Consider the following 142,572-nt stretch of genomic DNA (forward strand, 5'->3'; position numbering starts at 1 on the left):
GAGAAAAATCCATCCAGGAAGTGGAATTTTGTTATGTTTGTAGTTTTCCATTGACTACATACTGGAATACAGATTCCATTGACTTAGGACTCAAATTGCACTTCCTATGGCTTCCACTAGATGTTTCAGGCTTGTATTCTGAAAAATGAGGGAGTAAGACCACTCTGAATGAGTGGACACTGCAGTGTCCCAGAGGTTTTTCCATGCGCGCGACCGAGAGCGTGCCTTTCTTGTTTTCCTTTTATATTGACAAATCTTTTGACCGGTTGAAATATTATTGATTGTTATGACTAAAAACAACCTGAGGCTTGATTATAAACATCGTTTGACATGTTTCTACGAAATTGACTGATACTTTTCGGATTTTTCGTCTGCCTGCTGTGACTGCCTTTGAGCCTGTGGATTACTGAACAAAACGCATCTTGCTTCCAGAAATCTGAACAAAACGCATCTTGCTTCCAGATCAACTAAACACCTTCTTTGCCCGCTTTGAGGTTAATGCGTCCCCACTTCGCCATCAAGCATAATTAATTGTATCAGGTAGTAAGGCACAATGGGGAGACAAAATACTTTGTACTCATACCCACCCAGTATGTTAGGACTGTCTTGCAGCTCGCCCACACCCAATTGCTTGGGGCACACCTGGGGATGGAGAAAACCAAGGAGCAGATCGGAAATCAGTTCCACTGACCTGGAATCAAGCGCGCCGTAGAGGACTACTGCCATACCTGCCCGGAGTGCCAGATCACATCTCCGAGAGCACATTATAGAAACTCTTTGGTCCCTTGCCCATTTTAGGGGCGCTGTTTGAGTGGGTGGCGATTGATCTGGTTGGTCCATTGGTGAAGACCGTGAGGGGACACCAATACATCCTGGTAATCGTGGATTACGCCACCTGGTATCCGGAGGCAATCCTGTTATGCACGGTGGCAGCGAAAGGTATCGCACGGGAGCTCTTCCATTTATTCAGCCGGGTGAGTATTCCGCGGGAAATCCTGACGGACCAGGGCACTGCATTCATGTCTCGTGTAATGATGTATGTCTACAATCTATTACGAATCAAACAGGTGAGGACTAGTATGTACCATCCACAAATGGACCAGCTAGTCGAACGCTTCAATAAGACCCTAAAGCAGATGCTGAAGGTCATCGGGAGAGACGGGGGACCCGCTGCTGCCCCACTTGATGTTCTCGGTGCGAGTAGGCGGCGTCAATTATAAGGTCCGCCAACCGGGATGGAGAAAACCCCTCCAGCTTTACCATGTGAACCTACTGAAGAAGTGGCATGCATGAGAGGTGCTGTGCACAACGTGGACCCGGACACAGCAGTATCCGCCCTCTGTTGAAGTTGCCATCGGGGAAGACCACAGCCCGACCCAACAACAAGCGTGGAGAGTTGGTCCATCGGATTACGGCCGTGTTCTCCGAGGTGCCGGTGCGCACGGATCTCGTGGAACATCATATCCACACACGTCCGGGAGAAAAAGTGTGCAAACGGCCATACCGAATACCAGAAGCCCGGAGGGCGGCGGTCCAGTGGGAAGTGACGACAATGCTAGAGATGAAGGTACTAGAGGAGTCCCAGAGTTAGTGGTCTAGCCCTGTAGTGCTGGTACCAAAACCGGATGGAACCGTCCGCTTCTGCAACTATTTCCGGGGCCTGAACAAGGTCAGAAAATTCTACGCCCACCCCATGCCCCGGGTGGACGCACTGTGAGTACGCTGCTGCTTATTTGGATGACATAATTGTGCACAGTGACAGTTGGGAGTCCCATCTCTGTAGGTTACAGGCGGTGGTGGATGCGCTAAGGGATGCGGGGCTGACCACGAACCCCCACAAGTGCAAGGTGATATCCCGGGAGGTCTACACCAGGGGTTGGTGATAGAGGGAAGGTACGTGCCGCAACGTTGGCTCCTTCTGCTGGGAGTACACTGGCTGGGCACCCCGACACTGATGGCCCCATATAGAGGTAATTAGGGGAGAGTGCCAACCAGCCATGCAGGCCACTTTAAAAAATATATATATTTTTCTATTGAACCTTTATTTTACATGGCCAGTCAGTTAAGAACAAATTCTTATTTAAAATGGCTGCTTACACCGGCCAAACCCTAACCCAGACGACGCTGGGCCAATTGTGCGCCACCCTATGGGACTCCCAATCACGGCTGGATGTGATACAGCCTAGAATCTAACCAGGGTCTGTAGTGACGCCTCTAGCACTGAGATGCAGTGCCTTAGAATGCTGTGCCACTCAGGAGCCTATAAAGGGAGCACCGTGGCACACCGCAAGGAGAGATGTAGAGACAGACACGGAGCAGAATCTGAGAAGGACTGAGCCAAACCTAAGTTAATTTGTTGTTGTGTTTATTTTGTTGCCCAGTAAAGTTGTGTTTTTTGACTAGAACCTCCCTGTCTCTGTGTTAATCTCTGCACGCTCAACCCAACACCCCATGGTTTACCACAAATATTTATATGTACAAACATGAATCAGCAGAATCTGAGAGAGATATACTGGAATTAATGTGTCTGTCGCTCTTCCTAACTCCTTGGGATTGAGGGTGAACAATCAGTTTGTCATACCTCAGGTATGCTATGTCACCTCATTCTCTTGCAGCCATCATAGATGGTATTAGTTCCTCATTGATGAAGATGTCGGACCCTTTAAGGCTGTTGTCAGAATGGTGCTGAAGGGGATGGCTGCCGTCTTATCGGCGCTATTTTGTTTGTTTTTTCTCATTTTTCGTAAATTGTTTTGTACATAATGTTGCTGCTATCGTCTCTTATGACCGAAAAGAGCTTCTGGATATCAGAACTGTCATTACTCACCTCAGATTAGACAAATTTTACTTACCTATTGTTCACCTAACACCTTTTTTGCACTATTGGTTAGAGCCTGTAAGTAAGCATTTCACTGTAAGGTCTACTCCACCTGTTGTATTTGGCGCACATGACAAAAAACATTGATTTGATTTGATTCTTGGTCACCTCTCTGACCAGGGCCCTTCTCTGTGTTCTAGGGAACCTTCAATGCTGCAGAATGTTTTTGGTACCCTTCCCCAGATCTGTGCATCAACACAATCCTGTCTCGGAGCTTAACGGACAATACCTTCAACCTCATGGCTTGGTTTTTGCTCTGACATGCTCTGTCAACTGTGGGACCTTTATAGAGACAGGTGTGTGTCTTTCCAAATCATGTCCAATCAATTGAATTTACGACAGGTGGACTCCAATCAAGTTGTAGAAAGATCTCAAGGATGATCAATGGAAACAGGATGTGCCTGTGCTCAATTTCTCATAGCAAAGGGTCTGAATACTTATGTAAATAAGGTATTTCTGTTCTACATTTTTAAAATACATTTTATACATACAAGAAATTCTAAAAACCTCTTTTCGCTTTGTATTAAGGAGGAGCGGTAGGGTATTGTGTGTAGATTGCTGAGGATTTTATTTTATTTTATAAATTTAGAATAAGGCTGTAACGTAACAAAATGTGAGAAAAGTCAAGGGGTCTGAATACTTTCAGAAGGCATTGTATACACACTTTATACACACTCACTCACTCAAACACACTACATTGACTCTCCCACACAAAACCCACACCCATTCACAGACACTACATACACACGCATACCGACAAAACATAAACACACATATATACACATCACACACACACACACACTCACACGCTTTTACACTCACCATTTGCTGCTGCTGCTTTATTCTTAATTTTAATCTTAATATTATCCATCCTGATGCCTAGTCACTTTACCCTGCCTTCATGTACTTATCTACGTCAAATACCTTGTATCTCTGCACATGTATCTGGTACTGGTACTCACTGTATATAGCTCCATTCTTGTGTATTTTATTGTATTCCTCTTTTGTTACTATTTTACATTGAACAAACATAATCACAACATGTAAAGTGTTGGTCCCATGTTTCATGAGCTAAAATAAAAGATCCCAGATATGTTCCATTATAACGGTCTGTCACGCCCTGACCTTAGAGATCCTTTTTATGTCTCTATTTTGGTTTGGTCAGGGCGTGAGTTGGGGTGGGCATTCTATGTTTTGTGTTTCTATGATTTTCTCTTTCTATGTTTTGGCCGGGTATGGTTCTCAATCAGGGACAGCTGTCTATCGTTGTCTCTGATTGGGAATCATACTTAGATACCCTTTTTCCCACCTGTGTTTGTGGGAAGTTAACGTTGTTTGATGGCACATAGCCTGAAGCGTCACGGTTTGTTTTGGTATTGTTTAGTCGGCATCATTTTGATTAATTAAAGAAAGTGTACGCTCACCACGATGCACCTTGGTCCAGTTCTTCAAACAGCCGTGACAGATCTTCCCACCCCCAACGGACCAAGCAGCGTGGTAAGGAGGAGCAGCGTGAAAGGGACTCCTGGACATGGGAGCAGCCTTATCTGGAGTATGAGACAACCTGGGAGGAGATAGAGAGGTGGTTGGTCGACCCAGGGAGAGTGCCGGAGCCCGCCTGGGATTCTCTAGAACAGTGCAAGGAGGGATACCGGAGAATTGAGTTGGCGACACGAATACGGCTGGCAAGGAAGCCCGAGAGGCAGCCCCAAAAAGTTTTTTGGGGGGGGCACACGGGAAGTGTGGCAGAGTCAGGTAGGAGACCTGAGCCAACTCCCCGTGCTTACCGTGGCGGGCGTCGTACTAATCAGGCACCGTGTTAATGCGGTGGAGCGCACGGTGTCTCCAGTACTCTTTCTCAGCCCGGTGCGTCCTGTGCCTGCGCCTAGAACTAACCCTCCTATATGTCTCCCTAGCCTGGTGAGTCCTGTGCCTGCTCCCAGAGCCAGGACTCCTGTGTGTCTCTCCACTCCAGTGATGATCTGTGGCACGAAGCATCCAGTGATGATCCGTGGCACGAAGCATCCAGTGATGATCCGTGGCACGAAGCCTCCAGTGATGATTCAGGGCAAGAAGCCTCCAGTGATGATCCATGGTAAGAAGCCTCCAGTGGCGAGATATGGCACGAAGCTTCACGGTTTGTTTTGGTATTGTTTATTGTTTTGTCGGCGTCATTTTGATTCATTAAAGAAAATGTACGCTCACCACGCTGCACCTTGGTCCAGTTCTTCAAACAGCCGTGACACGGTCGTCTGATGAAGAAGGATCGGACTAAAGCGCAGCGTGTTAGTGTTCATGATTTTCATGACCCAAATCACACCCTGACCAAATCAAAATAGAGACATAAAAAGCTCTCTATAAGGTCAGGGCGTGACATCCATACGCTATTTTTATTTATTTCTCTCATATTTTGTGAGCATTTCCACTTTGCCATGTTAATCCATCCACCTGACAGGTGTGGCATATCAAGAAGCTGATTAAACAGCATTATCATTACACAGGTGCACCTTGTGCTGGGGACAATAAAATGTGCCACAGATGTCTCAAGTTGTGAGGGCATGCAATTGGCATGCTGACTGCAGGAATGTCCATGAGAGCTGTTGCAAGGGAATTGAATGTTCATTTCTCTACCTCCACCTCCAACGTCATTCTAGAGAATTTGGCAGTATGTCCATGCGGCCTCACAACCAGACCAGACCACACAACCAGACCACGTGTATGGCATCATGTGGGCTAGCGGTTTGCTGATGTCAACGTTGTGAACGGACTGCCTCATGGTGGCAGTGGATTTATGGTATGGGCAGGCATAAGCTACGTACAACGAACACAATTGCATTTTATCGATGGCAATTTGAATGCACAGAAATACCGTGACGAGATCCTGAGGTTCATTGTCATACCATTAGTTCACCAGTATCACCCTATGTTTCAGCATGATAAAGCACGGCCCCTGGAAGTTGTAAATGTCCCAATTTTCTATGGCCTGCGTACTCACCAGACATGTCACCAATTGAGCATGTTCGCGATGTTCTGGGTCGACGTGTACGACAGTGTCTTCCAGTTCCCGCCAATATCCAGCAACTTCACACAGCCATTGAAGAGGAGTGGGTATCTGTGACCAACAGATGCATATCTCTCTTCCCAGTTGTGAAATACTCAGATTAGGGCCTAATTAATTGATTTCAATTTCCTCATATGAACTGTAACTCAGTCAAATCTTTAAAAATGTTGCATGTTACATTTATATTTTTGTTCAATATATTTGTATTTATTTGTATTTTTAAAGTATGCTTTGTTGTGAAGGACTCGTGAGCAAGCATTTCACTGTAAAGTCTACCCCAGTTGTATTCGGCGTATGTGACATATACAATTCAATTTTATATTATTGAACAGAAAAGGTGTATTCAGCAGTAGTTTATAGGATCAACCTTGACTAGAATTAAGCAATAAGGCCCGATAAGGTGTAGTATATGGCCAACATACCAGGGCTAAGGGCTGTTCTTACGCTTGACGTAATGAGGAGTGTCTGGATACATCCCTTAGCTGTGGTATATTGGCCATATACCACAAACCCCTGAGGTTCCTTATTGCTATTATAAAATGGTTACCAACGGAATTAGACGTTTCAAATTTTAATGTCACATGCACAAGTGCAGTGCAGGCTATACCACGGCTTTTATCCCATTATTCAGCGCTCGAACCACCCGGATTATAACACAGTATATACACTGAGTGTACAAAACATTAGGCACACCTGCTCTTTCCATGATTCAAACCATGTTTCCATCCAACCTTTTTATGCAATAAAGTACATGTTGGATAAGAAATGTCCACTTTCCAAATGTCCACAAAACAAAATACCTAGACAAGGTGAGATCTTTTTGTGTTGGTAAAATGAATTATGTGCGAAATTTCAGTGGAAACCCTTTTATGTGCAAATATTACCATCATATCAAGTAAATTTGTAGTCATGTGATGTGTGGTCCTCCCACTACTAATCGTTGGGAAAGCATGCAGTTTATGGGGGCTATTACAAAATAGCCTCCAACACTCTACTCAGCAAATTGGATGCAGTCTATCACAGTGCCATCCGTTTTGTCACCAAAGCCCCATATACTACCCACCACTGCGACCTGTATGCTCTTGTTGGCTGGCCCTCGCTTCATATTCGTCACCTAATCCACTGGCTCCAGGTCATCTATAAGTCTTTGCTAGGTAAAGCCCCACCTTATCTCAGCTCACTGGTCACCATAGCAGCACCCACCCGTAGCACGCGCTCCAGCAGGTATATTTCACTGGTTACCCCCAAAGCCAATTCCTCGTTTGGCCGCCTTTCCTTCCAGTTCTCTGCTGCCAATGACTGGAACGAACTGCAAAAATCCCTGAAGCTGGAGACTCATATCTCCCTCACTGGCTTTAAGCACCAGCTGTCAGAGCAGCTCACAGATCACTGCACCTGTACATAGCCCATCCAACTACCTCATCACCATATTGTTATTTATTTGATTTATTTTGCTCCTTTGCACCCCAGTACCGCTACTTGCACTCATCTTCTGCACATCAATCGCCCCAAACTTTTAATTTGCCATACTGTAATAATTTCACCCCTATGGTCTATTTATTGCCACACACCCCTTATCTCACCTCATTTGCCCACGCTGTATATAGACTTTCTCTATTGTCTTATTGACTGTATGTTTGTTTATTCCATGTGTAACTCTGTGTTATTGTTTGTGATGCACTGCTTTGCTTTATCTTGGCCAGGTCGCAGTTGTAAATGAGAACTTGTTCTCAACTAGCCTACCTGGTTAAATAAAGGTGAAATAAAATAAATAAAACATGGGTTTTGTTATAGCATCCAAGATACTGAAACTAAAGTTACAGCTTATATTGAATTGGGACCCTCATTACTTTTGTACAACTCAGTTCCGCAATACCAAAGAGAATACAAATAGCTTATCACACTTCAACCTGTGGTTTTCTGTCAAGCTCTGATTGGCGAGGGCTTTCTGCGGCAGCTGGCCCCTGTCTATACCCCAATCCTACATTGAGTGGTTATTCATTTTCCAAGTAGTCTTTGAAAGAGACTGACTTATGATGGCCTCTTTCAAGCTTGCACTCGTTATCTTAATTTCTTACCAGACCACAGGTATGCTATACAATTGCACACAGTTTCAGTTAATACTATAATATATGAATATGATGTTATGGTATATTTAATTCAATGTACATTATTGACATATACATTGGGTTAGGGTTGTACATTGACATATACATTCATGTTTTAACCCTAAACATGTAATTACAATATATAATCTTGTTCATGAGACATTTAGAACCATACATTTCTTCATATTTTTATCTTTCCCACAGCTTTGGCAAGGGTTGTCGGTGTGGAGGGAACACAAAACGCCTGGGACAAGCTGAAAGTAAGAACTATTTTTATTTTGAAAACAATGATTCCCCCCTTTAACCCACAAAATATAGGAATACCAGTGTATGCAACATTGTGCTGCATACTAACAACCACCTGGCAGGATTCAAAAAGCAAAGAAATATAGAGAAATATTATTGTGTTTTACTAAGAGAAAATTACCAGGTAATGAGCTCCATAATTAATATCATTACTACAGTATATAAATCAAATAAAGTATAAATATCAATAGCATTATCAATCAGATTAGTTCCCAGGGGTTCCCAAACTTTTTTGGCCCATGATCCAATTTTGATGAATTAATACATTTTTTGTGTTCTCACCAAAGGTGATGTAATCAACGGCCATTTTTTCTTTAATATTTTAATTGGGGGTATGGCAGTCTATTACAAATCAGTCTGACAATACCTTTGACAGTATTTCAAGTTGAATGAAGTATGTTTTTTCGCTCAAGTTTTCATGTATCAAATACAAATCTAGAGTTCAGTGGGTTTCAATCGCATGTTCAATGATTGCGTAAAATAGCAAATGTGCCTACTCTGTGCTTGGCACGTGCGCTCTAGCCAAAAACACGCAAATACAGAGCGGGTAGACTGTGCGGGTAGGCTAGTCACATTATGAGATTATTATGGATAACAGCCAGAATATTTCTATTTGTCAAACGGCAGTCAAGCATCGATCATCATGTCACCAGATTAAGACCCTAAATAGTTATTGGAAAGGAGCATCAAACTCATCGCCGTGCACTTTCACCACCCTCTGAAGTTCATCATAAACTATTTAATATGTAGTTTAAAAACTGCATGGTTTTCCGAGTAGGCCTAGTAGTGGGAGTACCACACAACATGTCATCGCGTGATTCCAAGTTTACTTCGATATGATGGTTATTATTTCAACATTTGCACATAAACTCGTTTCCAACGCCTTTTCTCGAATAATTTATTTTACCGACAGAAAAAAATAACTAACAAATGATCTGTTGGCATTTATACAATTGTACCGAAGCGTTCTATTTCAATCACAGCTGCCTTGATTTTTTTCTCATGCAGTATGACTTTACTTGCATAAAAACTGTAGATGGAAACTTTTCTCCCAGTCTGATTTAGTGCCTGGTCTTGTCTTCTCTGTTCAGTGGGGGTAGGTGCCGTTTAAAATGAGGGAGGATAATTGTATATTTTATGAGTATGGCCTTATTTTTATTAGAGCATATTGGATGACTGTCATTCATATTCCATTCACCCAGTTCAATGTAACAGTGATAGGTTTATGCTACTACATGAAACTCAAAATGTCCCTGTTCCCATCATGAGGTTGCTACAACCTAGCCTATGAATGAATGTTTATAATGTAGGTGCTGTACAGGTTGAGAACTGAGTAATCAAGGTGACACACAGTAACACATTCAATACCGCCTTGCACACTCTTGCTTGCATCTAGCTGATCTAGGATGTAATCATTAGTCCAACAGTTGCAAATGAGAGTTTCTATTGGAATAATTCAGGCATGTTTATCCCTGTTTCGTTCCATTTGCTTCCGTTTAAGAAACGTTTTTTTCAACAGAATTGGTGGAATGAATACTCCCCAGATAACACGCATTCACAGTTGACTTTCATAGCAACCATATAAAAACAGCATGATCACTTTGCTCCTTGAATATATAATTCCTTCTCGCAACCTTCCCAAGTCAAACCTTCATATCATGACTGACCATCATTGTCACCTCATAGTCAACATACACAACTCGACCAACAGTATGTGGACACCTGCTCGTCGAGCATCTCATTCCAAAATCATGGGCTTTAATATAAAGTTGGTCCCCCTTTGCTGCTATAACAGCCTCCACACTTCCGCGAAGGCTTTCCACGAGATGTTGGAACATTGCTGCAGGGACTTGCTTCCATTCAGCCACAAAACATTAGTGAGGTCCGGCAATGAGGTTGGAATCTGTGCGTCCAACCCGGAAGCCAGCCGCATTGCACGCTAACCTTGGTTAGCGTGCACTGCGCCCGGCCCGCTACAGGAGTCGCTGGTGCGCAATTCTTCCACACCGATCTCTACAAACCATTTTTGTATGGACCCCACTTTGTGCATGTGGACAATGTCATGCTGAAACAGGAAAGGGCCTTCACCAAACTGTTGCCACAAAGTTGGAAGCACAGAATCATCTAGAATGTCATTGTATGCTGTAGCGCCTCCCGGGTGGCGCAGTGGTTAAGGGCGCTGTACTGCAGCGCCAGCTGTACCACCAGAGACTCTGTGTTTGCTCCCAGGCTCTGTCGTAACCGGCTGTGACCGGGAGGTCCGTGGGGCGACGCACAATTGGCCTAGTGTCGTGAGGGTTTGGCCGGCAGGGATATCCTTGTCTCATCGCGCACCAGTGACTCCTCTGGCGGGTTGGGTGCAGTGTGCGCTAACCAAGGTTGCCAGGTGCACGGTGTTTCCTCTGACACATTGGTGCGGCTGGCTTCCGGGTTGGATGAACGCTTTGTTAAGAAGAAGTGCGGCTTGGTTGGATTGTGTATCGGAGGATGCATGACTTTCAACCTTTGTCTCTCCCGAGCCCGTACAGGAGTTGTAGCGATGAGACAAGATGGTAACTACTAACAATTGAAATTAGGGAGAAAAAGGGGTAACATTCAAAAACTTTTTTTTTAAATAATAAAGATTTCCCTTCCCTGGAACTGAGGGACCTAGCCCGAACCATGAAAAACAGCCCCAGACCATTATTTCTCCTCCACTAAACTTTACAGTTGGCACTATGCATTGGGGCAGGTAGCGTTCTCTTGGCATTCACCAAACCCAGAGTTGTCTGTTGGACTGCCAGATGGTGAATTGTGATTCATCACTCAAGAGAACGAGTTTCCACTGCTCCAGAGTCCAATGGCGGTGAGCTTTACACCACTCCAGGACGTCCTCCGGAAGTTGTCATAATTACGTACGTCTGTGGAAGGGGGTGAGAACCAAGAGCCTCCTAGGTTTTTTTATTAAAGTCAATGTACTCAGAGGAAGACAGAAGCCAGAAGCCAGCTGTCCTCCGGCTACACCATGGTGCTACCCTATAGAGGGCTGCTGTGGCTACTGTAGACCTTCATTACAAAACACTGTTTTAATCAATTATTTATTGACGTGAATATATTTAGAATCGTTTTATCTAGAAATGATAACTTTTTCTTCCCAATTTCATGGTATCCAATTGTTAGTAGCTAATATCTTGTCTCATCGCTACAACTCCCGTGCGTCCTCTGAAACACAACCCAACCGCACTGTTTCTTAACACAGCGAGCATCCAACCCGGAAGCCAGCCGCACCAATGTGTCGGAGGAAACACCGTGCCCCTGGCGACCTTGGTTAGCGTGCACTGCGCCCGGCCCGCTACAGGAGTCGCTGGTGCGCAATGAGACAAGGATATCCCTACTGGCCAAACCCGGACAACGCTAGGCCAATTGTGCATTGCCCCACAGACCTCCCGGTCGCAGCTGGTTGCGACAGAGCCTGGGCGCGAACCCAGAGTCTCTGGGGGCACAGCTAGCGCAGCACAGCTAGCGCTGCACCACCCGGGAGTCAGGATAACTTTTTAAATGTTTCATTATTTTTATGAAATTCACTGAGGAGGATGGTCCTCCCCTTCCTCCTATGAGGAACCTCCACTGACCCTGTTCTAATGAAGCTTGTGGGCATTGTATAGGGAAACAGAAGACACATACATGTTCTTGAGAATGTTATCTTTCAGTGATGGGGTCATAATATTTTGTGTCTTAATAAGAACCGAGCCAATTTCACTTCTGTTTTCTTTAAAACAAATGTTCAGTCTATAGACTATAGAAGCAGGTATAAATGAGAGGAGACATGTTTTGCAACACAAAAGACTATTTCATAGAAATCCAGCACTGCTTTTCAGGGAGTACCTTCAGGAATAATGTCAACTTCCACTTATATACTAAGTAGAATAAATGGATGTCTTTGCCTCAGTATCCCGCCACAGCTTTGAGTTGGCATTCTTCTCTTTCCCTCTCTTCCTCTCAGAAAGGGGACAGCTGCCAGGACTGTACTCAAATAATTGAACTCCTTAAAGACCTTATCTCCAACCCGGACATACAGGTGAATGCATCGACAGAACATGCACCCCTGAACCATACATACCATACATTTGAATCATTCATAATAACACCCAGAAACATACAGTGGGGCAAAAAAGTATTTAGTCAGCCACCAATTGTGCAAGTTCTCCCACTTAAAAAGATGAGAGAGGCCTGTAATTTTCATCATAGGTACTATGATGAACTATGACAGACAAAATTAGAATAAAAAAAATCCAGAAAATCACATTGTAGAATTTTTGAGGAATTTGTTTGCAAATTATGGTGGAAAATAAGTATATAACCATCACATCAGTACTACTTGTATGTGCATATGATGCTCATTCACCTGGGTCAGTTTTTCTTCCTATTTGTGGCTGCAGATAGAGCATTCAGGTTTCTTTTCCGCAAACAATGAAAAACAACAGACACTTTCAGTTCCTGAAATGGTTTTCACCTGTTTTTTTCCCACAAACCCTCACTCAACACAAGTGGTACAGTTTGTGTTTCTGTTCTACGTTGCTGTTTTGGAGAGTTAGAAAGCCACTTCCTCTTTTCTATATAAAAGTAACTATAAAAGCAGTTCACAGTGTATTTCTGACTTCTAAGTTCCCCTTTCCTCTGAGGCTGGTCAGGCACTTCGGTCTGTGTAATCTCACCCCTGTACTTCACTGTAGCTTTTAATACATATTCTAATATGTCTTAATGATTGTAAAACACATCATTTACTTAATGTGCCTCAAAATGATTTCAACTGATGCCTCCCACTCCTCCATCCCCAGACCGAGATTAGGGGTGAATTGGAGAAACTATGTGACCTCATGCCAGGCCCTGCGTCCCCCAAACTGTGCCGGGAGCAAGTGGATAAGAACCTCCCCCTGGTCATCACCTTCTTGACCAGCTTCTTCGTACGTGCTGATGGGAGGTTGAGAAAGATCCTGGTTTGTAATTTGTTATATAATTCTGACTGAATGAGCCTGAATTGAGCCTCTCTCCTCTCCCACAGAAACCCACTGAGGTGTGTACCGTGTTGGGACTGTGTGGCTCCCAGTCAGACAGCCAGCAGCAGAGCCTGCTGACCGATCACGTTCAAGCGGGTCTGAAGTCAGCCATGACAATGACAAAGGTGAGACAGAAAGAACAGGACTAATGCACTCTCTCTGACCTCTACTCTGTGTCCCGCTGACTTTTTTTGTTTGTCTGTCTTTATCTTGTTCTCTTTCTCCCTCTGTTTTCTTTCTGTTTTGTCTACTAGGTGCAGTTCTCGCCAGAATGTACCTTCTGCATTTATCTTATCAAGTCACTGGAGAGTATGCTGCCGAAAATAAGGACTGAGGTAAGGCATGCCATAGAAATATAATTAGTGCAGGGATCATCAACTAGATTCAGCCACGGCATGCACACAGGAACACACACACCCCAGCTGTTGTTCATATCTTAAAAATACTGTTATTCAATCGAGGGGTTGCCTGTGTTAGTGTTATCTTTTTTTCAATCACTTTGGCACATTTTTCAGATGTAAGTTGTATATTTTCAAAACTCTTAGAAGAAAACTATAAACTAATAACACTTGTTATGTTCAGAACCTTTGATTGTGTATTCACAGAGGTTAGGGTTAGGGTTCACCCCTGAGTCATTCATGCAAAATTAATGAAATACCATGAGAACATTCAATTTAGTCACCAATATATCAGGTAATGACAGGCTCACCATTTAGTCATTTTAACTACCATTTAGTCATTTTAACTACCATTTAGTCATTTTAACTACCATTTAGTCATTTTAACTACCATTTAGTCCAATACCAAAAAATACAAAACTGTTATTTTTGAAATGCTGAATAGAAAGAATAGTAGACGGTAAATATCATTTTCCATACAGTATTTGACTATAACTTGCAAAAAAATATATAATTTGTATCCAATGGCAGATTGTGAGCATGTTGAGAAATATGTCTGTCAGATTTACATGTTATTATTCTTATATTGTAAATAGGTAGGACAAATCATCAGAAATTGGGGGTATTATAAAGGAGTTGGCTACTTGTAACGGTTTTCTTGACTTGAAGGAGAGGCGGACCAAAGCGCAGCGTGGTTATTTTGATTCATGTTTAATAAATCACTTCACATGAACAAACTAACAAAAACAAGAAACGTGAAAACGCAAAACAGTCCTATCTGGTGCAAACACAGAGACAGGAACAATCACCCACAAACACACAGTGAAACCCAGGCTACCTAAGTATGATTCTCAATCAGAGACAACTAATGACACCTGCCTCTGATTGAGAACCATACTAGGCCGACACATAGAAATACCCAAATCATAGAAAAACAAACATAGACTGCCCACCCCAACTCACGCCCTGACCATACTAAATAATGACAAAACAAAGGAAATAAAGGTCAGAACATGACACTACTGTAGAAACGTAGCGCGGTGTTGTATGTTATTTATGCCGCATGCTACATTTTACAAGATCACCTTATCTACGGGATTTGTCAAATTATACAGTATCGCCTGTCTATCTGCTTGAAATTCATCAGCTTACAGTGTATCAATGAAATTCAGATAATGAGTGGACTATATTGTTGTATATAACGCAGGTCTTTCATAAGATCACTGTCGTTCCAAATGGTAGCACATAGAGTGACTCTTTCCACTTCCTATTGAAGCACACTGGCACATACATATATGATTTGGTTTACCTTCCATCATAAATTGATGTCAGATTGAGACATTTATGAGGCAAACATATATACATTTACAGTGTTCAGCAGTTATCAAACTATACTGTATGTGCTAACTACAAGCAATACATCATTTTGGTTCAGTAGTTACCCGTTTTGAACAGTTTGATTAAGTGATTGTCTAATTATTTGTATCGTTAACAACAAATAATACAATCAAATCAAAAGTCAAGTGAATGTTGCATTTTGAAAAGCAGATACTTTGGTTGATTATGCATCAAAATTGAAAGAGTGATGAACAAGTGACTTTATTTGTAGTTCTCAGTCAATTACAAATGTGCTTAGAGTTTTAAAAACTTTAGTCATTTTGATGATTTTTGTGTTTAGTATTGTGAAAATGTAACACAGACTTGTGAAAATTGTACCAAAGTGATCAGAAAAATGTAACCGTTTTTTACCGTATTATGGTGAAAATGTGGTGAATTTTCAAAACTCTTAGAACTCCACACTGGTAACACTTGTACATTACAGTACATTACACTGTTTTCATATTAGGTACACTATCCCATGTGTGATCAAAGGAGTAAACCAAATGAAGGAAACATCGTTTAGCAGGCACTAAATTGCATCAAGCCTGTCTTGAGCATTTGGACATAGGTTCTCATCGAAATCAAAATAAATATCCTTATTGTTCATGCACCTTTTAGCATTGCAAATCAAAGTCTGACTTAGGTCTGGTTTGAAATCATTGCCTGCCTCATCCATGGCCTGAAGGAGGGTGGTACGCTTACGGGATGGCAATCATACATCTTCCACCTGTATTGTAATCATGTATTGTATTTTACAGTATTGTATTGTACTTCTGTATTGTATTGGTCCTGTACGTGGCTTAGTTCATTAGAACACAGCACTAGCAACACCAGAGTTGTGGGTTTGATTCCCACTAGGGTCACATACCAAAATGTGTAGACTGTTGTCACTTTGGATTAAAGTGTCTGCTATGTAAATGGCATGTATTACAGTACTGGGGGATGCATTTCTTTCTTGTTTTGGACTTTCTGGATGATTTGCATATTGGTATTGTATTGATATTCTATCACTGCACTGTTGGAGTTACAAATACAAGCATTTCACTGCACCTGCTGTAACATCTGCTAATCTGTGGATGCGACCAATAAACTTTGATTTATTGCGTACAGTATATATCTGATCTTGCCAATGTCAGATTTTTTTTTAATGTACTGTGAAGTAAAATCATCATAATCATCATCATAGTAGTACATTTGAGTATACAGTAAATCACACTTTTTATGTTTCTACTTTACAGACATATTTGAATGATGTAGTTCTCAAAGTTTGTAGTAGACAAAACAGTTGACATGTCAAATCTATAGCTTTACCAAATGTTTAAGTGATCGTCAATTCAGAGCAGTCGGATGAAGTTATAGTGAATGCATTTTAACAAAAGAGGAGAGAATCATATCAAAAGTAATGTGAGCATTGCATTGTGAAAGGCAATTACTTTTACATGAACATGTATTGCAATGTGAAATGTATTTCTAGATGATTAAGTTTGATGAAAAGGGGACTGTATGATTTTGTAATTAGTCATTTGAAATTTGTGTTTGGAGTTTTGAAACAAATGCCTTTTTGATGTTTTTTTTACTAATAGTTGTAAAAATTGCAGGTAGATTCTTTGATTTGTTTTGCATGGACATTGATTTTATGCTACACAAATGTAAATAACATGACATTTTTCTAAACTAATCCAATCTGTTAGTAGTTAGATTTATTGCACCCGTTGCTGAGATGGTCGTTCCAGTTTAGATAGTTTAGCTAGTCTACATTTTTTCGAGCCCTACCTTGGCAGTCATTCTAAATGCAGGTTGCAGGTGAAAAGTTACAATTGTTGGATATCCTCAATCTGGCTAGAATTCAATAGGATTTACACATCATTTTGCAAGCCAGCATAATGTGATGTAGCCAGTTTATAAACTAGTCAACTGTTAGAGTAAAATTCTAAATTCCAAAATACACTGTATCAGTGAACACCATAGAAGTGTACCTTACACACTGAGTTTGTTTCTAACACCAGTGGCATTAAAATGTTACACTATCAGTTGGAACACACTAAAAAAGTGTTGTCTTCACCCAATATAGTGTTCAATACCTACATCGCTGTTGTTAGGAAATATACACTGTAACACTGTTAAAAGGGCAACACTTTGAAAAGTCTTTATAAAAATATGTTCTGGTGGTTCTCATGTAAACACTTAAAAAGCATTCAATTGTACACCCACAGTGTTAAGCTTACCAATCAGAGTTTGCTGTGCACTAACACACACATTTGTATCCAAAGCAACTAGGGTTAAGTGCCTTGCTCAAGGTCACATTGACAGATTTTTCATCTAGACAGCTTGGGGATTTGAACCAAGCAACCTTTTGGTTACTGACCTAGCACACTTAACCGCTAGGCCACCCTAGATGTGCGTACACACAAACAATATTTTTCCCAATGCCCTGTATCTGTTTCCCCTCCCAGATGGCTGTGATTGATCTGCTGGGGAAGGTGTGTGGTATTCTACCCATGTCCTACAGGAAGCAGTGTGAGAACCTGATAGAGAAGTATGGTAAGATGCTGATGGACATGCTCCTGACCTACGCCACCCCTGAGGTCATATGCACCCTCGTCGAAGCCTGTCATGGCATGGATACGCCTGTCCTGGGTGAGTTCATGACCACTTCATCGTTCATTCCTCCTGCCCTGCTTTGCATCACCACCATATAATCACTTTTCTCTCTATCATTTCCTCTTCTATATTATCCTCTGTTTTGAAATGTCTCTCTCTTCTTTCCCTTTCTCCTCTCCCTCTTTCTCTCCTTCTCAGAGAGTGCTCCCCTGTCTGACTGTGACTCCTGTCTGACCCTGGCGGTTCTGACTCATCTACAGCTGGGCTCCAATGCTTCAGAGCCCCAGACCTCCTCCTTCCTGGCCTCTGTTTGCCAGCTCCACCCCAAGGCCCTTCCCAAGGTCAGCCCTGCCCCCTGATCTACATCTCCCTCATCTCACATAGAAGCCTTATAGGAGCCTCTGGGCTCATGTCTTATTTCTCTCTTTTCAGTGTGATGGCTTTACCCAGCGTCATGGGCACCAGCTGAAGGGGGTTCTGGGTAAACCAGAGTCAGCCCTTGATGTGTGTGAGGTATGTCATGTTTAGATTCACTCGACTACACACTGTAACGTAACATGAAAGTCACTAAGGATCTGACCCTTTTTTCAATTATCGCCTAAAAAGACATACCCAAATCTAACTGTCTGTAGCTCAAGACCTGAAGCAAGGATATGCATATTTTTGATAACATTTTGAAGGGAAACACTTTGAAGTGTGTGGAAATGTGAAATTAATGTAAGAGAATATAACACATAAAGCACATCTGGTAAAGGATCATACAAAGAACAAAACATGCGTTTTTTTGTATTTTTTTATACCATCATCTTTGAAATGAAGAGAAAGGCAATAATGTGTTATTCCAGCCCAGGCGCTATTAATATTTTGGCCACTAGTTGCCAGCTGTGTATGTGCAAAGTTTTAGAATGATCAAATCAAATCAAATCAAATCACCAAATCAAAATCAAACCATCAAATCAAAGAGGAACCAGGCTATGTGGGGTGGGCAGTCCTCTTCTGGCTGTGCCGGGTGGAGATTATAACAGAACATGGCCAAGATATTCAAATATTCATAAATGACCAGCATGGTCAAATAATAATAATCACAGGCAGAACAGTTGACACTGGAGCAGCAGCACGGCCAGGTGGACTGGGGACAGCAAGGAGTCATCATGTCAGGTAGTCCTGAGGCATGGTCCTAGGGCTCAGGTCCGCCGAGAGAGAGAAAGAAAGAGAGAAAGAGAGAATTAGAGAGAGCATACATAAATTCACACAGGACACCGGATAGGATAAACTGACACTAGCCCCCCGAAACATAAACTACTGCAGCATAAATACTAGAGGCTGAGACAGGAGGGGTCAGGAGACACTGTGGCCCCATCCGAGGACACCCCCGGACAGGGCCAAACAGGAAGGATATAACCCCACCCACTTTGTCAAAGCACAGCCCCCACACCACTAGAGGGATATCTTCAACCACCAACTTACCATCCTGAGACAAGAGTATAGCCCACAAAGATCTCCGCCACGGCACAACCCAAGGGGGACGCCAACCCAGACAGGAAGATCATATCAGTGACTCAACCCACTCAAGTGACGCACCCCTCCTAGGGACGGTATGAAAGAGCCCTAGTAAGCCAGTGACACTGCCCCTGTAATAGGGTTAGAGGCAGAGAATCCTAGTGGAAAGAGGGGAACCGGCCAGGCAGAGACAGCAAGGGCGGTTCGTTGCTCCAGAGCCTTTTCGTTCACCTTCACACTCCTGGGCCAAACTACACTCAATCATATGACCCACTGAAGAGATGAGTCTTCAGTAAAGACTTAAAGGTTGAGACCGAGTTTCTAGGGACAATTAGGAGGCCTGCATCTTGTGACGTGTAGGAATGTACGGCAGGACCAAATCAGAGAGATAGGTAGGAGCAAGCCAATGTAATGCTTTGTAGGTTAACAGTAAAACCTTGAAATCAGCCCTTGCCTTGACAGGAAGCCAGTGTAGGGAGGCTAGCACTGGAGTAATATGATCACATTTTTTGGTTCTAGTCAGTGCTAAATACGGCTGCTAGAATCCTAACTGGAGTTTATTTAGTGCTTTATCCGGGTAGCCGGAAAGTAGAGCATTGCAGTAGTCTAACCTAGAAGTGACAAAAGCATGGATTCATTTTTCTGCAACATTTTTGGACAGAAAGTTTCTGATTTTTGCAATGTTACGTAGATGGAAAAAAGCTGTCCTTGAAACAGTCTTGATATGTTCTTCAAAAGAGAGATCAGGGTCCAGAGTAACGCCGAGGTCCTTCACAGTTTTATTTGAGACGACTGTACAACCATTAAGATTAATTGTCAGATTCAACAGAAGATCTCTTTGTTTCTTGGGACCTAGAAAAAGCATCTCTGTTTTGTCCGTGTTTAAAAGTAGAAAGTTTGCAGCCATCCACTTCCTTATGTCTGAAACACATGCTTCTAGCGAGGGCAATTTTGGGGCTTCACCATGTTTCATTGAAATGTACAGCTGTGTGTCATCCGCATAGCAGTGAAAGTTAACATTATGTTTTCGAATTACATCCCCAAGAGGTAAAATATATAGTGAAAACAATAGTGGTCCTAAAACGGAACCTTGAGGAACACTGAGATTTACAGTTGATTTGTCAGAGGACAAACCATTCACAGAGACAAACTGATATCTTTCCGACAGATAAGATCTTAACCAGGCCAGAACTTGTCCGTGTAGACCAATTTGGGTTTCCAATCTCTCCATAAGAATGTGGTGATCGATGGTATCAAAAGTAGCACTAAGCTCTAGGAGCACGAGGACCGATGCAGAGCCTCGGTCTGATGCCATTAAAAGGTAATTTACCACACAAGTGCAGTCTCAGTGCTATGATGGGGTCTAAAACCAGACTGAAGCATTTCGTATACATTGTTTGTCTTCAGGAAGGCAGTGAGTTGCTGCGCTACAGCCTTTTCTAAATTTTTTGAGAGGAATGGAAGATTCGATATAGGCCAATAGTTGTTTATATTTTCTGGGTCAAGGTTTGGCTTTTTCAAGAGAGGCTTTATTACTGCCACTTTTAGTGAGTTTGGTACACATCCGGTGGATAGAGAGCCGTTTATTATGTTCAACATAGGAGGGCTAAGCACAGGAAACAGCTCTTTCAGTAGTTTAGTTGGAATAGGGTCCAGTATGCAGCTTGAAGGTTTAGAAACCATGATTATTTTCATCATTGTGTCAAGAGATATAATACTAAAACACTTGAGCATCTCTCTTGATCCTAGGTCCTGGCAGAGTTGTGCAGACTCAGGACAACTGAGCTTTGAAGGAATACGCAGATTTAAAGACGAGTCCGTAATTTGCTTTCTAATAATCATGATCTTTTCCTCAAAGAAGTTCATTAATTTATCACTGCTGAAGTGAAAGCCATCCTCTCTTGGGGAATGCTGCTTTTTAGTTAGCTTTGCGACAGTATCAAAAAGGAATTGAAGCTTTGCATATCTGTTCAAAATGTTGCATCAAGACTGCTCAAATGTGACTAATTGGTTTATTAATACGTTTTCAAGTTCAGAATTGTGCACTCGACCTCAAACAATAGCATAGTATTATTTCACTGTAATAGCTACTGTGAATTGGACAGTGCAGTTAGATTAACAGGAATTTAAGCTTTCTGTCCATATCAGACATGTCTATATCCTGGGAAATTATTTTGTTACTTGCATTAGCCTACATTAGCTCAACCGTCCCGCGGGGGGACACCGATCCCGTAGAGGTTAAATCCAAATTTCAATGGGGCGGGGATGTACTTTAAGTTTGTTTGTTTCTCAGAGAGTGGGCCTGTGTGGGGGAGTGATAGAGGCAGGAGAACAGGGAGGGGACCCATGCACTCTGGGCACCAGTTACAGTTGCAGAGACCTCAAGACTGCCCTGGAATGCGGGGTAAGGCCCCTGAACGCACCAACAAAGTTGTATTTTATTTTACCTTTATTTTATCAGGGAGTCCCATTGAGACTAATGTCTCTTAAGACTAAGGGAGCATCACACAATCACACAAGAAATTACACAATAGGAAATACATCAAGAAAACACAAAAAAGTATAGTAGACATTTCATAACAGAACAAAGGTGTTTAAATCTTTGCATGCAATTTGTCTTATATAGATGGTGTCAATCTGCCAGAAGTTTGCGTGGAAGTAAGAACCTCTGCCCAGTACCTACTCTCAAAGTGGACGGTAAGTTGACTCTTGATGTACATACAGCGCCTATTAAAAGTATTCACCAGTCTTGAATTTTTTTCACATTTGTTGCTTTACAAAGTGTGATTGAAATGGAGTTAACTATGACATTTTGCCATTGATCTACACAAAATACTCCATACAAATGTATGCAAATTAAATAACTAAAATATAATTGTTGCATAAATATTCATCCCCTTTGTTTTGGCAAGCCTACATTAGTTCAGGAGTACAAATGGGCCACTGGACACACACACTGGTTTAATCATTGTTGTTTCAACGTCATTTGTCAACGTATTGTGACGTAGAATCAACATGGAAATACATTGGATTTGAAAAGGGTCATCAACCAGTAAGGGAGATGGGTAAATTGAGGGAAAGAGTTAGTTAAGCCACCCCTTGTTTCTAAGAAACCATACACAAAATGTATAATTTGACTAAATATTTAGGAAGAGATCATCTTTTCATACAGTATTATCATTCAGTCATGGTTGAATGGATCTTTGGAAGTTTAGAAGTAGCTTAGTGATATTAATAATATACTTTTACCTTTGGATATTTTATTTTTCATGAAGGACGGTGGGTTGATCTACAAGTTAGTAATATGTTGGATTTATGTCTCCATCTCAACCAAAATTCTAAGTTGAAGAATAAGACTAAATCAAATAAAACTATATTTGAAGTGCATTTAAGTTGGATTTGATTTAGTGCTATTCATTAACTGAGAGACGTAAATCCAACATATCAATCATTATTTTGTAGACAAACTGGATTTTGAATTGTGAACATTGAATTATGAACACAACCACATATCAACATTTGAAGGAGATGTATCTTCTGCTTGGATAGTGTATACATACAGTACCAGTCAAAAGTTTGGACACATTTACTCATTCAAGGGTTTTTCTTTATTTTTACTATTTTCAACTTTGTACTTCGAAATAACACATATGGAATCATGTAGTAATCCAAAAAGTGTTAAACAAATCAAAATATATTTTATATTCTTCAAAATAGCCACCCTTTGAGTTGAAGACAGCTTTGCACACTCTTGGCATTCAAACATTCCATTTTACTATTCACATTGAAACAAGGTCAAATAATATATTTCTAATCAAAAATGAAATTCAACATAGACTGAACAAAAATATCAACGCAACATGCAACCATTTCTAAGATTTTACTGAGTTACAGTTCATATAAGAAAATCAGTCATTTTAAATTAATTTATTAGGCCCTAATCTATGAATTTCACATGACTGGGAATACAGATATGCATCTGTTGGTCACAGATACCTTAAAGGTTATGGGCGTGGATCAGACAACCAGTCAGTATCTGGTGTGACCACCATTTACCTCATACAGCATGACACATCTTCACATAGAGTTGATCATGCTGTTGATTGTGGCCTGTGGAATGTTGTCCCACTCCTCTTCAATGGCTGTGCGAAGAACCTGGATATTGGCCGGAACTGGAACACGCTGTAGTAGATGTCGATCCAGAGCATCCAAAACATGCTCAATGGGTAACGTGGAGGAACTAGGATATTTTCAGCTTCCAGGACATGTGTACAGATTCTTGCAAAATGGGGCTGTGCATTATCATGCTGAAACATGAGGTGATGGAGGTGGATGAATGGCACGACAATGGGCCTCAGGATCTCATCACAGTATCTCTGTGCATTAAATCGCAATCGATAAAATGCAATTATGTTTGTTGTCCATAGTTTATGCCTGCCCATACCATAACCACACCGCCACCATGGGGCATTCTGTTCACAACAGTGACATCAGCAAACCGCTCGCCCACAACGCATACACGTGGTCTGCGTTTGTGCACATTTTAGAGTGGCCTTTTATTGTCCCCTGCACAAGGTGCACCTGTGTAATGACCATGCTGTTTAATCAGATTATTGATATGCCACACCTGTCAGGTGGGTGGATTATCTTGGCAAAGAAGAAAGGTTCACTAATAGGGATAGAAACAAATGTGTGCAAAATAAATGCTTTTAACACATATGGAAAGTTTCTGGGATCTTTAATTTCAGCTTGTTTATATTTTTGTTATGTATTTTGTGTAAATCGCTGACAAAATATATATTTTTTATTTTATTTCACCTTTCTTTAACCAGGTAGGCTAGTTGAGAACAAGTTCTCATTATTACAATTAAATCCATTTTAATTCCACATTTTAACACACAGGGCCGGTTTAATGCAGGGGCTTACAGGAGCCCGCTCTCAATGTTCAAAATACACCAGAGAGCATAATGTAGCCACAGAGAATAACTGTGGATTAAATGTTATCGCAAGCACATACAGGTAACTACCAAAATAAAGGAAACACCAACAAAGTGTTTTAATAGGGTGTTGGGCCACCACGAGCTGCCAGAACAGTTTCAATGCACCTTTGCATAGATCCTACTAGTGGATCTAAACCATGCCAGGATAATGCACCCCACACACCATGCCATATACTTTGTACCCCTAATTTCCTCGTGTTTTTTTTATTTTGGCAGTTACAGGTATGCCTTACAATTTGGGCAGCATGCTCGCCAAATATAGAACAGTTTGTTGCATTGTGGCCATAGACACATTTCCACGGAAGGGTTTTGAAGCCTCTTACCCTAGACATTTGACTGTTAAACTCATGGCTACACTAGAAATGGCTGCCAGTCCTGATTTGAATGGAACAGCCATCTATGGATTATATTTCTGTTGTTGGCTGTTAATTTGCTTTTTGCAAATTTAAAAATACAATCACAGGAAAAACAGTTTGGAAAGCAAATGCCTACTGCTGAAAAGAGAAGAATAATCTGTTTGTAGATTATTTATTTTTGTTGAGCGAACAGTGTCACTCTTTTTCTAAGTAGTTTATCTTGAGATATGCTATTGCCACGAACAGCGCATCGGCAATCACCGGTGAGTACTAGCCTAGGCTTCTTCATCATTGGGTGAGTCAGTGTGCCACTTATTTAGTAGCCAACTGTAGCCTATAATATACTGTAACTTTAACCTGGTCAGTCTGTCATGGAAAGAGCAGATGTTGGTAATGTTTTGTATACTCAGTGTATTTCCTCCTAATATTGTAGGCTTCATTGGCCACAAGGCCAGATTGTTTTTATTGATAAATTTGACACTGTCAGAGTAGCCACTCTCAGTCATTTGCTTGGCATTAAGAGATTCTGGTAATGTTATGTAGAATTGCATGAAAAGGCACATTTTCCAGAAGCAGCAAAAAGTGGAAATCTACTCAATTGTAGCCTATGCTTTATTACAATGGGGCTTTTTCTTCAAGGGTACATTCATCACAACTAATTGCATTTTTGTGCACGGATTGGGTTTACAAAACATTAGGATGTGTCAGGAAGGGGGGGGGGGTTATATAAAACAAAGACACGGGGCCTATGATTTATTAAACCGACCCTAGTAACACATGAATAAATCTTATGATAGGCATGCTATTTAGGTTTCAGATGAACTGGTTGTCACACACAAACGACTCGGGTTGTAAATAAATGTTCCGCCCACTCTCTTTTCAGATTGATAATCCAAGACTTTGAGAGAGCCTGAGGCCTTTGCAACAATGGAAGATCCCAAAGCTTTCAACATCAAATGACAAATATTCTATGTGTCAATATTTTTTTCTAGATGATACCACTTCTTTAACACATGAACATTGCACTGAATATTTTGCCAATGGATATGATTTTATAAAACTCTTCTATACTTTCTTGCGGGCAGCACAGTCAGTATTAAATGAATGCATTCCTGCGAGCTAGGGATTAAGAGAACATGATACAAGACATTAAACTATTTAGAGACATTATATTAGCAGTAAAGGTGGTCTACAAAGCTAAATGTACTAGGAACATTTTCAGATGACCTTGCTTGTGATTTTAGCTTTACATGTGACCTCAATCCTCATATGAATATTAATTGTGTTCTTCATGCTCATTCTTTTATGGTTACTGACATTATCAAAATCAAATCACGTCATAAATAAAATAACTTTCCCCATTGACTGACCCTTTCATGGAAATCATTTCTACAAACAGCAGCAATTGTGTAGTGAAATTCCAAACATTGTACATTACATTGTGTCCTCATTAGGGACATGAGTCTACCTCTCCCAAATAATGTATTTCTGTTTAAGTACCCATGGAGGTTAGTGCTGCGAGTTGAATATTGAGAATTTAAAAATAAAAAAAAATAAGGAATTATGTACAGAACATCAGGGTAGACATTTATTCAAAGGTTTCACATGGAGCATTTCAAGTCTTTAGGAAATGGAACATTTGAGCCAAGGGGAGGGGTCTGTAAGCATCAAGAGAGCATCACAGGTGAGGGGTTGGAGATAGTAGCAGGAGCAGGCAGGGTGTGTGTGGGGAGGTAAAAACATTAAAAAGGCACTTTTACACCTTCAGTAACCAGACTGAGCCTCACCACCAAAAATGTAAAAAAAAAGGAAGATTTAAAACAAATGTAGAGAATGCAAATGATGCAGTCCGCACATACCCAACAGAGAGAGCATTGTAAACAAGGCCGGTTTCTCTGTACAACACCCGCCAGACTTTTGCTTCTATCAGTGGGCATGTGGGAAGAAAAAAAAAGGTTAAAGTACTTCTGCAGTCAGTCATCTCCCAAACCCTTGTCGCTAAAATATAAATAACACTGGCAACTGCTTAGAGCACCACCTAGTGGCGGCAACCCAAAGTGTTTCTGTGGACCACTTTAGGAACCAGAGGGTAAAACAATGCTAATGATTTTTAATTGTTTATTTTTTTAAGTTAACCTTCCTCACTTGTCAGCATCCATGTTTAAAAAGGTCCCCAAAGCCAGTCAAAAATGAAGCACTTACGTTTGTTTTCAAGTACTGAGTTATCAAATGGTAGAGAGCCCCTCAGCAGACTGAAGCAGTTTCTCTAGCGACACCCAGTGGTCACTGTCTAGAGGGGAAGTGCCGTGCCTTTACCTTAGTCTATCAGAACATTCTAGAACTTTCACATGTAATCTTAATTTGACAAAGGATGTGACAGAGGGAATAGAGATACAACGTACATCCCAACAGAACCAGAGTTCATTAGAAGTTTCTGACTTCTCTGTAACACGTCAGAAAACATGGTCTGAAGGGATGACTGTTCCAAACAAGGTACTATAGTTCAAGAAAACTCAAGTTCTGCAGTTCCACTTTGACAAATGGGTTTTTGGTTACATCTGACAAATACTTAACTTTTAATCGAAAAGAGTTTAGGGGACAAGATTTACATCCTAATTACCTATTGCAACTCCTAGCGTTCTTCAGCCCTAAAATGTGCCATCAATTATTTCTCCAACCAGAGAAACATTGGGTGGGGGATAGGTACGGAAACAGGAGGGAGAAGAGAGAAAATACATTTCTGTGAAGATAAAACAACTGTCAGAGGGAAAGACAGGAAATGGATTTCAGGGGGTGTGCAAGCAATTGCAGATGGGTAGAGAGGGTACAGGAGTGTAAAATGTTTCCTTTAGGGATGAGAGTTTGGGGGTGATTGTGGACATTCATCTCTCCCAAGAGCTTGTAGGTTTTTCTGTAGTACACCCATAGCTCAGGGTGAGGGATTCAGTATTTTAGCTTTTTGGGGACCTCCCAGGGGAAGGCCTCCCGCCCAAAGTGGCCATAGGCAGCAGTCCGCTGGTAGATAGGCTTCTTCAAGTCGAGCTCCCTGGAACACAGAAAGCACAATAGTGTTGAACTGGGTAAATAAATGCACAGATTACTAGAGGGCAAACCAAGCCGTCCCCATTCAAATGTAGAACCCCTAGACCCATGAAGACCAGCTCCGACCCTATGGGACCCCTGATAACAAAATGTGTTCCTGCCAGCCACCATTGTTCCACACTACCTAACAATGACACCAGGGCGGAGGTCAAAGTTCTTCTTGACGATGTCCAGCAGCTCCCTCTCGCTCTTCTGAGAAGTCCCATAGTGGAAGATGGAGATGGATAGGGGATGGGCCACTCCAATGGCATAGGCTACCTGACAACACAGCCACCTCTTATTAACACGCATGATCAAGATTCACATGACAGGTTGTAAAATATGCTATTTCTTATACTTTTCATCTCATTGTTATACATAACAGTTCTAAGTGAATGACTCTTACAGCAAATCAAAAGCTGAAAACGACCACAAAAGACAAATAAAATTGTTAGGTTGCAGCCATTAGCTCAATCCTGACCTGGACCAGCACGCGCTTGCAGAGCTCAGCCTTCACCAGTGACTTGGCCACCCAGCGGGCAGCGTAAGCAGCAGAGCGGTCCACCTTAGTGTAGTCTTTCCCTGAAAAGGCCCCTCCACCGTGGGCCCCCCAGCCTCCGTAGGTGTCCACAATGATCTTACGTCCGGTCAGGCCAGCATCACCCTGCGAGGGGGAGAGTCAGCCAAGGAGCCCAGGACAGTCTTAGAAATATCTCTCGTGTTGACAAGAGCCTACTTTAAAAAACAAATCTGACTGACTATGTAGCTACTTGATCACATCTCTCTGGATGGTCATTTTCTAGAGTCTATTGAGGACAGTGGTGTACAATACATCTCTCAGTCTCACCTGAGGACCTCCTATGACGAAGCGACCGCTGGGCTGCAGGTGGTAGATGGTGTCGTCGTCCAGGTACACGGTGGGCACCACAGCCTTCACAACCTGCTCCTTCAGCGCGTCACGCATCTCATCCAGGCAAATTACTTCATCATGCTGCACGGACACCACAACAGTGTGCACACGCACTGGGAGCATGGCCCCACGGTCCTGCCTGTACTGAACAGTCACCTAGAGAGGGAGACGAGGTATTAAGTGTCATTCAATGAGTACACACATCTGACAAGGTAAGGCAAGGTACTAGGATACCTGCATGTGATTGGAGTGCATCTGACAAGCCGGCTTCATTACGAAGATCTGGACAAGGGATTTACATGACTTCATTGCCATATTTGGTGCATGGGTGTTAATGGGCTACAGTGCTGAATCTAACCTGAGTTTTGGAGTCTGGCCTCAGCCAGGGGAGGGTTCCGTTGCGGCGCAATTCAGCCATCTTGGCATTGAGCTTGTGGGCGAGGACGATGGTGAGGGGCATACACTCCTCCGTCTCATCAGTGGCATAACCAAACATCAGACCCTGTAACACAAAACACAGTCAAACACTTGGAGCGGGGACAAAAACAAACACTATCATACTGTCAAGGCCCAGTCACTTCCTCACACAAACACTCAAAGACAGGAACCTTCTAACCTGGTCTCCAGCTCCCACATCCTCCTCTTTGCGGTCCAGGTGAACACCCTGAGCAATGTCAGGGGATTGCTGCTCCAGAGCCACCAGGACATTGCAGGTCTTATAGTCAAAGCCTGTGGGAAGGGAATAGTCAAACCTCAGTGTTACTTTCTGTACCTACTAAAGTAAACCCTGTGAACTCTTAAAACCATGTTTTCAATGGAAGTGAGTGATTTAATCTAATCAGAGCAAATTCGCCATAATACCCTTGGAGGAGTCGTCATAGCCAATGTACTTGATCGTGTCCCTGACGACCTTCTGGTAATCGACGTTGGCCCTGGAGGTGACCTCCCCTGCCAGCAGGATCATCCCAGTCTTAGCTACAGTCTCTGAAGAAAATGCAGACAGAAAGCGAAAGCATGTGAGAGAAAGAAGGGGACAAACGGAAGAAAATCAAGTGAAGGAAAGTGAGTGGGAGTGAGGTAAACATGAGCATTAGCTATTCAGGGTGATAAAGGGGGGACAGAAGCACGGTCATGTTAGTGCAACATGGATAAATATATATAAATTGTTTTAATGGGTGCTTGATCATTACCACATGCCACTTTGGCATCAGGGTCCTGCTTGAGATGGGCATCAAGCACAGCGTCGCTGATCTGGTCACAAATCTTATCTGTCAAACAAGAAATGGGAGTAATGGGGTGTATCCTGCTTAATTTTATTTTTTTAAAGACCCCGCTGAACACTTCCCCCAGGCAGTTTATCCCTGCAAATGCAAAACCAATAACCTTTAATGGACCAAACTTGCAACAAGCCACTCAGCAGCCATTGCCATGTACATGAGCGACAGCTGCAAAGCACCACAGTGGCCACATTCCTAACCACAGCCCATTCACACCATGGCTGGCACCCCCCCAGCCCTGCAAGGAGGGGGGGGGGGGAAGTCTTCGGAACCAGTCTCTACAAGACTCTCACCAATAGCACCATATTGGCTTTTAATTCAAAATATTATCATATGCACTGAATTGTTACAACAGCGACTACTTGCTTAAAGCAGCTTCTTATGTCAAAAGGTACATAATGCGACAGGCTGCCCACAGCACTGCAGTCTCTGGAGAAGAGGCCTAGGCCTATATTTAGGGTGGAGGTAAGCCTAGATAATCAGCTGCAATGTAGCTGTCTCCCTCCCCCAAATGTCGAGTGAGCATTGCACTTAAACCTGTACATGAGGACTGTAGCCAGAAAACCTGGCTAGCTACTGTAATGTAACTGAACAAAAATATAAAAACATGATTCAAAGATTTTACCTCATAAGGAAATAAATTCATTAGGCTCTAATCTATGAATTTCACATGACTGATAATACAGACATGCATCTGTTGGTCACAGATACAGTAAGTATCTGGTGTGACCACCATTTGCCTCATGCAGCTCGACATCACCTTCGCAGAGTTGATCAGGCCGTTGATTGTGGCCAGTGGAATATTGTCCCACTCATCAATGGCTGTACAAAGAAGCTGGGTATTGGGGGGAACTGGAAACAGCTGTCATAAACATTGAGCCAGAGCATCCCAAACATGCTCAATGCATGACATGTCTGGTGGGTATGCGGGTCATGGAACAACTGGGACATTTTCAGCTTCCAGGAATCGTGTACACATCCTTGGGACTGTGCATTATGGGGCTGTGCATTAACATGCTGAAACATGAGGTGATGGCGGTGGATGAATGGCACGACAATAGAACTCAGGATCTCGTCACGCTCTCTGTGCATTCAAATTGCCATCGATAAAATGCAATTGTTTGTTGTCGGTAGAGGTGGGGCATTCTGTTCACAATGTTGACATCAACAAACCGCTCGCCCACACGACGGCATACAGTCTGCGGTCGAGGCCAGTTGGACTTACTGACAAACTCTCTAAAAAGACATTGGAGGTGGCTTATGGTAGAGAAATTAACAACAATTCTCTGGCAACAGCTCTGGTGGACATTCCTCGAGTCACAATGCCAATTGCACACTCAAACTTGAGACATCTGTGGCATTGTATTGTGTGACAAAACAGCAGATTTTCGAGTGGCTTTTTAAATTGTCCCCTGTAATGAACATGCTGTTTAATCATCATCTTGATATGCCACAAATGTCAGATGGATGGATTATCTTGGTAAAGGAGAAATGCTCACTAACGGTGATGTAAACAAATGTGTGAACAACATTTAAGAGAAATAAGCTCGTCGTGCATATGGAACATTTCTGGGATCTTTTATTTCAGCTCATGAAACAATTGTGATTTGAGGTGAAATTAGTACACTGTGGTCTCATGCTTCAGTCAAATCAAAATAAATCACCGACAATTGTTACTATACACGCATTGAAATGAACTAAAATACACCACTGCTAGAGAACTCCGCTAACCCAGTGACCAGATAACAACAAAACCTACTTGGTCCGCGCTCGCAGTTGCATTACGTGCACGAGCTCGCAGTCTACTGATGTAATACCGTTGTTCGACTCGCCCAAAATGTGCTGATAAATTCAATGAAAGGAAAAACGCCGAATATTTAAAATATGGCATATGTGTTACGTTTTTAAATAAACGCACCACGTAACACAGGTGGCGACTTGACCATCCAGACAAGTATTTTAGTGTCACACTTTTCTGGATTAGCATGAGCTTCTAGCTAACGTTAGCTAGCACCCGATCCCATGGCGAAGGCAACCCGCGTGGCCTGACTCTGGCTCGTGTCCCCCATTCATAATATCGGCTGACTCAAAGATCAGCAAATGTGGAAAAATAGTCAAATAGCTAGCTGACTGGGGCATACGAACAATATGTTAGCTAACGTTTATGCGTGTTCGTAAAAAAAGACTGGCAGGCATTTGGCAGCACTTTGCTGCTAGTTCGCTGAATCTACCACATAACCTTTCCTTATGTTGGAAAGTAGCTAGCTAAAATAAGACAGACGCAAACTCACCTGGGTGTCCTTCTCCAACAGATTCAGAGGTGAACAAAAAGCAGTCTTCATCAATGAGTGAGTTATGGAAACCGTTCAATTGCCCGTTCATTTTAAAGGAATTGTTATTTGCAGAGTATATCTAGCTAAACTCAGTCAACTGTAGTTTACAAAATATTATGTATCTGATACTAAGTATATTGCCAAATTTAAAAATGAGGGTTTCTGTAGACTTAGCTATTTCACCGGTGTTCTTGAAACAATTTGGTGGCGTTGATATTTATCCTTCAATCGCGTCAGTGAGGGGCGTCCCCGTGTCCTGTCTGTTTAGCCAATTGCCACGTATAGGAGGGGCTGTTGACTAAGGACACGTTCCAGGTAGTCTTTTTTTTCGGGGGGGTGGTAGTGATGATCGAGTACACACTGCGCCCACCAGGTAGTTCTTTTAAAATGTATTTTTTACTTCACCTTTATTTAACCAGGTAGGCTAGTTGCGAACAAGTTCTCATTTGCAACTGCGACCTGGCCTAGATAAAGCAAAGCAGTTCGACACATACAACAACACAGTACAACAGTAGTACCAGGGTGAAGCATGTGTTGATTTATGTTGTAAGTACCGGTATATGGAAGAGAGGGAAAGATTGGTGTATAGGGTTATTGAGGTTGTAAGGCGATGGAGGGGCTGGGGTAGGGTTTGATAGAAGTTAGTAGGTCTCTTTTAATTTTCTTAGTAGTACAGGATAAGTGTGCACAAACTAAATTCGGTCTTGCACTCCTAAATAACATTTTTTTTAAAATCTTTGGCAAAGTCTACAAAACGCAGTCCACTCTGTTTGTTACAGATTCTGGTTTTGGAGATCATACGTTTGCTTGCAGATTGGAGTATCTGTCCATAGGACCACTTTAAGCCATACACTCCACAGAGCTGGGCTTTACAGAAGAGTGGCCAGAAAAAAAAGCCATTGCTTAAAGAAAAAAATAAGCAAACATGTTTGGTATTTGGCAAAAGGCATGTCGGGGACTCCCCAAACATATGGAAGAAGGTCCTCTGGTCAGATGAGACAAAAATGTAGCTTTTTGGCATCAAGGAAAACAATATGTCTGGCGCAAACCCAACACCTCTTATCACCCCGAGAACACCATCCCCACAGTGAAGCATGGTGGTGGCAGCATCATGCTGTGGGGATGTGTTTCATCGACAGGGACTGGGAAACTGGTCAGAATTGAAGGAATGATGGATGGCTCTAAATACAGGGAAATTCTTGAGGGAAACCTGTTTCACTCTTCCAGAGATTTGAGACTGGGACAGAGCTTCACCTTTCAGCAGGACAATTACCCTAATAATACTGCTAAAGCAACACTTGAGTGGTTTAGGGGGAAACATTTAAATGTCTTGGAATGGCCTAGTCAAAGCCCAGACCTCAATCCAATTGAGAATCTGTGGTATGACTTAAAGATTGCTGTACACCAGCAGAACCCATCCAACTTGAAGGAGCTGAAGCGGTTTTGCCTTGAAGAATGGGCAAAAATCCCAGTGGCTAGATGTGCCAAGCTTATAGAGACATACCCCAAGAGATTTGCAGCTGTCATTGCTGCAAAAGGTGGCTCTACAAAGTATTGACTTTGGGGGGGTGAATAGTTATGCACAAAGTTTTTAGTTTTTTTGTCTTATTTCTTGTTTGTTTCACAATAAAACATATTTTGCATCTTCAAAGTGGTAGGCGTGTTGTGTAAATACAATGATACAACCCCCCCCAGGCTGTAAGGCAACAAAATAGGAAAAATGCCAAGGGGGGTGAATACTTTCGAAAGCTACTGTATATGTGTACTAGCTAACTAGTTAGTGTTGTAGCTAATGTTGTATTATCTAGCTTGCTTGTGTGTACTAGCTAGCTAGTGTTGTATCTTATGTTGTACTAACTAGCTAGCGTGCATGTAGTGACTTAATGCTTGTTGTGACGTAATGCTAATGGACATATGTAACCGATGTGTAATAGCTAGCTAGTTAACGGGGTACGCACTAATAGCGTTTCAATCGCTCCGAGACCTTGAAGTAGTTGTTCCCCTTGCTCTGCAAGGGCCGCTGCTTTTGTGGCGCGATGGGTAACGGTGCTTCGTGGGTGACTGTTGTCTGTGTGCAGAGGGTCTTTTGTTTGAGCGCAGGTAGGGGCGAGGAGAGGGACGGAAGCTATACTTTTACATTGATGCTGTTGACCCGGATCACTGGTTGCTGCGGAAAAGGATTGACCTTCATGTCTTAAAGTAATGATGGTCTGTCGTTTCTCTTTTCCCATTTGAGCTGTTCTTGCCATAATATAGACTTGGTCTTTTACCAAATAGGGCTATCTTCTGTATACCACCCTACCTTGTCACAACACAACTGATTGGCTCAAACACATTAAGAAGGAAAGAAATCCCACAAATTAACTTTTAACAAGGCACACCTGTTAATTGAATTGCATTCCAGGTGACTACCTCATGAAGCTGGTTGAGATAATGCCAAGAGTGTGCAAAGCTGTCATCAAGGCAAAGGGTGGCTTCTTTGAAGAATCTCAAATATAAAATATTTTTTGATTTGTTTAACACTTGTTTGGTTATTACATGATTCCATATGTGTTATTTCATAGTTTTGATGTCTTCCCTATTATTCTGCAATGTAGAAAATAGTGAAAATAAAGAAAAACCCTTAAATGGGTAGGTGTGTCCAAACTTTTCTCTGGTACTGTATGTAATGGGCTTATGTAATGCTGGATGTGTGATAATGTATAATTGTCCCTTGAGATGATTAAGTCTAAAGACGTCTTATTGAATTGACTTGAACTTAGTGGAAATAATGCCCTAATATTTTTTTTTTAATTGAACCTTTATTTTATCAGGGAGTAAAGATGTTAGGTAGAGTGCATTTGGAATGTATTCAGACCCCTTGATTTTCCCACATTTTGTTACGTTTCAGCCTTATTCTAAAATGGATTAAATCGTTTTTTTCCCCTCATCAATCTACACACAATACCCCATAATGCCAATGCAAAAACAGGTTAGTAGAAATTTTAGCAAATGTATGGTATATGTAAAGCTGAAATATTACATTTGCGTAAGTATTCAGACCCTTTACTCAGTACTTTGTTGAAGCACCTTTGGCAGCGATTACAGCCTCTAGTCTTATTGGGTGTGACACTCCAAGCTTGGCACATCTGTATTTGGAGAGTTTCTCCCATTCTTCTCTGCACATCCTCTCAAGCTCTGTCAGATTGGATGGGGAGCATTGCTGCACAGCTATTTTCAGGTCTCCAGAGATGTTTGATCAGGTTCAAGTCCAGGCTCTGGCTGGGGCCACTCAAGGACATTCAGAGACTTGTCCCCAAGCCACTCCTGTGTTGTCTTGGCTGTCTGCTTGGGGTCATTGTCCTTTTGGAAGATGAACCTTCGCCCTAGTCCGAGGTCCTGAGCTCTCTGGAGCAGGTTTCCATCAAGGATCTCTGTACTTTGCTCCGTTCATCTTTTCCTCGATCCTGACTAGTCTCCCAGTCCCTGATGCTGAAAAACATCCCCACAGCATGATGCTGCCACCACCATGCTTCACTGTAGGGATGGTGCCAGGTTTCCTCCAGACGTGATGCTTGGCATTCAGGCCACAGAGTTTAATCTCGGTTTCATCAGAACAGAGAATCTTGTTTCTCATGGTCTGAGAGTCTTTAGGTGCCTTTTGGAAAACTCCAAGCGGGCTGTCATGTCTTTTACTGAGGAATGGCTTCTGTCTGGCCACTCTATCATAAAGGACTGATTGGTGGAGTGCTGCAGAGATGATTGTCCTTATGGAAGGTTCTCCCATCTCCACAGAGGAACTCTAGAGCTCTGTTAGAGTGACCATCCGGTTCTTGTCACCTCCCCGATTGTTCAGTTTGGCTGGTGGGCCAGCTCTAGGAAGAGTCTTGGTGGTTCCAAACTTCTTCCATTTAAGAATGATGAAGGCCACTGTGTTTTTGTGGACCTTCAATGCTGCAGCGTTTTTTTTGGTACGCTTCCCTAGATCTGTGCCTTGACACAATCCTGTCTTGGAGCTCTACGGACAATTTTTTGATTTAATACATTTTAGAATAAGGCTGTAACGTAACAAAATGTGGAAAAAGTCAAGGGGTCTGAATACCTTTCAAAGGCACTGTACATTGGGACTTTTTGTAAATGTACGTTATAAATGAAAATAGCAATGTATCAACCGACAGGACATCAACGATGGCCAACCAACTTTCTGGTCGAGAACGTAGTGATGTGTACTAAAATTGAAGCCCGTAATAAAGCTATGATAAACTGACTGCATCTAACGGCTTTAATGAGGTGGCAGCTGCTTTCAATAGATGATGTCGTCATAGTCTAGGACCGATAGGAACTTCGACAGAATAATCTGCTTTCTACTACTTAGCCAGAGGGAGGACCTATTTCTATAGAATAAGCCCACTTTTTAAGACAGTTTTTCATATATCCAGATGCCCAGATATTTATAAGCTAGACTCAATCAATATGGACATAAGCTTAAATCACCAGAGTTAGTTTAATGCAGTCTAGAGAACAACATATATTTAGTTTTACCTGCATTCAACAATAATTTCAGATCAATAATCTGTTTCTGTAATGCAATGAAGGCAGACTAGTTCAGCTAGAGCCTGGTCAACCGTTGGGGCAATAGCATACACAACAGTATCATTGGCATACAAGTGCAGGTTTTTTTTTTTTTTTTACAGGCAAGTAGATATTAATGTAAACAGTAAAAAGTACAGGACCCAGAATCGACCCTTGCAGGACAACATCAGTTGATACACATTGAATTCTATCTGTCAAGTCATTTTTAAACCAGTTACATGCAGCCTTGTCTAGGCCAATTGAGGAAAGCCTCTAATGCACTGAATGAGAGGGAGCACTACCTCCTGTCCTGTGCTATAAAGGTCCAGAGTCCAGACACCAATTGGCTGGGGTAGAAGGCCTACACAAAACTGTGGTGTTGTTTTGCCTAGTCCTCCATAACCTTTGTTATTGTGCGTCATAATCAGTCATCCTGTTTTCATCAATATCTTCTGATGTCCTTCCTTTAAGATGTTTACTGTGCTAGCCATAAAATTGTATTGGTCGCATACACAGATGTTATTGTGGGTGTAGCGAAATGCTTATGCTCCTAGCTCCAACAGTGCAGTAATACCTAACAATACAAAACAATACATGCAAATAAAAAAAATAATGAAAGAGGTCATTGAGTGCCAGGGAGGGCATTTCATAAGATGACAACAAACTAATGCCGCAGTGTGTTGCCGTTAATTCCACTGTCTGGCGCGCACTCAGAAGATTGTTGTGGCATGGAGAAACAGAGGCTTTCATGTCTTTAGTCAAACATACAATACAATACATGACCAAAAGTATGCTCGTCGAAAATCTCATTCCAAAATCAGGGGCATTAATATGAAGTTGGTCCCCCCTGTGCTGCTATAACGGCCTCCAGTCTTCTAGGAAGGCTTTCCACTAGATGTTAGAACATTGCTACAGGGACTTGATTCCATTCAGCCACAAGAGAATTAATGAGGTCGGGCACTGATGTTGGGCGATTAGTCCTGGCTTGCAGTCGGAGTTCCAATTCAACCCAAAGATGGGGTTGAGGTCAGGGCTCTGTGCAGACAAGTCAAGTTTTTCCACACCGATCTCTACAAACCATTTCTGTATGGACCTCGCTTTATGCACAGGGGCATTATCATGCTGAAACAGGAAAGGGCCTTCCCCAAACTGTTGCCACAAAGTTGGAAGCACGGAATCATCTAGAATGTCATTGTTCTTAATGCTGCAGTGTTAAGATTTCCCTTCACTGGAGCTAAGGGTCCTAGCCCGAACCATGAAAAACAGCCCCAAACCATGATTCCTCCTCCACCAAACTTTACAGTTGGCACTATCAATTCTTCTGGCATCTGCCAAACCCAGATTCTTCTGTCAGACTGCCAGATTGTGAAGCGTGATTCATCACTCCAGAGAACGTATTTCTACTGCTCCAGAGTCTAATGGCGGCGAGGTTTACACCACTCCAGCCAATGCTTGGCATTGCGCATGGTGATCTTAGGCTTGTGTGGGGCCATGGAAACCCAATTAATGAAGCTCCCGAAGAAAAGTTATTGTGCTGACATTGCTTCCAGAAGCAGTTTAGAACTCGGTAGTGAGTGTTGCTCTTCAGCACTCGGCGGTCCCGTTCTGTGAGCTTGTGTGGCCTACCACTTTTTGCTCCTACACCATTCCACTTCACAATAATAGCACTTACAGTTGATTAGGGCAGCTCTAGCAGGGCAGAAATATGACTAACTGACTTGTTGGAAAGGTGGCATCCTATGACGGTGCCACTTTGAAAGTCACTGAGTTCTTCACTAAGGCAATTCTACTGCCACTGTTTGTCTATGGAGATTGCATGGCTGTGTGCTCAATTTATTTTTTTGTTACTCGAAATAGAGGAATCCACTCATTTGAAGTGGTGTCAACATACTTTTGTACATATAGTGTAGTTCTGGCCTGCATTCAAGAACAGGATTGTCCTCAAATCAAATCTAGTGGCACTATAAATATTTAGTTTGAGGACATACTGTTCATGCTCTATTTATACTGAAGAATGTGCTTATTTTTGTAGCAGACCATTTTAAAGACTATATACAGTTGAAGTCGGAAGTTTACATACACCTTAGCCAAATACATTTCAACTCAGTTTTTCACAATTCCTGACATTTAATCCTACTAAAAATTCCCTGTCTTAGGTCAGTTAGGATCACCACTTTATTTTAAGAATGTGAAATGTCAGAATAATAGTAGAGAAGGATTTATTTCAGCTTTTATTTCTCTCATCACATTCCCAGTGGGTCAGAAGTTTACATACACTCAAGTATTTGGTATTTAGTATTTGGTAGCATTGCCTTTAAATTGTTTAACTTGGGTCAAACGTTTCAGGTAGCCTTCCACAACCTTCCCACGATAAGTAGGGTGACTTTTGGCCCATTCCTCCTGACAGAGCTGGTGTAACTGAGCAAGGTTTGTAGGCCTCCTTGCTCGCACACGCTTTTTCAGTTCTGCCCACAAATGTTCTATTAGATTGAGGTCAGGGCTTTGTGATGGCCACTCCAATACCTTGACTTTGTTGTCTTTAAGCCATTTTGCCACAACTTTGGAAGTATACTTCGAGTCATTGTCCATTTGGAAGACCCATTTGCGACCAAGCTCTAACTTCCTGACTGATGTCTTGAGATGTTGCTTCAATATATCCACATACTTTTCCTGCCTCATAATGCCATCAATTTTGTGAAGTGCACCAGTCCCTCCTGCAGCAAAGCACCTCCACAAAATGATGCTGCCACCCCCATGCTTCATGGTTGGGATGGTGTTCTTCGGCTTGCGCAAGCGTCCCTCTTTTTCCTCCAATCATAACGATCGTCATTATGGCCAAACAATTCTATTTTTGTTTCATCAGACATTTCTACGAAAAGTATGATCTTTGTCCCCACGTGCAGTTGCAAACCATAGTCAGGCTTTTTTTATGGTGGTTTTGGAGCAGTGGCTTCTTCCTTGCTGAGCGGCCTTTCAGGTTATGTCGATATAGGACTCGTTTTACTGTGGATATAGATACCTTTGTACCTGTTTCCTCCAGCATCTTCACAAGGTCCTCTGTTGTTGTTCTGGGATTGATTTGCACGTTTCTCACCAAAGTACGTTCATCTCTTGGAGACAGAACGCGTTTCCTTCCTGAGCGGTATGACGGCTGCATGGTCCCATGGTGTTTATACTTGCGTATTATTGTTTGTACAGATGAACGTGGTACCTTCAGGCATTTGGAAATTGCTCCCAAGGATGAACCAGACTTGTGGAGGTCTGCAATTTTTTTCTGAAGTCTGGCTGAGTTCTTTTGATATTCCCATGATGTCAAGCAAAGAGGCAGTGGGTTTGAAGGTAGGCCTTGAAATACATCCACAGGTACACCTCCAGTTGAATTAGCCTATCGGAAGCTTCGAAAGCCATTACATAATTTTCTGGAATTTTCCAAGCTGTTAATAAGCACAGTCAACTTAGTGTATGTAAACTTCTGACCCACTGGAATTGTGATACAGTGAATTATAAGTGAAATAATCTGTCTGTAAACAATTGTTGGAAAAATGACTTGTGTCATATACAAAGTAGATGTCCTAACCGAATTGCCAAAACTAGAGTTTGTTAACAAGACATTTGTGGAGTGGTTGAAAAACGAGTTTTAATGACTCCAACCTAAGTGTATGTAAACTTCCGACAACGACTGTAGATATGAATATATTTAGATATGTTTTATATTGTTTACTTATAAAATTAAAACCAATGTAATTTTTACAGAAACATTGTTTTACAATGTTATACTGTAGTTGCCCAAGACATGATTTATAATCCAGTACTAATCTATAGTGAGGTTTGTAACATCAGAGTATGAAAATGTGTTTTATCACATCTTTATATACCAATAATGCTTTACTTTGTAAATGTAACAAAACGTAGGCTAAATAGCTCTCTTCTTCTCCCCCTCTCTGTCTCCTCTCTCTCTCTCTCTCTCACACACACACACACACACACACACACACACACACACACACACCACACACACACACACACACACCACACACACACACACACACACACACACACACACACACACACACACACAAACCAAGATGAGCTAATGGGCAAACACTTGAAAAGTCACACAAACACACAAATTCCTCAAGTTATGGTACCCCATGTGACTCTGTACTGTACACCCTGTGATGTCTCATGCTGCTACAGAGCTTTAGTCTCAGATTATCCTCTTTCTAATCCTTAGAGTAATTATTCTGATTGCTAAAGAACAGGGAAGACTACAGCTACCACACAACATGTGTGCATGTTTCTCTCAGTCATGAAGTCATGGCAGTGACTCCTATCTCTGCTACACCACAATAGCTGGGGCTGCTTAAATCAACTGTCAGATTCCTTTTGAGTGTCTGCCATGCCAAGGTGTGACTGTGCTGCCTACAGTAGCTTTTGTATTGGGAGAAAGTGTGTGTGTTTGTGTGAGGAGACTTCTCAGCATATTCAGGGATTTACGACAGGATAAGCTGCTTTCCATTAGCCTCTGTCTCAAAGCCCCCTCTCACTGACAGATCTAAATACCCCTTTCCTTGCCTCACAACACTCTCAATGCACGCACACACACACACACACACACACACACACACACACACACACACACACACACACACACACACACACACACACACACACGTATACATGTATATGTGTCTAACAGCATTAGACAGATACAAAAGGCAATCCTCTTATAATTGAAACAAATCATTAAATTGGATACAGTGACTTGAACCGAGTGACACGTAAAGGCTACTGATCTAAATTAAATGTTTGGTGCTTTTTCCCAGTTCTATTGTTCTCTATCACAGTTCTTGATTCCATTCTTTAGTTTTATTCATTTGAGTTGACAGACACCAGTTTCTTTCATTGTTTTATAAGATGATTCAAGACCATGAGATGCACACAATGCACAAAACTCCCAGGATGGAGACAGAGTCAAACTTGATACTTATAAGTCCAAATATTACTCATGACGCAGGTAAGGAGATAAGGCGCCCGATAAATCCAAATCACTTTTTAAGAATTTTTAACATACAGTGCCTTCAGAAAGTATTTTCACCCCTTGACTTTTCCCACATTTTGTTGTGTTACAGCTTGAATTTAAAATTGATTAAATGTAGATTTTTTTGGTCGCTGGCCTACATACAATACCCCATAATGTCAATTCTTTACTAATGAACTAGAAATGAAAAGCTGAAATGTCTTGAGTCAATGAGTCAACACTTTTGTTATAGCAAGCCTAAATACGTTCAGGAGTAAAAATGTGCTTAACAACTCACATAATAAGTTGCATGGACTCAGTCTGTGTGCAATAGTAATGTTTAACATTTTTTCATTCACTACCTCATCTCTGTACCCCACACATACAAGCATCTTTAAGGTCCCTTAGTCGATCATTGAATTTCAAACACAGATTGAACCACAAAGACCAGGGAGGTTTTCCAATGCCTCGCAAAAAAGGGCACCTATTGGTAGATGGGCAAAACATTTTAATAAAGCAGACATTAAATATCCTTTTGAGCATGGTGAAGTTATTAATTACACTTTGGATGGTGTATCAATACACCCAGTCACTACAAAGATACAGGTGTCCTTCCTAACTCAGTTGCCAGAAAGGAAGGAAACCTCTCAGGGATTTCACCATGAGGCCGATGGTGAATTTAAAACAGTTACCGAGTTTAATGGCTGTGATAGAAAAAAACTGATGGATCAACATTGTAGTTACTCCACAATACTAACCTATTTGACAGAGTGAAATAAATGACGACTGTACATAATACAAATATTCCAAAACATGCATCCTGTTTGCAACAAGGCCCTGAAGTAATACTGCAAAACATGTTGTCCTGAATACAAAGTGTTATATTTGGGGCAAATCCAGTACAACACATTACTAAGTATCACTCTGTGGTGGCTACATCATGTTATGGGGATGCTTGTATCGTTAAGGACTAGGGACTTTTTCATGATAAAAAATAAACAGAATGGAGCTAAGCACCAAGAAAATCCCAAATCTACACTGGAGTTGCTTACCAAGAAGACATTGACTGTTCCTGAGTGGCCAAGTTACAGTTTTGACTTAAATCTACTTTGAAATTGATGGCAAGACCTGCAAATGGTTGTCTATCAATGACCAACATCCAATTTGACAGAGCTTGAAGAATTTTTGAAGAATAGGCAAATGTTGCACAGTCCAGCTGTGGAAAGCTCTAAGAGACTTACCCAGAAAGACTCACAGCTGTAATCGCTGTCAAAGCTGCTTCTACAAAGTATTGACTCAGGAGTGTGAATACTTATTTCTCTATTTCAATTTCAAAACATTAGAAAACTTTTCTAAAAACATGTTTTCACTTAGTCATGATGGAGTTATTGTGTGTTGATGAGAAAACAAATATTTTTTTTCCATTTTGAATTCAGGCTGTGTAACAGCTGTTTAAAGAAGAGGACCAAGGTGCAGCGTAGTACCGTGTTCATGATTTTTAATAAAACTGAACACCAGAACAAAAAATAACAAAGCGGAACACACAAAACAGAAAATAACTACCCACAAAACACAGGTGGGAAAGGGCTACCTAAGTATGGTTCTCAATCAGAGACAATGATAGACAGCTGCCTCTGATTGAGAACCACTCAATCACTCAACTCAACCACTCTGTGTGTCTGGTTTTATCCCTTTTGCTGTGACTACAAGTTCAATGATTTCAATCTGCTTTAGTCCAAGGGTGTTGTTAAGTGTCAGCCCTCGGTCTTGGAATCTTTGGTTCACTTTCTCTTTCAGCGAAGACAACAACATCATCCATGTCGCAAACTACATCTTGTAATCCACATAGTATAAATTCCATGGCTTTCTGGTAGGCCTCAGGTGCGCTTGATTCTCTTGTTCTAGTCCTGTCTTCATCACTATAACAAGTAGGTAATCTCAAAACAGTCCAATCACCATACTACAAGTACCAATATACACAATATGTAAATATTTAATGGCCTCCTTGAGGGGAAATGTCAGGTATGTGCACATCTTTGTTACAAAACCTGTTAAGCTAGTGGCAAGGCCCCCACATTTTTTTAGCTAACTCTACCCGAGGTAGAACAAACACAACCATGTTGTTTCACATTCATAATGTCTCCCATTCATGAAAGAAATGGTTGTGTAAAAATATTTTACTTCAATAGTACTTTGATGAAGCACCTCTGGCAGCGATTACAGCCTCGAGTCTTCTTGGGTATGACGCTACAAGCTTGGCACACCTGTATTTGGGGAGTTATTCTCTGCAGATACTCTCAGCTCTATCAGGTTGGAAGGGGAGCGTAGCTGCACAGCTATTTCAGGTCTCTCCAGAGATGTTCGATCAGGTTCAAGTCCAGGCTCTGGCTGGGCCACTCAAAGACATTCAGAGATTTGTCCTGAAGCCACTCCCGTGTTGTCTTGGCTGTGTGCTTAGGGTCATTGTCCTGTTGGAAGGTGAACCTTCACCCCAGTCTGAGGTCATGAGCACTGGAGCAGGTTTTCTTGTCTGTACTTTGCTCCATTCAGCTTTCTCTTGATCCTGACTAGTCTCCCAGTCTAGTTCCCACAGTGCAGCAATATCTAACAAGAAATCTAACAATTTCACAACAACTACCTAATACACGCACATGTAAAGTGATGGAATAAGAATATGTACATATGAATATATGGGTGAGCGATGGCCGAGCGGCATGGGCAAGATGAAATAGATGGTATAAAATACAGTATACATATGAGATGAATAATGTAAGATATGTAAACATTATTAAAGTGTCATTTTTTTGAGTGACTAGTGATCCATTTATTAAAGGGATTACTGCACAGTTCCCCAGACCAATGCATGAGTCACGCCAACATGAGAAGTCATTACCTGAACTGGCCAACCCAGTTCAGGTTTCACATGGGTTGGCCAGCCATGGTTGGTAGCAAAATAGGTACATAAGAGGGCAACGCACACCAGCACTTTCTAGATGGTATTTTGGCTGTTGAATGGCCCTCTGACCTGTGGCAGTCTAGTTTTAAGGTGTCTCTGGTTGTAGTAACTGCCAGAGTGGAGGACTGATGGTCGAATTGTTCCTATTGAGGACAGTTCTGGGAGATTCGGGATGGCATTGACATTGGAGAGGTTCAATTCTTATCATATGCGAAGGCCCAGTAAGTTGATGGCATTTCTTGTCAATGATTGTCAGGTTGTGTCATACCTGCCTTATGCGCTTGTAATTATGTGTGGTTGCATCCTACCCATACACCATCATGTCACCAAGTCAACATCTATGGGATCTCCAGGACAGACAGCCAGGATGGTAGACATGGTTTTCTGGAAAAAGTAGTGTTAGCTCAACCTGAACAGCATAGGAGTGCACCGGAATATCACAATGCGCATCACAATTTAGTGAGCCAGAGGAAGGTCATGTTGGTAGTCGTATTGGACTAGCCATGAAACAAAGTTAATTTCTAAATGATAGCAAGGTGACTTAAGAGCCCAATCCCGGAGGCACACGTTATACCACAGTGAGTGCAAGATGTAGAGTTAGGGAGAGGGTGTCAAGAGTCCAGAGTTTATTCTCTTTCCTTTCGTTGGACCCTCTGAGTTGTCTCATTGATTCTCAATGACTACTCAGTGTTGCCATGTCAAGCAGTCTGCTGCCTTTTCTATATCCAGACAAATGTAATTATGGCAGGTATATTGGAACAAAGTTGAATTGCACAAAAATAGTATTGAATGCAGGTCATAAGAACAGTACCGTAGAAAAGGCCAGGGTTGCTTTTTCAAGTACACAAATCTGAAAGATTTACATGTGATTTAACCACAATTTAATGGTATTGTGGCAGCAGTGTCGGATTTTGCATGCCATATTGGATTTAGAGTCTAATTTAGGTGGGCCTCCTAATGTAATTGCAAGAGTAGGGGTTGAACAAACAAAATCCACAGAGGAAACTGTTTTTTTGTCTGACCCAACTTGTTTGTCTTAGAGCCGATTAGATTACAATAGCCACAACATCAAAAAACATATGTAACTGAATGTATTCTTGTCAGACAGGACCATACATCACTGAATGAGAGCACATTTGACTTGGAAAGTTGTCTATTAATCAGCTACCAAAAAGTAAAGCTTACATTCATCATAAATATTCATAGTTGACATTTCTACCTGTTGTCTCTCTGTGTCTACAGGACTGTAATTCCAAGATGCATGAAGATATCCTGACGATGTTTGTTTGTGTATATAGCGCAGACAACTGACTACTTGTATATCAAGGTCTAGCAACATCAGAGCTTCAATATTGAGTTACATGAGCTTATGTAGCCCATCCCCCCTCCAGCCAGGAATCATTCAGCACTTTTTGAGTTCAAGGGGTGTTTTCTTCAGAGCAGATTACAATAGCCACAACATTTTAAAAAAGAAACATGTAAACTGTACAGTGGCTTCAGAAAGTATTCACACCCGTTGACTTCTTCCACATTTTGTTGTGTTACAGCCTGAATTTAAAATGGATGAAATTGAGATTTTGTGTCACTGGCCTACACACAATACCCCATAGTGTCAAAGTGTAATTAAGTTTTTAGAAATTCTTACAAGTTAATAAAAAATGAAAAGCTGAAATGTCTTGAATCAATAAGTATTCAACCCCTTTGTTATGGCAAGCCTAAATAAGTGTAGGAGTACGCATTTGCTTAACAAGTCACATAATAAATTGCATGGACTCATTCTGTGTATAATAAAACATCATTTTTAAATCACTACCTCGTCTCTGTACCTCACACATGCAATTATCTGTAAGATTCCTCAGTTAAGCAGTGAATTTCAAACACAGACTCAACCACAAGACCAGGGAGGTTTTCCAATGCCTCGCAAAGAAGGGCACCTATTGTTAGATAGGTAAAAAATAAAAAAGTAGGCATTGAATATCCCTTTGAGCATGGTGTTATTAATTACACTTTGGGTGGTTTATCAGTACACCCAGTCACTACAAAGATGCAGGCGTCCTTCCTAACTCAGTTGCAGGAGAGGAAGGAAACCGCTCAGGGATTTCACCATGAAGCCAATGGTGACTTTAAAACAGTTACAGAGTTTATTGGCTGTGATAGGAGAAAACTGAGGATGGATCCACAACATTCTAGTTACTCCAACATTCTAATACTAACCTAAATGACAGAGTGAAAAGAAACATGCATTATGTTTGCAATAAGGCACTAAAGTTAAAATTTGACAAAGAAGGGAACTTTATGTCCTGAATAGAAAGCGTTATGTTTGGGGCAAATACAACACAACACATCACTGAGTACCACTCTTCATATTTTCAAGCATGGTGGTGACTGCGTCATTGTCACGATCATTTGTAGAAACTGACCAAGGCGCAGCGAATGTTGAGTTCCACATCATTTATTAATAGTGAAACTTAGCAAAAACAATAAACAATAAACTAACAACGAACCGTGACTACAGAGGTGCTACATACACTTACTCAAAATACAATATCCCACAAACACAGGTGGGAACAAACACTACTTAAATATGATCCCCAATTAGAGACAACGATTACCAGCTCTAATTGGGAATCATACAAATCACCAACATAGAAACATGAAAACTAGAACACCCACATAGAAATAATAAACTAGACTAACGCCCCAGTCACGCCCTGGCCTACTCCACCATAGAAAATAAGGACTCTCTATGGTCAGGACGTGACAGTCATGTTATGGGTGTGCTTGTCATCGGCAAGGACTAGGGCGTTTTTTAGGATAATGCAGAAACTGAATAAAGCTAAGCACAAGCAAAATCCTAGACAAAAACCTGGTTTAGTCTGCTTCACAACACACAAATTTAGCTTTCAGCAGGGCAATTACCTGAAACACAAGGCCAAATTCACACTGGAGTTGCCAACCAAGATGACATTGGATGTTCCTGAGTGGCCTAGTTAGAGTTTTGACTTAAATCGGCTGTAAAATCTACAGCAAGACTTGAAGAATTGTAAAAAATAATCACGTGCAAATATTGTACAATCCAGATGTGCAAAGCTCTTAGAGTCTTACCCAGAAAGACTCAAAGCTGTAATCGCTGCCAATGGTGTGATATTTCTGTATATATTTTTGGGGGGGAATTGAGAGAAATTCTAAAAATATGTTTTTACTTTCAATTAATCCGTTTTGAATTTAGGCTGTAACACAACAAAATGTGGAATAAGCCAAGAGGTATGAATACTTTATGAAGGCACTTCATATATTTATTTCAGGCAGGACCATATAGAACTGAATAAGATCTTATTTTACTTGGAAAGTTGTCTATTAATCAGCTACCCAAAAACAAAAGCTTCCATTCATCATAAATATTTTTAGTTGGTAATGTTTAAAGGTCTATACTTCCAAAATGCTTCAAGATATCCTTATGATGTTTGTGTATGTAGGGCAGGCAACAGACTATGTGTATTCCACATTTTATCAGTATTAAAACTTGCAATATTGGGTTCTGTGAACTTATGCAGCCGATCCCCTCTCCAGCCCGGCATTATTCTGCACTTTTGGAGTTTAGGATGTGTGTCATATTTTCTATCAATTTAACTGCTTTTGCAGTAAAATATTTTGACACACCCATCCATTTCATAAATGGGAGACAACAGATGTGAAAAAACATGGCTATGTTTTGTTCTACCTTGGGTAGGGATATCTCAAAAAGCTAAAGCCCTGTTTGAGGATTGGCCATTAGCCTGTGTGGACTCTGCACGTTATAATTATGAGCTGTCCCATTGAATGTTATGTGCATGATATCAAAAAATCAAAAGTATTTTTCTCAGGATTATCATTTTATTTTCCTCACACAACCAATATGTCCACAACCAAAACAAACCACTAAATCATTAGAATCCTTATCACTCTGAAAATAAGACAGAAATGTTTTTTTCTCTCAAACATGTACAATTCTACACACATATACACAAGATGGGGAGATTCAGAAACAAACCGGTTGGAGTGGTTTAATATCAGTTGGCGCTTAGGGGCATGGAAAGATGGATATCATACCACACCAAGTGATCCGGCCCATATGGGTAGGGCATATAGACATCCTTTAAACTTACCATAACAACAGCAGTACTGTACATTGCAGATTTACTCTTGCTTTGGCTTTACATTTATTGTGTACATAGAGTATTGATATGAGTCTGCAAAAGCACTTCTTGGGGTAAGACTTAGACTGTTATTGATTTGGACTAGCTCCTGACTCCAAAGTACACACAGTGTATGTATGGGATGAAGTCACTGATAAGTAGATTAAGAAACAGAGACAACTGGTTCACTACCATGTGGAATGTTGCAAACTACAAGTCATACAATGCACTGCTTTTATGAGCGCAGTGACAGTGTGGGGTCAGATCAGCATCAGAATAATGGACCATATCAGCCCTAGATTCTATCATCATATAGTCTTTACTGGCCTCATTTCAACAGTCTTATCTTAATGTCTGTGCACATTCATGACCCCACAGAGATTGTTGCTTGGGCTTCTCATAAACTTGTCTCTCCAGTCTTGCCTGGTGACCTGCCCCCTGTCGGGGTGACCTGAGTTGGCCTGTGTTCCCCCAGGATGGCAGCAATCAGAGCCTCTGGGGCTGAGACCCCGCCCCCGGGTGACACAGGGCTGCGGGGCGTGAGTGGGCTGATGGGCGATGGCAGTGTGTCCTGGGGGGAGACCAGGCGCTCCTTCTTAGCTGCAGAGCAGGGCGAGCGGCTGCTTGGTAGGCCCTCTAGGGGACGAGGGTGCAAGCTGAGGCCCTGCAGGGAGGGCATGGGGGTGTTGGAGTGAGCAGGACTGCGGCTGCGGCGGTGACGATGGTGGTGTTTGCTTTTTCCAGGGCTTGGGCTGCGGGAGCTAGCAGGGGCCAGCAGGACCAGTGTGCTGTCATCCTCCGAGCTGACGTCAGAACTGTCTGAGCGGAATACTGGTGGGGCTGTCGGGCTGCGCACAGGAACATGGATCTATGGGAGATGGAGGGTTGTTGAAGAGAGTAGAGGAAAGGGTGGGAAGCAATTGCTTTATTCTCTGTTCATTGAACAACACAGGAAGGAAAACTGCAGGAAGGGTCCTGACCTGAAAGGGCAATGTCACTCCGATAATAGTATTCATGTTGTTGCTATAGAAACCCAAAATGTATTCCCCTGCATCCCTGGGTAAATCCTCCTCTGTAAATGTCACCTGAGAAGAGAAAAGGAAAAAGAGAGCGAAGAACAAAATAGAGAAAATGGAAAGATAGCAAGTGAGTGTGTGTGTGTAATGTTATTATCTCAATGGATCTCTGAGGTTGGTTGTGAGAGTATGTTTGTCAGGCTTTGTATCATACCTGTGACCCATGATCTGCCTTGGCCCACACATATGCTACATAGTCCTTGTGATGTTTGAACCCAACCTGTGAAGAAAAACCACAGATATCAATTAAGCCCATATTGACAAAGTGGAAACATGTTTTTAGAAATGTTAGAAATGTATTGAAACTGAAATACACAAATATCTAATTTCCATAAGTATTCACACCCCTGAGTCAATAATTTGTAGAAGCACCTTTGACAGCGATTACAGCTGGGAGTCTTTCTGTATAAGTCTTTAAGAGCTTTCCACATCTGGATTGTGCAACATTTGGCCATTATTATTTTCAAAATGTTTCAAGCTCTGTCAAATTGGTTGTTGTTCATTGCTTGACAACTGTTTTCAGGTCTTAGATTTTCAAGTAGATTTAAGTCAAAACTGTAACTCAGCCACTCAGGAACATTCACAGTCTTCTTGGTAAGCAACTCCAGTGTAGATTTGGCCTGTTTTAGGTTACTGTCCTGCTGAAAGGTGAATTCATCTCCCAGTGTCTGGTGGAGGGCAGACTGAACAAGGTTTTTGCCTGTGATTAGCAACTTTACGTTTCTTTTTTATCCTGAAAAACTCCCCAGTCCTTAACTATTACAAGCATACCCATACCATGATACAGTTACCACTATGCTTGAAAATATGGAGAGTGGTACTCAGTAATGTGTTGTATTGGATTTGCCCCAAACATAACACCTTGCATTCAGGACAAAAAGTTAATTGCTTTGCCAAATGGATGCATGTTTTCTAATATTTTTTATTTTGAACAGGTTTCCTTCTTTTAACCCTGTCATTTAGGTTAATATTGTGGAGTAACTACAATGTTGTTGACCCATCCTCAGTTTTCTCCTCTCCCAGCCATTAAACTCTGGAACTGTTTTAAAGTCACCATTGGCCTTATGGTGAAATCCATGAGCGGTTTCCTTCCTCTCCGACAACTGAGTTAGGAAGGACGCCTGCATCTTCGTAGTGACTGGGTGTATTGACACACCATCCAAAGTATAATTAATAACTTCACCATGCTCAAAGGAATATTCAATGTCTGCTTTTAATTTTTTTTTACTCAACTACCAATAGTTGCCCTTCTTTACGAGGCATTGGAAAATCTCCATGGTCTTTGTGGTTGAATCTGTGTTCGAAATTCACTGTTTGACTTAGGGACCTTACATATAATTGTATGTGTGGGGTACAGAGATTGTATGTGTGGGGTACAGAGATGAGGTAGATAAAAAAAAAAGTAAAAATATTATTGCACACAGAGTACTCATGTGAGTCCATGCAACTTATTATGTGACTTGTTCAGCACCTTTTTACTCCTGAATTTATTTAGGCTCACTATAACAAAGGCGTTGAATACTTATTTGGCACAAAAAAAATCTGTCATTCTGCCCCTGAGCAAAGCAGTTAACCCACTGTTCCTCGGGTGCCGAAGACGTGGATATCGGTTAAGGCAGCCCACCCGCACCTCTCTGATTCAGAGGGGTTGGGTTAAACTCGGAAGACACATTTCAGTTGAAGGCATTCAGTTGTACAACTGACTAGGTATCCCCTTTCTCTTTCCCTTACTGACTCAAGACATTTCAGCTTTTCATTTTTTAAATTAATTTATAAAAATGTCTAAAAACACAATTCCATTTTGGCATTTTGGGGTATATTGTGGAAGCCAGTGATAAAAAAAATCTACATTTTATCAACCAAAGAATTCAGGCTATAACAACATTTTTTGAAAAAGTAAAGGGGTGTGAATACTTTCTGAAGGCACTGTACTGTAGGTATGTGTGAGAGCAAATATGAACTCTCACTGGTTTAAAGTTGAAGTCACAGTTACCTTGTATATTGCCACCCAGTCCCATGAGCTGCGCTGGAAGTTGGACCTCACAGTGAATCTGACTGTAGCATCAGAAACCTTAGTCCACTCCTTCTCATACTCTAACGTTACAAGAGGAAGGTCCACTTTGAATGGGAACTGGGGGAGAAAGTATGATAGTGAAAACAGACACAGAGACAGATGGAAAGGAAGATCATTTCTGAGGCTGATTCTAACGATATGAGGTCATACTAGTGTTATAATGTGTCAGTAACTGTGAAGGTTTTCACGATATCTGGATAAACATCAAACAGTGTGACTGCTGGGGTGAGAGTTTAGGGGTCACAGGGAGGTTGGACTTACATGTAATGAGAATACAGCAGAGACCGGTTTGTGGTCACTGCAGGTGTAGCCCATGTGACTGCGGTAGGAGTGTTGCACCACCTTGGTTGCCCCACCCAGCCACGAGGTTAGGCCACGCTGCAGAGCGGCATTGTGGGTAGGAACAGGGGAGCCCGTACAACGCAGACGCCACAAGATACGGTCTGTCCATGCTGGCTTTCGCTTCTTACTGCTGTGAGAGGTACAGAGAGAGAGATAATAGTGTGAACTAGAGGTCAGTGAATCAGTTAATGGAGGGAGCATCACATCAATTACAAACCGTGTATTTCTCTACACAGAATCACATACCTGGTGTCGTATGTGTGTGTCCCCACATCAAACTTATATGTGGGGGGGAATTTGAGAGGGCCTTCCAAGAAGCCATCTAAGATGGACTCACTGTTTTTAGCTATGTTGAGCTGCAAAACAAATGAGGGAGATAAAGAGAAATGAGAGAGAGATGGAAATAGAGAGAGAAAGGTAGAGAGAGAGAGAAAAATATATATATACCAATGAATCATCAAAGTAGCTTGTTTGACTTGATGTAGTCACTGAGTGAATAAATATTATTGGGCGTAGGTTAATTTTTGTGGTGCTATAGCTCCCTCTGTTGGTAATGAATCAACGAAGATCAATGAAGATAATCATGACTTCCAGAAAATTCCACTTTTTTTAATGTCAAATAAGTAGATTCTACAGCTTTCTCACCTGGTCTCGCTCCCACAGCAAAGGGAGCTTATTGCTGTCAATGGCACTCTTCACCACATGAATGTCATAGTTCTCGATGCGGAAGTTAAGATCCCCAAACCAGAACACCACGCTGGGAGAAGAACAAATAACCATTTCATCGACCACTCCATGAGCCAACGACTGATCATCAGACCACATAATTAGGAGTATTTCGTGACCATATGACCAAGGAAAAACTCCCAAAGGTCAAATAAGGGGTCTTATATTTGTTATGTTTCACACATGTACATGTGTGGTGAAATGGAATTGTGTTTTTTACATATCCCAACTACCTCAGAGAGTGGAGTCACGGCATGGTATCAGCCATTATTGACAGCAACCCGGGAGAAATGAGGGTTGAGTGCCTTTATCAAGGACAGAGCGACAGTTTTGTTTTACTTATTCGGTTCAGGGATTCGAACTAGCAAACTTTCGGTTACTGGCCCAAGGATCTAATCACTAGGCTACCTGCCGCCCGGTGGACAGGTGGGAAAAACTCGTGGCCCTACACATACTGTTTACATCAACCCTCCCCCATCCAAATGACCCACTCGTGGTCCAGCACACCCGAGGCGGTCGCGCCATCAAACTGCTGTTGCTGCAGGATGCTCTCAAAGTCCTCCATGCGCTGCTCCAGGTTCCGCATGTGAGCCGGCAGGTGACAGTTCAGGAAACACACCGGGTGGCCGAACATCGTCATCCTCGCACTTACACCCCCTTTATTACCCTGGGGGCGGGGAAGAGAGTGATAGAGAGAGAGTGTGAAAATGTCACACACATTGATGGATTAAACATGGATGCTCTCCAGGTCTCTGTAATCAAACATCCACTGTGATAAGCATGAAAGGACAGATGGCATGGTATCAGAGAACCAGACAGCCTGACAGTCCTACTGCACTGACCTCAGAGAAAAGGAGACTGCACCAGCAGCCAGTAGTCATGCTGACATCAACATGCACAGGAAGGTCACACACACACACACACACACACACACACACACACACACACACACACACACACACACACACACACACACACACACACACACACACACACACACACACACACACTCTCTCTCTCTCTCTCTCTCTCTCTCTCTCCTTGGCATATTGACATATTTTTATGCAATCTAAAAACTATTTGTGCACAAGGGTTTCTGGACTGTGCATTTACTGACAAGCTCCTGTTTTAGAGCAGGGGTTGCCATGGGTGACACTCACCCAGTAGCCCCCGAGGCCTGTGCGTGTTTTCTCTGTCTGCACCCCCCTCAGGAATGGAAGATGGCAGAATTTAGAGAACACCAGCAACAGAACCCCCTGCATACGCTGGGACGCCACCTATAGTGATTAAGGAGGATGAGAAGAGAAGGGTAGAGAGAGACAGAGAGAGAGAGAGAGAGAGAGAGAGAGATAAAGAGACAGAGCAAGAGAGAGATAAAGAGTGAGATAGAGAGATAAAGAGAGAGGAGAAAGAAGAAATAATCTTACATTAAGAAGACAAACCATTAGATAAGATGTTTGACATTATACTCTGTCTGTCACGACTGTCGTGAGTAACTGTCCCTATAGAGATTGAGACAGTGACATCATAGCGCGCTAACTCCTTACTGACCAGCACATATCCAAAGCGACTGAGTGTGTCCATGCAGAGCTCACTCCACTGGTCGTGGAAGAGAGCGTCCTTCAGCCGCTTGTTGATCATAGAATTCATTTCCTGAAGCCTGAGTGGGGAGGAAGAGAGGAAGAACAACTCATAACTCAGTGGGAACAGAAGAGCAATGAGAAAATGTTTGGATGGATAGATGAGGTAGTAGAGGAGAGATCAGAACAGTGATAGAGATATGATGGAGGAGAGACATTCAAGGCTGTCTCCCTGGCACCGTTGTGATTGGAGCAGAAGCTCACCCAATGATAAACATGTCTGTACTCCCATCGCCAGCATGCGGCCCAAACAGAGATGTGACGTCATCAGGGGGAACAGCAGAGCCCACATTCCATGTGACAATGTGCACCCTATTAGAGGACAACACAGGTGGGCATGCACATCCTACATTATCACTAGTTATGCAAACACATACATTACTTTCCCGTTACAGTGATTTGCAATCATAACTGTGTAGTCACAATGTAATTATTATGTAATAATGTATAGCTCAATGTTAAGTGTTGAACCCATACTGTACAGTGACCAGTGGGGGTTCTGGGACCTCTGTCAAGGAAATGTACAGCCTGCATCCATTCTGTCCACTTCAGACAGCTCTTACTGAGATGTATGACATTTGATTCATGTGACACACTGGCTCAAATCAACCCATCATGCTGCAAATGGCTTCAATCACTGAGGCTGAGTTCTGCCTAGCTGGTCTGCCAAGAAAGAGAAAACTATCTCCATGGAGACAACATGTTACTATATTTAGTTAGGGAGTAGAAACTTTAGAACAAATGTCATACAGTGGGCATGCTACTAAAATAGTACTTGGCATCATCAGTCGTGATCTGTCTCACCTGAAACCGTGATCCATTTCTCCTTCAATCTGTGGCTGATTCTCCATAGCGCCCAGAGGGGAGCTGGTCCTCTGGGACTGTGGACTGGAGCCTGGTTTGGGGCTGAGGCTGGATGGTGGGGTGAGGCAGGGCTGAGGCAGGTGAGGCTGGGGGATGAGGTAAGGCTGGCCGGTGTAAGGCTGAGTGCTGTGAGGACTCTGAGGGCTGTGGGACAACAGGGAAGACTCTGTAGGGGACTGGGACAGGGAGATGGAGCTGTGTGGTCCAGGAATGCGGTTTGGAATAGAGGCCTTATCCTTCATATCAGCCTCTGAATCTCTGGAGGAATTTAGTGCAGTAGGTCTGGGACGGCTGAAATAGACTGGAACTGCAGGACTGGACCCAGGTTGTACATGCTCCAGCCTCACCTGGTCTGGCATCTGACGTACACCTGAGGCCAGTCCTGGGAGTTTCCCAGACCCCCCTGTGGGACTGGGGATAGAGGTGTCCTGAGCTGTTGGTCGCCGGGGTAGAGCAGGTGCTGGAAAAGTATTCCTCCCAGGTTGTCCAGAAGGTCTGGCTGGATCTGTGCTGCTTTGTTTATGCTGCATTTGATCCATCAACCTGGTTAGTAACCACAAATCATGGTGAAGGGATGGGAGAGCGATTGTGAGATAAAGAGAGGAATATGCAGTCTGCTGGGCTGGGTGTGTAATAGAGGAGGCTGGTGAGACAAGCTATAGAAGGACAGGTTCATTGTAATGGCTGAAAATGAATCAATGGAATGGTACCAAACACATCCAACACATGGAAACAGCGTGTTTAACTCTGTTCCATTGAATCCATTCCAGCCATTACAATGAGCCTGTCCTCCTATAGCTCCTCCCACCAGTCTCCTCTGTTGTGTAACTGATACCAATGTAGAATGAGAAGATGAGTGACCTGTGTTTGTTTGTCCTTCACAACCCCCTCCCTCGTCCTCCCTCTGGTCACAGACCATCTCTCCATCTATCACAGAGCCCTGTGGCCCGACAAGAGGGGGGATTGGCATGGAGCCAGAAGCGGGTGGGGGGAGCTGGCTCACATTGAGTACCTGTCCACCTCCTGCCCCCTAGTCCTCAGACACCACTGCTAACATCATCACCATACTAAACCACAGGCAAGCTGGTGGGTACCATCTTTCTCCCCCATCCTGGTCTACTTCCCTGTTGCTTAGCAACATATTTCAGTCCCCCAACCCCCTTTCTACCCCATTCCCTCCTTGTGTCTTCCCTTTCAACTACTGTATGTTTTGGAGATGGAGGGGGGAAGATTGGCTTTCTGTGCATGAAACCAATATATCATGCTCCTCTACCTCAGGTAGAACTAGCTAGGTCTCTCTCTAATACACTCTAACACACACTCTTTCTGTGGCAGCGAGAGTGTGTGCTTAGAGATGCAACACTAACCCACTGCAGCAGCAGATATAGAGGGACACAGCGCACAACACAAATGTCAACAGATGAGCCATATAGTGGTCTACATAGTCCCCCTCTCTATGAGAAGTAGCCTATAGGCCAGTGGCAGGTGTGACAGCTCACTTACCAACCACATTGTTTGTCCTCTAACCTACAGAAGAAGAAAAAATACCCTCCTCAGGGCCGGCTCCAGGCAAAAATTGTTTTGTTTTGTCAGTCACTGACAGTCACAACCAAATCTCACTTAGGGCCCCCAAAATACTAGAGCTGGCCCTGACCCCCTTAATTTATTGATGACATTCAGAGTGGCTCTGAAAATTGAAGGGCACATGTGACCACTTGCTTGTGCAAGGGTAGCCTAAACAGAATAGATTGTGGTTGTGGTCATTGAAGGTGTGTCAATACATCAATATATTGGAAAGTGAAAAGCCACCACAAATGTTGTTGATAATGGCTATTTCAGCAGAGGTGGAGTCAAATAGGTGGATTAAGAGTGTAATGGCCTGGGGATTCTATTCTACCCATCTGTCACACATCAAAGTTTATAACAGATCTATAACATCACTTAATACAGCTCTCCTCAGCCATGCACCTCTCTGCTGGGGCACACTGACATCATAGAATATAAAAAACAAGAATGTATGATCATCAATCAACATACAATAATAATCACATAGCCAGTAGACAGATGCCTGCTGTATGGTTGCGCACACAGACAAATACATTACCTTTTATCTAAAAGGTGTACAAGGAATCGGTCTCAACCTGGCGCAAGGCAGGGCATGGTAAAATAGACTTATCCAATTGAATCGGTCCCGGATACGGACAGAAACATCTACGCTTTCTTTCAATCCTCAAAAAGACAGGACTTCACGGTATACGGTTTTCTTCGACGCGTCTGAAATATATACTACGCCTCGGGGAATGACAAATAGATACCGTGGAGAGACAAGTACATACCGTGGAGAATGACAGCAGTCAGTGACGGTTGCGCGAGCTGTCAAAGGTAATAAACCTGGCGCCGGTCCCGGTACGCGAGTTTAGTGGCATAAAACGTGAAAAGACCTAGTAACCTAGTGCCTTATTTCCAGTAAACGTATCCTTGAGATGTGTGTTTAGCTCATTTAAATAAATTGGCTACTAGAAGAGCATCTGTACGCGTGATGCAGACTGCCCAGTTAACGGGACAGCTGCCTGCGTCTCGATCCTGCTTACCTGCTGCCTGACCGGTGCAACTGTTTTCCTAGAGAGGAACCCACATCACTCACACAGCGCCCTGATAATATCTGATTGAGAATAGAGTCAGAGTGAGACCGTAATAAATGCACCCAAGAAATCACAACCTCCAAATTCAGCAGGCGTTGTGACTAGATTTCTATAAATGAACTGCGCAGAATGAAAATGTCAGGCTGGTAGGCTATCTTAACGTGCACAGCCGTGTAGCCTATAGCCTAGCTGTTATTCTACAGGACACTGCGCAAGAGCGTCCGGAGTTGGGGCCCCGCGTGACCACTATGCTTGAGCGCATTTAAATGATGTTATCTCTGCTGTCAGAGTTATCTTACGTGTGAAATTATTGCTTTAACCGTTATGCGAACTATGATTGTCCGTTGAAAGCGTAAAATGTAGTGAAAGATGCCCGCACCTGCTGTCTCTAAGTCTAAGTCTAAGTCTAAGGTGCTGACCTGTTGCACCCTGGACAACCACTGTGATTATTATTATTATTGTCTATGAACGTTTGAACAGCTTGGCCATGTACTGTTATAATCTCCACCAGCACAGCCAGAAGAGGACTGGCCACCCCTCAGAGCCTGGTTCCTCTCTAGGTTTCTTCCTAGGTTCCTGCCTTTCCATGGAGTTTTCCTTGCCACAATGCTTCTACATCTGCATTTCTTGCTATTAGTGGTTTTAGGCTGGGTTTCTGTATAGCACTTTGTGACAACAGCTGATGTAAAAAGGGCTTTATACATGCATTTGATTGATTGATTGATGATGTGACCATCTGTCAATCATGCACATGGGCAAGAAGAAGACTCCCCACCGCGTCAGAGGTGTGAGCTATGTTACGTTATTTTATTGTCTATTTATTGTGTATATATCAGTCCAAATTGACACACATACAGTGCACTCTATTGGATGAGTAGGCTTGGTTTGTTTATTTAGCTGTTATTCACTGATATACATTAGCCTTCACAGTCTGGTGAGCTGGAGTAGAGTGCCAAGATTTTGAAGAATCACTTCCAAACTGTATGCATTTAGGCTACATAATGTAGGCTATATGACTAACATAGTGCACTGTCAATAGTGGAGGGAAAAACATCCAAACCATTCAAGATGAAAATACAAATGCAGGACAAGGTATGGCAACTCTGTGTTTATATAGTTTGATTATAGTCTGTCTCTGAGCACATGGTGGTCCTGAGTAGCTTAGCCAATAATGAGTCAGTGTTACTGCGAGCCAGTCACTGCATTTTATTTGCCCTGGACCAAGATGCCTTTGGGTCTAAACTTTGATAGACTAGACTTCAGGGACATTTTCCATTTTTAAATAGTGACCAAATACAGTAATGACTTGGCAACAATCCTCATTCAGGCTGAAAATGGTGTGGGTTCCCCGTAATATAAATGTAGTAGTACTATAGTCAAATGTGATCAGAACAAAATACATGTTCACAAATCAAACCACATCATTCACATTACATTTGACCTCATGTATCTTTAACCCATACATAGCCTACCCACAAAACGGCATTGTAGTCAGGGCACAGCAGCACCATAAAAAGCCATTCCCAGATTCTCCATGGCTCTGACTGAGATTATATCAGATGTGTAATCTCAGTGGAATGTACTGATCCTACGTGCCAGCTGTCCTCTCAACACATAAACAGAAAGTGTCAGCTAATACACACAAACCAATACAAAGATACACACAGTTAATACAAAATCCCAGCTATGTGCTTAAAAGGCACTGCAGCAAACTACAAACTCTTATATGCCCTCCCCATCCCCATATTGTGAAACATCCATCTCTAGAGTTTGTTTTTGGTTTTAACTAGGCCTTTCTCCACCAGGCATCGATAGAACTCCTGGATGTATGTGTACACACACTTCCAGTCAGGCTCACGCATCCGCAGCAAGTCTTCAACGTCCAGCAGAGGGGGGCAATCTGCCAGCCTTCTACAGCCAGAAGAGAGGAGAGGAGAGAGACACATGCCTGAGCAATCACAATCATTGTCCCCAGGCAGGATCCACTGGCAGCTGAGCTAGTGGACAATACAGATTATTTTTTTTTTCCTGAGAGAAGGTATTTTTGTCAAGTTCAATTGATCACTGCACAGCCCTTGGGGCCTTCTTGTGCATCTATGAGTAGAAAGTGCATTTTGTCAGCGTAGGTTTTCTGTGGCTGAGGGTGTGTGTGTGTGTGTTTGTGTTTCAATGTTTGTTTAGAATAGATACATAGGAAACTCACTCTGCAGTGCTGAAGGCCAGCTCAAAGTTGTCTTTGCGTGCGTTGGGGTTGAGTATGGAGTACTCAAATGCATCTGGGAAGAACCTGTGCACCAGTGCACAGAAGGCTATGCCATCACTCCAACTGGAGGAGAAGTTGCGGATTTCCACCCCCTGTACATGTTAATGGAGGAGGGGACATAAAAGGGAACACCAAAGACATTGATCAAGTGAAGTAAGGTTATTGGTATGCTGGGGACACTGTGGGTATAAAACAAGAATATATTCATGTAGATATAAGATAGTGAGTCCTCAAATGCTTACCTCATATGGTTCAGTTTTGGCCCTGCACCAATCCAGTAACATCTGCTTGACATTTTTCATGTTGGGTTCTGCAACGACAGGGGAACACTGATGGGCTGGTGCCATAGCTGGGTTGGCCATGCTGGGGAGAGAGGATAAACACGTCATTTAACACACTCCTAGTATCACAACTTAGACATGCAGAATTTGATCAATCACACGTGAAGCATGGCTGGCTGTCAGCTCAGTGACTCACCTGCCAGTTGTTTTAGTGAAGGAGTTGGTGGTTGATGCAGAGAGTTGGCTGTGCACTGTAGAGAAACAGAAGGGGGCATGTAGTGATTTTGAGTAGGGAAGCAGGTCGTCTCTCACAATCCCACTTTGATTTGAAAGCTTGGAGAGAGATAGAGAGTGTGAGTGCGAGAGAGAGCGAGAGAGAGATAGAGAGTGTGAGAGCGAGAGAGAGCGAGAGAGAGAGAGAGAAGCAGCACTTGGTCTGCCTCTACTGATAGATACTTTATTGAGAAAAAAACTTTACTTTCTATGCCTGATATGTGATAGGTGGTTATCCCACCTATCTATCTTCAGATGAATGCACTAACTGTAATTCACTCTAGTTAAGAGCATCTACCAAATGACTGAAATGTAAAAATATGTGTGTGTTGTGTCCTTTGCAGGGATATGATACTAACTGTGGGATCTTTGCTGGTGGTTGCTGGTCTGGCCTCTGTTCATTCCCATCCGTCCTGTGCCTGCTTTACTCAAAGCCTGCTGCCTCAGGTCATCTTGCCTGGACCCCCGCTCTTTCTCTCGCTTCTCTTTAGAGAGAAGTAGAGGGAGAAAAAGAGAATTGTAGTATTAAAATTGGAAGTAGGTCAGCGAGTGGACATTCAAAGGGGTTGTCAGGAGTGATAGCAGAGATGCAATCCTGTCACATTTCACGTTGAAGCTCTCTGATCTTACCTCTCTTCTTCTTGAGCAGGTCCCTCAATGCAGCGCGGATCATTCGCCTTTCATCAAAATCCACAGCTTTATCCAACTGTCAGAGATAAACCCATGTAGAAACCAAAAGATGAGGAGACCAAGGCCAAACTCAATAGTAATGGCGTCTTTTGTAGGCAATAACTCCACCATGGTTTGTTGTGTTATAGCCTGAATTCTAAATGATTAAATATATTTTCTTACCCATCTACACACAGTACCCCAATATTGTTGTTATTAAAAATGTTAGCAAATTTATTGAAAATAAATACAGAAATATCTCATTTACATAAGTATTCACACCCCTGAGTCAATACTTTGTAGAAGCACCTTTGGCAGCGATTACAGCTGGGAGTCTTTCTGTATAAGTCTTTAAGAGCTTTCCACATCTGGATTGTGCAACATTTGGCCATTATTATTAAAAAAATTCTTCAAGCTCTGTCAAATTGGCTGTTGGTCATTGCTAGACCACCATTTTCAGGTCTTGCAATATATTTCCAAGTAGATTTAAGTCAAAACTGTAACTCAGCCACTCAGGAACATTCACTGTCTGCTTGGTAAGCAACTCCAATGTAGATTTAGCCTTGAATAACTCTGAATGCTCGGCTATGAAAAGCCAACTGACATTTACTCCTGAGGTACTGACCTGTTGCACCCTCTACAACCACTTATTATTATTATTATTATTATTATTATTTGACCCTGTTGGTCATCTATGAACGCTTGAACATCTTGGCCATGTACTGTTATAATCTCCACCCGGCACAGCCAGAAGAGGACTGTAACGGTTTTCTTCGTGAGAAGGAGAGTCGGACCAAAATGCGGCGTGTCTATTGCAATCCATGTTTAATGAAGTAACACACAAAACACAAACACTACCAAAACAATAAACTTAACGAAAACCGAAACAGCCTATACTTGTGTAACCTAACACAGCCCAATGACATCAGGACACTAAGGACAATCACCCACGACAAACTCAAAGAATATGGCTGCCTAAATATGGTTCCCAATCAGAGACAACGATAAACACCTGCCTCTGATTGAGAACCACTTCAGACAGCCATAGACTTAGCTAGAACACCCCACTAGCTACAATCCCCATACACACCACATACAAAAACCCCATGCCACACCCTGGCCTGACCAAATAAATAAAGATAAACACAAAATACTTTGACCAGGGTGTGACAGAACCCCCCCCTAAGGTGCGGACTCCCGAACGCACCTCAAAACAATAGGGAGGGTCCGGGTGGGCGTCTGTCCATGGTGGCGGCTCCGGCGCGGGACGTGGACCCCACTCAATCAATGTCTTAGTCCCTTCTCCTCGCGTCCCTGGATAGTCCACCCTCGCCGCCGACCATGGCCTAGTAGTCCTCACCCAGAACCCCACTGGACTGAGGAGCAGATCGGGACTGAGGGGCAGCTCGGGACTGAGGCAGCTCGGAACTGAGGGGAAGCTCAGGAGTGAGAGGAAGCTCAGGAGTGAGAGGAAGCTCAGGAGTGAGAGGAAGCTCAGGCAGGTTGATGAATCTACCAGATCCTGGCTGGCTGGCGGTTTCGGCAGATCCTGGCCGACTGGCAGATCCTGGCCGACTGGCAGATCTGGAAGAGTCTGGTCGACTGGCAGATCTGGAAGAGTCTGGTCGACTGGCAGATCTGGAAGAGTCTGGTCGACTGGCAGATCTGGAAGAGTCTGGTCGACTGGCAGATCTGGAAGAGTCTGGTCGACTGGCAGATCTGGAAGAGTCTGGTCGACTGGCAGATCTGGAAGAGTCTGGTCGACTGGCAGATCTGGAAGAGTCTGGTCGACTGGCAGATCTGGAAGAGTCTGGTCGACTGGCAGATCTGGAAGAGTCTGGTCGACTGGCAGATCTGGAAGAGTCTGGTCGACTGGCAGATCTGGAAGAGTCTGGTCGACTGGCAGATCTGGAAGAGTCTGGTCGACTGGCAGATCTGGAAGAGTCTGGTCGACTGGCAGATCTGGAAGAGTCTGGTCGACTGGCAGATCTGGAAGAGTCTGGTCGACTGGCAGATCTGGAAGAGTCTGGTCGACTGGCAGATCTGGAAGAGTCTGGTCGACTGGCAGATCTGGAAGAGTCTGGTCGACTGGCAGATCTGGTCGACTGGCAGATCTGGGAGAGTCTGGTCGACTGGCAGATCTGGGAGAGTCTGGTCGACTGGCAGATCTGGGAGAGTCTGGTCGACTGGCAGATCTGGGAGAGTCTGGTCGACTGGCAGATCTGGGAGAGTCTGGTCGACTGGCAGATCTGGGAGAGTCTGGTCGACCGGCAGATCTGGGAGAGTCTGGTCGACCGGCAGATCTGGGAGAGTCTGGTCGACCGGCAGATCTGGGAGAGTCTGGTCGACCGGCAGATCTGGGAGAGTCTGGTCGACCGGCAGATCTGGGAGAGTCTGGTCGACTGGCAGATCTGGCTGCTCCATGCTGACTGGCTGCTCCATGATGACTAGCAGCTCTGGCTGCTCCATGCTGACTGGCTGCTCCATGCTGACTGGCAGCTCTGGCTGCTCCATGCTGACTGGCTGCTCTGGCTGCTCCATGCTGACTGGCTGCTCCATGCTGACTGGCGGCCCTGGCTGCTCCATGCTGACTGGCGGCCCTGGCTGCTCCATGCTGACTGGCGGCCCTGGCTGCTCCATGCTGACTGGCTGCTCCATGCTGACTGGCTGCTCCATGCTGACTGGCAGCTCTGGCTGCTCCATGCTGACTGACTGCTCTGGCTGCTCCATGCTGACTGACTGCTCTGGCTGCTCCATGCTGACTGGCTGCTCCATGCTGACTGGCGGCCCTGGCTGCTCCATACTGACTGGCGGCCCTGGCTGCTCCATGCTAACTGGCAGCTCTGGCGGCTCCTTGCAGACTGGCAGCTCTGGCGGCTCCTTGCAGACTGGCAGCTTCCTGCAGACAGGCAGCTCTGGCGGCTCCTTGCAGACTGGCAGCTCCATGCAGACTGGCAGCTCCTTGCAGACTGGCAGCTCCTTGCAGACTGGCAGCTCCTTGCAGACTGGCAGCTCCTTGCAGACTGGCAGCTCTATGCTAACTGGCAGCTCTATGCTAACTGGCAGCTCTATGCTAACTGGCAGCTCTATGCTAACTGGCAGCTCTATGCTAACTGGCAGTTCTGAACAGGCGGGAGACTCCGGCAGCGCTGTAGAGAAGGAAGGCTCTAACAGCGCTAAACAGGCGGGAGACTCCGACAACGCTGGAGAGGAGGAGGGCTCCGACAGCGCTGGACAGGCGAGGTGCACTGTAGGCCTGATGCGTGGTGCTGGCACTGGTGGTACTGGGCCGAGGACACGCACAGGAAGCCTGGTGCGGGGAGCTGCTACCGGAGGGCTGGGGTGTGGAGGTGGCACAGGATGGGTTAGACCGTGAAGGCGTACTGGAGATCTTGAGAGCGGTGCTGGCACAGGACGTGCAAGGCTAGGGAGGTGCACAGGAGGCCTGGTACGTGAGACTGGCACCATCTTCACCAGCCGACTAACACGCACCTCAGGACGAGTATGGAGCGCTGACCCAGGTGCCATCAAATCCCCGACAAGCTCCGTCGGGCGAATTCCATGTTTAAAACACCAACACAGCAACTCCCTCATTTCTCTCTCCTCCAATTTCCCCATTAACTCCTTCACAGTCTCTGTTTCGCTCACCTCCAACACCGGCTCTGGTTCTGGTCTCCTCCTTGGCTCCTCACGATAAACAGGGAGAGTTGGCTCAGGTCTGGCTCCTGACTCTGCCACACTCTCCCTGAGCCCCCCCCCCAAGAAATTTTTGGGGCTGACTATGGGGCCTCCGTCCGCGCCGCCTTGCTTGCTTCGCAAACTCCATTCTCCTATATCCCTCCGCGCACTGCTCCATCGAATCCCAGGCGGGCTCCGGCACTCTCCCTGGGTCGACCGCCCACCTGTCTATCTCCTCCCAAGAAGTATAGTCCATACTGTACTCCACTTTGGGCTGTTCCTGCCTGTTGACACGCTGCTTGGTCCCTTTGTGGTGGGTGATTCTGTAACGGTTTTCTTCGTGAGAAGGAGAGTCGGACCAAAATGCGGCGTGTCTATTGCAATCCATGTTTAATGAAGTAACACACTAAACACAAACACTACCAAAACAATAAACTTAACGAAAACCGAAACAGCCTATACTTGTGTAACCTAACACAGCCCAATGACATCAGGACACTAAGGACAATCACCCACGACAAACTCAAAGAATATGGCTGCCTAAATATGGTTCCCAATCAGAGACAACGATAAACACCTGCCTCTGATTGAGAACCACTTCAGACAGCCATAGACTTAGCTAGAACACCCCACTAGCTACAATCCCCATACACACCACATACAAAAACCCCATGCCACACCCTGGCCTGACCAAATAAATAAAGATAAACACAAAATACTTTGACCAGGGTGTGACAAGGACTGGCCACCCCTCATAGCCTGGTTCCTCTCTAGGTTTCTTCCTAGGTTCTGGCCTTTCCAGAGAGTTGTTCCTAGCCACCGTGCCTCTACATCTGCATTGCTTGCTGTTTGGGATTGTAGGCTGGGTTTCTGTATAGCACCTTGTGACATAGGCTGATGTAAATAAGGGCTTTATCAATACATTTGATTGAAATATGATTGATTGTGTTTTAGTTTATTGTCCTGCTGAAAGGTGAATTCATCTCCCAGTGTCTATTGGAAAGCAGACTGAACAAGGTCTTCCTCTAGGATTTTGTCTGTGATTAGCTTTGTTTCTTTTTTATCCTGAAAAACTCCCCAGTCCTTAATAATTACAAACATACCCATAGCATGTTGCAGCCACCATTATGCTTGAAATATGGAGAGTGGTACTCAGTAATGTGTTGTATTGGATTTGCCCCAAACATACCAGTTTGTATTCAGGACAAAAAGTGAATTGCTTTGCCAAATATTTCACTGTGTTACTTTAGTAAACAGGATGCATGTTTTGGAATATTTATATTCTGTACAGACTTCCTTCTTTTAACCCTGTCAATTATGTTAGTATTGTGGAGTAACTACAATGTTGTTGACCCATCCTCAGTTTTCTCCTCTCCCAGCCATTAAACTCTGTTTTAAAGTCCCCATTGGCCTCATGGTGGAATCCCTAAGCGGTTTCCTTCCTCTTCAGCATGGTTTTTGTAGGATTTTTGGATAAATGCAGAAAATAAGGTCTGTGGTAAACCAAGGCATAGGAGATCTTATACATTTTTTTTTTACATCAGCTAATGTCACTTTTTGTGAATTTTGAAGCATTCATGTCATTAAAAAACCATCAAACCAACCAAATCATTTCCGTTTTTAGCTGGCGAGATTTATAGCAAAGTTTATGGAAATACTGACAAGATACATGTCTCCCCGCCCTAACAATGGGAGTCGTTGTGTACAAAGCGGCATGGCAGGCTGTCTATCTCTCACCTTTCTTTGGATTGGCGGATACATCTCGTTATTGTAATCCTTATTTGAATATTCGATAAGGGGTTGTTGACCAAATTCGACACTCATTAACCTCCATACTAAAAACTCCTTACTTGGTGTGCGAAACAACAACAAAAAAGGTCACCTGCTGTCTATTGGCAGGTGTCCATTGACCCAGCTTTACTCTACAAAATATGTCATGGAAATGGCAGATATAGGATAAATTATCTAAAGATAGCCTACACTGGATTTTCTTTATTACGACAAATGTTGATGGAAACAGTGTTTTTCCGAATAACAAATCATTGGCGAATACTCTTGCAGGTAGGCAGAGCACGTGATGTCATCATGTGGCCTTACTATATCCTCCACTCCACATTTCATTCTGAATTGTTTCACCTTGCTTTTCTGGTTGGCTGGATGCAAGTTTCACCATCCAATTATTACAGATCTACAGGAGTGCAAGTCTCACCATGGCACAGACCGTGGCGATACATTGGCACATGATAATTATTAGAATATGGCAAATATTAGTCAATTATTGTATTCTATCCATGTTGGCTTGCGCAGGCCACCAGAGACATGAAACAGATAGGTGGAAGGGCACACAGGCTTTCGCCAATTTATTCATTTGCAATTTTCCTAAAAGGGTAATGGAAACACTTAAACCACTACATTTTTATAAGACACTGTAGATTTTTGCAAATACGCAAAAAGGTCAGCATCTTCACTGTTGCCTCTTCACGGTCAGCATCTTCACGGTCGCCTCTTCACTGTTGACATTGAGACTGGTGTTTTGCAGGTACTATTTAATGAAGCTGCCAGTTGAGGACTTGTTGAGCCAATTTGCGCTGTTCTGTGAAGGGAGTGGTACACAGCATTGTACGAGATCTTCAGTTTCTTGGCAATTTCTTGAAAGGAATAGCCTTAATTTCTCAGAACAAGAATAGACTGACGAGTTTCAGAAGAAAGTCCTTTGTTTCTGGCCATTTTGAGCCTGTAATCGAACCCACAAATGCTGATGCTCCAGAAACTCAACTAGTCTAAAGAAGGCCAGTTGTATTGCTTCTTTAATCAGGACAACAGTTTTCAGCTGTGCTAACATACTTGTAAAAGGGTTTTCTAATGATCAATTAGCCTTTTCAAATTCTAAACTTGGATGAGCTAACACAATGTGCCATCAGAACACAGGAGTGATGGTTGCTGATAATGGGCCACTGTACGCCTATGTAGATATTCCATTAAAAAATCTGCCGTTTCCAGGTACAAAGTCATTTACAACATTAACAATGTCTACACTGTATTTCTGATCAATTTGATGTTATTTTAATGGACAAAAAATGTGGGGACATTTCTAAGTGACCCCAAACTTTTGAACGGTAGTGTACAGTTGTGGCCAGAAGTTTTCAGAATGACACAAATATTAATTTCCACAAAGTTTGCTGCTTCAGTGTCTTTAGATATTTTTGTCAGATGTTACTATGGAATACTGAAGTATAATTACAAACATTTCATAAGTGTAAAATTTATTGACATTTGACAATTACATTTATTGACAATTACATGAAGTTGATGCAAAAAGTCAATATTTGCAGTGTTGACCCATCTTTTTCAAGACTTCTGCAATCCACCCTGGCATGCTGTCAATTAACTTCTGGGCCACATCCTGACTGATGGCAGCCCATTCTTGCATAATCAATGCTCGGAGTTTGTCAGAATTTGTGGGTTTTTGTTTGTCCACCCGCCTCTTGAGGATTGACCACAAGTTCACAATGGGATTAAGGTCTGGGGAGTTTCCTGGCCATGGACCCAAAATATCGATGTTTTGTTCCCCGAGCCACTTAGTTATCACTTTTGCCTTATGGCAAGGTACTCCATCATGCTGGGAAAGGCATTGTTTGTCACCAAACTGTTCCTGGATGGTTGGGAGAAGTTCTCGGAGGATGTGCAAAATTGTGAGTGAGCCCACTCCCTTGGCTGAGAAGCAACCCCACACATGAATGGTCTCAGGATGCTTTACTGTTGGCATGACACAGGACTGATGGTAGCGCTCACCTTGTCTTCTCTGGACAAGCTTTTTTCCGGATGCCCCAAACAATTGGAAAGGGGATTCATCAGAAAGAATGACTTTACCCCAGTCCTCAGCAGTCCAATCCCTGTACCCTTTGCAGAATATTAGTCTGTCCCTGATGTTTTTCCTGGAGAGAAGTGGCTTGTTTGCTGCCCTTCTTGACACCAGGCCATCCTCCAAAAGTCTTCGCCTCACTGTGCGTGCAGATGCACTCACACCTGCCTGCTGCCATTCCTGAGCAAGCTCTGTTCTGGTGGTGCCCCGATCCCGCAGCAGAATCAACTTTAGGAGACGGTCCTGGCGCATGCTGAACTATCTTGGTCGCCCTGAAGTCTTCTTCACAACAATTGAACCGCTCTCCTTGAAGTTCTTGATGATCCGATAAATGGTTGATTTAGGTGCAATCTTACTGGCAGCAATATCCTTGCCTATGAAGCACTTTTTGTGCAAAGCAATGACGGCACGTGTTTCCTTGCAGGTAACCATGGTTGACAGAGGAAGAACAATGATTCCAAGCACCACCCTCCTTTTGAAGCTTCAGTCTGTTATTCAAACTCAATCAGCATGACAGAGTGATCTCCAGCCTTGTCCTCGTCATCACTCACACCTGTGTTAACGAGAGAATCACTGACATGATGTCAGCTGGTCCTTTTGTGGCAGGGCTGAAATGTAGTGGAAATGTTTTTGGGGGATTCAGTTCATTTGGTATGGCAAAGAGGGACTTTGCAATTAATTGTAATTCATCTGATCACTCTTCATTACATTCTGGAGTATATGCAAATTGCCATCATACAAACTGAGGCAGCAGACTTGAAAATGACAGTATATACAGTGGGGAGAACAAGTATTTGATACACTGCCGATTTTGCAGGTTTTCCTACTTACAAACCTTGTAGAGATCTGTAATTTTTTATCATAGGTACACTTCAACTGTGAGAGACTGAATCTAAAACAAAAATCCAGAAAATCACATTGTATGATTTTTAAGTAATTCATTTTATTGCATGACATAAGTATTTGATCACCTACCAACCAGCAAGAATTCTGGCTCTCAAAGACCTGTTAGTTTTTCTTTAAGAAGCCCTCCTGCTCTCCACTCATTACCTGTATAAAATACACCTGTCCACACACTCAATCAAACAGACTCCAACCTCTCCACAATGGCCAAGACCAGAGAGCTGTGTAAGGACATCAGGGATAAAATTGTAGACCTGCACAAGGCTGGGATGGGCTACACGACAATAGGCAAGCAGCTTGATGAGAAGGCAACAACTGTTGGCGCAAATATTAGAAAATGAAAGAAGTTCAAGATGACGGTCAATCACCCTCGGTCTGGGGCTCCATGCAAGATCTCACCTCGTGGGGCATCAATGATCATGAGGAAGGTGAGGGATCAGCCCAGAACTACACGGCAGGTCCTGGTCAATGACCTGAAGAGAGCTGGGACCACAGTCTCAAAGAAAACCATTAGTAACACACTACGCCGTCATGGATTAAAATCCTGCAGCGCACGCAAGGTCCCCCTGCTCAAGCCAGCGCATGTCCAGGCCTGTCTGAAGTTTGCCAATGACCATCTGGATGATCCAGAGGAGGAATGGGAGAAGGTCATGTGGTCTGATGAGACAAAAATAGAGCTTTTTGGTCTAAACTCCACTCGCCGTGTTTGGAGGAAGAAGAAGGATGAGTACAACCCCAAGAACACCATCCCAACTGTGAAGCATGGAGGTAGAAACATCATTCTTTGGGAAAGCTTTTCTGCAAAGGGGACAGGACGACTGCACCGTATTGAGGGGAGGATGGATGGGGCCATGTATCGCGAGATCTTCCCCCCTTCCCTCAGTAAGAGCATTGCAGATGGGTCGTGGCTGGGTCTTCCAGCATGACAACGACCCGAAACACACAGCCAGGGCAACTAAGGAGTGGCTCCGTAAGAAGCATCTCAAGGTCCTGGAGTGGCCTAGCCAGTCTCCAGACCTGAACCCAATAGAAAATCTTTGGAGGGAGCTGAAAGTCCGTATTGCCCAGCGACAGCCCCGAAACCTGAAGGATCTAGAGAAGGTCTGTATGGAGGAGTGGGCCAAAATCCCTGCTGCAGTGTGTGCAAACCTGGTCAAGAACGACAGGAAAAATATGATCTCTGTAATTGCAAACAAAGGTTTCTGTACCAAAATATTAAGTTCTGCTTTTCTGATGTATCAAATACTTATGTCATGCAATAAAATGCTATTAATTACTTAAAAATCATACAATGTGATTTTCTGGATTTTTGTTTTAGATTCCGTCTCTCACAGTTGAAGTGTACCTATGATTCAAAAAAATTACAGACCTAGTAGGAAAAGCTGCAAAATCGGCAGTGTATCAAATACTTGTTCTCCCCACTGTATAAAAATGTCTCTCTCTCTCTGTGTGTGTGTGTGTGTGTGTGTGTGTGTGTGTGTGTGTGTGTGTGTGTGTGTGTGTGCGTGCGTGTGCGTATGCGTGTGTGTGTGTGTGCGTGTGTGTGTGTGTGCGTGTGCGTGTGCGTGTGATGTCATTACGTCCAGCTGTTTTTATCAACCCAAGATAAATGGAAACATACCCTAGCAGGCAATTGTCACATCTATTTTCTAAACGTCGACAAAAAAGTAATTGGACAAGATAATGGAAACAGTTTATGTGAAGTATGCACTACTACTGCCTCACCAGTTTATTCAGGACTTCTTCATCCTCAATAGCAGATAACTGCTGACTGTTCAGTATGCCTGACGGTGTGTCACTGGGGTTCGTCTCGGAGGTCTCGTTTGCAAACACAGCCCCCGCCACTCCCTCATCAGGTCCCGCCTCCATGTCCAACGTACTGTATGGGACTTCTAAATAAGGTAAAGAACAGAGATAAGGGGGCTCCAATGGCAAGAACTCCTACACAAATATCCAAAGAGCCAGAACAAATAACATCATTAGTTTGAATTTGTATGTATTATGGATCCCCATTAGTTGCTGCCAAGGACCTCTTCCTGGGGTCCAGCAAAATGAAGGCAGTTATATACATTATTCAAAACTATTACATTACAAAACAGATTTCACAACACATTAAGTGTGTGCCCTCAGGCCACTACTCTACTACCACATATCTACAACACAACATCCATGTGTACATGTGGGTGTGTATGCATGTGTCTGTGCCTGTGACCCTTCACAGTCCCTGCTGTTCCCTAAGGTGTATTTTTATCAGATTTTACCACTTTCACAAGTTACTTGATGTGGAATAGAGTTCCTTGTAGTCATGGCTCTATGTAGTACTGTGCACCTCCCATAGTGTGTTTTTGACCTGGGGACTGTGAAGAGACTGGTGGCATGTCTTGTGGGGTGTGCATGGTGTCTGATCTGCGTGCTAGTAGTTTGAACAGACAGCTCGGTGCATTCAACATATCAATAGTTCTCACAAACTCGCCTCTACTTTGAGCAAGGAGAGATTGACATGCATTTTAATATTATATGTCGTTGATGGATCCATGGCAAGCAGTTGCATAGCTAGCAGACATACAGGTAACTGCCAAAATAAAGGAAACACTTGACTAAATGAGGGATACGAAATATATTGTAAGCTGGTGCTTCCACGCAGATGCGGTTCCTGAGTTAATTAAGGGACAGATAAACATTTACATAATGGGTATCTGAAGGAAAATGAGGGAGGGTCATGCTTTTGCAATTTCAGTCAAGGGGAGGTTTTAGTAATTTTTTGTATCTAGTCCAGGGGAGGGTCATGTAATTTGTAATGGATGAAATTTCAATATTTCTCAGTGTTTTATAATTAGTTGCTTATTAGCCTATATATCAATGTGTGCCCGATGCCACCCCTCATCTCTGATTCTCAGCTGGGGCTATATCAAGTGTGCCTATAGGCTATTTAGCGTGGTCTCAATCAAATGATCCATAGCCTATAGGCTATGAAGTGCATGCTCAGAGAAGCACAGAGCAAAGTTATATTTCTAAGATAGCTGCAGGGATGGTGTAAATATATCTAGGCTGCATTACACATGGCAAGGGACATTCCAACCCTGAGCCCCAGCCTGCTCTGCTCTTGCTGATCAAAAACATGTTAGTGTACTGCCTAAAGAATAGCTTTGCTGTGTAGTCCTACAGTGGGAGTTCAGGAGGAGAGTCAAAGGTCCCTTCTGTAAATAGTTTTTGATTAGGCCTAGTCCAAAAAATGCTTTATCTTGCGCACGGACTAGCCTATAGCCTGTGTTCTGTTCAGTTTGAGAAGGAGAGCGTGAAGATAAAGAGGACCAGAGGTCAACTTTGATAGCTTACTACTACTGTAATTGAATTTATTAAAAACAATATGTTTCTTGCCCATGATGTATTTATCAGAGTTATTGACCTCACAATAAACCAGATTTGAGTAACATTGTTGTGCTGAAACTTGAAGCAGCAGCCACGGCACAATCAATCAGAAATGGAAGCTCATTGTGCTGAAAGTAGGCAAAATCGAGTTGCCTTGTAATGCTGACAGGACAAAAAACAGTTTCTATAACTGCATATCTAAGGCTCTGGTCTGTCCAAGAAGTGAGGGTAAATGGTAGACATGTTCTCTGCTATCCACTTTGTTGTAATTATATTTTTGGGTATAGTGAAGGGTTCAGGGAGGGTTTAGGTAAAGTATACTTTTCTGAAGGGAGGGCCATCCACTTTCATTTCAAAGAGGTCCAATTTTCTCCATGTAAACCTTATTATAAATAACATTAATTCCCTAAGCAACAACATGTATAAAAATGCCCAGTTGCCCATTATTTTAGCTACCATGGCTTGAAGAGATCTCAGTGGATTTGAAGAGGGGTCTCAAGTGTGCATAGGGGGTTTAAAGTGGGTGTGTCTCGGTCACCAGATCTTAACCCAATGGTGAAGGTGCATAAAGGTGGAGGAATTCAAATATGACGTCATTGTTATTAGCACTACCCACGGAGTTCTTAAACTACGGCGCGCAACATGGTCCAACGTGCCAGTTAATCAGCACAAACAACTTTTTTGTTTTTTCTAATTTCCGACGTCATTGAACTAGAATTGGGATCATGTATACTGTGTTAATGCCGATACAAAAGAAGAGTAACGGAGAACAATGTACAATACGTAGAATTTAGCAAACGAGGCATTTGTGGTAAGTACCTGGGGGACGCCGTCTTTATGAACCTTCACTATTGAACATTTATGGGAGATTCTGGAGCGGCGCCTGAGACAGCATTTTCCTCCACCACCAACAAAACACCAAATGATGGAGAATTGGTGTGGCATCACTCCAGACACTTGTAGAATCTATGCCAAGACCCCCAACGCCCTGTTGATGCCCCATTAAGACACTATGTTGGGGTTTCATTTATTTTGGCAGTTACCTGCACATAGGCCTACATTAAACGTATGATCATCTTCAACCATCTCTCTCTTTTCCCTGAACCAGAGGGACATCTGAAGAAAGGCAGACTGACAGAGCAAGACAAGTGGTCAGAGGTTGAGGATAAAGTGTGTGTGTGTGTACAGTATTTGCGTGCTAGAGATAAAATAATGTTTTTGGTGTGTGGAGATGAGAGGACTAGCCCTGTCTACATGAATCATTATAAGTACATACCATCATTAATGTAAGCTAGTAATATAATTACATTCATAAAGCTAACAGGGTTAGGCAGCATTGACATTTAGAGCGCTTGGGACTATAAGGTTCTATCTGCACTTTTGTCTAAATTAAGTTATTGATGTAGCCTTGTTCTGTTCAAGGCTCTCTACCTCTATAGTACTAGAAATACCACCATTTATATTAAGGTCAAAAGAAAACTAGATACAAAACAAATTGCTGACACCATTCATACCAATTAGGGTTCGGAAATTTAAAGACAATTATCTCAGAATCATCTTTTTGCAAATGGAACCTTATAGTCCTAAACTCTAGATTTAAGTTTCAACACCCAGTGATGTGCAGATAGCAGTGTTCTCATAATGTAAACGCATAACACCATCTGTTCGACTTGTAGTCTGTCCAGTAATCTGAATGTAAACAGTGAGTGGGTCTAAACTGACATAGACCATGCTGCTCTAGAGAACTGTTTGTGTTAACACTGAAGTGCCCTTATTCTCTCTGCAACCAGCCTAGACCAGCACACAAACAGTATAAAACATGTACAAATATAGTAATCTAGCTTCGCACATTGTAACACCAATCATCCATGACATTTGCACAGAGGAAAATAGATGGATAGAAAGACAGATGTCAGACAGACTGATATTACTACACACACAGTAACTAAACATACAGTACATGAAGGGTAACATCAATTCATATAGAGGAAGCTAAAAGCTGTTATAGGAATTGAGACAACAGGAGAGTCAGAGTGATAGTCACACACCTACCTGTTTTGTGGGTTCTGTCTGTGTCTTGGGGGACAACGCAGCAGCTGTTTGCGACAGGGGATGGAGACTTCAGTTTTACCGTGATGTTCAGTTCAGTACCCCTGTCCCACTTTCTCCTCTTCCTCAGACTTGCACAGGAGAGTGCTCAGCCCTTTAACACCACACTCCCTGCCTCAGAGTTGGACCAGGATGGAGGAGGAGGAAGAACAGAATGAATCATGGGACTGTCGGTCCTCTCCTCCCTCACTTCTTCCTTCAAAACTCTTCTCCTCAATTGACTCTTATGTCATGCAAAACTTTAAGAGGCATAACTAGAGAGAGTACCGTGTCTTTGTAATGACACCATTTTGACAAAAAGCTCTTAATCAACTCAGCGGGTGAGTGAAGAGTTGTTTAGAGAGCCCTATATACAAATCATTGGAAAGGAAGTGAAAGGGTTAAATACAAGGGAAGAAGGGGAGCAACAACACTGCCTTATTCAGGCAAAAAAGCGACTGTTCACTGTTTACAGAGAGCCAAGACATCCCTGTATGGAAAGACAGAACACACACACATTTGGCAGAAGATGGATAGCAAATCCAATCTACTCTCATTATGTTATTTTCTTAAGGTTGAGAATAGTGATGGGAGGGGGGGTCGATACAATTACGTAGAGATATTTGACGATATACAGTGCATTTGGAAATGATTCAGACCCCTTCCCTTTTTCCACATTTTGTTACTTTACAGCCTTATTCTAAAATGGATTAAATAAAAAAACATCCTCATCAATCTACATACAATGAAAAGCAAAAACATTTTTGTAGACATTTTAGCAAATGTATTTTAAAAAACAAACAGAAATACCTTATTTACATAAGTATTCAGACCCTTTGTCATGAGACTCAAAATTGAGCTCAGGTGCATCCTGTTTCCATTGATTATCCTTGGAGTCCACCTGTGGTAAATTACATTGATTGGACATGAATTGGATTGGCACACAGCTGTCTATATAAGGCCCCACTGTGACAGTGCATGTCAGAAAAAAAAACAAGCCACGGGGACAAAGAATTGTCCGTAGAGCTCCGAGAAAGGGTTATGTCAAGGCACAGATCTGAAGAAGGGTTGCAAAAGATTTCTGCAGCGTTGAAGGTCTCCATGAACACAGTGGCCATCATTCTTAAATGGAAAACGTTTGGAACCACCAAGACTCTTCCTAGAGCTGGCGGCCTGGCCAAGCTGAAAATCAGGTGAAGGGCCTTGATCAAGGAGGTGACCAAGAACCCGATGGTCCCTCTAACAGAGCTCAAGAGTTCCTCTGTGGAGATGGCAGAAACTTCCAGAAGGACAACCATCTCTGCAGCACTCCACCAATCAGGCCTTTATGGTAGAGTGTTCTAAATCCTCTTAAATAGGGAGCACTTTTATTTCCATGTCCCTCTACAGTAGACATTTGGTGAGCAATATATTCGGAACATCGAATCGCTATATCGCATGTTGGTACCGAAGTATCATGGTAATATCGTATCGTGAGCTCACTGGCAACTCCCAGTCCGAGTTGAGACTGGGGGATTTTGAGGTCAAACATATCAGTAACTGGGAAATGCCTCCACCACGTGGTGAGCTCAACTAAATACATACAGAATAGTACATAGGTTAGTGCTATCCGGGAACCTTGGGACATCCCTACCCTTACCTTCACCATACCAGTAGTGTGGCCATCTACTTTACCAGTGTTTTCAGTTTGTTTTTTTAAACTGTACTCTGTGTGTTTGCTTAGTGTGTCTAGACATGCCATTTAGCTTTTTGTTAATCTAAAATAAGACAGGAGACATATTCTTGAACCAGTATATATTTGAGCCAGCCATGATTGTAAAATACATAAATATAATAAAATGATTTAACTTTTGCAGACATCAAAAACAGTACATACACATGAGCCCTATGCTGTAAAGGCAGCATCTCCAAAACTCGTCAGTGCAATATGAGCTTTGCCCCCCCCCCCCTCAAAGATAACTGTATGAACAAATCAAACCACGATCTGTGAAGCTGGTACAGTCATTATTTATATATATATATTCTAAGGGCTGTGTGATTGAAAAGCCCCCATCGTCATTCCAAAAGGTACTAAACCAAATTGGCTTTTAAAAACAGTAGGCAACTTAACAGATTATAAACAGTTGACAAACCGTGGTTGTGGGCAGACATGCTTTCAGCTGCTTGATCTCTCTTCAACTGCTAACTTACATAAGTCATTAAACAAATGGTCTTTAACAAGCCATGTTGAAGACTGAGGTATTTAAACTAACATCAATAACAAGACCCTCTTGATACAACTCTGAATGTTAAAACAAATGGGTGACTGGCATGAATCTGATCTTCATTCCAACGTCTCATTTATCAGGTCGAGGCTGGCAACAAATCATTCTGTGTCTGCTGCTGTGCATATGGCAACATATTAGGGGAAAAAAATAACAGGTGGGTAACAAAATATATATAACCATTTCCCATTAGAGAGCAACTTTGTTGTCTAGTGTCTATCCGAGGCTGAACTGAACAGAAGCTAAACCAAGAAGTCAATGTTCGGCACACCGGAAGGTTATTTTGACTGGGGAAGGAAGATTAGAAACAGCTTCATATGCTCATTTCTGTACATTGACCATACATGCAATTTTACACCTGGATCTGAGTTATGCAAGACCTCTAGTCACATGACTGTTTGCCAAGTGACAGACCAGTTGATTAGACCTCCAGCTACTGAGTGACCACTGACATATGTCAGTGCTATAGACCAGGGTTTCCCAAACTCTGTCGTCCCCCGTCACCCCCCCCCCCCCCCCCCCCCCACACACATTTTGTTTTTTTGCACTTGCACTACACAGCTGATTCAAATAACCAACTCATCATCAAGCTTTGATTATATGAATTAGCTGTGTACAGGCAAAAAAAAGATCAACCGTAAACCCCGGGGGGGGGGGGGGGGGGGGGGACCAACCTTGGGAAACCCTGCTATAGACAAGATACCGTAAGTGCTATTAAACTTCAATTACATTTTTTAAAACGTAGATGGCAAAACAAAAACATCCTTTGTCCTTTCTAAGACCCATAAACAGCAATGTCCCTTACCCAATTCAAAAAGCAGAAGAAAAATAAACAATACAACTACAATGTCTTAATAAATATTAAAATGTATTGTAATGGGAGTTACAATAACACTGTCCAGCAAAGGTTAAGGGAGACTAAACGTAAAAGGTTAAAAATAGAGGCACCCTCTGAGTGGAGACATGAAACCTGGCAGAGTAGACATTTCTGTTCAGCCCAGGAGTGGCAGGAAGGAGGATCATGAAATCCTTTTTATGATCTCTCCCAGAAGAAAAGAACTGTACTAAAGATGAGTGAGACTCCTTAGAGTGAATGGGCCTAATAATAGAGGTTTTCTGCAGTGAGAACTGCTGTTCAGGTTGGAGGTTATTAAACTGATTATAATAGGTTCCTTTTATTAAGAGGAAATGCAATAAGAGGTCGCTGAGCAGGACAAAGTGCTTGCCTCAGATCTGCGCTTCACCATGCAGTAGATTAACAGTGTGGCTCACTGACCTCCATGCCTACAAACAGCCAACAGAAATGATATGCCGACCCTGTTAGCTTGCATGTCTCCGCCATTGTAAACGTCATCTAGACAAAAGCTATAGCACTAGAACAAATGCTACATCCCCCATATTAAGATCCACCACATAAAAAGCTGCCAGGAAACCTCATTCACACTGATACAAGACCAGGGGAAGGATATGTAACAGTACCATGCTTATTTTTATTTTATTTGTGCCCATCTATAGGAGGTGTTCCTAGTCCTTCCCAACATCCCATTGAGCACTCACTCATGTTGAACATTTTCACAGTGGAGTAGTGAGAGCGACACCTCATGAGATATATCACATTGTGTGCTCATGCATGCATATACCAGGATGTGTGCACGTATGGGTATTAGAACAGTGAAAACTCAACTGTCACTTTCATAAAGGCATCAGATTTTTTTGTCAGCTGGCCTAGACTGACTTCTCATTCTATGAGACCATGGCAGAAATAAATACATTGGCACAGTGAAGAGGTAAAAACGACCCAACAAACAAGTTCTGTCACTCATGTCATCATCAACTATGACCTCATGAGGTTGAAGCCCATCTCCTGATCCTCGCCACAGAACCACCTGACTTAACTAACCCCGAAGGACAGGGTTGCTGTAAACAGTCCAACTCCTATCCTCCTTCTCTCTCAGTCTATCTTGTCCTCTCGCTTGCCATCGGCATCCCTGCTCCCCTGCTGGTCTTGGGGGGGTTGTGATGGGCCAGCGATGTCCTCCTCCCTCCCACGAATGAGCGCCCTGGCTTTGTCTCGCCGTGCGTCCATGTAGTCTGAGATAAATTCAGAGTTCTGGTAGATGAGCATGCCGGAGAGTGTGAGTGCCACGCCGACGCAGCTGAGCGCTGACATCTCGTTGCCGAACAGCAGCTGGGAGAGCAGCAGGTTGCCCACCACGCTCAGGTTGCCGAGGATGTGCAGGGTGACGGCGGAGGTGAGGGTTATGACGCAGCAGCTGGCCAGGTTGTACATGACAGAGCCCAGGCAGCTGAGCAGGATGAAGAGCCACAAGTTGTGGTCATAATGCATTGGAGACTCTAGCACGGCCCAGTTCTCCAGGGCCAGAGCAGCTACGGCCAGGATGCAGAAACTGGGGATGGACATCAGGTAGAGCAGGAACACAGAGTTGATCTTCTCCTCCTGGAGCAAGATACCTGAGAGAGACACACAAAGAAAACATTTTAAATATAACCTACATAGAGACAGAACACACACACAAAAGTAGGCTTAACACGCAGTGGTCAAATGCAAAGTCTGCCACATCTGCCATGTTCAGAACATCAAAATGTCAAAGGTTTGTTAACTCGGGAGTGGATTTGACATCATGAGACTAGCAAGCTCATTATCATTACAGCTCTGTACAGTACACGCTGTACATACTGGTCAAATACAGAACCAGGATTCAAATGACATATTGGTCAGATGATTTTAACTAGGACACCACTTAAGCCAACATAAACCTCCAGCTGACATCAATTCCTAGGGGAAACAGAACACATCCATGATTCCTTACCTACGTTCGGTATTCATAAGTGGATGGACATTCTGAGCTTGACAGTGTGTAATGTAGTGATAGGACTTAATTACGGTAAACAGGTTGGAGCTCTCTGCCTGGTTTTTTTGAGTGCTCCAACCAATGTTTCCTCTAAGTTGCGGGCCTGCGAGGGTGTGTGCAGCTACCCCCAGGACTGCGCACAGAAGAAATAAGAGCGCGGAGAGAAGCTAGAGTTTCCCCCGTTAACACTATCAACGTTTCACTTTACTGTGGGAATTGTGATCGAATCAATGCAATACTAGCCACTTTCAATGCAACAGGCCAATACAAAATGAACTATGCAGTACTTAGCATGCAAAAATAACTATGCAAGAGATTTTGTTGTAGGCAGAATGCATCGGAGTAGGACTCTATTGCATTGACAGGCACTACTCATTCTACACAGACCGGTGCACCATAAGCAATCAGAGCTGTAGTAGGCCTATATCCAAAACAGACCATTACCATATATAGATCTGTGCCATTCACTTTTAACTTTATTCATTTCACCTTTATTTAACCAGGTAGGCTAGTTGAGAACAAGTTCTCATTTACAACTGCGACCTGGCCAAGATAAAGCAAAGTGACACAGACAGCAACACAGAGTTAGTTACACATGGAATAAACAAACTTACAGTCAATAATACAATAGAAAAAAAAGATAGATATATATATATACACACAGTGTGTGCAAATGAGGTAGGATAAGAGAGTTGAGGCAATAAATAGGCCATAGTGGCGAAATAATTACAATATAGCAATTGAACACTGGAGTGATATGTGCAGAAGATGAATGTGCAAGTAGAGATACATTATGGGGATGAGTTCGTTGGATGGGCTATTTACAGATGGGCTGTGTACAGGTGCAGTGATCTGTGAGCTGCTCTGACAGTTGGTGCTTAAAGCTAGTGAGGGAGATATGAGTCTCCAGCTTCAGCGATTTTGCAGTTCGTTCCAGTCATTGGCAGCAGAAAACTGGAAGGAAGGGCAGCCAAAGGGGAAATTGACTTTGGGGGTGACAAGATAAATATACCTGCTGGAGTGTGTGCTACCGGTGGGTGCTGCTATGGTGACCAGTGAGCTGAGATAAGGCAGGGCTTTACCTAGCAAAGACTTCTAGATGACCTGGAGCCAGTGGGTTTGGCGATTAATATGAAGCGAGGCCCAGCCAACAAGAGCATACAGGTCACAGTGGTGGGTAGTATATGGGGCTTTGGTGACAAAACGGATGGCACTGTGATAGACTACATCTACTTTGCTGAGAAGAGTGTTGGAGGCTATTTTGTAAATTACATTGCCGAAGTCAAGGATTGGTAGAATAATCAGTTTTACGAGGGTATGTTTGGCAGCATGAGTGAAGGATGCTTTGTTGCGAAATAGGAAGCCAATTCTAGATTTGATTTTGGATTGGAGATGCTTAATGTGAGTCTGAAAGGAGAGTTTAGTCTAACCAGACACCTAGGTATTTGTAGTGGTCCACATATTCTAAGTCACAACCTTCCAGAGTAGTGATACTGGACGGGCGGGAAGGCGTGGGCAGTGATAGGTTGAAGAGCATGCATTTAGTTTTTACTTGCATTTAAGAGCAGTTGGAGGCCACGGAAGGAGAGTTGTATGGTATTGAAGCTCGTCTGGAGGTTTGTTAACAGTGTCCAAAGAAGGGCCAGATGTATACAGAATGGTATCGTCTGCATAGAGGTGGATCAGAGAATCACCAGCAGCAAGAGCGACATCATTGATGTATACAGAGAAGTGAGTCGGCCCGAGAATTGAACCCTGTGGCACCCCCATAGAGACTACTACAGGCCCTCTGATTTGACACACTGAACTCTGTCTGAGAAGTAGATGAACCAGGCGAGGCAGTCATTTGAGAAACCAAGGCAGTTGAGTCTGGCGATAAGAATGTAGTGATTGACAAGCCGAAAGAGAGTCGAAAGCCTTGGCCAGGTTGATGAATAAAGCTGCACAGTATCATCTCTTATCGATGGCGGTTATGATATCGTTTAGGTCCTTGACCGTGGCTGAGGTGCACCCATGTTGTTGTGGGGGGTGCAGGGCTGTTGACCGGGGTAGGGGTAGCCAGGTGGAAAGCATGGCCAGAGAATTGCTTAATGAAATTCTCAATTATCGTGGATTTATCGGTGGTGACAGTGTTTCCTAGCCTCAGTGCAGTGGGCAGCTGGGAGGAGGTGCCCTTACTGAACTGTTACATATATCCTTAACTGTTGTTCTATCCTTTGCTAGTTAGTAAGTTATTAGCCCAGTTATAGATAATTTGTAGGCAGCAATGGGAGAGTGATTGGTTCCTACAAGAGCACCAAACTTGTACATTTCTAGACATCCTTGAAAAGCCAGTCAGGTAAATAGATTTTTTTTTGTCCTAAAGGGGCAGTTATATGGAAATAATTATACATTTTATTTTGTAAAGTGGTTTCTTGCATCAAACACCACAACAACATTTTCAGTCACCTCCTTGTCTGAAGGACAAGTGGATAAACAGGTTCATGTCAAGCCGTGCATGTTTTTTTCTTCAAAAGTCTCATGGAATGTAGGCCTACATTGAACACCACACATTGGTTGCTACTGTAGGATGAACGATAGAACAGCTATTTCCATGTTAGAATGTTAATGTCTCCATAGTTTTTGATGGTAGGCCTACATTATGATCAAATAGCCACAGTAGACTACTTGACCACCGTTAAAACTAACTTAAAGCGAGTACAGCCTCAGTGTTCACAGTAAACGTGAGCCAGAAGTTGCACAGAAAGTTCGCACTCAGCAGACCTGAAATTTGCTCAGTGGTGAAAAGAATTAGAGGAAACATAGGCTCGAACCGGTTTACCAGGCAGGGACTAGTCCTTTTTGATACGTTTTCCATGGGTAAACTCTTGTCAGTAGTTTTGAAAGTTTCCTTAGCAACAGGCAACACAACATCTCTAGCTAGACTGGGTGTGTCACTTGAGGAGTGACTCAGAGCATCAGTGAAATGTTCCAACCCTAACTGCAGTGTGGGAAGTTTAATATGAACATAGGATTGAAGGGAACACCAAAACTACACTGATAGAGTATTTCAGTTAGGGGCATTATTTTCCACTCTCTTGAAGTACACAGGGACATTCTGATTTATTCCAACATAACACCCATATGTTAATTGCTTAGGCCTACCCCAGTTATACAGACAATGTGTCAACACCCATCAGAAATGCAACATAATAACTATTATAAAAGCATAATAAAAAGGTAGCAGCTGGGACTTTACTCACTTTGCTGGATGGTTTTGACACCTCTCAACATTGTCGCAGCGAACACGAAGAAGCAACCGGTCTGGTCATACTGGACCTCGCCCATGATGCTGAACGAGGCTCCCAGACAGATGGGCATCATGGCCGTGTATTTGAGGATGTGATGCTGCTTGCCCAAGATAAGGGTGGAAATCGCCAGGGTGAAGATTGGCGTGGTGGTGTAGATAATTTGGGCAAATGACAGCTGGACATAGTTCAGACCCACGTTGCCAAACGCAATGCTGGCACAAAATGTCAAGCTCAATAGAAATACCTTCCATTTGGCGCTGTTGGTAAGGTCCTTATGCTTGTCAACACCGCCTTTGTGCTGGAGCATTCGAAGTTTAATAAGCCAAAAGTCCACCACTATTGCTGTCAACATGTGCAGGGCCGATAGCAGTAAGGGGTACCTGAAGTTGTACACTGCAAATATCCATTTGTTAAGACTGGAGATGGTTGTCCCCGTCACAAGCCAGACAATGACAGCGGACAGAAGGTGCAGCATTTCCCCCAGTGGCCTTTTCCCCGTCTTGCGCCGTGTCGCCTCGCATTTAGAGAGGCCATCGGTGCTAATCATGTTCTTTTCATCCTCTTTTCTGTAAGACAAACACATCTTGACTTCGTAATGCAAGAACATCACATTCGTGTCTGCACAAACTGTCCCGATTGCGTAACCCTTTTCGATATGGTCGGCGTTAGCTAGCCGTTTTCAGCTGTATAAAATGTATCTCATCCTGATAATCGTGTCACAAAATAGATCTAACCTTAGCTAACTAACTTACTTGAGACTATTCTGTCGATTACATATCCATAGTTTTCTGTGTTGTTTTGCTGAGGTAAACACGGATGTTTTACACCACGCTGAGACACGTGTTACTGTTTTGCATAGGAGATGGTTGTGTAACCAAATAGTAGTGACAGATGCTAGCTAGCGAGCAAGACAAGTGCGAAGTGGTGGGTAGCAGGAGATTGTTCTTCCTTGGAGAACTGCGGACTCTCCTACATCCTCTACTGGTGCGTCCGTGATTGGTTACAATTTAAAATCCCCAAATGATGACACAGAAAAATGTTCAAATAGTATTATATTGGCTACATTCAGCTGGCTATATTTATCCTACTGTTGTTTGCCATGAATTACGTCGCCGGCCCGGAAATCAAACGGCCACTCGCTCTTGCAGCGGCTACAGTTGCAAGTAATGCCCATAGATAGAAACTTACTTCATGCGAGGGGTCTCGTCCTATCAGCAGAACTACGGCAATTCCTATACATACATTGTTCACACATTGAAAAGATGAGGCCCCGCAAGGTCCTACACAGCGAAATGAGTGCACGGACCTAGCGTCATTATTACGCCCTATTTCACATGCTTTGCGTCATCCGTGAAGTACGGAGGTAAAACTAGTTTATATTGGATATAAGGTTCTCTCGTCAAAGCATGCGATGACTATGAAGATGGTATCCACACAGCCACACTTTTTAAAATGTATTTTATATATATATATATATAGCTTTCAATTTAACATCTCTTACACCAAGCGTGCCATGACAATTCAAATGATATATTCTGAGTGAGAGAGTGGACAAAAAATCCACCGTCTTTTGTTGTTGTTGAAATGTATTTATTTTTTATTTGCTTTCAAGCTTCAATAGCACTTACACAAAGCGTGCCCTGACTATTAAAATGATATATTCGGAGTCATTGGACGAGTAACAAAAATCCACCACTTTTTTGTTGTTGTTAAAATTTATTTTTATTTTCATTGGCTTTCAATCTTCAATAGCTCCTACACAAAGCGTGCCCTGACTATTAAAATTATATATTCTGAATCCGGGAAGGATGGACACATTTTTTTCCTAATACATTTTTACAATAATGGTCATGGCACACTAGGTGTAAGAGGTATTGAAGATTGAAATCCAAAATCGTATTATTTAAAAATAACAATAAAAGTAAATAAAAAGGTGATGATTTCTCTCCATCCACCCTGATTCAGAATATACCATCTTCATAGCAATGGCATGCTTGGTTCAATAGGTATTGATGAGAAAATCAATATCCACCAAATATCGAATATGTCGTGGCAATGTTGGCTAGCTAAACACATGCGCAGAAATAAGTCATCGGGTCAAACGGTCGTCTAGCGCTGAACTGCGCATGTGCACGCCATCAACACAAAGGTTGGAGTAATAACATGTTCAACTACTTAAGACATTGGCTCCAATCGAGGTTGTGCCTTTAGATTGCGAAAATTAACAGCTAATGATATATATTTTTTAACTTCTCAAACCCCGGTCTGGTTGACAAGCGTTCCAGGAAGTCTCGCGATGTTGCGTCTCTGGGTTTAGAAACTCTGTGCCTATTCTATCAGCTTAATTTATTATATAAACTACCCGTATATCTAAACAAGTCCGATTCAAACGTACTGTCGGACCAGAAAGGCCTGATAAACGATCACAGAATCGCCAGCTAATGTTGCCCACTGCAACAATTGACCAGCTAAAATAGCGAACGTGAACCTTGTTCCCCAAACGTAACATCACGCGGCAGCATAACGGCATTAATTACTATTAGTTGTGCCTTTTGGTTACATTTACCTCTGTAGTTGTGTATCTTTGTCTTGGTAACATCACAAAAAACATCCCAGGCGAACGAGCTGAGCTGACTGCTCGTCTGCCTCAGTGCCCCGTTTTCGCCCGATCAGCTGTACCGCTCACGTCACTGCTCTCTAACTGCAACCAATAGATATTGTTACAACTCTGCAATCAGAGATTACAACACTGTATATAGACATAATATGACATATGACATTTCTTTATTCTTTTGGAACTTGTGTGAGTGTAATATTTACTGTTCACTTTGTTTATTTCACTTTTGTTTATCAATTTCACTTGCTTTGGCAATGTTAACATATAACCCATGCCAATAAAGCCTCTTGAATTGCATATATATTTCTTAATTAAAGGAAGAGATAAGAATCCCTGCGGGAAATGAATGGAGAAACATAACGCTCCGCCCAGCAGACTGTTGACCAATCGCGTTCACGTTTTCATGCAGTGTCACGCGGTTGCTAAACTAATCGTCAAGCAATCACCTCTAAAAGCCAGGGTATGAGTCGAGAAACGTGCTTATTTTCTTCGAAAGAACGCAATGTCACGATTTCAAAGCTATACGATATTGCAGAGAACAAGTTCATTATCACATATATCGGAAAAGATTTGTAACGTTGTACCTCTTGTTCACGTAAGTCATGCTAATGTTGTTTTTTTGAGCTAACGCCCAAATAACTCCCATTTACTCCTTGATGGAGCGATCTCCCTGTCCGGGAATCACCCAGAATGCACCGCGCGGCCAATTGACAACGTATGGGCAAATTTACACACGACGGGCGTAAATACGATTCCAATGGAGTTTCTCATCTCCTCAAAAGTATTTCTGCTGCAATCACCCTCTTATTATTGTTATTATATTTTATTTATTTATTTTGCCCTAATTATCAAAAGTGTTGGAAAAACTTCTCAATAATCAACTGACTGGCTTTCTTGATGTCTAGTATTCTCTGGTATGCAATCTGGTGCTGCTATTTTTATTGACTTGGCCAAAGCTTTTGATACGGTAGACCATTCCATTCTTGTGGGCCGGCTAAGGAGTATTGGATTCTCTGAGGTGTCTGGGCTGGTTTGCTAATTACCTCTCTGAAAGAGTGCAGTGTATAGTCAGAACATCTGCTGTCTCAGCCTCTGCCTGTCACCAAGGAAGTACCTCAAGGCTCGATCCTAGTCCCCACGCTCTTCTCAATTTACATAAACAACAGCTCAGGCAGTAGGACGCTCTCTTATCCATTTATATTCATATGATACAGTCTTATACTCAGCTGGCCCTTCTCTGGGTTTTGTGTTAAACGCTACAACAAAGCTTTCTTAGTGTCCAACAAGCTTTTTATGCCCTTAACCTTGTTCTGAACACCTCCAAGACAAAGGTCATGTGGTTTGGTAAGAAGAATGTCCCTCTCCCCACCGGTGTGATTACTACCTCTGAAGGTTCAGAGCTTGAGGTCGTCACCTCATGCAAGTATTTGGGAGTATGGCTAGAGGGTACACTTTCCTTCCCTAAGCACATATCAAAGCTGCAGGCTAAGGTTAAATCTAGACTTGGTTTCCTCTAACGTAATCGCTCCTCTTTCACCCCAGCTGCCAAACTAACCCTGATTCAGATGACCATCCTACCTATGCTAGATTACAGCGACGTAATTTATAGATCGGCAGGTAAAAGTGCTCTCGAGCGGCTGGATGTTCTTTACCATTCGGCCTTCAGATTTGCCACCAATGATCCTTATAGGACACATCACTGCACTCTATACTCCTCTGTAAACTGGTCATCTCTGTAAACCTGTCGCAAGACCCACTGGTTGATGCTTATTTATTAAAAAAAACGTATGCCTCACTCCCCCCTATCTGAGATATCTACTGCAGCCCTCATCCTCCACATACAACACCTGTTCTGCCAGTCACATTCTGTTAAAGGTCCCCAAAGTACACACATCCCTGGGTCGATTCTCTTTTCAGTTCGCTGCAGCTAGCGACTGGAACGAGCTGCAAAAAACACTTAAACTGGACAGTTTTATCTCCATCTCTTCATTCAAAGACTTAATCATGGACACTTACTGACAGTTGTGGCTGCTTCGCGTGATGTATTGTTATTTCTACCTTCTTGCTTTGTGCTGTTGTCTGTGCTCAATAATATTTGTACCATGTTTTGTGCTGCCACTATCTTGTGCTGCTGTCATGTTGTGTTGCTACCATGCTGTGTTGTCATGTGTTGCTGCCATGCTATGTTGTTGTCTTAGGTTTCTCTTTATGTAGTTTTGTGGAGTAACTCTTGTCGTGATGTGTGTTTTGTCCAATATTACATTTTTTAATCCCAGCCCCCATTCCCACAGGAGTTTTTTTGCCTTTTGGTAGGCCGTCATTGTAAATACGAATTTGTTCTTAACTGACTTGCCTTGTTACCATGGGTACCCCTAGTTTACAAACACAACATTTTCCACCAATACTACACACTCCTTTGTCTCTTGTCCTCCTGCACTCACATCTAAGAATCTCCCTCCTACACACTGCTGCCACATGACCATAAGCTTGACACCTAAAACACCGTAACGGATTCGGGACAAAAGCTCTCATGGGTTAACTGACACATTCTAACTTGACTTCATCTGGTAAAGACTCTGCATCATAACTCAGTAGTACAGACAGTGTCTTATCTGTTTCACCACGCTCTCCACCGGGTCTGCATTGCACCTAGCGGTGGCTGTCAGACACTGGGCATCTTCAGCTTGAGTTGATCCTCCACAACACGTAACGGCACTCCAGTTATCACTTCTGCCCTGCTCCGGAGAGGAAAGCAAGTCACAGTTCTTGTCCCCAGTCACGTGATGTGGAGCACACACTCCCTCTGGATGGCAGAAACACAAAAAATGTACACAATTCCACTTCGAGTCACTTTCACCGACCGAACATCCCCCAACTTCTTCTCCACCCAACCTTACACCACATATGGATCTCCCTGAAGGCATGGATCCATGCTCTCCAAAAATCTTACTCCCACTGGGACAGAATCATCTTTGCCATCATCAGGACAAGGCTCAAATTTGACGGTCCTCACCGCACCTTCCACCGCAGTTAATTCATCCTCACTCTCCTCACATTCAATTTTCTTCTGTAGCTCTTCCAAAAGTTCTGTGTGATCCTCCACTCCATATTCACTCAAAACATGTTCCACTTTTATCCTTTTTTTTCCTACCCCCCACCTCATGTCCACACCAGGAGCCACAGTCTGATGAAACAATCCCCCCCTCTTTGTTTACTGGGACAGTAACAAAGAAAAGTTTGCCTCAGCCTGGACAAGAGCTCATGCCTATAACTTTTACAGTGGGCTAAGCTTAGGTAAAAACTACAGAAGACATCACACACTCACAGCTTACTTGCTTTGCTTGCCTCTTAGGGCTATCCAACTTATATCTTTGACACTTATGCGTTGCCCACGTTGGTCCCTGAACAGTATAAAATATCAGTCTATGGCCATATGGCTACACGTCTAGATAGAAATAGGCCTCACCTAGAAACCTGCCGATAGAGAAGTACGGAGGAGCTGCAGAGTGAAACACATACTGAAATGCAACTGAGAGGAATAAGAAGCGTTACTTTATTATGCAGTGTCAGCATATACAGCACACTTCCTCTAAAGGCGTTTTTATATAACACTTAATAAAACATGTCTGCACAAATATGAATGAACCTAAACAGAGCACTCAATGTGCACAGTGAACAAATGTTGATCTACTGACTGTATTAAAAAACAAACAATCCACCAATGCAAATATAGCACATGGGACAGAAATCGCAGTGAGATTGTTCCCCCCTTTACCACACCACCTTGCATTCCCACCCCTAGTGAGGAGTTGTATGTGAAAAACAGAATGCATGATACTCTGCCTCAGTTTGGAACATTCTGTTCTCAGTGTAGAATACAGGTCAGATGTTATCTAGCCAGTGAGCACTACACCACCGCCTTAAAACAGCCAAAAGGACTGTATGTTGACTGATCAGCAACAAACTGTGCAGACTTTCACATTTGTTCAGATATAATTACTGTAATGCTTAATTACAAAATCATATTTTATAAGAAGACACAGGAACACTAGGATATTCCATTCTCTAAGGTTATCCTAGGTTATGTAATCCTAAATTCTGTGCCATATTAAGCATATAACATCTTATGGTTGTGTATGTACATCCAGGATATTTCAAATCATGGTATCATGTGAACAAGGCAATTACCTATTCACTGTTTACAATGCAATTGCATTTCATTTTTCTAATCATATCTATAGCCTTACACATGAACAATTGTATTTGAATTATTAGACCACCTGAATACCACTTGTAGCCACACCAATCTGCTTTCAAGCCATACTATGCTTGAATACTTACATGGCATTTGACAATTCAAGCCCGATGTCAGAATGAAGCTTTTTTAAAACTTTAAGTGAACATGGCATTACATCAGCAATATAAAAATGTAGGCTATAGTGGCACCTGCTGGATGTAAGTGCAACTGCAGCAACATTAAAAACAGAAAAAGTATTTTTCATCCTCAGGTCGAGGTCAGTTGAAGATGAACATTTATCATGATTACAAATCTGGCAAGCCAATAAAGTGCACATAATTAGATTGAATTGCTTTTATTGAGTGGTACCTTGAATACATGTGTGCTAGAGCCAAGATGACATCAAACGAGTAATGTGGAGTGTGCAGCCCCATCAGACCGGCTAGCCCAGATCAGACAGACTGTCCCAGGGGAAATCTCCTCTTGGCTTGAGTCTTCAACTTGTCTAATTTATTTTTCATCTATGTCTTGAGTTGAGAACTGCATGACACCAAAGCTGGTTACTACATTATAGACCATCTCTGATAATACTGTGGATGTTTACAAAGACCACATTGAGACAGTTTGTTTGTTCAAGCAAAAAAAAGTAAATTTTCGAAGACCTAGGGCACAAGAGGTGAATTCTCACGATGTTCTTCTGTGAGTGAAGTCTAGAAACGACTATTGAGGCTAACGCCTAATTAATACTAGGCAGCAGTGCATGAGCACATTAAACCATGCATTAGCTACAAGTGGTGCCACAACACTGGTCTGAGTTCATTGATGGTGCATGTTTAAATGCCTGCAGTCAAACACAAAGATGTGTAATAATTGGAGTACACACCTCCTTTGCACTGTGCAACTCGACATTACACATCCTATAGTATAATTCAGACGATTTCTTAATATTTAAAAAAATATATAAGACATTGAAACATTTCATTGCAAAGGGTGGAATCATTTGTTAAGATTTAACATTTTGTCTGTTCATAATGCACCCTCATCAACATTTGAGAAATCAAGACATTAGAACACAATTGATATCGTTTACGAATGATCATAATCGTGAGTAGCTTCTTACATACTCAAAATTCCCATTCAGTTTTTGGTCTGTACTAATCGTTCATGGAAAGACGCATGTAACATAACTGGTAAAGACTTTAGTTCTTGGTTTCTGAGATGAGGTCTGTACAGATCAAAAGTATTCAGTGATATCAGCGTCCACTACATGGGTGTTTTCATGCACTGCAGAAATGCACTGTTAAGTTACAAATCTGGGGAGTGCCTAACTGTCGCAACGGAAGGAAACACTGGCACTGCACAATGTTACATATAGATATGCATAGTTACATATAGATATGTAAAGTATTCAAAACATTAGGAACACCTGCTCTTTCCATGACACGGCATCCAGGTGAAAGCTTTGATCCCTTATTGCTGTCACCTAAAAATAATCTGCTTCAAATCAGTGTAGCTGGAAGAGAGGAGACAGGTTAAAGGAGGATTTTCAAGCCTTGAGACACAGTTTGTGTATGTGTGCCATTCAGAGGGTGATTGTGCAAGACAAAATATGTAAGCGTCTTTGAACAGGGTATGGTAGTAGGTGCCAGTCACACCGGTTTGCGTGTGTCAAGAACTGCAATGCTGCTGGGTTTTTCATGCTTAACAGTTTCCTGTGTGTATCAAGAATGGTCCACCACCCAAAGGACATCCAGCCAACTTGACTCAACTGTGGGAAGCATTGGAGTCAACATGAGCCAGCATCCCTGTGGAACGCTTGACACATTGTAGTCCATGCCCCAACGAATTGACGCTGTTCTGAGGGCAGCAGGTGGTGCAACTCAATATTAAGAAGGTGTTCCTAATGTTTTGTACCCTTGGTATATATTGGAGATAGTTGCTCAGACTGGAACAGGACATCCTAGAACCAAAACACAACCTCTTTCACTTTCCCCCCTACTTATCCATACAATTGTCCCAATATTATTCTATAATATTATACACTTACGGTAGTTATTACCTTATTACCAGATCAATGGGGCACCAGGCACCACTAGACATACCACCTCAAATAAATATGGGTTTCCATGCAATAGCTCTGTTTTGTAACTCTTAATCAAAATCTCAAATAGATTGTCTCTCTAACTTACTCTGTTGCGCCACGCACGCACGCGCGCGCACACACACACACACACACACACACACACACACACACACACACACACACACACACACACACGAGGCCATGCTTGCGAAACACACTGGTCAGTGATGGGGACAGAGAATGTTCTTGAAGTTTGGCATGGAGGGCTCCGTCTTTCTGGAACACACACAAATACACACACATGGACAAAGAGTTGGCCACATGTCAATGTGTTTGCAGCATGTGGACCCCTCCCTCTGCTTGTCCATCAGTCCCTCAGCTCTGCCCTCCAGTGATGTCACAGTCCCAGGGGTGGAGCCTTAGAAGATCTCAGGGCATTGGCTCCAGTCCTGTTTGTCTTTGGCCTCCCAGTATCCACCTCTGTACACGTAAGTGCTCTCCCCCGTTGAATCATCTGTCCTCCTCTCAAACCACAGTGGCTGGAAGCCCTCGATGTCTTGGCCTAAGGAGTCAGAGACACAAACATACACATTTGTAACTCAATATGGGTAACATCTTGCTGACATACACTGTATTGCAATTGTCACACTTTTGCTTCCTAGTTTTTATACTGTAATCTCTCTTGAGATGTCCTTTATCAAGTCCTTCCACTACCCTCCTCACCTTCTTCCAGGACCTGTGTTGCTTGTGCCTCCCTCTTCTTCCTCTCCAGCCTCTGTCGTTCCTCCAGACGCTGTTTGTGGGCGTTGGCCTCGTCCCACAGCCCCGCCTCCATCAGCCGTTGGTCGGGCCTCAGGCGGCTGTCAGTCGGAGCCACGCCCTCCTCAGGCTCGTTCAGTGTCAGGGCCAGGGAGGAGAAGAAGTGCATGTTCTCAGAATTCTCCCTGGGGAGTGGAGAGAAAACACTGAGGTGAAACAGATAGATAGGATGGACAGAGAGGGAGAGGGCGAGGAGCGGCGGGTAGTGATGTGGGAGTAAGAAGTGTCACAAGGAAGCAAGAGGAGAGGAATCAAAATGGTTGTATAAATAGGTTTACGTGCTTAAGGCTGACTTGATAATATGCAGGCAGGCTGATCTTACGGGAGAGTGTATTTCTTCCACAGCACTTTGGGCTGGAGGGTCTGATAGAGGGTCTTCTGTTTGCCCTCTGACCCTCCACATCCCCGGCTACTCTCCACTATCTTGGCGCTCTCCATCTTGTCGTCCCAGGTCCCAGACATAATGTGATGGGCCGTGCCCTCGCTATCTGCTACAACACCTGTCACCTGGAGTCACAACATCAGAGGGAGGGAGGAGACATTGAGGATGTGGGAAGGACTGCCTCTGTTTCTAAAACCATAGATTTACCTTGCGTGAGAGGTCTCTGGAGAAATAACTGTAAGGGACAAACTTGAGGTGGCAGGTGTCCTTGGTCCTGTGGTTGACTATTTCAATGTCCCCAGACTACAAAGAGAAAAACACAGGCAATTTATCCCATGCCACAGGCTGATGATTCTCCTGGTGGAAATTAGCTTCAGAATTATCGACATACGGTCAACAATATTATTACATAATACTTCTGGTTTATCAATGTTAGCAACATATCATCATTACTATTGGTGTCATTAATCATGAGGGACAATGTTGAGAGTGAGGACAGCAAAGCAGGACAGGGAGGGATGGGATAGATAGACGGGAAAAAACAGATTGGATTGTGTTTTTGGCAAACATGGAGACCTGATGATTCATGCAGACATAATGAGAGAGAGCAGAGTGAGGCAGATTCTCTACAACACCACCCACCACAGGAGGCTGCTGAGGGGAGGACAGCTCATAATAATGTCCAGAATGAAGCAAATGGAATCAAACACATGGAAACCATGTTGTTGTCTCTGCCTGGCCGGTTCCCCTCTCTCCACTGGGATGATCTTCCTCTAACCCTATTACAGGGGCTGAGTCACTGGCTTACTGGTGCTCTTCCATGCCATCCCTAGGAGGGGTGCGTCACTTGAGTGGGTTGAGTCACTGATGTGATCTTCCTGTCTGGGTTGGTGCCCTCCCTTGGGTTGTGCCGTGGCGGAGATCTTTGTGGGCTACACTCGGCCTTGTCTCAGGATGGTAAGTTGGTGGTTGAAGATATCCCTCTAGTGGTGTGGGGGCTGTGCTTTGGCAAAGTGGGTGGGGTTATATCCTGCCTGTTTGGCCCTGGCCGGGAGTATCATCGGATGGGGCCACAGTGTCTCCCGACCCCTCCTGTCTCAGCCTCCAGAATTAATGCTGCAGTAGTTTGTGTCGGAGGGCTAGGGCCAGTCTGTTATATCCTGTCTTATCCAGTGCCCTGTGTGAATTTAAGTATGCTCTCTCTAATTTTCTCTCTTTCTTGCTTTCTCTCTCTATCAGAGGACCTGAGCCCTAGGACCATGCCTCAGGACTACCTGGCCTGATGACTCATTGCTGTCCCCAGTCCACCTGGCCGTGCTGCTGCTCCAGTTACAACTGTTCTGCCTGTGGCTATGGAACCCTGACCTGTTCACCGGACGTGCTACCTGTCCCAGACCTGCTGTGTTCAACTCTCTCTCGAGACAGCAGGTGCCGTAGAGATACTCTGAATGATCAGCTATGAAAAGCCAATTGACATTTACTCCTGAGGTGCTGACCTGTTGCACCCTCGACAACTACTGTGATTATTATTATTTGACCCTGCTGGTCATCTATGAACATTGGACATTATGGCCACGTTCTGTTATAATCTCCACCCGGCACAGCCAGAAGAGGACTGGCCACCCCTCATAGCCTGGTTCCTCTCTAGGTTTCTTCCTAGGTTCTGGCCTTTCTAGGGAGTTTTTCCTAGCCACCGTGCTTCTAGACCTGCATTGCTTGTTGTTTGGGGTTTTAGGCTGGGTTTCTGTACAGCACTTTGAGATATCAGCTGATGTACGAAGGGCTATATAAATACATTTGATTTGTTTGATGTATTCGATACCATTCCACCCCAGTCATTACTGTGACCCCGTCCTCCTCAATGAAGCTGCCCCAACCTCCTGTGCCGCACTTCATTTGATCACTCTTTTGTTGCTGAAAATTGTCATGCGCCGCAGGAAATGCAGAACAACTTTGTGTTTTACATAAATTCACTGAAAACCCACAGTTACATTAAGAGTATTGCACTCTTCATGCAGCCTACTTTTGGCCAGCCAATAGCCTAACCACCAATCAAGCACCATTAAGGATTAAATGTTCAAATCCTGTTGCTGCAGGATTACATAGCTGTGACAATATAGGTATTTTTTTTTCTTCATCCTACATCTGTATATAAACAATAGGGACAAACGGACTGTATACAGATATACAAACACACATTAAATATGTGAGACATTCACCTGGTCAATCCACAGTTTGCCCACTATGATGTTGTGCACCGTGGAGGTGACTTTTCCCCACACATAGTGATTCCCACTGGAGTGGAACTGCAGGTGGATGCAGCCTAGAGAGAAAGATTATTCAAATAAACAACGTTATACAAAATGTCTAATTAATATGGATTTGAAATAGCTATGTGACATGATTCTGTATATGTAACCAGTATTTAGTGCATATTGGAGGACAATGTACGTACTGGGTATGCACGGCTCACCTAATGGCATTACAGAGATGTATTTCCCTCTGAACTTGCTGTCGATAGTGATCTCCTGCCACAGGGTCCAGCCTCGTTGTGACGTCACATGGTGGGCGGCGGCTGGGGGGTGGTGACTGACCTGAGAGAGCAGGAGGAGGAGGGTGACATTGTTAGTAGTGCGTGGGCCATTCTGTTTGTCTCTGTGCATCTTAGACATGCTTCAGAGAGAGAGTGTGCCGGGGTGTTCGTTGTGTCTGACCTGTTCGCAGATGGAGCGGTAGCCGAAGTCATCCAGCCGGTCCAGCTCATAGGTCTCCCCCAGCAGGGGGTTGAAGGGCTTGGCAGTGCGGTGGATGGTGGTGGAGTAGGAGGACACAGAGAAGGCTGCCACAAGGCACATCTGCTCCAGAGACGATTCGCAGCGAGACGCCCGGTCCAGCAGGTCACTGTATTCTAGATCCTCAGTTAGACGCTGCAGCATCGACAGGGGCTCGTTGAAGTTTACCTGAGGTCACACATGCAGGCAGACACACGTTGGAGGTGCATCCTGCGTTTAATACACAAACACTAGTACAGACCGTATAATCACTTCTCGTTTCTCTTACAGGCATGGGGATCTTGGACAGCTCCTTGCCGATGCAGTTCTTCATGATGCTCCACAGGTTGAGGGAGTAGTTGGGTTTGTTTGGGATGCGGCTCCGTCTAACTCTACGCAGCTGGACGTTGTTGGAGCCAGAGTCCTGAGGAACACATGCATGTTCAACCACAGTTAATCAGGTAAGCAGAGGTATTACAGGATAGAACTCAACAAATATTATTTCACCCTAAAGTATTGTATCATACAATCCCTGAGGCAGGGTTCCCCAACTGGTATCCCACGGGCGCTTTTATTTGGCCCTACAAGTTTTCTGAGAAAAAAAAACGTATTCCCACACATAATAGAGACACATGTGACCGTATACAAATGTAAGCAAGGTTTAAATTGAATAGGTTTTAATTTCTTGTGGTTAATTTGCAGTTCATTTACAATAATACAGATGATTTGTAATTAGGTTCCGGCCCCCCAACCAGATACTCATGAAAAACAAATTGGCCCGCGACTGAATCTAGTTGATGATCCCTGCCCTAAGGTAAGATTGAGTTGCCTATGGTTTACTAAACCTCTGTATGTAAAGAGGTGGTAAAGCATAAGACTGCAGACTCACATTCTCATTGTGGCTCCATTCACTATTGGGTAATCCTCCACTCATGATACTCTGGTTACTGCCGGAGCGTCTGAAACACAAACACACTACAACTACCATATACACAAAACACAGTCAAATGAATTCATTATACATAATAAAGCCTAATGAATTATGCTAGCATTGTCATATTACATAGCTATATGAATGAACTCTACTTGGCCCCATGATCAGTAGAGATCAGGTCAGTGACCCGGACTGGTTCTGAATCCGATGCAACACATGTAATAACTAATGTTTCAACAGCAAGCTTCCTTCATCAGGGTTTCATCCCAGTGACCCTGACTGACCTGTGCTGGGTGTGGTCAGAGGCAGTCACTGTGATGAAGGCAGGGGAGTCCTCCATGGCATCAAAGAACTCTGTGTCTTCATTCTCATCACTGGCGTCACCCTCCTGCGTTCTCTCACCTCCGTCTGCCAGGTACACAGGATAATTACAGTTTGAGTTAGGGTGTTTTGTTTGTGTAGATCTTATTTCTCAAACCGGAGTTCATTTATGCTACAATAAATTGAAATTCTGAAAGATAAACCAGCGACATCCCACTACGAATGCAGTGCCAGGGATGACCAGAGGAGGGACAGTTTCTTGTGAGATTCCAATCCATACCAAGCAATAAACTGCACCAAACTACCTTCACGGTAGGAGCTTAAACCATTGAGTGTTTTCTAATCTTAATCAAATATGAGAGAACAGACTGGTGTTTGTGCGCACCTCTGACCTGGGTGTGTGCTGGGAGCCTCTCTCCAGGCCCTCTCCAGGCTGTTGTGCTGCTTGGCTAGCTGTTCAATAGTCTCCTCCAGGTGGTGGCGCTGTTCTCTCTCATACTGCAGGGCTCTCTGCCACCTCCGGCTGTGTGTCTCTGCTACGTCCAGGAAGTCCCTACAGGCCTGAGACCATACAGAGGAGAGGGCAGCCACAGAGGTGACAATATATCAATGACACCTCTAAAGTTACAGAGCATAGGTACAACACACAGTCCAATATAATAAACACTCCTATTGATCATGGCATTAAGAGTTCTTATTGTTGTATTGATCAAAGCAGTAGGATGACTACTAGCATTGGTTACACTGAAAAATCGATTGAAGTAGCCAGTAGGCGCTGTACTGAAATGTTGGCAAAGTGTTAGCAAAGTGAGTCGGTCCTCACATTGATCATAGCATTGGAGGTGATGCGGAAGAGTGTGGCACGCTCGTTGACAGTCTTGAGTTTGTCGGTGCCGTCAGTGGCCGTGCGCAGGTCCTCGAGCTCGCTGAGGGATCGCTGCAGGGCGGCGCCGTGCTTGCCGATTAGCTCGTTGCAGGTGCTCAGGTCGTCCAGCTTACTGGCCAGGGTCTTCAGAGCCCCCTGGGTCAGGGCTCGGTCAGGCTGGGGCACAGGGGCCTCGTCTCCAGAGTCATCTGTACAGACAGAGGGTGGTAGGGATGGTTAGAGGGAGCAGCACTGAATTTGTTCCATTCATTCAGGCATTTGCTTACAAAGCCATATTCTTAAAATAGCATTGACTCTATAAATCTGCAAGTGGAGAAGACATGATGATTGATTTGAAGGGCGGAATGTGTTCTTTCCTTTCATGCCCTCGGACGGTCATACAGTTTCCATTATGGACGAGAAGATGAGGTAGAGATACTGTAGACAATTATAGTTGTGATGCAGGCAGAGATAAAATAACTTATCACTGACAAAGAGATATGGGAAAAAAAGATGGAGAGATTCTACAGAGATTTTTTATTTTATTTTACCTTTATTTAACCAGGCAAGTCAGTTAAGAACAAATTCTTATTTTCAATGACGGCCTAGGAACAGTGGGTTAACTGCCTGTTCAGGGGCAGAATGTGAAGTTATGTATGGGAATAGATTGAGAGTGTGAGACGGAAAGAGAGATAAACCGTTGTGACCCCCCCTCCCCCGACAGGAAGCTATGAATTACATTTCTATGGTCGCTGTGGAAACACAGGCCCAAGCAATTGGAGGACTGAGTTATTTTTAGCAGTTTAGGGAGAAAAATGATGACGCACTTCACTTCCCTCCGCTCCTCCCCCGTGTTGGTACCATCAGTCACAGGCAGCAAGAGGAAATAAATCGACCAGTACCAGCAGAGGCAGACATATTCCTGGGGTGCAATCATTATGTGGATTTTAATGAGCTCAGAGAGAGAGGACAGGCGGAACAGACAGACAAGTCTCTCAGTGAGAGCAGCAGTGTTACAGACATCTCAGAGCTGCTGGAGCCTGGTGTCTGAGACACCCGCCACGGTCACCTAGATCTCCACAACTCTGCCATCTGCATCCTACAACAACAAAGTAATCTGGAGTCCTACCCTGTAGACTAGATTATTGACACCTCATAACTTGAATCCTACTGTTCACTGGTAGTCTAGGACATTGGACAAGATGGAACGCTAGAGAAAACAACATTGTAAGACCCTTACACTTTACATGGTGCCAGAGGCATCAAAAAGCCCCAAATCAGAACAACTCAAATTATAAACAACCCTTGCTGTCTAGAAATAAAATCTAGGCTACTCATCTCCATATCGACAGAACTTTGCCAAACTCAAACACTACTGTAGCATGAATCCAGTGGCTGTAAGTAAATGTCAGAATAAACAATGTAAATATCACAAATACCTACAATAGATCCTACCGTAAAAACACAGATCTGGGCCAAATCCATCAGCTTCTGCATTTGCCTGCTTCATGTGACATGCATGCATATATAAGCTACCATCTCCCAGGCAGGTTGTCTGACTCAAGGCCAGTGTCAGGCAGAGCATCCTTGGAGCGCCAGACAACAGTGAAGGACTCCCATGCTGTTATTAGAGAAAAAACTAAATAATGGAAAGTGGATTTATGAGCTCTCAGGGGAAGAAGATTAAAATGAGAGTGAAAACTCCTTCAGACATCTGCAGTGGTCTGATGAAACATATACAACACATGGGGAGAGAGACAGATAAGAGCACCCAGGAGAGAGAGAGATAGATAGATAGATAGATCTCTCTCTCTCTCTCTCTCTCCTCTGACAGCTGCTCTACCAGTGCACAATTGTTTTAGCATAGTCACCAAACCTGTGACTCTGAATAGAAGCACACCCATCCTAGGAAATGTCTGTGATAATGTAGCCTAAATGCACTGTGAGAATGTAGTCTAAATGGATTGTGATAATGTAGTCTAAATGAACTGTGAGTTATATCTGCTACACAGTAGAAGGAGATGAGGGCTGCATGGTATGTCTGTGCGATCGTTAAGTACACATCATCATCTGTCATGTGTGGGAGTCAGAGAAAAACATGTCAGCAGATAATTGATAGAGATGGCCCTGACTCATACATCTGAATGACTCATGTGTGACAGTGATCCGCCCCTACAGGTGATGGAGAGGGAACCCACAATGGGGATAGGCAAAGGAAAGATGCCAGGAGAAGGAGTAAGGAAAGAGGAGAGAGGTGGTGTGAGCTACTGTAAGGTGTTACGAGTGGACACTTACAGTGCCTTTGGAAAGTATTCCCACCCCTTCACATTACCAGATGTTGTTGTGTTACAGCCTCAATTTCAAATGGATTAAATTGAGATTCTGTATCACTGATCTACACACAATACCCCATAATGTTATTAATTAGGCTTTGGATGGTGTATCAACGCACCCAGTAAGGCGTCCTTCCTAACTCAGTTTCAGGAGAAGAAGGAAACTGCTCAGGGATTTCACCATTAGACCAATGGTAATTTTAAAACAGTTACAGAGTTTAATGGTTGTGATGAGGAAACTGAAGATGGATCAGCAACATTGTAGTTACTCCACAATACTAACCTAATTGACAGAGTGAAAAAAAGGACGCCTGGGGTCTCCATATTTTCAAGCATAGTGGTGGCTGCATCATGTTATGGGTATGCTTGTAATCATTAAGGACTCGGGAGTTTGTCAGGATGAAAAAAGAAACAGAATGGAGCTAAGCACGGGCAAAATCCTAGAGGAAAACCTGATTTAGTATGCTTTCCACCAGACACTGGGAGATTAATTCACCTTTCAGCAGGATAATAACCTAAAACACAAGGCCAAATCTACACTGGAGTTGCTTACCAAGAAGGCAGTGAATGTTCCTGAGTGGCCGAATTATAGGTCTGACTTAAGTACTTTACAGCACTGAGTAAATTTAACTAAAAATACTTCAAAAAGTACTAATTAAATAGTTTTTGGGGGTATCTGTACTTTACTATTTATGACAACTTTCTAAAGACAATTATTTACTTTTTATTCCATATATTATCCCTGACACCCAAAAGTACATTTTTAAGACTTAGCAGGACATGAAAATGGTCCAATTCACACACTTATCATGAGAACATCCCTGGTCATCTCTACTGGCTCGGATCTTGCGGACTCACTAAACACAAATGCTTCATTTGTAAATGACGTCTGAGTTAGAGGTCAACCGATTATGATTTTTCAACGGCGATACCGATTATTGGACGACCAAAAAAGCCGATACCAATTAATTGGCCGATTTTAATATATATACTGTATAGATAATAACAATTACAACAACACTGAATGAACACTTATTTTAACTTAATATAATACATCAATAAAATCAATTTAGTCTCAAATAAATAATGAAACATGTTCAATTTGGTTTAAATAATGCAAAAACTAAGTGTTGGAGAAGAAAGTAAAAGTGCAATATGTGCCATGTAAGAAAGCTAACGTTTCAGTTCCTTGCTCAGAACATGAGAACATATGAAAGCTGGTGGTTCCTTTTAACATGAGTCTTCAATATTCCCAGGTAAGAAGTTTTAGGTTGTAGTTATTATAGGACTATTTCTCTCCATACCATTTGTATTTTATATCTTTGAATATTGGATGTTCTAATAGGTACTTTAGTATTGCCAGCCTAATCTCGGGTGTTGATAGGCTTGAAGTCATAAACAGCTCAATGCTTGAAGCACAGCGAAGAGCTGCTGGCAAATGCACGAAAGTGCTGATTGAATGAATGCTTACGAGCCTGCTGCTGCCTACTACCGCTCAGTCAGACTGCTCTATCAAATCATAGACTTAATTATAATATAATAACACACAGAAATACGAGCCTTAGGTCACTAATGTGGTCAAATCCGTAAACTATCATTTCGAAAACAAAACGTTTATTCTTTCAGTGAAATACAGAACCGTTCCGTATTTTATCTAACTGGTGACATCCATAAGTCTAAATATTGCTGTTACATTGCACAACCTTCAATGTTGTGTCATAATTATGTAAAATTCTGGCAAATTAATTATGGTCTTTGTTAGGAAGAAATGGTCTTCACACAGTTCGCAACGAGCCAGGCGGCCCAAACTGCAGCATTTACCACGACTCTGCTTGCACAGAACGGAAGAAAAGTGACGATTTCCCTAGTTAAAAGAAATTCATGTTAGCATATTAACTAAATATGCAGGTTTAAAAATATATACTTGTGTATTGACTTTAAGAAAGGCATTGATGTTTATGGTACACATTGGTGCAACGACAGTGCTTTTTTCGTGAATGCTCTTGTTAAATCACCCGTTTGGCAAAGTACGCTGTGATTCAATGACAAATTAACAGGCACCGCTTCGATTATATGCAACGCAGGACAAGCTAGTTAACCTAGTAATATCATCAACCATGTGTAGTTAACTATTGATTATGATAAGATTGATTGTTTTTTATAAGATAAGTTTAATGCTAGCTAGCGCCTTACCTTGGCTCCTTGTTGCACTCACATAACAGGTAGTCAGCCTTCCCCTGGTACAAAACAATACCACAACAATAACATATCCTAAATATGGGGGAAACTCTTCAACGGTGCCCAATCTCAGTGACCAGGGAATTAAAGCATAGATCATGAGGCTAATACCCAATTAAAATCCACAGCTCTGCGAGAGGAATGATGTTTACTATTATTGCACCACAAGTGTCCATTGTCCTATATTACTGAAGTTTCAGCAGTTTCTGAGCCATGGGCGAATGGAGAATCATCTAAATGGGTTCAGATCCTACAAATGCTGTTCAGTGACTTAGCGTAGCTTCATTTGCTACATCTGTTTGGCCACATTGACCATAGCCACTTGCCAGGTTGTTATTGTAAATAAGAATATTTTCTCAACTGACTCACCAGGATGTAAGAATGTGTTCTTAACTGACCCGTTAAATAAAGGTTAAGTAAACAAACAGACTTTAAAGTTTAAACCCATGTCCATAAACACAAGCATACACAGACAAACCCTTCAGAGGCTAAGAGTACTGTGGAACGAAGCAGAGGCACAACCCCTCTCCTATGAATGAATGCAGATCCCTGAGAAAATCAATCATAAATCCAAGCTGTAGAAAAACGTGCATTACATGTATTACCACCATCTGTCATATCTAGGTCAGTTCAAATCAGTAAGGAGCTAAAGATAGATCTCTGACTGAGCATTGCCTCAAAGAGAAGCGGACACATTAAAGATGCCAAATAACATTTAATAATCAGGTACTCACATTTGTTCCAGTGTGCAGCTGATAAATGAAGTCTACCCCACTGACTGCCAAAGTGAATTACCATGAGGACACAGTACCACACAGGGAATGAATCCACTCACAAATACACACACCAACCTCTCCACTATAGCTAACTTGACAATTCTTTCCTCAATATAGTTATTGCAGGTAATAAATACTTACAGAGGAAAACTCATTAGGAGGCTGCACTGAATCTCTTTCTCTACAGTGCAGATAGAGAGAAAATAGTCTTAATGGAAATATGAAGCATCTCTCTCCCCATAGCAGTGGGAGGAGGAGTATAAATGCTGGAAGGTCACTTCATTCAACTCCGGCTGTCGTCATACTCAAAAAGGGAGGGGTATGGAGAGAAAGAGAGAGCAAGTGTGTGAGGGAAGATAGAAATTAGATGTAGAGCAGAGAGAGAAATGAAAGAGAGAGAGAGAGATGTCATTACAAGCTGTGCCCTTGCACCATCCTTTGCAGTCACCCTCTTTTCCACAAGCTCACTAAGTGCATATCAGAGAACTGGACTTAAACCAGCAATCGGTGGAGACAGCTCAAAACTACAGTTCAATCAAGAAAATGAATTCTCAAGGACACCAGAGCAGTGCCCACTCTTAGCAATGCAATTAGCAAAAAAGACACACGATAGCTTGTTGAAATGACTGATAAGTGACAGTCTCCATTGGAGGTTTTTAATGGAACAGAACCAACCACCACAATAATTATATTCAAATGTTGCATTATACGGCAGGGTAGCCTAGTGGGGCGGCAGGGTAGCCTAGTGGGGCGGCAGGGTAGCCTAGTGGTTGGTTAGAGCGTTGGAGTAGTAACTGAAAGGTTGCAAGTTCGAATCCCCGAGCTGACACGGTACAAATCTGTTGTTCTGCCCCTGAACAAGGCAGTTAACCCACTGTTCCTAGGCCGTCATTGAAAATAAGAATTTGTTCTTAACTGACTTGCCTAGTTAAATAAAGGTAAAATAAAAAATTGAGAAAACAGGAACACTTGTCCCAAACGGTCAACATTTATTGAGCAAGCCACCTTGTGGTTGATTGCATGAATGACACTGGTAACCTTGACACGGAACACTACATTATAAGATTTGTTTACCTCGGGTGCCTAACCTTAAATTCCAAAAACAGAACCTGCAGTTAATGTCCCAATATACATTTTCACCTCCAATGAGACAAGGTAAAGGTAAGGTAAAAGGTAAAATATCCTAGTCTCAATACGCATAACTTTTTCATAATGTAAATTCTAATTCCTTTCAAAAGGGTCACAAATCACTGTGTCATGTACAGCAGTAAAGCCAGAAATCATACAGTGTTGTCATAATTTATTTTGAATGTAAGCTAAACATTCTTCACCCACTAACCCATTTAAAAACATCCCAATCCACTCAAACATATAATTTTCCACTGTCTCTCACCTGATTGGTGCATCATGTGACTGGCGTTGGCCTTAGCCTGTTGGAGGGCAGAGACCCAGCGCTGACTCTCCCCATCTGAGGTGGCCTTCAGGTGGTAGCTCCGCCCTCCGCTGGTTAGCACCAGGTGGCACGCGTCACCCACTTCAATGTGTGCCGTGGTCAGGGAGATGGTGCCACGGCAAGTGTGGGCCATCTCTGCCTGAGTCCTAATGCACAGAGACGCACACACACCAACACACGTACACACACAGAGACAAGGGAAGAGTCTGCTGACTAAATCTAGTTCTACAGAGACAGAAATGCCACAACACGGCACACACACATGCACACCACACAAATTCAGCCACACACACATGCAATTATTTATATTTCATAGGAGTACAGTATCTCATGGTTTGTTACACCTGCACCTACTTGAGCATAGCTGATGTGAGTGCTTGGCAGTGTATTTGTGTGTGCATGTCAGTGCAATGTGCATGTGTTGGTTATGCCAGGGCATTTAACTCTTTATTCTGTGCTGGTACTCAAGAGTTCAGTTACATAAACACACATGGCAGAGCAGTCATGCATTCCCATCAAACCCTGTAGGTCAGCCGGGGAAAGTGGTGATGTCCAAGTGTGTCCACACACACACCTCTGACAAATACCTCACAATGAGTGCATAACAGTCTGGCTGACATCCCTCTTAACTGGTTTTAGGGAACTGTGCCTAGCAACTGTGAAGGCCGTTACTGAATTAGAGGACCACACGTTCTAAAAGCATCAGATAAAACATGTCAGACATCATAAAGAAATGTAACGACCTAGGTGGGTCTCGTAGGTTGCTACATAGATATGCAGTGTCGTACGCGCTGACAGTCATTCCTGTAAAATAACCCCCCACCCACAAAAAAAAAGCTCTTCCAATATGAATCTCACCTAAAATATTATTCACAGCTTCATCTATAACAATTATCTACATGAAATGTGCAAATGTCATCATATATGCAACCATAAATATAGACTCATTGGTCAGTTTATTAGTTACACCATCCTGCTCACAAAAAATGTGAACAGTATGGCTAGAATGGGCAAAACGAGTGACCTAAGCGACAGAGCGTGGTATGATCGTCGGTGCCATGCGCGCTGATTCCAGTATCTCAGAAACGGCCGGGCTCCTGTGCTTTTCACGCACGGCAGTGTGCGACAAACAAACATCATCCAGTCAGCGGCAGTCCTGTGGGCGAAAACAGCCGTTGAGAAAGAATTGCAAGAATTGTGCAAGCTAACAGGCTGGCCACAAACAGGCAAATAACGGCGCAGTACAACACTGGTGTGCAGAACGGCATCTCGGAACACACAACTCGTCGGTCCTTATCATGGATGGGTTATTGGAGCAGATGACCACACCAAGTTCCACTCCTATCAGCTAAAAACAAGAAGACGTGGCTCCAGTGGGCATGTGATCACCAACATTGGACAATTGAGGAGTGGAAAAACATTGCCTGGTCCGACGAATCCCGGTCCCTACTGCCTCATGCTGATGGTAGAGTCAGGATTTGGAATCAGCAGCATGAGTCGATGGCACCATCCTGCCTAGTGTCAACAGTACAGGCTGGTGGCGGTGGTGTAATGGTGTGGGGGAGTCCCTTGATACCAATTGAGCAACGTTTGAACGTCACAGTGCACCTGAACATTGCCTCCATAACAGCCTGAATTATTCGGGGCTAAGGGGGGTCCGACCAAGTACTAGATGGGTGTACCTAATAAACTGTCCACTGAGTGTATATTAATTCATTTAGAGTCTGATAAGTTTATTTTTTTCTGCTTTTGCCTAATTGTCTCCCACACATTCTGCATTTATGCCCGGCCATTGACTGACTAGAGAAATGCCTTACTGTGGGATGATGCTCATCATGGCATGCTATTCTCCATTGCCAAATATCTTAACAGACTTGTTTTGGTGAGTAATAACGGTCCAACTACAGCAGTTCTAAAGTCACCTGTTAACGTTGCTGCATTTATATTAATTATGCACGCCAAGCAGTCTATAGACTGTCAACTACATGATTCATCTGAAAGTACAGTCACTATGGGATTGGTTCTAAACTGCACTTGACTTTGCTTGCATTAACGCAGCTAGCTAGCTAACTAGCTTTCTAACGGTAGCATAGCTAGCTGCTAGCAATTACCTGTAATATGACAGAAGGCCGTTGCTAAGGACAAACCACCGGCGTTGGTAGCCCTTCAAGTAGTTAGTCCATTTATACAGCCAGCCTTTGTAGGTGTCAGACCCCACAGGTTGCCCCCCTGAAGAAGTAGGGGAAGAAAGCAAACTCTTCCCCGGTTCACTCATTTGCACCAGTGTCAGCGGTAGATGGAGTCAAAGGAATCAACACTGAGCTGCTAACGTTAGCAGGCTACTAGCTAGCGCTGGAGGGATGATACTGCTAGCTAGCTTGCCTATGAACGGCCGCGACACCGTACCCATGAAGTAACGCCGAAGAGGTAACCCACTGTAGTTATTTACTAGTAGTTCAGCTAGACGGAGTGGGGCTACCACGGCAATGGAAGCCGTGTTTAGCTCGCTTGATTCTCCCGAGCCGAGCGTTCAGCACTGATCCTGGTGCGAGTAGGGGAAGAAAGGTGTGTGGCGTAGATGCTCGGCCAAGTCCAACACTGGTTTATGACAAAGACTGTCTGTTATATTGACAAGATATTCGAGTAACCACTTTAGCAAATGAAATACATGTCCTCAAAGATGGGAGGGAGCGAGATCAGTCTGCGGTCCAAACACGTTATTTTTTGCCACTTTCCCTCCGGGAATTCCCGTCGAAACCGGATGCAGTTTAATTTCCATTTTAAGTGGAGGTCCAATTCACGAACGTTACCCCCAAAGCGTCTGGTCTATATCTTAACATTAATAAATGTGAACTCATAGCTGTCAAAGATTGCGTGACACCTTCATATTACGGTATTCCAGTAAAAGAAGAACTTACATATTTAGGCATAACCATTACAAAGGATCAGAAGTCTAGAGGCTTACTAAATTATTAACCCTCATATTAAAAAACCACAGAAGAAGCTAAATCAAGGGCTACAGAGGGACTTATCTTTAAAAGGTAGAGTCCTAATAACCAAGGCTGAAGGTATCTCTCGACAAACATATGGTGCTCTATCTTTATATCTTCACAGTAAAATAAGCAAGGAGATTGACCAGATGCTTTTCAACTTTCTTTGGAGAAACCGTACCCATTACATTAGGAAAACTGTTGTAATGAACACTTATGAGAATGGTGGACTGAATTTTCTGGACTTTACTACTTTAAATAATACTTTTAAGATCAATTGGATAAAACAATTCCTAAGAAGACCCACTTCTATCTGGAATTTTATTCCTCATCATGTCTTCTCTACTTTTGATGGCCTTAACTTCATGTTGTTTTTCAATTATAATATTGACAAAGTTCCAGTGAAACTTTCTGCTTTTCATCGGCAGGTTTTCTTATCATGGTCCTTTATTTATAAACACAATTTTTCTCCACACAGATATTATATATGGAATATCGGGATATATTGTATAAAAATACTTCTTTGTTTTTAGAATATTGGTTCCGAAATAATATCCTATTGGTGAGCCAACTGGTAAATGCAGAGGGTCTTTTACTCAGTTATAAAGAATTCTTATCACTTTACAAGGTCCCTGTAACGCCTAAAGATTTTGCAATTGTTTTAGATGCCATTCCCTCAGGTGTTGCTATGTTATTCAGGAACGTGTCAAGACCTGACCCTCAGAGCCTACCTTCTATTGACCCTTTTTGACTCATCAGTAGGAAAGATTTGTTTCTCTTTTGGTCCATTCAACAACAGAGTGATACGAACCTTGTTTCAGCAGGATGTTGTATGCCATGCCTTATTGGAATGGATTTATTGATAATTTCTGTTGGAAAAAAGTTTGGATGTTGCCACACACATACCTACTTGTTAGCTAAATTAAGGAAGTTTCCTTTAAAATTATTCATAAATATTATCCTGCCAACCACTATATGAAGAAGTTTAAGGAAAACATCAACTCAAATTGCTCCTTTTGTAATGACCACCCAGAAACAGTGTTGCATCTTTTTTGGCATTGTATGCATGTAAGAAAACTGTGGCAAGACATCAGTAGGTTTATAATTGAACACATTTATGAAGATTTTACACTATTGTGGAGAGATGTACTGTTTGGATTCTTAACATACGATAGAAATAAGCTGAAACATTTTTATGTAATTAATTTAATTATTCTTTTGGCCAAATTTCATAGACACAAATGTAAATTTACAAACAGAAAACCACATTTTCTTACCCTACAAAAATAAATGGAATTTTATTTTAAGACGGTTAAATGCTCTACTAACAAAAAAGCTGTTAGAATTGTAAGTATATATGTGTCCCTTAAGGTCCTTGTGTAATTGTAATGTGATATTGTACCCCCTAGCTCGATTGTCCATTGCTTGTAATCTATGTATTCTTGTGTTCCCCCATGTGCTTTATGTTTATTGTTTTGTTGTTAATAAAAAATAACAATAAAGTTACCCCCTTGGCCTTTGATTTAGCTCGAGGGAGCGAGTGAAGAACTTTGATCACTTGTGGGGTTGATAAGACCCACAATTCAATCCAAACTGCAGTCACCTGTCAAACAATGGTGTCCGCGAAGTGTCAAAATTAAACAACAAAGCTACATTTTCAGGAAAGTCAGGCAAAATAATTTTTTATCACGATAAAAAAAATATATACAGTACCAGTCAAAGGTTTGGACACAACCTACTCATTCAAGGGTTTTTGTTCATTTTTGCTATTTTTCTACATTGTAAAATAATGGTGAAGACATCAACACTATGAAATAACACATATGAAATCATGTAGTAACTAAAAAAAGTGTTTAACAAATCAAAATTCACTACTGTTTAAAAGTTTGGGTCACTTAAGGAATGTCCTTGTTTTGAAAGAAAAGCTTTTTTTTTGTCCACTAAGATGACATAAATGTATCAGAAATACAGTGTAGACATTGTTAATGTTGTAAATGACTATTGTAGCTGGAAATGGCTGATTTTTAATGGAATATCTACATAAGCGTACAGAGGCCCATTATCAGCAACCATCACTTCTGTGTTCCAATGGCACGTTGTGGTAGCTAATCCAAGTTCATCATTTTAAAAACATAATTGATAAATAGAAAACCCTTTTGCAATTATGTCAGTGTAACCGATGTGAAACTGTTTCAATCGGTGACGTCACTCGCTCTGAGACCTTGAAGTAGTTGTTCCCCTTGCTCTGAAGGGCCACGGCTTTTGTGGAGCGATGGGTAATGATGCTTCGAGGGTGGCTGTTGTCTATGTGTGCAGCGGGTCCATGGTTAGAGCCCAGGTAGGAGCGAGGAGAGGGACAGAAGCTATACTGTTACATCAGTACAGCTGAAAACTGTTGCCCTGATTAAAGAAGCAATAAAAATGGCCTTCTTTAGACTAGTTGAGTATCTGGAGCATCAGCATTTGTGGGTTAGATTACAGGCTCAAAATGACCAGAAACAAATAACTTCCTTCTGAAACTCGTCAGTCTATTCTTGTTGTGAGAAATGAAGGCTATTCCATGCGAGAAATTGCCAAGAAACTGAAGATCTCATACAATGCTGTGTACTACTCTTTTCACAGAACAGCACAAACTGGCACTAACCAGAATAGAAAGAGGAGTGGGAGGCCCCGGTGCACAACTGAGCAAGTGGACAAGTACATTAGAGTGTCTAGTTTGAGAAACAGATGGCTCACAAGTCCTCAACTGGCAGCTTCATTAAATAGTACCGCAAAACACCAGTCTCAACATCAACAGTGAAGAGGCGACTCCGGGATGCTGGCCTTCTAGGCAGAGTTGCAAAGAAAAAGCCCTATCTCAGACTGGTCAATAAAAAGAAAAGATTAAGATGGGCAAATGAACACAGACACTGGACAGAGGAAGATTGGAAAAAAGTGTTATGGACAGACAAATCTAAGTTTGAGGTGTTCGGATCACAAAGAAGAACATTTGTGAGACGCAGAAAAAATGAAAAGATGCTGGAGGAGTGCTTGACGCCATTTCTCAAGCATGGTGGAGGCAATGTGATGGTCCGGGAGTGCTGTAAAAGGGATCTTAAAGAAGGCTATCACTCCATTTTGCAACGCCATACCCTGTGGACGGTGCTTAATTGGAGCCAATTTCCTCCTACAACAGGACAATGTCCCAAAGCACAGCTCTAAACTATGCAATAACTATTTAGGGAAGAAGCAGTCGGCTGGTATTCCGTCTATAATGGAGTGGCCAGCAGTCACCGGATCGCAACCCTATTGAGTTGTGGGAGCAGCTTGACCGTATGGTATGGTACGTAAGAAGTGCCCATCAAGCCAATCCAACTTGTGGGAGGTGCTTCAGGATGCACGGGGTGACATCTCTTCAGATTACCTCAACAAATTGACAACTAGAATGCCTAAGGTCTACAAGGCTGTAACTGCTGCAAATGGAGGACAGCAAAGTTTGAAGGACACAATTATTTCAATTAAAAATCATTATAACTTCGTCAATGTCTTGACTATTTTTCCTATTTGTTTTGCAACTAATTTCATGTATGTTTTCATGGAAAAGGACATTTCTAAGTGACCCCAAAGTTGAACAGTAGTGTATATTTTCTATTTTAGATTAATCAGTTGCCTCCCTTTGCCTTGATAACAGCTTTGCACTCTCAACCAGCTTCACCTGGAATGCTTTTCCAGCAGTCTTGAAGGAGCACTTGTTGGCTGCTTTTCCTTCACTCTGCAGTCCAACTCATCCCAAACCATCTCAATTGGGTTGTGGTCAGGTGATTGTGGAGGCCAGGTCATCTGATGCAGCACCCCATCACTCTCCTTCTTGGTCAAATAGCCCTTACCCAACCTGAGTGTTGGATCATTGTTCTGTTGAAAAACAAATGATAGTCCCACTATGCACAAAGCAGATGGAATGGCGTATCACTGCAGAATGCTGTGGTAGACATGCTGGTTAAGTGTGCCTTGAGAGATCATCCATTCACCTACTCTGCGTCTCACTAAGACAAAAATCTCAAATTTGGGCTTAGACCAATGGACAGAGTTCCACCGGTCTAATGTCAATTGCTCGTGTTTCTTGGCCAAAGCATGTCTCTTCTTATTAGTGTTCTTTAGTGGTTTCTTTGCAGCAAATTGACCACACTAGCTTCTATACTTGAGAAGACTCATGAGCCCATAGGCTTACTGGTAAAATTACCAAGGGGCATTGTAATTCCATCACTTGAAGCATGATGTCGCCATAGGATAAGCATAATCAATATGTACAACTCCTTTGAGCAAGCATACATCGTGGGCCCATCTCTCGAATGTCATGGTAAGCTAGACAGTCTGCATAACTATCCAGCCGTCCACAATGAGACGTCCACATTTCCTTAAATCTGTAGTGAAACGATGATCAGTCCATTACTGAATCAGTAGACAAACCCCTTTTCCAGGAAAGACAAGAGACTACGTTTTCACATTTTTTAATTCAACATGGTCAGAGGGGAGGGCAGAATAGGTAAAAAAAATGTTTTGCTTATCAAGGTTTCACAAATACAATCTCACAATTTATCTGTACACAACAGCATGCATTTGCCACAGGTTCACAAATGTTCAACCAGACAGGAACAAAAAAAAAGACCAATAACACTGGTAAAAATAAAATTAAAAAAGGTCACCGAAGTTGACTATAGAACCACAAATTCCCACCATTAACCATTTATAAATATGGAGATACAAGTTTAAAATGTTCATTTAAAAATAAATCCTGTATAACATGGGAATTTATTCAAGCGTTGTATCCTTCAGTAGGGACGACCTCTGCGGTCCTGGCGATGGTCTCCCCTGGAGGGAATAAACATTTCCGTTAACAACCTTGACCGATTTATTCAAAACAGCTTTCAGAATTTATTTTGGACTTTCCCTTTTCATTAATTCAGGCTTACAATGCAATCAAGTAACTTCTGTTGCCAAAATGTGAAACTATGTGGGGGTTTAAATGTGAGCACCCCAAGTGGGCATTAGAAGCTTGTTTGATGGGAGCTGGCTGAATGTGAATAATACTTTACTCACTTCATTTCCATCATCTTGCCAGGGGGGCCCATACCCCTCCTGCCTCGGCCGCCCATGTCATCCATGGGAGGGCCACCACGGCCCCTGCCGCCGAAACTTCCTCTTTCCATGCCACCACGTCCTCTGAATCCACGATCACCACCCCTGCCTCCACGGAAGCCTCCAGGGCCCCCTGGACCGCCACGGTCCATCCCTCCACGCCCACGCATGCCTGGGCCACCCCTACCACGATCGCCACCTAGAAACAAGACAGTGTTGGTTGGAAGGAAGACAATGTATAGCTTTTCCCCTACTACTTAAATGTATCCTTCATGAAGTAGATATTTTTAAGCACAGCATTACCTGAAGGGGAGAAAGGTGGCCCAAAGCCTTCTGGTTTGGGTGATTTGCACTGGTTACACTCCATTCTCCAGGCAAAGTTCTGGTTACCGCAGCCCCTGCAATCATAAGCCTCAATCAGGACTACCCCAAACCACAGAGAAAGGCAGTTAAAGACTAAACAATTTACTTTGTTAGTACTCACTCTTTAGGGCACTCCCAGTCTCCTGCTCTCTGCTGCATGTTGCCCCCTGAGGGACCACCTCTACCCATGCCATGAGGACTGCCCATGCCACGGGGACCACCCCTGGGGATAAATCCGCCACGCTCCCCACCGCGTCCCATTGGACCACCACGGCTCATCATTCCTGGCCCTAAGAGTGACCAATGGATAACAAACAGTCAGTATTCAGAATGTTTGAGATCAACTTTTACCACCATCTAATTGCCAAGTATACATTACATCTCAAATATATGTTCTATCTACCAAGATGCAAATTGGTAAGGGCCCAACAAACAATTCACACAGAAACAGAAAAGCAAGTCAAGAAAGTGTCTACTTTCAGAGAACAAGTATATTATAAACAACATTAATCTCAATACTCCCAACTTTCTAAAGCACAAACAGAAAATAGTGCCCTGGGGTGGGGAAGTCAGGCTCGTTGGTCTGGGTTTAAGGTTCATTAAGATACTCTTTAGTTTCCTGGTTTTGGATTTCCCCATTATTTTTTCCAGGGTGGCTAACAGTGTTTCATGTGATGGGAGAGTTTGCAAAGCAAATGCCCACCCGATTGATACAAATCATCATATCATTCTGCCAGGTAGGCCTACTTTGCAGTCAATATTTCATAGGGAAAATTTTTGGGAAAACCTTTAAAAATTACTGTTTAGGCATGCTAAGTGGCTACACAACACAGGTGCACAGAAATGTGTGGTAGGAAACATGACTCACTGATGCATTATTGTCATACATTTTTAAACTAATCAATAACTACTTTTGTAATAAGTTCACCACTTTTAACTTTGTGCTCAGTCCATAGGCATGATTCACGTGGATGGTCCATTGAGATAACGGCGATTGCCAAAAAGCAATACGTTTTTACATCCCGAAAGATATCCTAAAATGCTACAAGTGAAACAGATACAGAACCATTTAGAAATGTCCATTCCAGATGTGCGGAACAGGATTTGGCAGAACATACCTCCACGGTTCATCATGCCTCCCCGGTCACCCCTCATGGACATGCCTCCTCGCATCATCCCCATCATGGGCTTACGGCGAGCCATCGACACCTTTAGCTTCTTCCCCTGAAAGTCTTTGCCTAGGTAGAAGGGGGAATACCAACATTTACTGAAAGAACTCTGCTAAGATTATGCATGAAGCCCTAAAAAATATCAAGGGGCAATCAGAGGGCCTCTGTTAGTACCCCCCCCCAAAAAGACACTCACCATCAAACCACTCAACTGCAGCTTTGGCGCATGGGGGCTCATCATAAGACAAAGTACAATCACCCTTTGGTTTCCCCGAATCTTTGTCGGTGTAAATGTTGATAGCAGGCAGACCTGTGCGCTTGTTGATCTGAAAGATGGAAAACAGTTAAATCACCCAATTCTTCAGTCAAAAGCCTGTGATAACATTTAAGAAAGGCCTCCAAACTGCATCAGAGTCCAGTACCAACCCTGATTATTCCACTGTGCTTGAAAAAGTCAGCGACTTCGGGCAGCGTTGCATTCTCCGTCAGGCCAGTGATGTAAATAGTGTTGTTCTCAGAGTCATCCTGTTCCTCTGGGCGTCCTGTGGACAGAGTAAGTAAGGCCTGTTTAAAAAGAAACATTTATAAATTGACGCACACAAACAGTGCTGGGTTTGATACATGGCATGATGAACTCACCTGTGTCTGAGTCTGGTCCTATTGCCCATCCACAAAGAGAGAAGACAAGAGACTAAACGTTAGTAAGCACATTTGCCTGATCTATCCCACATGCTGCAGGTTGACTTTACCCTGACACACATGCTCCTCTGAGCATTCCCCTTTGTATAAAAATAAACATGGTGTTGCAACCTTAGAAATTAGATTCTTGAAACCCAATTTGGGCAAATATATAAAAAGTGATTTCAAATGAACTGAACACCCAAAACACCTAAGGTTGAAAATTAACCTACTTTGAAAGTTAAATAATCAAAAGACCACATTCACAAAATAAATATTTAGAAAAGTGGTAAAAAGCCTAATGGCTTCATTGGCTTGGGGCAGCATATAAAAAAATATCAGTGGGAACACTTTAAAAATAATAATCAAGTGGACGCTTGATATTGAAAATACCCTCAAAGCAGTGTGTGAGAAAAACCCTAATGAACCAGCCATATATTTTTTGTTTTCCCCTTTGGCTAGAAAATACAACAAGTAGATACAAATGTATACATGTGTTAGGTGGTCTAGTGTATTATCGTCTTGTAATTGTCATTAAACTTACCACCAGGCTTACTGAAGCCACCTCTGTCTCCAGTGATGCTGGGGGAATAAGCGGAGATATGAAGACGATATCCCTTTAACAGCCACTTTGTACCACATAGGGATGGGGGAGATTTGGCACAGTTCTGACTAGCTCTTATTTATAAAATGCCCAAGAAACTAACTTAGCCATTAACCCCCCAAAAGACACTGAATCTTTAAAGGAACTATAGAATCTTGACAGGGGTAGGGGTCTATACAACGTTTGTGATCTATGGGTTCCCTTGCTGAATACAATATATGAACTCAAGCGGCATAACTTTCTACGAGTATCAATGTTTGGCATAATGGGGTGGCTTTAATCTTTATTACCTCTGGGGTAGAAAACCCTTGTATTTTACACAACAGGATATATTTGAATTGTTTCAGATGCAGCTCAAGTTACAGACCAGTGATCTAATTGGATTTGAAAAGTACTATACAACCATCATTTGTTCATAGACTTCAGGCTTAGAGGATAAGGGCATTATAAAAACTAACCCCCCCCCCCCCCCCACAAAATGCCATAACATGGGAGCCTTTACTATTCAGAGCTGTACCTGAGACAATTGTTACAAATAACTTATGGTACATTCAATCATTTCAAGTAAAATTTCAGCCAATAAACACATTGTTTTACACAATACTTTTTGATTACACAAAGCAAAAAAATGCAACCAATAATTGTCACTAAATAACATTTTGCTTTCTAAAAATGTTGACTTTTTTGGGGGACATTTTTTGGCCACCTCTTGTTGACACCACCGATATTGTCCCCTTTTCAAAAGGCTGCTGGCACAGACCCAGAACTGAGTTGTGGTACTGTAAAAGTATTGGTGTGTTTACATGGATCTCACTTTGTTACCTGTAGCATATAAATGCGACAAAGCATGTTAAAGAAAAGTGCACTACAGCAATACATTTGAAGTTATACCATTTTTACACTTATTTGTTTCTTACCTGTGTGTAAGAAAGGTGAATGAATTGCATTTGTGATTATTGGGGTAATTAAACATTAAGTATGTTCAGTGCAAACTAAGGTAAAGGTGCCTCTGATTTTAAACCTCTTGATTTGACCAATACAATAAGCACTGGTAGACGATAGTGATATAAATAGATAGCCTTGAAGTGACAAAGCAATGCATTCACCTTTTTTTACAAATACACCCCCCCCCCACCCCCCGAACAAATATTCAGAGGTGTATGCTTTAGACCATTTCACTAAAATGTTGACATACTGAACGACTAACATCAAAACCTAACATGCCTAAATGCATAACTGTACTTTATGTATACAGGTTGAGCTACAGTGGGGAAAAAAAGTATTTAGTCAGCCACCAATTGTGCAAGTTCTCCCATTTAAAAAGATGAGGCCTGTAATTTTCATAGGTACACTTCAACTATGACAGACAAAATAAATAAAAAATCCAGAAAATCACATTGTAGGATTTTTAATGAATTATTTGCAAATTATGGTGGAAAATAAGTATTTGGTCAATAACAAAAGTTTCTCAATACTTTGTTATATACCCTTTGTTGGCAATGACAGAGGTCAAACGTTTTCTGTAAGTCTTCACAAGGTTTTCACACACTGTAGCTGATATTTTGGCCCATTCCTCTATGCAGATCTCCTCTAGAGCAGTGATGTTTTGGGGCTGTTGCTGGGCAACATGGACTTTCAACTCCCTCCAAAGATTTTCTATGGGGTTGAGATCTGGGGACTGGCTAGGCCACTCCAGGACCTTGAAATGCTTCTTACGAAGCCACTCCTTCGCCCGGGCGGTGTGTTGGGATCATTGTCATGCTGAAAGACCCAGCCACGTTACATCTTCAATGCCCTTGCTGATGGAAGGAGGTTTTCACTCAATCTCACAATACATGGCCCAATTCATTCTTTCCTTTACACAGATCAGTCGTCCTGGTCCCTTTGCAGAAAAACAGCCGCAAAGCATGATGTTTCCACCCCCATGCTTCACAGTAGGTATGGTGTTCTTTGGATGCAACTCAGCATTCTTTGTCCTCCAAACACAACGAGTTGAGTTTTTACCAAAAAGTTATATTTTGGTTTTATCTGACCATATGACATTCTCCCAATCTTCTTCTGGATCATCCAAATGCTCTCTAGCAAACTTCAGACGGGCCTGGACATGGACTGGCGTAAGCAGGGGGACACGTCTGGCACTGCAGGATTTGAGTCCCTGGCGGTGTAGTGTGTTACTGATGGTAGGCTTTCTTACTTTGGTCCCAGCTCTCTGCAGGTCATTCACTAGCCCCCCCCCCTATGATGAAAATTACAGGCCTCATCTTTTTAAGTGGGAGAACTTGCACAATTGGTGGCTGACTAAATACTCTTTTGTCCCACTGTATAAGTTCCCAAGTGTATGTCCAGCTCACACAATTGTAGCATGGTATACCTAAAGGAGTGCCAAAGTCTGCACACAAACTAAATACCTTCAAAATGAGAAATGGCTAAATTTATAGAAAATTATTTCCTGAATTCAAAAAAATAAAGACCAGAAAGATTTAATTAATTTCACTCATAGTCCCATTATAATAACATGTGGTTGAATAGCCTATCCAAAATGCACTCCTTCATGACCATTTATTTGAATGTGACCTGAAGTGCCCTCATTCAAAAAGGCCTTACTGGCATCCTTGTAGAATAAACATGCCTGCCACTTATTATCCCAACTGACTTTGGCTCTTGTGTGCTCCTGTGATTGAAAATAATTTCCACAGGAAAATTTCTCTCAACATTGGCTACCCAGAAGATGGCCAACTGGTACTTGCTTGACAAAGTTCAGTTGGGAGAGTCTAGGTCACATCTCAAACTAATTCCACGGATGGCCGAGTGTCAGCGGATTTACACTCCTTTTAACTCAATTGAAGAATTAAGGTCACCAATTAGTAAGGAACTCCCCTCACCTGGTTGTCTCGGTCTTAATCGAAGGAAAAATTAAAACCAGCAGATACTATGCCCTCCGTGGAATGAGTGACACCCCTAGACTAAGGGGCCAAAGGGGAGATATTTGCTGATGGTCTTTAGCTTGTGGATACCTTCTTACCTTTGGCCATACAGTGGGAGGGCTGAGAGCAGCAACCAGTGGCACAACATACATCTGATACAGGGTGATGACTGATTTCACATAATATTTTAAAGGATGTGGTCATCAAGCTATACTGAATAAAAATAACACGCAAAAATGTCAAAAGGAGTTACAGTTCATAAGGAAATCAGTCCATTGAAATAAATGTGTTAAGCCCTAATCTATGGATTTCACATGACTGGGAATACAGATATGCATCTGTTGGTCTCAGATAACTTAGTGTTTGTTGTCCACAGCTTATGCCTGCCCATACCGTCACCCCACTATGGGGCACTCTTAACATGGACATAAACATTAAATTATCTGGCAACAGCTCGTGGACATTCCTGCAGTCAGCATGCCAATTGCATGGCAATGGAGAAATGCTAAATAGGGATGTTAACAAATGTATGCACATTTGAAAGAAATAAGCCTTTTGTACATATGGAACATTTCTGGGATCTTTCATAGTAACTCATGAAACATGGGACCATCACTTTACATTCAGCATTTATATTTTTGTTCAGTGTAGTATAAAATGTAACCTACATCCTATGCCTCAACTCCCCACATAATTCCAACAGCAGAAATCATGTGTATCATGCCTTTCTGCCGAGCTTAATTTGACTAACTGCCCTATCCAGTGAGGGGTGATGTGCCACTCTCAGCCCTGTGCAGGCCTCACTCTGCTCCTGTAAGAGAAAAGGTTTGCTGAAGTGAGAGGATGGGCGAGCACTTACCCCATGCCTCTGCTCATTCCACCACGCATGCCGCCACCACGCATCATCCCGCCGCGGTCAAACCCCCCACGGCCGCGGCCCCGGCTCTCCCCCCCACCCATTCCTCGGCCCTCACCGCGGCCCCTATATCCACCCGACTCTGGCCCCGAGTAGCCCCCTCCGTTGGAATGATCCTGCCTGTAGTTGCCTGGGGAGAGAGCAGACAGTTAGGACCCACCACAATTAAGAACTATGAAGATAAACCAGTATAAAAATCATACAATGCCATAAGACTTACTGTACTGGCTAGGTGTTCTATATTCACCCTGCTGACCATAGCTGCCTCCTGGTCCACCCTGTTGTCCATACTGGCTGGCAGGTGGCTGACTGTAGGACCCCCCAGACGTGGGAGCATAGCTGGAAGGTGGGGCCTGTTGCTGGGGTGGAGGGGCCTGTGGCGCCTGGTAACCGACACCCTGTTGGGTGTAGCCACTCTGCTGGCTCTGGTATCCACCACCTTGTGGCGGCTGGGAGTATGAGCCCTGCTGGGGTGCCTGAGAGTAGGAGTTCTGCTCATAGCTGGTGGGTGGCTGGCTGCTGGTGCTGTAGCTGTGGGGACATGAGATGAGGACAAGAGAAATTGGGTCAAACCTCCAGATGGCATAATGCAGCTTGGTCTTTCTCAGATTAGTAAATACATGGCATTTGGCTTCACTCGCAATAACATCTGCTAAATGTGTATGATCAATAACATCTTATTTGATGGGTGGGATACTACCAACGCCAAGGATCATAAGTTAGATTCCCAGTACATGCGTGACTAAGTTACTTTGGATTAAAGTACCTGCCAAATGGCACATACCAGAACACTGGTTAATATGATAAAGGAGCTTGAGCTGACAGTTAAGCAAATGTTTAAGAGTGAAATTTGAGGGCTCAAAGACACACCTGGGTGGTGCTCCAGCGGCCGGCTGCTGCCCATATCCCTGGTATGCAGTCTGGGCTCCATATCCACCCTGGACCCCATAAGAGCCCTGGCTGCTGCTGCTGGTGGCAGCAGCAGGGGCTGCAGCATACCCTGCAGCTCCATACCCCTGGGTTGGCTGGCTATAACCCTGGGGGGCAGCAGGAGTGGTGGCATAACCAGCTGAGAGGAGAAAAACAAAAGTCAGTGTTAAACTGCGTACACAAGCCCCAGCTGCCCCACAACAAACTAGGGGCTAATGCAGGGGGTGGGCAATGCCAGTCCCCAAGGGCCCGATTGGTGTCAGTTTTGCCCCAGCTAACACATCTGACTCCAAAAATCACCTAATCATGATCTTCAGTTTAGAATGCCATTTGAATATCAGCTGTGTTTGCTAGGGATGGAGAAAGCCAGGCCCTCGGGGACTGGAGTTGCCCACCCCTTGGCTAGTGGCATAGAACTGTACATTTCAATGCGTGCTGGGCTCACAAAAAGTTGTATAGCTTTTGAATACAATGCATTTCAGTTAGTGGACCATGTTTTTATCGGAATAGATAGAAGTTATCACCTGCAGCAGGTGGCTGCTGACTGTAACCCTGTTGAGCGTAGCCACTTGAGGTGCTACCACCTTGGGGATAGGTTGACTCAGTTGGCTGGCTGTATGACCCATATCCCTGCGGTTGGCCATAACTCGGCTGAAAAACAACAGATGTCAACTACCGATAATCCAACACCATTACAGATCAGTTGTTTCTCCAGAAAAAAAACTGTTTCTGAAAACTGGAGAAGCTTCAGATTGTGTTAATTCATTGAGTCCGTTCAGATCATTGAACCCTAAAGAGCTAGGGGCTATGGAAAGGGGCTTTGGTCAGAACAAAAGTAGCCTACCTGTGTGTTTTGTCCATAGCCAGCCTGAGAGGGCGGAGCCACATAGGAGCCATACCTACAAAAATAAAACAGCCTTAGTGCTCTACTCCACCCCCCACCATCTTCATTGACTCGTCAATACAACAATTGTCGTCGAGTCAGACAAATGTTCGCGGATTACTATCAACGCGATAAACAGTTAAATTATATACATTCGTTTTTCAGTGCAAGAATACACTTACCCCGGTTGGCCTCCTGCCTGTCCATAGGAGCTGTAGTCTGCAAAATACAACATAACCATGAGGACAGTTCCATTTTGATAATAAAAGGCATCATGAACATGCTTCTTTAATTATTTACCATGTCAAAATTACCAATTGTTTGTGGAAAATGCAGTCTCCAAAACCTGGCTATTAATTGACAAACAAAGCCCAATTCAAGAAATGGCCGCATTTATCAGCTTGTTTTACAGTGTCCATACCAACTAACGTTAGAACAGGCGCGCATTCGCTCAGCTAATGAAAAAGCTAGTTAGCTAACGTTAACTAGTAAGAGCCATCGGACAATACTATAGTTAGAACTAGCAAACTAGAGGAATGAGATGCAAGTTTCACGGGAAAATAACTCCCAACCTGTTCAAAAGTTATAGGCTTGGGGTTTTGAAAATGTAATTCCAAAATGCAATAGCAGTTATAGCTAGTTAGCTAGCATTAAAAGCTAGCGAAAGAACCCCTCCCCCATACAAGGTAATGTAGCTAAATGGCTCGCACTGCACATAACGGTACTTAACTGCTGCCTACATGTCTAATAACTAATATTGAAATTGATAAAGTGATATATAGACGAATTAATACGGTTTAACAATCCTTACCCGCTGCTGATGCCATTTCAATGTCTGGTCTTCACAGAATGTTCTTCTCTCTATTCAGGCACGCGAAGCTGGCCTGGTTTTAAACGAAGGCGGACCTAACTGAAAGGGACGGTCTTCTTCTTGTTCGTTGTGGGGTTATCGGCGGTTGGCATACAACGCTATGGTACATTACCGCCACCTATTGCACTGGAGTGTGGGACAGAGACAGGGAGATAATGAATCCTACCTGCCAGCCCCGTTACTCTTAAAAATGATTATACAGTATTTGAGACTATATCTAACGACGTTCTACTCAATATACTCTTTAAACTAATTTCCTGTATCCCGTTCTTCTTCATACTAGATCTCAGTCTCTCTCTTTCCCTCTGATACTACCCACACTGTAGCAATACATGCTCCACAGTCTCTGTTTCCTGGAAATAATCACACTTTCCTGTTGGATGCTTTCCTATCACATTTAAAGTCTCAGGTGTGTCTTTTAAAGTCTCTGAACATCCTTGAGTGGCAAAGCCAAAGCCCGGACTTCTGGAATATTTCTGGAGAGACCTGAAAATAAGTGTGCAGCAACGCTCCCCATACAACCTGACAGAGCTTGAGAGGATCTGCAGAGAAAAATGAGAGAAACTCCCCAAATACAGGTGTGCCAAGCTTGTAGCGTCATACCCAAGAAGACTCACTGCTTTAATCGCTGCCTAAGATGCTTCAACATAGTACTGAGTAAAGGGTCTGAATAGTTTTGTAAATGTGATATTTCAGTTTTTTTTATTTGATAAATTAGCAAACATTTCTAAAAACATGTTTATACTTTATCATTATGGTGTATTGTGTGTAGATTGGTGAGGGAAAAAAACAATTTATTCAATTTTAGAATAAGGCTGTAACGTAACAAAATGTGGAAAAGGTCAATGGGTCTGAATACTTTCCTGAATGCACTTTACATGGTCCTCAATGAGGAACGCCCAGCCCCCCACTCCTTTCCCGTCACATTTAGCACCTTCTTACACTTTCCCACCACTCTCTCAATGTGTTAGTCCAGTGTTAAAGTATATCCCAAGGAACCTGAAGGACCCCACCTTCTACAAGTTTCTCCCATATAACCTCAAGCGTACCTCATCTCACACCCTCCTCCTGGTAGAGAACACTGTCTGAGTTTTCTCGACAGAGAATCTGAATCCCCACAGCTCTACCTCATCAATTTCTTCCTGTACCTTCCTGACTATGTACGGCAGTTCTTCCCCTCTCCCAAAAGGCCCCGTCATCTGCAAATAATGACCGCCCAATGTCTGAGAGTAAACATCACTGATCATGATTGACAACAACTATCTGATGCTGTCTGGTCCAAAAGAGTATGACATTGTTGCCGCCCGTAGCATTGATTGCAAGGGAAGCCAGCGAGCATTTGGCCTCCCTTGATAAAAAAAAGTATAACATAATAGCCAATCAGCGTTGAGCTAAACTGATTGAGCTCAACTGTGAATGGTCTTGGCGCACCAACATTTTTTATCTAGGGTAGCCAGTTTGGATTTGGCATCACTCCTATCAAACCGCATTGAGGGCATATGTCATTGGCAGAAACAACTTGAGTTGTTGCATCTCGTTGTGGTTGTGTTGTTGTCCTCGGTGGCTAGCTAACTAGTTAAAATTGTCCCTTTCAATTAATTAGCCAAGAATGAAAATAGGGATATGGACTTGTGATTTTACATACTGGCAATGATTCTAACAGTGATTCTGATCCAACCATTGATTTATACATTGTTGTGCTACTGGCCTGAGAGGATGGAAGTTCAATATGTAGCTAGATGTAGTAGGCTAATGTTAACTAGCTAGTGTTGCGCATGAAAGGAAGTTAGGCTAGCGAGCAAGCATTTTAGCCAGGTAGCCTAGGACAACAAAAATGAAACTGTGTACTGTATGACAGAGTGATAGACCATTTACTGTATGACAGAGTGTTAGACAGTATACTGGTTGAATTTATTCTGCCACTGTGTCTTCTTATTGTCTCTGCTTTTAGGCCTATATATAATCACAGTGGCAAGGCATATGAACTAACAAGTTATAGAGAAAACAACACAATTATCACAACACATAGGTTGTAATATGGCTTTTTTCCTAGCTTCCCCAGTGATTTTACCTACGCATCGCTACTGCTCATACCCCCATAATATCAAGCTTGATTAACACAACCTCTCCTTCCACATCATATCATATGCCTTCTCCACATCAAAAAAGACAGCTACAACAGTCTCCTTGTTCACCTGAGCCTTCCTGACCTCTGATTCTAAGCAGAGCACTGGGTCCATAGTTCCCCCCCCCCCCCTTCCTGAACCCACTAGTCCCCTTCCCCTTCAGGAAGTAAGTTAGCCTTTCCGTAATCATACATTCCATAATCTTACATACATGTGATGTTAAAACTATTGGCTGATGGCTTCGTTGGGTCCTTCCCTGTCTGAGTAGATTACCTTGCACAATCCTCTCCTTGAGATTCATCTTTTTAGAGCTCTGTTGACCGATCTGAGACCAGTTGAAAATGCACTGCTCTGGTTATGTGCAATGTTTGACTTCTTCACAGAACCATTTTCTTTAACGTAACTCTATTTGTAGCCTAATAAAGTTTACCCAGGTTCGGATCCACTCTTTGCATCCGTGGACTACACCTCTCTGGGCTTTCTCCGAGATCTGTTGGCGGATTGGATTGTCTGACTGACTACAACATTTTTGTATATGGTATTTTATTTGTTTTGATGTGATGTATACTGTGATGATTTATGTAGTTAGTTGTAAGTGAGGATGTGTTAGTATTTGATACGCTTCATAGTTGTGTCGTAAAATAATTGTTACATTGATTGTATGATTAATACTGGGTTTACGCTACACTTGAATGAACAGACAAACATTGCATGACAAAGGTCACTTGAGTTCCCTGAATTCCTTTACCGGGCTAGACTCTTTTTAGGCCCGAGGTACAGGACATTTCTGGAGGAACCAGAACTCATTGTGTTATATTATCATATGTGTGTGTAATCATTTATGTTGGTAATACAACCCACGCAAAAGAATACAGTTGTTTTTAAAGTTCTTTCCAATGTTTTAAGGGTTTATGAAAAGTGTATTTCCATCCTGACTTTTACATAAGTCCTTTGTATTGGTGTAGACTTGACGGACCAGATGGGATTCATTCCCTCCCAAACCAAAAGGAGAAACCAATGTTTTCTCTGTTAGGCACAACCTACCTGGCACCCCTATAAATAATAACCTCAAGTCAAAACCGTTACAGCAGTGAACTGCTGTCCGGCCCTTGCCTTGAATCTCTTGCACGCTATACACCTTTCTATTGAGCTCATGTTGAATCTGTTCACCAGGAACCTTCATCACAGCTGTGCACACTTTTTCAATTGCCTCTATCTCTATTCTCTGCTGTTTGTCCCAGATATTCTCCAAGATGACTTTCACTGTGTTGCGTTGGGACGTTGCTGGAGCAGAGGAGCCAAACGTGTGAAGAGTGAGTGCCTCTTGTCTGATTACTGGTAGCTTCAAGCCCTTCACAAGGTCATGTATGAAGTTTCTCTGACTGCCTCCATCTAGTAAGCAACGAGCTATCTTCCTGCCCGATGGGCCCTCTACCCATGCCTTCGCCGTTTGTAGCTACACAGTGTTCTGTCCATCTGGTTTCATCTTCACTGAATGGAGGATAACTGAGGAAAAACAGCATATGCAGAAACAGTAGGGGATTGCACCTCACTCCTTTAACCGGTACACACAGCAATGTGTTGTTTGCTTCCACATGTTGCACATGACACATCTTTGACTTTACAGAATGTTGCTATGCGTTTCTGTCCTAAACATACAGAGCATCTTCCCATTTTCTTTAGTTTCTCTTTGCTTGTAGCAATATTGTGGTCAGAGCAGTTTTCTGATTTGTGGTCTGCATTGTCACAGAATAGACCATTTTGTTCCTTCTGGCTGTGTGCAGTGCTGCAGCAGATGACATGTTGGGTCTTTTTTGTTTTAATTTCATTGGAGGAGCATGACCTGTTCCAGAGTTTGCTCTCTTTCGGGTTGGTTGCATGATCTTGTCATTTGTAGTGCTCTCTCCCTGCTCTGAACCTCCTTCTGTAGGAAACTGACAATCTCAGACACTTTCCATTCATCATCCACTCCCGTCTGATGACTATGGTCAAGAGCTATGTCCTCTGGAATCATCTGCAGTAAGATTGGGCATAGTGGGCTTCCATAGGTTTCTGACACTACACCCAGTGATTCCAAGCTCCTAATCTGAGTTTCACGTTCATCATATAGCTGCCTCAATGCATTTAGGTCAGAGGATTTATTCACAGGAGTGAGATTCAGCAGCTTTGACATGTGAGCACTAATCACAAGCTCTTTCCTTCCAAATCTGCTCTTGAGCAGAGTGTTTGCATTATCATAGTTACTGTCTGTTAACATCAGTCCTGCTACTGCCTTTGCAGCTGGTCCATTGAGATACGTTTTCAGATAGGTAAACGTCTCTTTATTATACAGTGAATCATTGTTGTGAATAGTGGTCTCGTACTGGCTCAAACTCCTGCCACATACTGACATCTCTATAGAATTAATCAAAAATCAACTTTGGTAGCCTTACTGATTGTCTCTATGATCAGTTTGAGAACGTCACTCACCCGTGCTGGTAGTGGGTTGAGGTCCTGTTTTTTTCTTTATCACTCGTTGTGCACGGCCCTTCAGCATGATAACGCGCTCTTTGTAATCCTCGGTGCATGTAATCTCAGCCTCCAATCCGTCCAAAGGCTTTAACTGTTCACTTCCATGATCAAATTCAAACAAGCTGTTCTCCTTAGCCGACAGCAATTCCAACAATGTACTCAAGTGATCGGTATCCAAATTCGACTGGGTTATTTCCACGTCAATCTGATTAAAAATCCGTGTTGTGGCACCTGGAATGGTACCCCGCTTTCGTCTCATTCTTTTTGCCTCATGCCGACGTTCCTCCTCAGCAATTTCAGCCGCTTCATCCCAACGATCTTCGTCGCAGCTCATACTTGTCCCGGGTTTATCACCAAAATGTAGAATAACTATCTTTAGAGTAATGACTCGGGACGTCGTGTTTGAAATGAAAGCTTCTTTTAGTAATACTACTTGTTCACGTTACATTTAACAACTTTAGATTCTACAAAACAATAAAAGAAAGTTGCTAGCGAAAGTCAGGATAATCACTTGTCACTTGTACACAACTGGTGCATTCTCTCTCTCAATTCAATTTGCTTTATTGGCATGAAGTAACAATTCCTCCTTTGGTCTTGTTTTCTAAGGTTTTGATCAGTAACCATGAGAGGGGGTCACTGTATTTTAGATGTTTCCAAAACTTAATGGCTCTTTTTTGAGTTTTTATTATTAGTGGATATTGGCCTAATTCTGCCCTGCATGCATTGTTTGTAGTTTTCCTCTGGACATGTAGGAGAATCTTACAGAACTCTGCATGCAGGGTTTCAATTGGGTGTTTGTCCCATTTGATGAAATCTTGTTTTGCAAGTGGACCCCACACATTGCTGCCATAAAGTGCAATTGGTTCAATTACATATTCAATTAGTTTTAGCCAAATTTTAATAGGTATTTCAATTAGAATTAGCTTTTTAATGGCGAAGAATGCCCTGCATGCTTTCTCTCTCAGCTCATTCACTGCCTCATTAAGGTGTCCAGTTGAGCATATTTTTAAACCTAAGTAATTGTAGTGTGTACAGTACTCTATATATTTTTTACCAATTGATAACTTTGGTCTAATTCCCTGAGATCTGAATCTTCTCTGGAAAATCATTATTTTAGTATTTTTGGGGTTTACTGCCAGGGCCCAGGTCTGGCAGTACTGCTCTAGCAGGTCCAGGCTCTGCTGTAAGCCATGTGCTGTGGGTGACAGCAGGCATAGATCATCTGTGAAGAGTAGGCATTTAACTTCTGAATTGTGGATACTAACACCAGGGGCTGAGGATTTTTCTAGAATAGTGGCCAATTCGTTAATGTAAATATTGAAGAGTGCAGGGCTCAGATTGCAACCCTGGCGAAGGCCCCGCCCCTGGTTAAAGAATTCTGTTATTTTCTTACCAATTTTAATGCTGCACATATTGCCAGTATACATTGATTTAATTATGTCATATGTTTTACCCTCTACACCACTTCTCCTCTCTCTCTCTCCCTCCTTTCGCAAGGCATTCTGGAACTTGAAGTCAATAGCCCTGCCTTATCTCAGCTCACTGGTCACCATAGCAGCACCCACTTGTAGCACGCGCTCCAGCAGGTATATCTCACTGGTCACACCCAAAGCCAATTCCTCCTTTGGTCATCTTTCCTTCCAGTTCTCTGCTGCCCATGACTGGAATGAATTGCAAAAATCTCTGAAGCTAGAGACTCACATCTCCCTCACTAGCTTTAAGCACCAGCTGTCAGAGCAGTTTACAGATCACTGCATCTGTACTTAGCCTATCTGTAAACAGCCCATCTATCCACCTACCTCATCCCCATACTGGTATTTATTTATTTATTTTTTCTCCTTTGCACCCCAGTATCTCTACCTGCACATTCATCTTCTGCCGACCTACCATTCCAGTGTTTAATTGCTATATTGTAATTACTTCGCCACCATGGCCTATTTATTTCCTTAACTTACCTCATTTACACTCACTGTATATAGACTTTTTGTTTTATTTTGTTCTACTGTATTATTGACTGTATGTTTTGTTTATTCCATGTGTAACTCTGTGTTGTTGTATGTGTCGAATTGCTACGCTTTATCTTGGCCAGGTCGCAGTTGCAAATGAGAACTTGTTCTCAACTGGCCTACCTGGTTAAATAAAGGTGAAATTAATCATTTTTTTATTTTTAAATAGCGTAATCCAATACAACAGAAATATGTATGTAGTTCTCTCAATCTCCAACACACGAATTCTAACACAATTAATTATGTAAATAACTGTAAAGAAAATTAATTGAGCTGTATCTAAAGATATTAACTTTAAACATTAACTCTGTAAGCCATTAAAGTTACAACAATAGACTCAGTAGCTGCCCCACTAAAGCTGTTCTCACCCAGTTATTCATACTATCCACATCCCCTCTCATATCCACCCGAGCCATCACCTGCTCCCTTAGCTTCTGAAACTGATCCCACTTTGCCCTTCCAAACGCCCACCTGCCTATTCCATCCACTGACACCTCCTCCTCCCTCCGGTCTACTGTGCATACTATGGGGTAATGATCACTCTCTACTGTAAAGTCCATGGAGAACAAGAGCACCTCCTCCCAGCTGCCCACTGCACTGAGGCTAGGTAACACGGTCACCACCGATAAATCCACGATAATCGAACATTTCAATAAGCATTTCTCTAGGGCTGGCCATGCTTTCCTCCTGGCTATCCCAACCCTGGCAGATGTTCTGAAAGAGCTGCAAAACCTGGACCTGTACAAATCAGCTGGGCTAAACAATCTGGACCCTCTCTTTCTAAAGATTATCCGCCACCATTGTTGCAACCCTTATTACCAGTCTGTTCAACCTGTTCAACCTCTCGTAAGCCAAGTTAACAAACAGATCACTGACCATTTCGTACCACGTACCTTCTCCGCTGTGCAATCCGGTTTCCGAGCTGACCACGGGTACACCTCAGCCACGCTCAAGGTACTAAACATATCATAACCGCCATCGTTTAAAGACAGTACTGTGCAGCCGTCTTCATCGACCTGGCCAAGGCTTTCGACTCTGTCAATCCCTGTATTCTTATCTGCAGACTCAATAGCCTTGGTTTCTCTAATGACTGCCTTGCCTGGTTCACCAACTACTTCGCAGACAGAGTTCAGTGTGTCAAATCGGAGGGCCTGTTGTCCGGACCTCTGGCAGTCTCTATGGGGGTACCACAGGGTTCAATACTTGGGCCAAATCTTTTCTCTGTATATATCAGCAATGTAGCACTTGCTGCGGGTGATTCCCTGATCCAACTCTACGCAGACGACACCATTCTGTATACATCTAGCCCTTCTTTGGACATTGTGTTAACTAACCTTCAAACGAGCTTCAATGCCATACAACACTCCTTCCGTGGCCTCCAACGGCTCTTAAACACTAGTAAAAACCAAATGCATGCTTTTCAACCGTTTGCTGCCTGCACCCGCCCGCCCGACTAGCATCACTACTCTGGACAGTTCTGACCTAGAATATGTGGACAACTACAAATACCTAGGTGTCTGGCTAGACTGTAAACTCTCCTTCCAGACTAATATTAAACATCTCCAATCTAGAATCGTCTTTCTATTTTGCAACAAAGCCTCCTTCACTCACGCAGCCCAATTTACCCTAGTAAAACTGACTATCCTACCTATCCTCGACTTCGGCGATGTCATCTACAAAATAGCTTCCAATACTCTACTCAGAAAACTGGATGCAGTCTATCACAGTGCCATCCGTTTTGTTACCAAAGCCCCTTATACCACCCACCGCTGTGACCTGTATGCTCTTGTCGGCTGGCTCTCGCTACATATTCATCGCCAGACCCACTGGCTCCAGGTCATCTATAAGTATATGCTAGGTAAAGCACCGCCTTATCTCAGCTCACTGGTCACGATAACAACACCCACCCGTAGCACGCGCTCCAGCAGGTATATCTCACTGGTCATCCCCAAAGCCAACACGTCTTTTGGCCGCCTTTCCTTCCAGTTCTCTGCTGCCAGTGACTGGAACGAATAGCAAAAATCGCTGAAAAAGGAGACTTATATTTCCCTCACTAACTTTAAACATCAGCTAACCTATTGCTGCTTCTGTACATAGTCCATCTGTAAATAGCCAACCCAATCTACCTACCTCATCCTCATCTACTTTTCTGCTCTTTTGCACACCAGTATCACTACTTGCACATCTATCACTCCAGTGTTAATCTGCTAAATTGTCATTTCTTCGCTACTCTAGCCAATTTATTGCCTTACCACCTCACGCCATTTGCACACACTGTATATAGACTTTCTTTTTTTCTACTGTGTTATTGACTGTACGCTTGTTTATTCCATGTGTAACTCTGTGTTGTTTGTGTCGCACTGCTTTGCTTTATTTTGGCCAGGTCGCAGTTGTGAATGAGAACTTGTTCTCAACTAGCTTACCTGGTTAAATAAAGGGGAAATAAAAAAATTAAATACTGTCGATTCCTCCCATCGTACTGGATGCCAGATTGTATAAGGGCACAAGGTGAGACCCAGATGCAGACCTAGGAGGCAGATGGATTGAGTCTTTGATATTTATTATAATCCAAATGGGTAGGCAACAGAATGGTCGTGGACAGGCAAAAGGTCAAAACCAGTTCCGAGACCAGGAGGTACAGAGTGGCAGGCACGCTCGAGGTCAAGGCAGGCAGAATGGTCAGGCAGGCGGGTACAGAGTCCAGAAACAGGCAAGGGTCAAATACAGGAGGACTAGCAAAAAGATAATAGAAAAAGCAGAAGCATGGGAAAAACACACTGGTTGACTTGAACATACAAGACAAAATAGCACAGAGAGACAGTAAACATAGCGATAAATACACTGGGGAAATAAGCGACACCTGGAGGGGGTGGAGACAATTACAAGGACAGGTGAAACAGATCAGGGCGTGACAGATTGAGGTCCAAGGCAGACTCTTTCCTTGTGGCTACATCAATCCTGGTCCCTCGGCCATCACTCAGGTACACCACCTCTTTCATTTCTATCTTTCAATTTCCACCCATCTATTCCCCCCAGAACATGTTGTGGGCATTAAAATCCCCACACCACAATACTATACTTCTATCCTGGCCAATCACACCCTCTCCAGCACTTCCAAGTCCAATATCCGACAAGGATTATATTAGTTCACTAGCACCCCTCCTCTCAACATCCACCACCACATGTTCCTCTTCAATACCTTGCCTAGCACCCCTGGCAACAGCTCTTATGGACATTCCTTCCGTCAGCATGCAAATCGTACACTCCCTGGCATTTTATTGTCCCCAGCACATTGTGCACCCGTGTAATGATCATGCTGTTTAATCAGCTTCTTGATATGCCACACTTGTCAGGTGGATGGATTATCTTGGCAAAGGAGAAATGCTAATTTACAGCGATGTAAACCAATTTGTGCATATGTAACATCTCTGGGATGTTTTGTTTTAGCTCATGAAGCATGGGACCAACACTGTTGCGTTTATATTTTTGTTCATTGTACATTCAATTCTCTTCATTAGTCCTGTTCCTCTAAGAAAGTGAACTGGAGCCATAGACATCAATTCCTCTCCCCCACTACACCACCCAAACCCCAATCCCATCCAGCATCTCTAGCCCTTTCACATAATCTCTACCTATCTACAGTGCCTTGCGAAAGTATTCGGCCCCCTTGAACTTTGCGACCTTTTGCCACATTTCAGGCTTCAAACATAAAGATATAAAACTGTATTTTTTTGTGAAGAATTAACAACAAGTGGGACACAATCATGAAGTGGAACGACATTTATTGGATATTTCAAACTTTTTTAACAAATCAAAAACTGAAAAATTGGGCGTGCAAAATTATTCAGCCCCCTTAAGTTAATACTTTGTAGCGCCACCTTTTGCTGCGATTACAGCTGTAAGTCGCTTGGGGTATGTCTCTATCAGTTTTGCACATCAAGAGTTTTGCACATTTTCCCATTCCTCCTTGCAAAACAGCTCGAGCTCAGTGAGGTTGGATGGAGAGCATTTGTGAACAGCAGTTTTCAGTTCTTTCCACAGATTCTCGATTGGATTCAGGTCTGGACTTTGACTTGGCCATTCTAACACCTGGATATGTTTATTTTTGAACCATTCCATTGTAGATTTTGCTTTATGTTTTGGATCATTGTCTTGTTGGAAGACAAATCTCCGTCCCAGTCTCAGGTCTTTTGCAGACTCCATCAGGTTTTCTTCCAGAATGGTCCTGTATTTGGCTCCATCCATCTTCCCATCAATTTTAACCATCTTCCCTGTCCCTGCTGAAGAAAAGCAGGCCCAAACCATGATGCAGCCACCACCATGTTTGACAGTGGGGATGGTGTGTTCAGGGTGATGAGCTGTGTTGCTTTTACGCCAAACATAACGTTTTGCATTGTTGCCAAAAAGTTCAATTTTGGTTTCATCTGACCAGAGCACCTTCTTCCACATGTTTGGTGTGTCTCCCAGGTGGCTTGTGGCAAACTTTAAACAACACTTTTTATGGATATCTTCAAGAAATGGCTTTCTTCTTGCCACTCTTCCATAAAGGCCAGATTTGTGCAATATACGACTGTTGTCCTATGGACAGAGTCTCCCACCTCAGCTGTAGATCTCTGCAGTTCATCCAGAGTGATCATGGGCCTCTTGGCTGCATCTCTGATCAGTCTTCTCCTTGTATGAGCTGAAAGTTTAGAGGGACGGCCAGGTCTTGGTAGATTTGCAGTGGTCTGATACTTCTTCCATTTCAATATTATCGCTTGCACAGTGCTCCTTGGGATGTTTAAAGCTTGGGAAATATTTTTGTATCCAAATCCGGCTTTAAACTTCTTCACAACAGTATCTCGGACCTGCCTGGTGTGTTCCTTGTTCTTCATGATGCTCTCTGCGCTTTTAACGGACCTCTGAGACTATCACAGTGCAGGTGCATTTATACGGAGACTTGATTACACACAGGTGGATTGTATTTATCATCATTAGTCATTTAGGTCAACATTGGATCATTCAGAGATCCTCACTGAACTTCTGGAGAGAGTTTGCTGCACTGAAAGTAAAGGGGCTGAATAATTTTGCACGCCCAATTTTTCAGTTTTTGATTTGTTAAAAAAGTTTGAAATATCCAATAAATGTCGTTCCACTTCATGATTGTGTCCCACTTGTTGTTGATTCTTCACAAAAAAAATACAGTTTTATATCTTTATGTTTGAAGCCTGAAATGTGGCAAAAGGTCGCAAAGTTCAAGGGGGCCGAATACTTTCGCAAGGCACTGTACATCATACAATTCCCAAAATATCAACACATGCTCCACCGTTTCCTCCACTAAACACTCATCACACAGACCTGTTTCATGTCTCCCAATAATCCACATGGTATTCAAACCTGTGTGCCCAAACCATAGTCTACTCCACACAACTTCCTCTGTCCTACATCCCATACTCCTCACCTCTTCCTTTATTGACTGATCCACATGATAAAATTGCCTCCCCTTACTACTAGCATCACACTCCCTTTGCCGAAGATCGAGCCCTTTTGCCCGGATCAGGACTTGACTTCCCTTCGGCCCAGCGGGACCTGCATATCTACCCCTCTCTCCTCACAGCACTCTTAGCCTCCACATCAGCTTTCTCATTACCCTCCACACCTCTCCACAAACAAGTCTACCCTACCCGACCTGCCTGTCTTCACACTACTCAACACTGCAGCCAAATCAGAGCAGATCACCATTCTGAGTGGTTTCACCTCCTCCACCCATCTCAGACCTATAATCATGGCCATCAACTCTGCCACATACACTGACACATAATCAGTTAACCGCTTACATACTCTGACATTGAAATCTGGGATATACATCCCAGTCTCCACCCTTCTACTGACTGTATCCTTTGAACCATTTGTCCTTAAAAACAAATAAAAATGAGTATCTATACATCTCTCCTCTTAGGTCCCCACCCCATCCTCCTGAGGGCAGCCTCAGTCATGTCCACATCGACATTTGGTTTCGGGAAACAGCCATGTAGGAATGTTCCCCAATGCAATTGCCGGCCCTATCTCTCTCTCCCAAAGTCCATATTCTACCACCGTCTGCTCGATTGTCCACCTGTATGCCCTATGCTAACCCCCTCCTCGCTCCGTTCATTCCCCAGTTGCCGTGACCGCAGGATGTCCTTCTGAACTCCCTTTCAACCTTGCCCAGTACGCTAATGCAAGTTTATCCTGCCTTATCCTCAGTGCAGTTCCTCATTATCCACCTGCAATGCCTCAACAGGCGTTGTCCTGAAGGCATCCACACACAATCTCAGGGCACTTGACTGTATCCCATCCAGGCACTGTAGCACCGTTGCAGCTGCCGATCCATATACAAAGCACTCATAATCCAAAAATGACCTGATCAATGCATGGTACATATACAACAGTGCTAGTCTATCCGACCCCCAATCATATCTGCCACTGTTTCCATGAGGTTCAGCACCTTCCTACACTTAATTTCAATATGCTCAACATGTCTCTTCCATGTAATCCACTCATCAAACCACATACTTAAATACTTAAACTCAGACACCCTGCCTGACTGTATATTGGCAGCCTAATATCTTTAACCTTCCTCCTAGAAAACACCATAAAGTAGGACTTGGCCACAGACATCCTAAACCCCCATGTTAGAGACCAATCTTCCACAACTCCCACAACTTGCATTTTCCTCATCACACATTTCACATTCCCACCTCTCTTCCATACAGCCCCATCATCAGCATACAAGGACACACACACTCCCTGTCCCACCTCTTTAAACATGTCATCTATCATCAGGGTGAACAAGACCTGATTAACCACACTTCCCTGAGGAGTAACATTGTCCACTTCAAACTGCATTGACAATTCTGACCCCACCCTCACCCAAATGACTCGATCGAAGTTCATGATCCAGTTATACAGATGTCCTCCAATGTCCAATGCACTCAACTTGATCAACAACCCTTCCCTCCACATGGCATCGTAAGCTTTCTCAATGTCAAAAAACACAACACTCATCACCTCTTTTATTATCAGGGCCTTGGCTATCTCTGTACTAACTGTCACCAGGGCATCAATGACAGACATTCCTCTCCTGAACCCACTCTGTGCAGAGCTCATCAAACCCCTAACCTGTCGTCACTAGTTACCACAGCCACAAAGTCAAAACCCTTCCCATTTCTAGCTATCTAGCTCTATACCAGCAGTCACAATTAAGTTTTTTTTTTGTTCAAAGTTGAGAAATGCCACATGCGTCCATTTATATCAGTGCATTCCTAACATCCAAACCATTACAAAACATATATTCAATCAAATAACCCTCACATGTAAAATTGGCAATAATTGATTAGTCTGTATTCATGGTATTGAGCATTGACTCTTTATTTTCTGGCGTTTGTGCATCACATCCAAAAACTAGGTCTAAAAAAGGATTAAGATCCTAACTTCTTAAAAAGACATAATAAATACATGTAGCTAAATGACATGAATCATGATGATACCAGTGATCCATTTACCAACTATCAAATAAATTGCACCTCCCTTCACTATAGACACCATCCAGACGGATCAAACAGTCTATGGTCAGAGTCCAATTAATGTCTACAAAAATTATAATTTGAGCTTCAAGTCAACTTCAGTGGATGTCCTTCACCACCAACATTTAAAGAAATATTTCAAGCCTGTGCAATTTGTCTTGTTGTAAGTATCTCCTAACATTTGGCATCATCAGAGTAATAGTTATTAGTGAAAATGCTGACTTTTATTGTACAATCATTTCTGCATTGTTCTTTGAAAAGTGCTCTGTGGCAATGTCCTCTGCAAAAACTCAGAATTGAGCTGTCATCTTTTATCCTCCCGAAATGCCACAAGGAGTGTATAATGGCAAAACCCGGAGGAACATATGTTCTACAAGTTTACAATTCATTAGACAATACTATTTCTTCAGAGTTGTATTCATGTGTATAAGCACTTTGAAAAACTGCACAATTAGCAGCCATGGTATTCGCATTTGTCATTATCGGGAAGAAAATGTTATGGCACTAGAAATCAGGATATTTGATAAGACCTCTAGTCCTTTATGTTTTGAATCTCTATATTTTTTTCTTCTGTACTTTAAAGTTGCCTCGGATGAATATGAGTCAAGTAATAAATTAGCTTTAAAATACACTATAATTTTCTACAAAAAGCAAATAAAATGCTCAGAGCCACCAAATTGGCTATATGAGATGCATCAATTCCTCCAGAATAATACAAAGTACATATCAACAGACCTAGATGAAAACTTTTGAATCCCACTGAATTGAGGTTAGCTGGTTATGGACGCAATTATGATGTAAGGAAGTCAGTGCAGCCAACAGTGTCAAAAGTCATATGCTGAAAGACTTTGCTACAAGTCATCCCACCACTGCCCTGCAGTTTCTCCTCTTCATCAGTGTGCCATCTTGCTCTAACTCAGAGCATCCTTCCTGGTACATGATTTCCTGTTCAAATCCAGTGAATGTGGTTGTCGCTGGTCACAGTAAACCGTCCTGCTCAAAGACTGAGGGCAGGGCAGAGAAGTCGAAGGGGGAAAACTTCATACCTGTCCCATGATAGAACTTATTCTGGAACTCCACCCTACAAAGGAGAGCATTCACATCGATAAATAACCAGTATGAATACATGCGTGAATAAATGACTGAGTGAATAATTAGAAGAGAGTTAAAGATTTAAAAAAGTATACAGAGTAGGTGACCACTGGGGAATGAGAGAGTATGTGAGAGTGGATGAGTGATTAACAGAGAGTGATTGATTGACTGACTGAATGAGTCATTCAGTAAGGCATCACTTAGTTAAGTCTACAGATAGACTCACCAGTGCAGCCGGAGGGCATGGAGGAACGCTGAGAGCCCTTCCATGACAAGCAGGATGGACACAGTGAGCACAGCGAACAGGCTGAACACTGGTACCAGAAACAGCACCCCCAGTCTGGAGGTCATCCTCAGGCCTAGACGCATCACCATGGCCCACAGCACCTCGGAAAGCTCTGACAAACACATAGATGGACACACAGTAAGAGGGAGATTTATGAATCAATATCTGAACATGGAGACAGTAATTGACAGTAATTGCCCCCCTGTGGCCTTTTAAAGGTGTAGTGAGTACGATCCTTACGAGCATGGGCTAAACTGAGGGCCCAGAGACGTAGGTAAGACGCCGTGTTGGAGATGCAGCCCAGGCAATACTCTATGGTGTGGATGGCCTGGTGCAGGAACACATCCCCAAAGTCAAACTGAAAGATGTACAACACATTGACTAGATAGAAAGGCAACAGTGATGACTGAAATACAACTGCTCTTACTCAAATGTTTATATGAGATGTATGTACAGTTGCGGTTTTGACCTCCTTAGGCTGGGTGTCCCTGCTGGTCATGAGGTCATCAAATCCCTCTTCCTCATCATCAGCGTAAGCTGGTGCTTGGGACATATCATCCTCACTCACACGCCGAACTCTCTCATAACCCTAAAATACAGACAACAGACATTAAAATGCACATATATTATTCACTAAAAACACATGGGTAACAAACTCATGACACAACTCTTTCCACCATACTCACCCTGCGCAATCGCAGGCTCTTCCCTCCCCGGTGCAGCCAGTAGAGGTAAACAGGTTTTCCTAACAGCAGCACAGGCACAGACAGCAGAGCCACCACCACCAGGAAGACCTGCAGCCCAGTCTGTGGAGCAAAATACACAGGGTCAAACACAGAGCTACATGTACAGAGACGTTCAAAAGAGACATTCAGAGATTCAGATAGAGATGCTGAGAAAACCCAGAGTCAGGGGGGACACTCTGAATCATGACCCCGTCACTAACACCCACCTGTCCAGGGTAGAGAGGGGTGTTGTCCCCTCCCTGCATTAGGAACATGTTGATGAAGTGGATGAGGATGCTGGGGGCCAGGCGGGAGTCACGTGCACCAAACGCCAGCCACTTGTAGATGATCATGAAGACCAGGTAGCCAAAGAGACACATCAGGAACAGAAACTCAGGGAGGAACAGCAGGTAGATGTTGAACCTCTGTTTGAAGTGCCTGGATAAATGGAAGAGAAGAGGGAAGGGGAAGAACAAATTTCTATAAATGTAGAGGAACTCTTTCTGATGTTTTGTATTCCACAGTAGTGACTACTGTTAGGAACCACTAACTGGTCACTCACAGATGGTTGAAGACACTGAGCACCACCCCAAAGCTCATGTGCATGACCCCTATGATGACAGACATCTTCATCTTGTAGGAGTTCAGGAAGGACAGGCGATTCACTGCCATGTTCCATATCTGTAGGTGTGATACAAAGCATAACATGAACATAACATTAGACAATATCAACACCTGTGTCACGTCTACCCCCGCTCCCCCCTCCGGCACTCAACGTTGCCGGTCTACTAACCACCGGTCCTGGCAACCCATCATTACATCACCTGGCAACCATCATTACGCACACCAGTGCCTCATCTTTAGGCACACCTGGACATCATCACTTCCCTGATTTCTCCCCATTTATTTAGCATTCTGTTGTTGTTACCCATCAGGCAGTATTGTTTATGTTCAGATGCTACGCTTGTTTGTGTATTCACTTTATGTTCATTCATATTAAACTCACCTGCTTCCTGTGTCTTCATTACAGAATACTGCCTCCTAAAATGGAAGCAGCAGCCAACCCGAGACATCTCCAAGATGGTCGACGAACAGCCAGCTGGAGCAACCGGGGACTGTGATGGATGAGGTCCTCTGTGTTCTTCAGCGTCTAGATCTTCCTCAAGAGGTGTTACCTCCAACGAGTGGAGGATCCTCTACCATGAGTCGACCCAGTACCTTATCCCATTCAGCAGTCCGGCCAGGTCAGCGATGCCTGTTTGTCCCTCCCGGAAAAATATGACGGGACACTATCCAAATGCTGTGGCTTCTTACTCCAGTGCTCACACTATTTTGCTCATCAGATGGGAGCCCCTGCCACTGAGAGGTCCAAGTTTGCCACGGTTATTGGAGGGCAGAGAGGGGGGTAAGCGCGTACTCCAACTACTGCAGGATGGCCAGACCGCTGCAAAGTACACCCTCAACTTCCATACAGTGGCAGCGTCCAGCGGCTGGAATATGCCGGCGCGCTGCACCTTATTAAGAAGAGGATTGTGCGAAGAGGTCCAGACGGAGTTAGCATGCCGATACGACACCCTCTCGCACTCATCACGATGGCCATCAGTCTGGATATTTAACCTTCCCATCGCCTCTCTCCCTGCTTCGTTAACCGTTCTGATTCAGAGCCACACGCCTCCCCGCGGCTGAGCAACACTGTCAGAGACAGCTGTGGCTCTGTTCCTATTATGGTCAGTAGGGGCACCAGCTTCAACGGTGTCCACTACTTCCCAACCCGGGATCCACTAAAGCAGAGGGATGGCCCCGTGATCATCCATCTCCGGTGGTAGGCGTGAGTCATCACTTTCCGCCAAACCCTTTTTAGTACCGATTTTACTAGCTGGCTGTCCCTCGTGTTGTTTCTACAGCTCTAGTGGACTCCAGTGCCGTGGGGAATTTCATTGACCAGGCCTTTGCCTCCTCCCTGAACCTCTCCTCTCCAGTTCAAGCACTGGATAATCAACCACTGGGATCTGGGACAATCACAGCACCACTTACCATCACAGTGGAACACCTGTACCAAGAAAGCCTTCCCTTCCTCATCAAGGCACCCATTCACACAGTCATCCTCGGCCTCCCGTGGTTCCAATGCCACGACCCCACCATCTCCTGGTCGACGATGGAAATTACTGTTTTTTTTACAAAACTGGATCTGTGGAGTGCCTACAATTTGATCTGCAGCCGAGAGGGGGATGAATGGAAGACGGCCTTCAGCACAATGTTTTGGCCCTACGAGTACTTGGTGACGCGTTATGGATTAGCCAATGCTCCGTTGATGTTCCAGGCATTCGTGAACGAGGTGTTCCGGGACATGCTTGGGCGTCAGGTGGTCAGGTATATCGACGACATCCTGATCTACTCGGCCACCTTGGAGGAGCACATCGCCCACGTCCGGGTAGTTCTGTTACGCCTCCTGGAGAACCATCTCTATGTCAAAGCCGAGAAGTGCCAGTTCCATCAGGCCGTTGTCTCCTTCCTGGGATACCGGATCAGCCCGCAGGGAGTGGTTATGGAGGAATGGAAGGTTGATGCAGTCAGGTCATTGCCAGTCCAAACCACCATAAAAGGGCTACAATGGTTTTTGGGGTTTACCAACTTCTACCGCCACTTCATTAACTTCAGCTCCTTCGCCTCACCTCTCTACTCAAGGGTGGTCCCCGTAAGTTGTGGAGTCCTGCAGCCGATGAGGCCTTCCGCCTACTGAAGGGGTGTTTCACCTCCGCCCCGTTGCTGAAACACCCAGATCCTACGCTGCCCTTTGTGGTGGAGGTGGGCGTGGGGGCTGTCCTGTCACAAGGTAACCCACAAAAGTTGTATCCATGTGCATATTACTCTAAAAAACGAACTCCTGCAGAGAAGAAATATGACGT

General features: G+C 43.1%; 8 protein-coding genes across 23 annotated transcripts in view; 1 reads left to right on the plus strand and 7 right to left on the minus strand.

The window, feature by feature from the left end:
* The first annotated feature begins 7,892 nt into the window (after positions 1–7,892).
* On the plus strand, positions 7,893–25,989 carry sftpba (surfactant protein Ba). Of its 2 annotated transcripts, XM_021591100.2 has the most exons (12): positions 7,894–8,027; positions 8,252–8,307; positions 12,336–12,410; positions 13,171–13,296; positions 13,395–13,514; positions 13,644–13,724; positions 17,621–17,804; positions 17,967–18,109; positions 18,201–18,281; positions 21,562–21,672; positions 21,895–21,965; positions 25,508–25,989. In XM_021591100.2, exons 1-11 carry the CDS (start codon positions 7,973–7,975, stop codon positions 21,928–21,930), a joined length of 1,068 nt encoding a protein of 355 aa, XP_021446775.2. In that variant the 5' UTR covers positions 7,894–7,972; the 3' UTR covers positions 21,931–21,965; positions 25,508–25,989. The 2 variants fall into 2 exon arrangements, with proteins under 2 accessions (XP_021446776.2, XP_021446775.2); XM_021591101.2 differs by lacking the exon at positions 12,336–12,410 and having other exon boundaries at positions 7,893–8,027.
* A 210-nt stretch (positions 25,990–26,199) lies between these two features.
* On the minus strand, positions 26,200–32,481 carry mat2aa (methionine adenosyltransferase II, alpha a). Its single transcript, XM_021591099.2, has 9 exons — positions 32,184–32,481; positions 29,806–29,883; positions 29,477–29,599; positions 29,232–29,344; positions 28,974–29,117; positions 28,553–28,771; positions 28,187–28,369; positions 27,851–27,984; positions 26,200–27,670 (listed from the first exon to the last, which is right to left on the minus strand). The coding sequence occupies exons 1-9, from the start codon at positions 32,272–32,274 to the stop codon at positions 27,568–27,570; spliced, it is 1,188 nt and encodes a 395-aa protein (XP_021446774.1). The 5' UTR covers positions 32,275–32,481; the 3' UTR covers positions 26,200–27,567.
* Positions 32,482–48,605: 16,124 nt separating this feature from the next.
* On the minus strand, positions 48,606–58,605 carry LOC110509904 (inositol polyphosphate 5-phosphatase K). Of its 3 annotated transcripts, none has more exons than XR_005040427.1 (13): positions 55,590–58,605; positions 54,990–55,097; positions 54,697–54,805; positions 54,306–54,422; positions 53,637–53,812; positions 53,065–53,176; positions 52,666–52,775; positions 52,339–52,549; positions 51,997–52,134; positions 50,158–50,223; positions 49,908–50,012; positions 49,213–49,795; positions 48,606–49,177 (listed from the first exon to the last, which is right to left on the minus strand). XR_005040427.1 is itself a non-coding variant. In XM_021591106.2 (13 exons), the coding sequence occupies exons 2-13, from the start codon at positions 56,186–56,188 to the stop codon at positions 49,325–49,327; spliced, it is 2,322 nt and encodes a 773-aa protein (XP_021446781.2). In that variant the 5' UTR covers positions 56,189–56,192; positions 58,241–58,605; the 3' UTR covers positions 48,606–49,324. The 3 variants fall into 3 exon arrangements, 2 of the variants coding, with proteins under 2 accessions (XP_021446781.2, XP_021446779.2); XM_021591106.2 differs by having other exon boundaries at positions 48,606–49,795; positions 55,590–56,192; positions 58,241–58,605; XM_021591104.2 differs by having other exon boundaries at positions 48,606–49,795; positions 55,590–56,192; positions 57,754–58,605.
* Positions 58,606–59,153: 548 nt separating this feature from the next.
* LOC110509905 (smoothelin) lies at positions 59,154–76,241 on the minus strand. 2 transcript variants are annotated; one of them, XM_021591107.2, is made up of 8 exons: positions 75,642–76,228; positions 71,946–72,112; positions 61,739–61,814; positions 61,468–61,593; positions 61,032–61,086; positions 60,797–60,917; positions 60,495–60,646; positions 59,154–60,202 (listed from the first exon to the last, which is right to left on the minus strand). In XM_021591107.2, the coding sequence occupies exons 2-8, from the start codon at positions 72,087–72,089 to the stop codon at positions 60,055–60,057; spliced, it is 822 nt and encodes a 273-aa protein (XP_021446782.2). In that variant the 5' UTR covers positions 72,090–72,112; positions 75,642–76,228; the 3' UTR covers positions 59,154–60,054. The 2 variants fall into 2 exon arrangements, with proteins under 2 accessions (XP_021446782.2, XP_036823704.1); XM_036967809.1 differs by having other exon boundaries at positions 60,055–60,202; positions 75,638–76,241.
* Positions 76,242–77,456: 1,215 nt separating this feature from the next.
* On the minus strand, positions 77,457–87,323 carry LOC110509906 (solute carrier family 35 member E4). 5 transcript variants are annotated; one of them, XM_036967765.1, is made up of 4 exons: positions 87,306–87,323; positions 86,671–86,805; positions 84,057–84,670; positions 77,457–80,413 (listed from the first exon to the last, which is right to left on the minus strand). In XM_036967765.1, exons 3-4 carry the CDS (start codon positions 84,649–84,651, stop codon positions 79,893–79,895), a joined length of 1,116 nt encoding a protein of 371 aa, XP_036823660.1. In that variant the 5' UTR covers positions 84,652–84,670; positions 86,671–86,805; positions 87,306–87,323; the 3' UTR covers positions 77,457–79,892. The 5 variants fall into 5 exon arrangements, with proteins under 5 accessions (XP_036823660.1, XP_021446784.1, XP_021446783.1 ...); XM_021591109.2 differs by lacking the exon at positions 87,306–87,323 and having other exon boundaries at positions 86,671–86,888; XM_021591108.2 differs by lacking the exons at positions 86,671–86,805; positions 87,306–87,323 and adding an exon at positions 85,293–85,467.
* A 3,974-nt stretch (positions 87,324–91,297) lies between these two features.
* osbp2 (oxysterol binding protein 2) lies at positions 91,298–108,698 on the minus strand. Of its 5 annotated transcripts, XM_021591115.2 has the most exons (15): positions 108,045–108,697; positions 105,874–107,089; positions 100,589–100,754; positions 99,092–99,342; positions 98,661–98,829; positions 98,232–98,355; positions 97,903–97,972; positions 97,303–97,437; positions 96,957–97,202; positions 96,716–96,836; positions 96,462–96,565; positions 94,450–94,545; positions 94,183–94,367; positions 93,765–93,985; positions 91,298–93,603 (listed from the first exon to the last, which is right to left on the minus strand). In XM_021591115.2, exons 3-15 carry the CDS (start codon positions 100,716–100,718, stop codon positions 93,461–93,463), a joined length of 1,995 nt encoding a protein of 664 aa, XP_021446790.1. In that variant the 5' UTR covers positions 100,719–100,754; positions 105,874–107,089; positions 108,045–108,697; the 3' UTR covers positions 91,298–93,460. The 5 variants fall into 5 exon arrangements, with proteins under 5 accessions (XP_021446790.1, XP_021446786.1, XP_021446788.2 ...); XM_021591111.2 differs by lacking the exon at positions 100,589–100,754 and having other exon boundaries at positions 105,874–106,079; positions 108,045–108,698; XM_021591113.2 differs by lacking the exon at positions 100,589–100,754.
* Positions 108,699–113,394: 4,696 nt separating this feature from the next.
* On the minus strand, positions 113,395–123,437 carry ewsr1a (EWS RNA-binding protein 1a). Of its 2 annotated transcripts, none has more exons than XM_021591120.2 (16): positions 123,317–123,437; positions 122,688–122,724; positions 122,467–122,521; positions 122,147–122,273; positions 121,563–121,761; positions 120,940–121,223; positions 120,636–120,822; positions 116,793–116,830; positions 116,210–116,227; positions 115,997–116,112; positions 115,767–115,896; positions 115,520–115,639; positions 114,523–114,691; positions 114,342–114,436; positions 114,000–114,237; positions 113,395–113,771 (listed from the first exon to the last, which is right to left on the minus strand). In XM_021591120.2, exons 1-16 carry the CDS (start codon positions 123,330–123,332, stop codon positions 113,732–113,734), a joined length of 1,869 nt encoding a protein of 622 aa, XP_021446795.1. In that variant the 5' UTR covers positions 123,333–123,437; the 3' UTR covers positions 113,395–113,731. The 2 variants fall into 2 exon arrangements, with proteins under 2 accessions (XP_021446795.1, XP_021446793.1); XM_021591118.2 differs by having other exon boundaries at positions 120,913–121,223.
* Positions 123,438–137,383: 13,946 nt separating this feature from the next.
* Positions 137,384–142,572, minus strand: part of LOC110509909 (V-type proton ATPase 116 kDa subunit a2) — a 12,625-nt gene continuing 7,436 nt past the window's right edge. For 2 of the 3 annotated variants that reach the window (XM_021591121.2, XM_036967486.1), the window contains exons 14-20: positions 140,229–140,347; positions 139,894–140,104; positions 139,628–139,747; positions 139,396–139,530; positions 139,182–139,299; positions 138,882–139,053; positions 137,384–138,644 (exon numbers count right to left, since the gene is read on the minus strand). In XM_021591121.2, the coding sequence (XP_021446796.2) occupies positions 138,542–138,644; positions 138,882–139,053; positions 139,182–139,299; positions 139,396–139,530; positions 139,628–139,747; positions 139,894–140,104; positions 140,229–140,347 (978 nt within the window). In that variant the 3' untranslated portion in view covers positions 137,384–138,541. The remainder of the gene's footprint in view (positions 138,645–138,881; positions 139,054–139,181; positions 139,300–139,395; positions 139,531–139,627; positions 139,748–139,893; positions 140,105–140,228; positions 140,348–142,572) is intronic. The other variant, XM_021591123.2, reaches the window with a different exon arrangement.

This window comes from Oncorhynchus mykiss, chromosome Y (genome assembly GCF_013265735.2).
Source record: "Oncorhynchus mykiss isolate Arlee chromosome Y, USDA_OmykA_1.1, whole genome shotgun sequence".
Classification (NCBI taxonomy): Eukaryota; Metazoa; Chordata; class Actinopteri; order Salmoniformes; family Salmonidae; genus Oncorhynchus; species Oncorhynchus mykiss.

What these genes read in the sequence shown, in the direction of transcription:
- mat2aa (XM_021591099.2), bottom strand. Translation starts at nt 32,274, where the DNA reads ATGAACGGGCAATTGAACGGTTTCCATAACTCACTCATTGATGAAGAC. An exon ending in ATGTGGGAGCTGGAGACCAG is followed by an intron (nt 29,118 to 29,231) that starts GTTAGAAGGTTC and finishes TTTGTGTTACAG; the next exon opens with GGTCTGATGTTTGGTTATGC. An exon ending in GGCCAGACTCCAAAACTCAG is followed by an intron (nt 28,772 to 28,973) that starts GTTAGATTCAGC and finishes CTCCCTCTCTAG; the next exon opens with GTGACTGTTCAGTACAGGCA.
- ewsr1a (XM_021591118.2), bottom strand. An exon ending in GCTATGGACAAAACACACAG is followed by an intron (nt 122,274 to 122,466) that starts GTAGGCTACTTT and finishes GTTGTTTTTCAG; the next exon opens with CCGAGTTATGGCCAACCGCA. An exon ending in TCAGCAGCCACCTGCTGCAG is followed by an intron (nt 121,762 to 122,146) that starts GTGATAACTTCT and finishes TTCTCCTCTCAG; the next exon opens with CTGGTTATGCCACCACTCCT.
- sftpba (XM_021591100.2), top strand. Translation starts at nt 7,973, where the DNA reads ATGATGGCCTCTTTCAAGCTTGCACTCGTTATCTTAATTTCTTACCAG. An exon ending in AATTTCTTACCAGACCACAG is followed by an intron (nt 8,028 to 8,251) that starts GTATGCTATACA and finishes TCTTTCCCACAG; the next exon opens with CTTTGGCAAGGGTTGTCGGT. An exon ending in ACGCCTGGGACAAGCTGAAA is followed by an intron (nt 8,308 to 12,335) that starts GTAAGAACTATT and finishes TCTTCCTCTCAG; the next exon opens with AAAGGGGACAGCTGCCAGGA.
- LOC110509904 (XM_021591106.2), bottom strand. Translation starts at nt 56,188, where the DNA reads ATGGATCAAATGCAGCATAAACAAAGCAGCACAGATCCAGCCAGACCT. An exon ending in TGCTGTGGGAGCGAGACCAG is followed by an intron (nt 52,776 to 53,064) that starts GTGAGAAAGCTG and finishes TTTGTTTTGCAG; the next exon opens with CTCAACATAGCTAAAAACAG. An exon ending in ACTGGGTGGCAATATACAAG is followed by an intron (nt 50,224 to 51,996) that starts GTAACTGTGACT and finishes TTTTCTTCACAG; the next exon opens with GTTGGGTTCAAACATCACAA.
- LOC110509905 (XM_021591107.2), bottom strand. Translation starts at nt 72,089, where the DNA reads ATGGAGGCGGGACCTGATGAGGGAGTGGCGGGGGCTGTGTTTGCAAAC. An exon ending in TTCACTAAAACAACTGGCAG is followed by an intron (nt 60,918 to 61,031) that starts GTGAGTCACTGA and finishes CTCTCTCCCCAG; the next exon opens with CATGGCCAACCCAGCTATGG. An exon ending in CTGGCCTTCAGCACTGCAGA is followed by an intron (nt 60,203 to 60,494) that starts GTGAGTTTCCTA and finishes TTCTGGCTGTAG; the next exon opens with AAGGCTGGCAGATTGCCCCC.
- osbp2 (XM_021591111.2), bottom strand. Translation starts at nt 108,208, where the DNA reads ATGAGTGAACCGGGGAAGAGTTTGCTTTCTTCCCCTACTTCTTCAGGG. An exon ending in GGCCTTCTGTCATATTACAG is followed by an intron (nt 106,080 to 108,044) that starts GTAATTGCTAGC and finishes TCTGTGCATTAG; the next exon opens with GACTCAGGCAGAGATGGCCC. An exon ending in TGGAAGAAATACACTCTCCC is followed by an intron (nt 93,986 to 94,182) that starts GTAAGATCAGCC and finishes TCCACTCCCCAG; the next exon opens with GGAGAATTCTGAGAACATGC.
- LOC110509906 (XM_036967763.1), bottom strand. Translation starts at nt 84,711, where the DNA reads ATGTTCTTGCATTACGAAGTCAAGATGTGTTTGTCTTACAGAAAAGAG. An exon ending in TGTCAAAACCATCCAGCAAA is followed by an intron (nt 80,414 to 84,056) that starts GTGAGTAAAGTC and finishes TGTCTCTCTCAG; the next exon opens with GTATCTTGCTCCAGGAGGAG.